Consider the following 110,867-nt stretch of genomic DNA (forward strand, 5'->3'; position numbering starts at 1 on the left):
CAAAGCAAATAAAATGTAAAACTGAGGAAGAAGCACTGTGCTGCAGGCTCTTCCCTGTGCATATCCTGCTGATGTATATCACGTGAGGCAGTCTACAGTGTAGCCTCAGCCGGAGTTTCTCACCCAGAAAGACTATCTTTCTTCTTCACCCAGAAAATTATATTTAAGAAAAGAACATCCGTAGTCCATGACTGCCGCAGAGAGTGGGGAGGCTGCGAAGGGTCCACACCTTGTTTCTCCTGCTGCTGTCTGAAATGACCTTGGAAACCCTCGCAGCCTCTCATCTCCCACACCAGTGAGGAGCAGCGCTAGTCAGAGAGCTTTTATTGCATGTTTCAGGCAGCAATAAAATATCATACACCTGAATGTTGGACTTGATGGTCTTAACGGTCTTTTCCAACCTAAATGATTCTGTGATTCTATGTCTGCCTGATGGAGAATGCCTGGCAAAGCCACTGGTTAAGCCTTTAATTATGGCTATTTTGGGGAACCACTTAATCCTCTACAGTAACTTGCATAAGCCTCATTTGCATCCTGTGGGTGCGTTACCCTAAGCAGCAAAATTGTTAGTGATACCAGTATTCCCTTACTGTCTTAAAGGTTTGCTAGGGGCACTTTAGCTGTTTGCAGAGGCATTCAGAAACGAAAGGGCGGGTGGCAAGTTGGGTTACCAGTTTTTGCCAAGAGAGGACACCCCATGAAGAGAGGCAGGGTTGGCTGAGAGTCCTGCCCACATCTCCCGGCGCAGCACAGGAGGTGGCTTTCACCGGCGGCAGAAGGCACTGCTGCAGCTACACCGCGCTGCTAACAGAGCGGTGGCCGGGCTCCAGCAAGCCAGGCTTTCTCCCCATCCTTTTGTTCTGATTCCCAGGCGTGTGGCAATCAGGCTGTCCCCAAGAGAAACAGGGTGTAAATCGCTAATTAATGCCTCCCGTCTGCACGCAATTCAAGCCCGTTTGTGCTTGACGGAGATATGCAGCACAGGCTCCCTGGAGAGATATTCTATAATCTGTTACTAATCACTGAGGCTTCAAAACCATTTAAAAGGATGTGCCTGTGACTTGTCCCCATGCAAACATCAATTATATTCTCTCTGATGCTATGGCCTGAAAGACCGCAGCACAGGGGAGGCTTTTGAATGCTCCAGCACAGGGGAGGCTTTTGTCCCCCAGCGCTGACATCCAGCTTGTTTGATTGTAGGTGGTGATGTTATTTAAGGCGGCTGTGGTATTCCCTGCTGTTTGGAGGATGGTTGAGGGAATTTCATGAGAAGACACAAAGAGGCTATGGCACAGTAAGAGACAGAAAGCAATACACTTTTCCAGGACATCATGTAAACAAGTGCAGCAGTTTGTAGTAGTAAGTCAAGGTTTAATGCTGCACACACACTGTTATGTGTGTTAAAAGATTTGGGAGATCCTGGCCAGAACTGAGACCCAGAATGTTAAGCATCAATCAGATATAGAGGAGATGACACTAAAGAACTCACCTAGGAATTTTTTACGCCAACAACCTGATGCCCAAATAAACCCAAACCCCTCCCTGGTCAGTTCTTGGGTGTTAGAGCAGTCTTTAGGCATTTAAAAACGTTAATGCTTTAGCTAATATAAAATGTTTACTATAATCACTTTTTGAAATTGAGGCAGCCAGCAAATCCCATACACTTCTGGCTTTAGCTCAACTGGGTGAGACATTCACATGGCAAGAAACATGTCCCAGCAAGTATAATCTGTGACATTGGAGGAAATCAGATTTTTAATTACTCTTGGCATTTCAGTGCCACTGGTTGCCAGCGGCCAGCCTGCTGGAAAATGACATCACCGGTGATCATAGCAGAATGCTAGTCTGTAAAACCAGTTTGCCAGCCTGTTTTCCTGTCACTGGGAGGAGTTTTCTATCTGTATATTTATCTACCTTTTCAACTTTGGAACATAAAATTTATGGACACCATTAGTCTTCTTACAAAAAACAAATAGGCTCTAATTTTATGCCTGCAATCAACTATGGGCATAAATTTTCCCCAGCAGCATTTAGCTGTAGCATTAACATATACAGATAACTTTCCGTACATCCAGTATTTTCCCTAGTAGTTGAGAATTAGAGTTTCTTTGCCAACAGTATTTTTATGAAGGCAGCCTGACTGATTTCTTTAATTAGTTGGCAATCATGCAACATTGTATTTAAAAATGCACAAATATAAAAGATTTGAGGATTCACGTTGAGATGGTGGCATCTTTGTGTATTTCAAATGTGGAAGTTTCTTTCGCTCACAGGTGAGCTGGAGTTTCAGCTCAGTCCTTATGGGCCAAGTCTAACCCCTATACAGCACAACAAGGAAATGTCTCCCTTTTCAAGGGGACATCAGTCTGGACCTGCAGAGCTGCTGCAGTGAGTGCTGGAAGGGACCTGAGCAGGGCTCTGCACATCTCCCCTGCCTCCTGGCCAGTGCACCTCACTTCTGCTGACCCATGTTGCAGAGGATTGCCAGGGCTGGGCAGAACAGAGGACATGGGCTGGACAGCCTGAACTTAATCATTAATATCTTTAGCCAGGGCTAACACTCCCTCTGTTTCATGAGAACCAAAGCAAATATTTTGAAAGTTAGTTGTTCTTCCCAAGAGATTAATTGCCAGCCAAAAAATAGATTTTAAAACTATTTCTATTGCCAATATGAAATTCACTGTTTGTGTAGATACTGTGATGACACCTTAATAGCCTGTTGCTTATCTCTGTGATCTGTAGGACTCAGTACACTCTGCTCTTCACATCACTGGCAATTCAGGGGAATCAGTCCTTAATCTGCCTGCATAAATGAGGCTTTTTCCTTATGAGTTGCGTAAGTTTGGATGTGATCCTCTAAGGGATAGACATGGCTCTTTGGACTCAGCCTGAAATTCTTCAGGAGCTCTTGGAGTCCATCACTGCTTAGTGCTTCTCTGCCAGCTGTTCCCTGTGCAGGTTTGCTTTCCCTTTCTTTCATTTCCCTTCATATACTCCTGAGAGAAGGGTCAGAGGTGGTATCAGCAGGCTCCTGCATTTTGTCCTATGTTACTTAAGGGCTCTTCAGGTCCAGAAGTGTGAAGGAAGGCCTTAGCAGAGAATCTGCTTGGTGATCTGTGTTCTAGACTTTTTGTAAAATTCTTCACTGAAGATAGTAAAGTAAAAAAGCCTTTACTTTGCTTAAGGTGCCTCTACTAAGCTCGTTCCTGATGGTGCTTGTGAACAGTACATACAGCTGAACATTTTAACCAGAAGTCATGTGAGTCTCAGAAAAACAAGCTATAACCTTCTGAGCCTTTCAGTAAAGTTGTGCAGCCAAAGGCTGGACCATGGTGATGATTCAGCAAAAAGCCATGGGCTGCCATGATCATGCCAGGCACCCTGGCAGGATTGTTTCGGAATGACAGTTGAGTCTTGTTAAAGAAGTGAACAAGTCCCTAACTTGCATGCAGTAATGATCACTGATTTGGTAAAGCTTCATAATCCTCAGGAACATTGTCTAGTGAAGGTAAGACATTGCAGGGAGGAGGCAAAGAGGGTGCAGCGTTTCTGGAGCCCTCTCCCAGCCCTTCTAGGGTGGCGAGTGTGAAGCACAGAGATCTGCAGAAGTGCTGAAATTCATATAATGAACAAAATTAAATGCCAAGAAGCTGGTGGCGGACAGCAGGTTTAGTCCAGGAGCCAGACAGTGGATTGTTTTACAACATTTCCATAATCAACTCCAAGGGTAAATTCTAGGTGAAAACACACCAAAAAAAAAGAATCAGAGGGTAAAAGCACACAGAGAGAGATAAGCAGCAGTTGAGGACCTCAAAAGCTGTTTGTATCAGCTGCTGAGATAGGTGAATATTCTTTACACTCTGCAATTAATATAATTGCAGATTATATATTTAATATATATTAATATTAATTAATAATAATAATAAATATAATTGCAGATCTGTCCATGAGAAGCAATCCTCAGTGGTGGGCCAAGCCTCAGAGAACTGGAAATGCAATTCAGAGAAAAATAACCAGAATCTGTTTCCCTCCCTCTCTCTGGCTCTTCCTCGCCCATTAGCTCATTTCTCAGTTTTCTCGTCCCTCACCTGCACAACCACCTCTGCCATGCTGTCTTCTCCCTATCCCCCTAACAGTGCAATGAGTCCTTTCTCAGGCAGACCTTCTCTGAAGTCTCTTAGAGAAGAAGGAAAAGAGAAAAGTCATTGCACAACGTGTAATCAAGTATAGGGACTATTTAATCATGAGCGAGTGTCTATCAGGATGCCTATCCCCTCCCTACCCAATTCCTTCCTCTCTCCCTGCTGGCTCACCCTGTGCAGGGCTGCTCCAGGGCTCCAGCTGAGTCAGACTGAGATTTGCTTTGGGAAATAATCCCAAAATATGGATTTGCTGTCCCACTCCCTGAATCTCCTCTGTCTGAAGCCCAAATTGCTTCAGTTACAACATGTGTGAGATCTAGGATGAGCATATGTCCCAACAGAGAGAGACAGATCTGTCACAGAGTGGTATGTCAGCAAGAGGAAGAGGAATTTCAGAAGGTAGTGCATTTTCTTTCACCCTGGTTCAAACATTATAAAAATGGGTCATGGCTGGGCATAGGCACATGCAGAGTCCCAATCTCTGAAACCCAAAGCCTGGACCACAAGTCCTGAAAGCTGTAAGCAAACCCACCCATGCAGCTTCGTTGCTTGGGTCTGACCCCGCTTTATCATCTGCAGTCAGGTTTGCTCAGCCAACTTCATAGAAATCCTTGTTAAAGACTGAGTATTGGGTGAGGGAGAAAACAGTATGTGTTCCTCTAACAGGGGATTGCCTGAAAATGCACTGTGCACGGGGCAAGTAAACCGCAGAGGCGCTCGGCTCAGCATCAGCGTCTTTTGGGAGCATTTGCAAGTCTGGGCAGAGGCACAGGAGAGGAGAAAGAGACCTTGTTCAGCAGCTTCCTAGCAGGGGAAAAGAGCCCTGGCTGCTGCTCTGCCTCCAGCAGGGCCCTGGAAAGCCAAACAGGCTGCTGCTGCTCCCAACTGCACAGAGCGCAGTAACCCTTCCCTCCAGCAACAGCTATTTCTTCTCTCTCCCATCCCAGGGGTGGCAATGGGAACAGCCAGCCCATCTCCTCCAGATCTCTGTCCAGCTCTGTTCCTTCTCTTTCTCCCCTTTCTTGGGAAGGAATGGCCTAATCCTGACCAGCCCTCAACTCGTTATCCTTGGGCAATTAATATCCAGTTCTGCCTATGCTGCAGAGAGCTATAAGCTTGGCTCTTGCGGGATGTGTGTGTGTGAGGGTGTGTTGGCGTTGAAAATATTTCTATTCCTTCATCAGTATTCAATTTATTTAAAAAATAAATAAAAAGTCCTGTGAGCCATAATGTATTGTTTAATCAGCAGAGAGCTAGTTAACAAATGAAAATGTGTGGCTGAGCCAGTTGCAAAATTCTTGGAAAAAATTCAGTGATTGCATTGGAAGAAAAACACCCCAGGGTAGATCTTCCCAGAGGGAGAATGCAATTCTGATTCTGCTCAGTCCTCTCTGAATAAATGAGGACTATCTGGATGGGTTCTTTCAAAGAATAGCTCAGAGAGGACCTATAAATAAAGTTATCGAGCTACCTTTCACATTGGAAACTGGCTTCACTTGGAAGCATTTTAAATGACAAGCTGCACTGCAGCGAACCTCAGAGATAAAGACTCCGTGTGTGTCAGCGTCTTGCCGTTAGAGAATAACTTTCACTTACTCCAGCCCGTTACATCACTGACACTTAATGCTTTCATCTATTAATTCTGTTTATAGTCCATGATAACAAAACCCATGAGGATTCACAGGCACGTTTTCAAGCTCAAGTGCTGGAAGGAAGGAGTCCAGCTCCAGATCTCCAGTGCATCCATGAGCAGCTGCTCTGACTGCCCTCCAGATGAGGCTCCCCTTGTATACGAAGATTGTGTCTGCAAGCACAGCTTCTGCACTGCTGGGCCCCAGCTTGGGAGTTTGTTTGACTTCAGGTAGTCCTGCAGGCAGCCCAGGGATGTGCACGGAGAACCTCTCGCTGACATTGAAGGTCACCCTCACCAAGTAGTCCAGACACTAGTGCTAGTATTAGGAGAGTCTGCTGGTGTTTGGGACCTCTGGAAATTCAGGAAGCTGTTGCCAGATTGACTTTTGTGCCTGTTCATCATCATCCCTTTCACAGGCTTTATCCTGGTGACTGCTGAAAGCTGCAGCCTGTGAAAAGAACAGAGTAAGCGTCCCAAGACCCAGTCAAAAGTGGCTGCCTGGTCCCTTACCTCCAGCCAGCCCAAAAGCCTTGAGCAGCTGATGTGCAGAAATACAGCAGAGAGGTAAAGCTAAGACCACGCTGTTCTAGCCTGTTCCCAGCATGGCCAGAAGCCAAAGCAACACGACATGTACTGCAGCCGATGCCCTGGAAGGAGGGGGCAGCTGGCTGCAGGACGCAGGGTGCTCACACTACAACAGCATGTTGTGTGTTGACCCGGCCGGTATGAAGGGGTCACAGGGTACTGGTGGGCTGTGTCCATACCCCAGCCCTTCACCATGGGGCAGGAGGGGAGAGCTTTACAGGTTGTGTTGTGTCAGCCCAAGCCCTTGTGTCAGCCTGAGTCCTCTCTGGGCTCTGAAGTCACTGGACAACTTAGCAGAGTGCCAGGTTGAGAGAGGTCCATGAGGACCAGAGTATCAGCGCGGTCTGAAAAGCACGGGCAGAGGTGATAGTCTGGGGGCAGGAGGCCAGGGGTGGGATGGTTTAGCAAAGCTCTGCAGGGGTATTTTGCCCAGGGCCTGCATGTTCTCCACCCCAGCCAGTTTTAGGCTTGTTCAGCTCTCTGCAACATCTCTGGTATTTTGCAAGAGCAAAGAACTAGATGGCAAGCTCATAGTGGCTCCTGGGGTTGCTCAAAGAGGGTCAAGGGAAAGCAACCACTCACAAAATTTCTTCATGAGGATCTTTTTTCCTAGGCTCAGAGTGGAAAGCGGGAGCTGTTTTGCCAGGTGTATTGTCTGGTAGGGCTGCCAGAACAGGCTCCATCACCATCTCAATTTTCCCAGCTCTGTTGCTGGAAGAAGGGGCGGCTGCTAATTTATTTGTTTCTGCACCATGAATAGGATCAGGGGAAAAGCCTGGAAACAGTCATACAAACTGACCCTGTAACAGTGATATACGTAGAGACAGACAATTTATGTCTGAAGCAGTGGATCAGTTCCAAACATTTTTTCATATTCTGTATCCTGCCTTTCATGTCTTCAGCAGTAGGAAAAATGTTTTCTTTACATTTCTGCCTGGAAAAACAATTATGAATGTTAATTGTGTTGACCAGGCAGTGGAACAGGAGTTGGCCAGGAAGGGCTTTTCTTTGCTTGTAAACAGGAAGACTCAACCTTTCCCGCCATTCTCCATGTTTTGGAGATGAAGATGTGAGGATTTCAAGGAGCTGGAAAATGGGACTTCAGTGGGAAAACCAGCATAATGAAGAAATGGAAAAAAGAGAACAACAGAGCAAAGGCCCCAGTGCTGTCACTCTCCAGGAGCAAACTGTGCTCCTTTCCTGTTGGGGGTAAAAGCCATGTGAAGGGTGCAGGCACCTCATCAGTGCTTTGGAAGTTCTCCAGGATTTTCCTGTAACCTAATGGCCTCCGTTGAGAGGTGTGGAAACACCCGACACCCTTTCCCTTCCCTAAATTGCAGAGATCACATAGGCAGAAGTCTGAGTTATATGCAGAGCTCTGTGCTTCGCTCAGCTCCATTGTTACAGACTGATGGGGGTCCCGTGAAAAGGATGTCCAGGGAGGAAACCCTTCTTCTTTGCTCAGGTACATCTAATTACCACTCTGAAGCCCAGTGTTTCTCCTCTGATCTTGGCATGTGGGGTCTGGCTTGTTAAATGTTGAGCTTTTTTTTTTTTTAGAAATATGGCTTTTATGGTAAAAAAAGTTACTTAGGTTTTCCTGATTGCAGGTCTTGACCTTTGTCCCTCTGCTGAGTGCACCACCATGCAAGACTCTTTGAGAATGTGAACTCTGCCACTGCATTCTCTGAAAGTACCAGAGTTGGGTCTATTTAATAATTTTCACCTTTTTCATACTGCAAATACTGTGCATTTATGTGACCTCCCACACAATTTTCCCTGCCAACAATTTCCAGTCAATTTTGCCTAAAACCACTGAGCACCTTAGATGTCCCCTCAAAATTATTTCAATGAAGATATGTTCTTTTTCTTCCTTTTTTGCTATGACAACTAGCTTCATTCCAGTCTGGGGGCTATTTTGTCTTTCTGTTTTTCTCAGCACAAAATCACTCCCAGAGCTGCTGTCTGTTCAGGGAGCAGAGAGCCAGGGCCACCTCACCGCACTGAGAGTGCAGTGGCAGATGGCTGTGTCTGCTGGGCACGTGGCAGTCATCAATCACAGGTGTCCTCATGGTATCATCTGAATACAAGAACATGGTGCAGGCTAGACATTCAGCCACTTCAGATGCCTGTGCAATGGGTGGAAATGTGCATATCAAATATGAGGTCTGGTTACTTGTGTGGAAAAAACAAGGCAAGGTTGCAGGTTTGAGTCTCCTTTTATGTTGCATTTCAGGGCACTTATCCTTGGCTCTTCCCAGGACCCAGGGAGCTAGGACAGGGCTCTTTGATAACACCAAGCAAGTCATTTCCCCTCACTTTGCTTCACTATTCTCATCTGGAAAAGGGGAAACAGTAATATTAGCTTCTCCTTGAGGGTATTGTGAAAATGAGCTGGCTGCTGGCTGCAGAAAACTGCAGGATCCTGAGTTGGCAGTGGCTAGATAGACCACGTGTTATTATTTTGTATTGGATAAACAGAGTAATTTCCCAAGGGTCTTTAAGATAACATTGCCTTTTAGTGAGTGTTAATTGACTTTTCTTTAAGGCACCCAATTTGTCCCTGTGTCCCTTAATTAAAACCATAGCTGTATGGCCCAAATGTTCTCAGGGCAAGGCAAATATTTTTAAAATTAAGTTTCCATTACATTATTTTTGCCAGAAGCGGCGTGTTGTCCTTTGTGCAGTGATTCACCATATCTATTCCCCTTCCTCCTGCAGCAAAGTGGCAGTGCCAGCCGGCAGCTGAGCGGCCCCGCTGACGTCTGGGATGTTCTCAGAAACAGCTCCATCCTCCAGCCTCTGCAAAACAGGAATTGCTGTTGAGGTGTCCCGGCTGGGCCGTGCCAGGGACCTACATCTCGTCGGGTGACTAGGAACTTCAGCAGGGGAGGGACAGAGGATGCTGTGCCATAACAGGAGTTTAGAAATGAGATCTAGCGGCGATGGGAGCCTGGAGAGGCAGATGGTGCTGCAGGGCCCAGGGGAACAGGGTACCACCTCCCTCCACTAGTTTCCAGAGCCCACAGCCACCACTTTGAGTCATGGCCAGATTATGATGGAAACAGATTTCCAGCAGCTGAGGATATTTGGCCATTTCTATCCTCCACCTCCCTGCTTGTAGTAGCCCAAAGCTTTTGGAGGATGTTCTGGAGCACACAAGGCAGACAGAGTATCCAACTGCAGGAGAAGTCTCATGGCAAAGGGCCGTTTATGCAGTCAGTAGCTAAGGACATGCCCTCATTTGTATCTTTTGAGCAAGTGCAGATGGCTTCAAGTCCTGGGACTCCAACTAGCACTTTCTGAATAGGGAACAGGAGTGTCCTGGCACCAATGAGACCTGCCCACCTGCGACTGGAAAGGAAGATTGCTACTGAGCAACTGAGACTCATTGTGTGCTTCTTGGCAGCCTGCATCAGAGACCCTTTTCATTTTATGGGGCTTTTTCTTCCCTTCCTGGCATTCTGAACTTTCTTTGCTTGGGAAGCTCTGCGAAGAGCCTGGTGCCAGCAATGCCTTCCACTGGCTTTAAAAAGGGCTCAGCTTTGCTGTGGGATTGCTTTTGGGATTGCTGTGGGAAAGAAGTGCAAAATCCCTGCCTGCAGAGTGGGTTTTCCTTGGCGCAAGCTGTAGTGACCTTGTGTGGCGCAAGGTGCTGAGATCCTCTCCTGCCCTAGAGTTCAGCACCAGCAATAACTGGGGAGCAGCTGCCCTGTGCTCACCCAAAATCTCTATTCTTGGTTCATATTCCTTTTTATTAAGGCACAGCAAATTAGTCAGCCTTTTACTTTACCCCTTCATCCTCCAAAATTACCTGTTGACTTCAGTGTCTGAGCAACCTGAGGAATGAATACCCTGGAGAGCACAAACATGCTCTGTAAGACAACTCGGGCAGCCCCGGGGCCATACAGCGCTCTATCAATAAAAGTCTTGTTTGGGTGAGGTATTCCCCATTAGTCAAATGTTGTGCATTTCTGGAGCAACAGCTACAATGAATACGCAAGTTTTGTAAGGTGGGTAAATAGATGGATCCACTACACTCATTCTCACCCTGAAGCCAAGGCAGGAACTGGCCTCAGGAAAATTTGCTTCGGACACAGGATTGTTCCTCACAGCCAAAAATTTGCTCCATGCATGTCTTGGCAAGGTTGCTTTGCCCGTATGGCTACAACTTTCCTCAGCTTTCTGACATGGCTGGTCTTTGATTAAACACTCCTCAAATGTGATACAAGTAGCAAAAACTGGAAGAGTTTTAAGCTTGCCCGGGGTCCATTTCATTCACCTCCCTTGTCCACAGGTAGCAGCAGAACATCCTCCTCTCCCAAGCCTCCATCCCTGGGAGTGCTGATCCTCTCTTCCAGATCTCTCAGATTTTCTCCCATTGTTTGTTTTCTTGACTATTTAGATTGCAAAATCTTTGGACAAGGACCTTCTCTTGTAATGTGTAACACCTAGCACAAGCAAGATCCTGATCCTGTGTAGGGCCCCTGGGCATTATTGTAGCGCAGAAAGAAAATAATAATAACAGTAGCTCTCAGACATACGAAGAGAGGAGAAGTCTCATGAGTCACTCCACACCTGAGAGCTGCACAGAGGTGCTGGGGCTATGGGCCACAAATGCATGCCAGCTTTCCAGCAGACACCTGCAGTGAGTCCTATAAAGGGAAGAATAAGCTCATGTTACTCCTTGTGGAAGAGCGTGTGAAAATATTCTGCGGTATTTTGTGTGCTATGCTTGCTTCTGTTTTCCCACCATCCTGTATGCAGCCTGGGTCCTGGAGATGTTGGTGGCCCTTTGGGACTGAGTGGGAAGTTGCAGCCATGAGAGGTGAGGCAAAACCAATGATTTTAATATTAAACCAGGACCTTCTTTTTCTTCTTCTCACCTCTCCTCCAGCCCCTTCAGGGAAAATATGTGGGGGAAAAAAGGCGATATGAGGAAGAAAATCAGGAGAGAGAGAGAGAAGCTAGCATACAGAACAGCCCTTTGGGCACTCATGGACATGACTAAACATGTCTTTGGCTTTTTGGCCTGGAGACATTTACTCCTCTGCCCAGCTGACCAATACAGCCCTGTTGCCCAGCCACATTTCACTACTGACCCCCAAGCCTCCAGTAAAGCATTTAGGTCCACTTGAGTGTTCAGGTCTCTTTTTTGGAGCCATGGGGTTAAACAAGACAAGCTGTGATTTCTAGTCTCTATCTCCATGTTGAGGGAGCCTTGGGCTCACCTTGGGACAGGAGCTGGTGGAGGCACAACCTCCAGGATGGTGCAAGAGGCCAGCACAGAGGCCAAGAAGAAGGACTGAGCCACTGAGAGGAAGGACTGTCTCCATTTGCCTGGGAAAGCAGAAACAAGAAATTGAGCCTTACACTGGTAGAAAGGATTTTTTCTTCTGAAAGATGAAGAGCTTCAGGAAGACATATGGGTGCATGAAGAATATGTTATTTTGAGAAGACAAATGCAGAGCAGCCAGACATGCACCAAGACGCAGCCTTCCTGGGACGCTAGCATGGAGCACACTCTGCCCCAAACACGCTCGGTCATCTGGGGCTAAGTCCTCAACTGGGATGTGATGCAAAATGGCATTGCTTGAGATGCAAATAGTGTAGAAACCCAGGTCAGGGGATGCAAAAATCTTTCCACCTGGCTTTGGTGCTAGCTCAATAATTGGCAAAAAGAAAACCTTTTGATTTTAATGTTGTCATTTTCTGGATTTTTTAATGTCAGGTGTGTTTTTCAACCATTTGTGGTTAAAATATAGTGTTGATAAAAATACCCAACCTGCCAGCCTTGAGGCTGTATTTCTTTTTCACCTAACAAGTCCAGCATAATCTGAGCCTTGCCTGTCTGGAGGAACAACATCCAGAGTTTAGTCTTCCAAGTCTTCTTTTCAGAACATGGGTTCTTTCAGTCCCTGGGCCCATTGCATGGATGGATTTGCGAACTGACATTGCCATCTGGGACCTGGCCCAAAACGCCCATGTGCCATTACGTAGCCAACAGAAAGTCCATCAGACACAGATGATTTCTGACTGCTACTTCCTCCGCTGCAGCCAAACCATGCAAGGCTCTGGCTTTCCCTAAGAACTGTCCAAACCATCCGAGCCTGCCAGACCACTAGTGAAACCAGACAGGAATTGCTTCACAGCCTCAGCTGCTGCCTGGCAAACATCTTGCTTGTTTGCAGAAAATTCCACAAAAGCAGCAGGTTAGTTTGTGACTGCCATCCACTTAGTATATATGTGGGTTCAACTTATTCATGCCAGTCCAAAAGCCCACTCAAATCCAGGTGATTATTCATGGACTATTCAGGGAACAAATGCATTTACACCAAATCCATGTGCCCAAGCTCAGGAGTCAAATAAATCAGTCTTGGGTGATTAGAAATGAGATTATGATCTGAACACGTTTCTGTGACATCTGTGATGGACATATAGGAGTCAACAAAAACTTGACTCTTCAGGAAGTTTCCAGAACTAGCAGTTCGCTTCCAAGGATTTTGCTAAATTCTTGACAGTTTTGAAGGAAGTTAATTCATTGTTGCAGCTAAAACTTTCAGGAGAGACTCATGAGGCCATAAAGTGCGTGACTGAGTAATTTAACTGGAGCTTACGGTTAATGCATGCTTCATCAGTAACCAGTGGAAGAACAAGGGATTTCAGATTGGAAATACTTTGCAGGTATTTGGAGGCTCAGTGTCAAAGCTATTTCAGCAGGCTAATTCACTTACTGCTCCTTCCTGGGTTCATTTTTAGACACAGGGTTTCATATTGTAGGCTAATCTTCAGCCTTCAGTTTTTTCTGTCCCTGAAAAACAAAGGTACATGATTTAAGAGTGTGAGACAGTGTACTTAAAAGGACTTTGAACTTGCCTGGAGAGTCAGACACATACACAAAACTTTAAGAATTCACTGTGAAATCCCTTCTAATAAGGCCTCCTACTATGTCTATCAAAACCAGCAGGAGCTTTTCCATTGACTCTAATGGGCTTTGGAAAATGCCCTGTAACACAGCAGGGAGCCCTTATCCACCAAAATATGCTCTCCTAAAGCAAACACTATGCTCTTTCTTGGAGATTAGATATGTGAGCAATCTAGGTGGCCTTGGTGGCCCTTAATTCATGGTGCTTACTGTTTCCCTACTCCACTGGGAGAGCAGACAGGTTCTGCCGGGAAAGGGCTGCTGGGCATATCAGGCTAGGGTTGCTTAGCTAAGAGGCTGATGCCACATGGGAAAAGAGATGCTTGCTGGAAAACGGCCAGGGGAAGGAAGCTGCCTGATGTCTTCCTACCTATCACTGACACTTTATTTTGATGAAATCCATTAGCTATGCAAGGAGAAAGTCAAGGCATTTTATGCCAGGCTGATGTGCATTTGGGAAATGGTGAGAGCTGGAAAGAGATGGTGACTCCCCATGTTCAGCTGCAGGTCCAGTGCCAGGGCCATGTGGAATCGCAACAGGCTGATACTAGGGCCGGGGGGCACTGACAAAGTGTGGGGAGGTCTGTGCGTGCCCTGGACTGGATTGTGGCAGACTGGGTTGGTTTGTATTGCTGTAGCTATGATTCAGTCGTCTTCCACTTGCTAATGTCAAAGCATCATTTCCATCAGCATTAAAGAACATGAACAGCTTATGAAACACCCCTCCTTCCTATTTCCCCAGGAATAAACATCCACAGTCGCATAACTTCTGTTGTTCTTTTGTACCTTCTTGTGGCTGAGCTAATTTAAGAGGTCAAGTTGAACACAGTAACTGTATACACCTTCCCTGAGATACGGACGTCACTCTAGGAGCCAGACATTCAAGGCTATTTATAGACTCTGTCCAGGGAGAGGAGAGGGCAAGAGCCTTGTTTTAAAGGAAAACAGGCAGGGGCAATCAGAAGTATTTGGTGAGAGCTCAGCTTCCTGCAAATTCCAACCAACACCAGCATAATTTTTTTCACTGGAGCACTAAGAAAGGGGTTATCAAAGAGGAGGGCTTCTTTTTAAGGCCTCTATCACACATATATCCCAAACCTGAAGGGAGGTGAAGCAGGGGGAAATATATCCTGATAATTTGTTTGCAGAGTACCATAGATTGACATAAACTTCTCCTGGAGCCTAATGTTCCCAGAGCGCGTACAGCTGTCTGGCTATAAAATAATAGGGAGATGTAAAGAGGAGCATTTTGGCTTCTGGCCTGAGAACAGATGGCATTGTTTAGCATCCCACTTCATGTGAAAATGAAAGGCCCAATCTGTATGAACAGAGAGAAAGCGGGGCTCTCAGGAACCCTCCTAATAAGATAGAGGAATTCCCACTTTAGGAGACTTCCCTTGCTGCCAGACAGATGTAAAATGCTTATATAGGCTGTGCTCCATAATGTTGCCGGGACTTTTAATCTTCATGACTAGCACTGCAAATGCACATGGTGCTTTTCCAGCCGGTATGGCACCCCAGCACCACGGCTACATCCCAAGGAGCCCAGGCTGATGCGAACCCAGAGGGTGACAGCAGGAGCCTGCAAACTGCTAGCAGAGGCAGTGACTGATGGGAGGACAGTCTGTGTGGGAAGCTGCACAGGAAGGATTTGAAAGAGCAGAGGGGAGATTCTTGGCATAGGCTCATTAAGAGTGGAGGGAGAGGGCTTGAGAGAACATGGTGGTGAGCAGGAGAGAGGATTGATGAGGAAGAAGGACAATAAAGAACAATGAGGAAGAAGGGAAGGAGCAGAGCTGGGACCAGGTGAACAATGTGCTCAATGGAAGGGTGGAAGAGCAAGAGCCAAGGAGGGGATAGCCCGGGGGAACGCAGGGAGAGAAACAAGGCATCTAACCCTGAGTCCCCTTAGACACTGCTATAACCAACAATGGCAGCAGTGACTAGCAATGGCAGCAGCCTAAAGATGTATAATGCCAGCAGACTGCGTTTGAGTGAACTGGCTGTGGTAAAGAGCAGCCCTGGGATCCACCATATTCATAGGGAGTGAAGGAAGGGTATGCAGCCTGCTGTCCAGACCTGTGGGCTGAAGGGCATTGCACTGCCTTGCAGGAAGACACCAAGCAACACACTAATGGCACAAAAGGAAATGCACCTTTTGCAAAAACAAAGAGGGAGGGCTCCCCTTGCTATGTCTCTGTCATTGGGATTCTGGACTTCAAAGCTCCGTGTTACGCCCAGTGATGTTTGTTGCTGTATTTGTGGTGGCCGGGAGCCAGGTCTGAGAATTAAGAGGGGAAAAACTGTATTATATTGTTCTGCTGAAAACCTATAGCAGTGCTGCAAAGAGAGCACCTGAAAAGCTGGAGTCTGTAGAGAGGGGAAAGAGAGAGGTGAGTTTCCAAATGCATCAACGTCTCTTAGGGGCATGAGTCCACTTTAAAAGCTGGCCTACATGAAACCTTGTTTCCCACATCACTTTTCAGAAAGTAATCGAGTCATCTAGATGTGAGCACTTAGTGCAGCAGCCCCCAAATACATTAAAATTCTGGGCTGCGAGCTCCCAGACTGCTGATACATCTCAGAAAATGGTACCTCAAAGCCATTCTGCAGTTTCACTGGAGTTGAACACAGAGAAGGATAGTTTGGAGGATAACAGTTGGAAAGGTGCACTGACGGAATGGATCTGTTGGGAGAGAAATTAGGAGTCCAGAACTGGTTGAATTTTAAAAATAAAGTCTGACTCATGTTCACACATGAATAAAATTAAACTGCGGCCATTCTTAGGCTGACACTATTCCCAAGGGTCTCAATGGTAGCCACATGGAAACATGCACTGATCTCAAAAGTTTATTAATGGTAGCAAAAATTATTCATTTTCTCAAAATGCATGCCTACAGATTGGCATTCAGGAATTGCTGCCTGCCATGTTTAAATCAACCAGTGAAGAAGCAAAGCATGACTTTCACAGAGGCTGAAGTCAATGCTTTTTGCCACGGCCATGCCATTTGCTACGTGTGCTTTCACAACAGGTTACCACAGCCCAGCTGATGAGCAGCAACTTGTTGAGCTGCAGTGACCTGCCCACGCGCCAGAAGGTTTTCGAATCATCAGTTTGGGCTGCGCATGTGGGAGCAAAGAAAGATGTAACCATTCCCAGCTATCTGTCTGCCCCTGTTTGGTCTGGGGCTGCAGAAAGGATGGCGAGCCTCCTCTTTCAGCTGTGATTCATCACCTGGGCATTAACTGCAGTGCAATGTTACGTCCGCCGGTGCAGGGACTGTGGCAGCTTTGGCAGTGTGGGCTGGCTCTGCCTCCCTGCTGCCAGGCACTCACCCCTGGTCACGGACACCTCTGCTCTCTGTGGTGGAGATTGCCAGAACCCATGAATCAGAGCCCAGAGCCTTCAAACCTTGCTTGGGTTTCAGCTTAAATTGTTTTTAACCTATTTAAGCCAGTGTACGCCAAGCTAATAGGAAGCTAGATGGACATTTGCAGAGGGTCTGTCCGTCTGCACTCTCAAACGTGTTCTCATGCGAGCAGGGTCGATGAGTGACTGGATACCACCTGAGCACAGTGCTTCCTCCAGTGCTGCTGGCACAGGTGCCCACAGCAAGGATCTCACTCCCGGCTGTGGCAACCGGCCAGGGAAGCCACAGAAACACCTGGGCAGTGAGCTCAGCCTCTGTGCCAGGTTGCATTTGCTCTGCATTATCTCACATCTCGTGCTCAGTGTGTTACTGTTAGCACAGGGGTGGCCATCACCTGACTGCACGCTCCTGGCCAAAGCCTGTGCCTGGGAGGGTAAAGACAGAGCTTGCAGGTGGCCAGCCAGCAAGCCCCAGGCTGTGCGCTCTGTGCTGAGCCCATGCACACACGCAGCTAAAAATCTCAGGTTCGTGGGAGTGGGGCGAGTTCCCTGTTGGCCTTGCTGGGGCTGACTGCAGGAGAAACTTCTTAGTGGAATAAGTAAATGTTGCACAGTCCGGTGCTGGTTACTGTTGGGTTCATCCTCATTTGGCCCTGGGAAGGCAGGACCCGATGGCTGCAGGCTCGTACAAACTGTGTTAAAACAACTCCAGGTTGTATTTTCTTCCTGTTTTCACCCCTCTGATAGCCAAGGAGGTGCTAAGCTTCTTGTTGCCTCTGAAATACCATCCCTTGTCCCAAGGGCCTTACATGGGAATTGCACACCAGCTATTCCTAATTGTTTACTTCAGGGCACTGCTCTCTCCTCCTGTAAAATAAAAAATGATCGGTCTGAAGATTGTGCTTGTGGTAATTTAAATAAGCACATGAAAAAGAAAAGGTTAAACACTAAAACCAAAATATCTTTCAATGCTGCAGCTCCTCGAACGGCAGCATGGGATTGGCACAGCCCCGTGGAGGGGCTGTTTGTGCTTGCCCTGCTTTGTGCACTGCCCATCATCTCTCCAGAGATTGCCACTTGACACACGCTGAGACACCTGGGCTGGGAAAGCCCAAATGGCCTAGCCTCGAATGCAGCCAAGGCTGGCAGCCTCCTCGGACCAGCCCCTGGCCAACATATCACCCCAGAGCGGCAGGACGTGTAAGTGGGGTTCAGGGAAGGCGTGGCTGGGGAGTCTGACTCACAGCTCTGCCAGTTTTAGCCGAGGAGGTTTAAATGTCGCCACAAGGTGTTCACGCCTGCAGGTTCTCCAGGGGAGGTGGTAACCGCTGAAGTCAGCACAGCTAATGCTTCGAGAGCTCATGAGTCAGAAGTGTAAGTAAATGTGAAAACACTCTGTGAGCACAGCTCCTCTAATGGAAACACTCCCTCTTTCACACGCTTAGGAAATGATTTTTTTTTAAATAAAATCTAAACAAGTAGAAAATGGTATGAGCAACAGCCAAGGAATTTATTTGCCCATGTGCTTGCTACCTCTCTTTCACACCTCTATTCTTCTGCAGCTTTGCCCATGGTACAGATCTGGGTGGAGTGGAGAGAATATAGATAATTTTCTTAATGGGAATATGTGCTTTTTACATGGTGTGGCTGCACTTGCACAACTTGCTTAGCGAGCAAGGGAGGAAGGAAGAGCTCTGGGGGGACTTGCAAGAAGAAAAGCAGGTGAACAGTTCTGAAGTAATAATGCCACCATCTTCTTCAGAGGAAAAGGCTATATAGGTCTTAGCTAAATATTCAGGCCTCTGTGTCCAAATTTGTTTACCTTTCCCCCAGTTCTTAGCTCCCCTCACGGAGAGGGAAGAAGACTTGAAGCTCAGAGCAGCAAGCTGTGCTGCCTCTGCAATTAGCCTGCAGCTGGCAGTGGACCAACTGCATCGGTCATCGCAGCATGCCAGCCTCCTCATTGCCTCTGGTCATGGGTGGAGGGGGGTATTTATTTGCACCCTGGGAAAATGGGACAAGGATACATGTCTTTAAATGGTACTGGACTTTAGAGGCAGATTATTATGGGATCAAGGGAAAACACTGTGCAAAACAGAAGTGGAGTGGGTGCAAGAGGCTATGCAGAGAGCATCGGAAACGATCCTCCCTGCAGAAACGCTGGCTGTGGCTGTCCCAGCCCATCTTCTGCTGCTCTAAAATAAGGGGTCTTGCCTGTGTGACAAGGCTCCCTCCCCTATGGACTGTGCTGAGCCCTGGCACCTCATCAGCCACAGGCTCAGGAACATCCCAGGGCTAAAAGCCAGCTCCGAAAGTGTGTTTGAGCTCCTAATGCCCCCCCAAGAGAGGCTCTCTGTGTCTGGTGCCCAGGCTGGGCTTGAATTCATATTTATGCACCAATGCAAGTCCCCACAGGACTGACAAGAGAGCTCTTTGCCAGCTTCCAGAGTGAAGTTACTCATGTTATGAAGTCCTCACCCGTGAAACTTCTCAAAAGCAAGACCAAGGAGTCACCAAGCTGAATCCAGCCTTGCAGAAACCAGTCAACGGCACGAGCACATGGCAAAATACTGCGCATCAATATCTGGGTGTAGCTGGATTTAGGGATTAGTTGAGATCAGCTCTAGCAGCTGACTCCGGGGCATCGGGGAGCTGTTTCTGTGAATGGTACCTGTGAGAACTGTCTGGGAGTGACTCAGCCAGACAGCTTCACCATCTCTTCAGAAACGATCACACCTCATTTCCCTGCCCAGCCATAATGCTGCGCTAGTTGCTGAAAGCAAAAGTGTCTAGCCGAGGTGAATTGCAGCTGCATTGCCAGCCCCCAGCCACTTGGGACCATCCCTAGTTTGCACCAAGTAGACCAGTTGCTCTCATTTTTTACCCAAAGTAGGATATGGAAATGGTCTTGGGACCACCTGTGCTGTCTTTATCCGAGGTTGTGGGAGACCACTGCAGGCTGGGAAGTGTCACTTCTGGGTGTCACTGAGCCTGTGTTGACAGACCAGTGCTGAGGGTGCTGAAGCAGTAATTTATCTTGCTGTCCTGGAAGTCTTCCTTCAGGCCTTTTGTGGGTGTATGCCCAACATTTCCTTTCAACAGCCGCTGTCCAAAGAACCAGCATGAATGGGAGAATTGCTTTTTTCAGACTTTCAGCAGAAAGACTAGAGGGGTGAGAAGTCTGCTGTCTGTTTTTCTCATGCCAATGAGCTGAGGCTGCAGTGGTGATTCATGAGATGCTTTATTTCTTCCTCCACCCATGTGGTCTTTCTGTCTGCATTTGTTTGCTCCTGGACGTGTCGTGCTTACTGAGCTCTGGATCATTTTCAGCTTGGTTAAAGGTGTATCTCACCTATCCAGGAGGGGCTTTCATTGTTTCAGGCTGTGGCCATTGTCTTTCACTACCCCGGGAACAACACCATCCAGTGTTTGTGTGCTGCAGGCAGCATCAGGCTTTGTTCTCCCCATCAGCCTAAATTTTAATTTTTTTTCCCCATAGTCGTGATCAAACAGATGAAAGTCCTGCATCCAATGGGCCCTTTATAGGCTATGGCTTAGGGACTTTAAGGTAGCATGCTCTGTCTTTCAGGATTGCCTTCGAAGTGTCAAATGGTGGGTGTAATGACATGCAGTAGGCAAACTTTTTAGGTCCCTGTGGACAAAGCACTTGCAGCCAGAACTACAAGGCTTCCTGCAAATGTACCAAGTGCCTGAGGATGTCAAACCACGGATGTCCTTAACTGTTGGTGAAGTGCAGTTGCTGCTGGGCTGGGTCACTAGCATGTCCTCATCACCCATGCCCAGCATTACCCTGGCTCAGAGGGGACTCCCTAGGAGATAATTTGCAATTTCTGGGTAAATTGAGCTGCTTGAGGCCTCAAGAGGATTTATGATCCACTTCCAACCTTACTGCGGGATCACCTTTATGTGTGTCGCTGCTAACAGTCATTACTTTAAGATCACAGAGCCTTCACAACCTCCCCACCCTGTCATCACCCAAGTTAAAGCTGGTCGAACAGCATGAGATGAGGGCAACATCCCCTTATCTTGAGGGCAAGTACTCAAGCAGGCTGCAGTTTTTACATTACAAGTGCAAACCACCCCCTCCTGCCCTGGTGCAGCTCCTCAGTGCCTTTGCAGAGTGTCCCTCAGTGGCTGGGGACGCTGCTTTGCTTTGCGACATCCTGTTCTGGGGCCACAGAGCCCAAGGGAAAGCTGATGATGACCCAAGTCATCTGACCACGTTAAAGCTTTGGAGCTTTCGTCCCTTTATCCTCAAGTATTTAATGAGCAAATAACATCCCCAGCTTTGCTGAAAGGGAGACGGCAGTGCCTCTTACGTCCCTTGCCAGCATGGAGAGCACCATCACAAGTGAAACAAAGTGAAAACTATTAGCTGATGTGAGATGTGGAACCTCCTTAAGCTCAGACCAGAGATGTTAGTGCTTTTTGCTCAGCTGTCTTTTGAGGCAGGGTAACTGTTCTGTGCCGGGGAGCATGCCTGCTTTCTCCAGTGAGAAGAAAGCCAGAAAAACACAATAAATGGAAAGCCTCAAGCTGTTGACATATGAAGGAAAATGGAAGCGGTACAAATTAACCAGTGACTAATAGGGCACTGTAACAGTCTGCAAACACAAGAAGGCTGTATGCACCAACAAGAAAAGGAAAGCAATTAGGAGAACATTAGGGGTATAGTTAAGAGAAATAGAATGACTAATTGAAGGAAAGTGTAAGCTGAATGTCAGGAAATAATTCCTAACTGTGAGCTGCACTCATAAGCTCATAAGAAGAATGGAAATGTGGTTTCCTGAGCTGTTCAAACCTGGATCAAACACTCGAGGTCTGAACCCGCCATTGACCTGGCAATAGGCCAGCTCCTGAGCCGGTTCTGTCTGAGCCTCTGGTCTTGTAACAGTTGTTTTAAAAGCAAAAATCATGTTAACATCTATAAAACATGGTTAAATTTCCACTCAGCCTTTGCCACAGGAATCTGTAGTTTCTTGAAATCCCTGGTCAGACACAGACCTTTGGTTCCATAAAACAGCAACTGAAAGATCTCAAACACTGACTGAGTGCATTTGCCTTGAACCCTTCCTTCTCTTGAAGTTGAGCAAAAAGTTAAACAACTTCAAATCATTATGTTATCTTTATTGTCCAGTCTGGAAGGCGCATTCATTTTCTGATTCATTTACTCCTGTGATCAGTGCCATCTTAATCTCTTAAATTGCCTCCCTAGGAAGCTACTGCCTGTCTGGGAGGGATGGTTTGGTGTTTTCCAGCTCTGACAGTGCCCTTTGTAGCTGACCTCCGCTTGCCATTCCTTTCTCGATGTCCCCTCTGGTGCTGGCAGTACCACCTAGCCCCGACGAGCAAAGTGTACCATAGGAACAGGAAAAGAGATGGCCTCTTGACAAAACTTGCTATTGTGAAATTCTAAGCTCTGGGGGGAAGATAGTAACATAATTGGTAATAAACAAAGGCAGGCTAGCACGTGGAGTTTCTGTTGATCTTGTGTTTTCTCCAGCCTCTTGAGAAGGGCTGAACTTTAGCAGAAAAGAGGGCTGCAGCTCTCAGAAAAACAGTTTGAGGAGAGTGGTCATCCCTGCCCGGCTCCATGCGGTGCCACTGTTACGTGAAGGGATGGTGTGGAGAAGCACTGGGAGCTGGTTGTTAAAAAGAGAGCGTTCATCACACAGTTTCCTCCATATATGCATCAAAAGGGCTGAAATCAGGAAAAAAACCAAAGGAAATGGAATGATGCTTGTGGTACCTGAATGCTTGATAGCAAGAGTTAAAAATTCCCTTCCATCCCCTGACAAACACAGGCCTGCTCTGCAAGTCTTGGCTGGTTTCTAAAGCTTGCCAGTAGTTTCCACTAGTATCCTTTTGGGAGACTGCTCCTCAGTCTAGCAGACCACACTGGCAGGAAACTTGTCCAAAAATTCAGCCCATCCTGGTCCCTGCTTTCCTTGCTGTACAGCCAATGTGTCACACATCACAATTTCTGAACGATTTCTTGTATTGTTTTGAAATCTTGGTGCGGGAAGGAGAAGATGGACTGTTTCCCTAAATGGAAATTCCCTCCAACCTGCTGAATACAGCTGTCTATGGGATGTTTAAATTCCTGTGGTGACTTCGGAGCAGTGGTAAAGGTTGACTGAGAAACATCCGAGAGGCACATACAGAGATGTCACCGTTTGTAGGACTGGTTTACAAAGCACCATGAATTTCCTGATGCTGCCAAAGTGGAGATATAAATCAGCAGTGACAAGAGAGGCTCTCTTGGGAAGGTGTGTGTGAGCACAGGCACAGACAGGGTGCTTTGAGAATTACGCGGGGATAATTCCCACCACACTCTGGTGAACTTTGCTCTGTTCACCACATGTCATAGAAAGAGGCAATTAGTGTTACTTAACATTTGGCTGTTTTTCCCAGATTAGATGTTGTTGACTCATTTGGTATCTGCATAACTTCTTTGGAAAGGTTAAAGGTTTCCAATCAGCCAGGGCAGAAACAGAAAAAGATCACTAAACCAATGGTGGACGTGGACCTTCTTCTGACCTTCAACTGTAGTTCCTGCCGGGTCCTTCAAACTGCTTTTCTGTTATTATTCACATTTTTAATGCAGAATAACTTTCTTATAACCTCAGAGTTTAAATTCGTTGTTTCTGATGTCACTGATTTACGGCATAATGTTATAAAATTTAAATTGAGTTTTGGATAGAAAAGGCATAACTTGGGGGTATAAATGAGTCACAAATCTCATAAGTTACAAATGAGAAATGTTACACCGATGGAGCAAGAGACCTTGATTGAGGTTGGGAAGATGTGACAATGACATCCTTTTTTGCATGCTGCTAACTCAATAGCACAGGTAGGACAGCTACAAAGACTTTAGGTGAAAGTAGTTTACATTAGTAGAAAACAGAGCATTTAAAATAAAAGGGGGAAAGCTCTGGCCTTTCTACAGATCCTTATGTACTTCTAAATCCCAAGTCATTTCAGAATGCGTTGTGTTAAGAGACCAGCCATGTGGAGACTGCACGGGGCTATTTTAGATACTACTTACTCAGCAACAGCAACCACACAACACTGCACATCATTGCCACCCGCTTCGCTGAGAAAGAATTCTGTGTTTCTTAGATCACCCATTCAAAAATGAACCTCTGCCTGTGGCAAATTGCTAGTGAATGGCACGTGACAGATGTCTGTTCAACATCTTGAGCCCTGGATGCTAAAAATATTCTTGGCACTCAACACCAGTGCTCAGCACTTGACGCACCTCTGCCTGTGTCTCTGTGCCATGTCACCCCCTGTCTGGGCATGGTTTTTCACTACAGTGGATGAGGGCTATGCTGAGCTCACCAAAGAGCTGAGCCCCTAACTTTCTGTCCTCCTGAAATCTGTAGTGCATCCCCTCTTGATAGCCAAGAATAAACATAAAACCCTTCACAAACACACTTGCAGAGCAGAGCAAACAGCCCTTCAGCAGGAAGTAGGTTATCTTCCCAACTGATCTTTCAACAGGCTCTTCTGCCTAAACCAGTCAACTCTTCGGGCTTCCCCTTGGGAGCAGCCACGGTGATTTGGCCAAGGATGGCCCACCTCTACTATCACAGAAACAGTGCTTCCAACCAGGGCTCCCAGGTGATGAATTGTGGCCTGCTCCTTCCTCTTGTCCTCAATTCAGCTAATATAGAGGTATAATTGGATCCGTTGATTCATTAGCATAAGGGAATCTGGAGACAAGGGCTGTGTTCCTTGCAGCAGTCCCTTGGAGGATGAAGACCTCCCTGACCATGGCCAAGGCTGTGGGACAGTGCTGGCTTGCCCCTCTCTATGCTTTGTACACCATTGACACAGGGCTTTTGTTAAGCTGTTGCTTCAGTTACCACCTTGACTGGAGCTTGGTATCGGCATTTCATTTGCAGCAAGAGAAGCTGTTCAGCAGAGGGACAGCCCAAGAGAGCTGCAGGTGCTGGCACATGTGCCTCCCTGCACAGAGCTGGTCTCTGCAAGGATCTGTCTTTGGCCTTGCCTCAGAAATCCTCGCTTCCCACCTCTGAAACACCACAGTTATTTCAAATTCCTTCTCCCCTCCCTTCTCCCCCAGCCGCAACCTTCCTGGTATTGTATCTGTGACTGGAAGCACTGTTCCTGGAAAGGTCTCGCTGGAGTTATCGAGGGACTGATTTTCAGGTCTCATGTGGGCACCAGTACCAGAGAAACTGCTGGCTGGACTATCTGTCCAGCTGCTTTGTTACCATAATTGTGTGTATCTGTTCAGAAATCACATGGCCGTATCTGCTAGCACTCAGTCATGAAAAGAAAAATAAAAGATAAATTTGCAGTCTACTATTTTTGCCTTCAAATGCTTTTACATTTTACTTCAGTCTCTGCGTACTGTGTCCTCAGCAAGATGACAGTTCTTCACTTTCACAGCTGAGACTCAGTACCGTGTGTGCATGATCCTCAAGAAAGCATGGAGAGGGATCCCTAGGAGTCTTGCCCGGGGCAGCTCATGGTTGTGCGGTCATTAGCCACCAGCTCGGCGCGATGCCGAGCTTGGAGCGGGACCAGGCTGCGTCCGAGCGTGCTGCTGCTGAACTACCCAGAGTGCAAGACACTGTGTTTGTGCCAGCTGAGCGAGAACAGATGATAACTGATAGAGCAGAGAGTTTACCAGGGTAAACATACCCCCATTTCTCAGCGTTGGGAGCAAACTTAGGTTGTCAGCGTGAATCTATGCCGGTTCAGGGATCTGCAGTGTGAGGCTGCAGGGGCTCAAACCTGGTCAAGCACCCTAAAACTGCATTTAGCTCTTGAATCTGTGGTCTCATGTTAGCAAAGCTTAGCCATATCTAAAAGCTACCTTTGGCCTCTCACTGATCTCTTTGACAGTGTCTTGCGAAGCAGTCAGTCACCATGTCTCAGCTAAGCCATAATTGCATGACACAGCGGCAGCAAGAGCACTTAGGGTATCCCCATTCCTGCCTGCTACGGCTCGCAGAGACAAGGGTCAAAGTACCGGATGGGCTGCAGGTGGCCTCTGAACTCCTGAGTGTTTCGGCCTCCTTGACCTTGCAATGAAGTTTAGGTTAAGATTGCAGCCTATGCTGAGCTATGGTCTATTCCTCGGTTTTAATCTGGTTTCTCTCAGGAAAAGCTAGAAGTGGTGGTAGCAGCACTCATGCTATAGTTTTCTGAGCTCCAGCAGTCCATCCTGGGAACTACATGAACCTTTAGCTGCTTTGCCTCTGTTACTTCCTCTAAAAATGAATTAAAGTCACAGTGACGAACCTACTTTACCAATGCTGGACTGTAGCCAGAGCTTGAATATGTGGCTGCTCAGTTATTTTAGGCTTGGAATCCCCTATCATTTTCTATCATGGTTATCCAGCCAAAACACTGCATTTCAACAGCAAGATAAACGCAAACATGAACTGGAAAAGGTCTACCTAATCTTGTCATCATCTGTTAACTGTGTGATATGAATGGCTTGACATATGATACTTGTGTGCAATATTTTATCCAAAGTGTGGATTCCTGTGCTTCCAGATGCTGCTTATCAACTTCCCTGAGGAGTCCCTTGTGAGTACAGGGACACACTCTGCTCTGAGCCACACCAGGATATGTCTGAAATACTTTAGTCGTCTGTAGTAGCATAACCGGATTTTTATCAATGTAACTGAGACGAGATTCTGTCCAAGATGTTCTAATAAAAACAAGAGTCTGCCCTGGGAACAAAGAGCATGTGATAGTTTTTTTCCAGCTCACTCAGAACTGAAGAGCTGAAAACAAGATGGTGCTGCTTACACACTCTTGGAGGTGCTGACATTCCTCATGCCTTTCACATTACAGCTACAGGGCTACATGAGGCTCCCCATGTCTTCAGGGATGAAGGTTTTGCATGGAGTTGAACTTTGGTACTGATGGACTCTGTAACCACCTGATGAAATACATAGCAGGGCAGGAGGTCAGTGAATAGAAGGGAAACGTGGATTTGTTGTATGTACTGACACTCATGGCACTGCAATAACTAAGTCCCTGCACAGTTATGTGCTGCAACTTCTAGCCTGTTCTAGTCTTGGCAATGCCAGTTATATTTCCTTCTATGCCCCTGGATCAAGAGCAGGCTAGTTAAGCAAAGGTGGTATATCACCTATATTGTGCTTTATGGCTGACGGTGAATACATCACTTGTCAGCTATTCATGTTCTTATAAAGTCCCAATGTTTTGTAATCACATGAGCAGTAATAACCAGTTCAACAAAAATGAATCTTCACTAAATCCACATACACAAAACATGTGGCAGGAGCATGGTCAGTTTTTTCTGCCAGCAGCAGACCTGAGCAACGCAAAACCAAAGTAAGTTGAAATGCAGAGCAAAACACACAATAGCATGGAGCTCATGTGAACATCTCCCCTCATTCAAGACACAGGTTATCAAGCAAGCATCTCCCTGATCCCCAGCACATATGGGGAGAGACCAAATGGCAGGGGTCTGATTCCCCCTCTGATGGGCTGTCCTGAGAAGTCTTTGTTTCCTTTGAGAACAGCTAGTTCTTTTCTGCAGTGATCCTATGCTGTAAGTGAAGTTTAGAGATCTTATTATTTCTGTTGTGTCCCCTCTGCTCATGCCTGTGATTCGGATGCAACCTCTGGCTCAGGAAGACCTTCAGCTGCTGATTGCCAGAACTGGGAGTGCCTCTCAGGGAAGGGTTCGTGCAAGTTTTGTTCTGCTGCTTATTATCTCTCCCTGATCGTCCCCAGTTGGTCACAGCTGGAGGCAGAATACTGGTCAAGCTGGACTTTTGCTCTGAGCAGTTCAGCTTTTCTGGTGTTTTCCTAAGAGATGTTTAATTTCCAACAGGAGAAAATTTGTCTCTTAGTGAGACCATGTGGAGGCTGTTTGACAAGACAGAGCCTGGGTTTTTTCTTTTGGGATAGGCAATGTGTTAAGGACAAGGGGACACCATGCAGCTGGGGGGTGAGGAAGCAGAGGGGACCTCAATGGTGAAAGGTCCATTCCTGAAAGGTGTGAGGAACTTCTCAAAGGTCTGGTGGCTTGCCCAACCATAACTATTTTATCAACTAATGCTGAGCTTCAGCAAAGTTTTCCCCACTGACACACTTCTCCAGCCCTCTTGAATTCCTGCTCTGAGAATTGGCAAGTTTCACCTTAGGGAGAGAGGAGGATCAAGAAGAGCATGAAGAGGCTGCAGAAGCAACAGCTTGTTTGCAGAGGGCCTGTGACCCAACCACCCTCCCACTGCTGAGTGCCCACAGAGCAGGGAGGACCAAAACCTCTGGGATTTGCCATCCAGTGTGTCGACAGTCAAGGATTCACTTCTGCTGGTGTCAAACCTGCTCAGTGGGAATTATATCCCCATATTATGGTGGCTTCCATCATGACAGAGGTGCTGAGACCTCTCTCACTTAGCATGTTGCCTTTAGCCATCATTTGCTGTGTTGGCAGGTGTCCGGTTAGGAATGAGGTGGGAAGCACACTGAGAGCCCCTCTGTACAAATCCCTTAGGAGGCCTCCAGATAAAGGAAAGCCAACTGAGCTCAGAGAGAAGCAAAAAATAATCCAGCATTGCAGTTACTGAGCTCCAGGCATGACCTCTATCCTTCTCTACGTATCTGTGGAAAGTTGCTGGTCAGCCTTTGGTATCTTCTGCTGTGGGAAGACTGTGGGGTCACAGCTAAATGGGACATCCCAAGGGGCAGTTTGGTGGATGCTTGCCTACTCCACAGCCTGAAATGGCCTACCCATCCCTGTCCTCTGTGACCGCCCTGCCACCGCCCACTGTTCCTCTTCTTCTTGGAAAGCAAGTACCTTGTTGTGGGAGCAGGGCAGGGGAGATGACGGCTTTATTGCTTGAAACTCTAAGTACTGCATCCTGCTTCATGTAGTAAAAACTGGTTTACCCTTTTCCAGAGCTGCTTCATGCGCTTTTGGGTTCACAGAAGTTCAGCCTCATCAGGTCAAAGGCAGCTGAGTGCTTACGTGCAAAATTGTTTCATAGTGGGAACACAAGCAGAAATTCAAGGGGATGGACTGACAGCCAGTCAAGATCAATATGAACTGTGCTGCCAGAGTGGGGAAAACTGCAAGGAGGGAATTAACGTCACACGGGAAGGGATGGATGGAGAGACTGGAAGGCTCATGAGCTGGGGGAAATGGTGTTATAGTGTCAGGGAAGAGAGTAGTGGGACCACTTGTACTCCAGACCTCCAGTTTACAGGTGTGTGGCAATACTGGTGATGCTGATCTTGTGGATAGTGGCTGACATTGGAAAACACCCAGCAAATTATCAGAACTTGCAGGCTTGGGCTAGATTGGGGTGTGAATACAGACATTTCTGGTGTGGATATATCCATGTGATGTGGTCATGAATAGGAACCTGAGTGCGTGTCTCCCTGTTGCTGACGGCATACACATGCTGACATTGCCTTGGTATCATTTAATGCCAACACACACACACGTCATATTCTGATTCTAATTAGTGAGTTCTAATTCAGGTCTAAACCAAAAAACCCTGCCAAGCCAAATTTTATTTGCATGGTCTTTCTGCTCATTCTCCTTTTAATGACAAAAACCACTGGATACTGCCCAACCCATTTGAAATAAAAAAATATGAAGATTTTTCTGTTTCATCACTACATTATTGGGTCTACACAAGTTTCTGCTTTTAAGACATGAAAGAATGTCTTCCTGATATTTCCAGAGTACATTATTCACTATTGCACCAGACAGACAAGTGGTAACGTGGCAATGAAGTGTTCTGGTTCTGTTCCTGGCAGCAACACTGCTCTTAAGCAATCCACTCAAAACTATTCTCCCCTTCCAGTTCTCCCACCTGGACAGTGTGTTGATAAGCCAGGGGACTGTGATGATGAATTGACTCTCTTCTGAGGTTCCCCCATGGAACCAAAATCATTGCATGACAGATTCCTGAGGTCAGGAGGCTGTGAAAAAGCATGCAATCTCATAAAACATGGCCAACATCTCTGACAAATGGCCAGATCCTGCTGTCCTGCTCTGACAGCAGCAAATGAAAACAAATGCAAAGGCTAATGCCTGGAAGAGCGTGTTACTCTGGGTATGGTGGAGTGCTCTAGCTCTTTTCCTGCTGGGACTGGAACGGTGCCGAGCTGACAGGACTTTGCTGCCTGGTTCAGCAGCTTCAAAGCCTGCTGGTATTTCCTTTGAGTCATCTTGGTGAAGAAGCTGATAAGGCTGGGCCAAGCTCAGTGCAATGCTAATGTCTCTCTGTATCTGCCTGGGAGTGCAGATCTTTCCAGGACACTGTCACTAGGAGCCCATCTGGGCATGAATCAGGGCCGGAGCTTCGGCTCTTATTCCTGCTCTGTACAAACATGCTTCTATGCGTATTGGCTCTTTTTGGGAAAAGCTGTGTAGAAAAGGTCATGCCAACAGGAACCAGCTGAAGAACAGGCCTCATACAGTGGATGGGGGTGAGGATGTTCCAAGCCCCATATCCCAAAGCTTTCCATGGAGAGACATCAAGTCTCTCCATGATGTTTCATGCTTCAAGACCAGGTCTGCCACACATTCTGACTCTCTGAAACTGTGGGAGCCCGAGCATGCTCTGAGCATGCCCCCGGGGTCCTGTCAGAGGAACCCTGAGTGCCACACGTGCAGGTTTTCCAGGAGCACAGGCACTGCACAGGCACCCTGCAGCAATCCAGCAGCAGGGGACCTCTATCAACCAAAGAGCAAGCTGCGGTTATATAGGTGTATGTAAATGGAAACTATCTTTCAGGGATGGGCAAAATTTGAAAGTACATCTAGTCTTGGAGTCAGTCTCGGATTTTTAACCCAACACTCTGGGCCAGGACAACCTTCTGCAATTGTTTTGGTGCCTGGTTTTGGGAATGAATTTCTCATTCCCAGTCCTGTGGCATGTTGTCCTCACTGACAGACACATTTGAGCTAAAATCAAGCATTCAGGAGCAGCTAAGATAGGATTTATTGGGGTTTCACAGAGAACAGACCAGACCAAGAAGCAGCCTGACCCATCACTGCCTCCTCTCAGCTGCTTATAAAAGTGCTGTTTCTGAAGGCCAAGATACCCACAGGCTCTGACTGACCACCTGCACAATAAAAAGTCAGAATAACCGCAGCTGGGCTCTGCAGTGTGCTGCAATTCCTTGCCAATGTAAAGAAACCCTCTGAAAATTAAGAGATAGTAATTTGCTCTCTTTATCCTTTTTTTTAACTGTCAAAATTAATCATCCTTGCCAAGCTCTAGCTATAAAACATTTTTATTTCAAGCTTGCCCAGCAGCTCCCAAATCCTGAGTATTCCTTGCAGCCGACTCTCTTGCTGAGCTGTTGGTGTGTGGCACTGCTGGAGTTTGCAAAGCTGCCATCCTCCGGGGAGGTGCTGGGACCATCGCAGGGTCCGGAAGACTGCTCAACACTGATTCCTGAATAGAATAGACTTGGCTTTGCCACTGGCTTCAGTGCCAGCAGTGTAAGGCCAAAGCTGCTTGGAAAATCCCACTCCCAAAGAGAAATGTGGTAAGCAGCATATGAAGTTCTGCTACCTGGCTGATTCACCTTTAAGGACTTTTAAGACAATTTAGTGGTCCCTGTCTGAACAAGTCAATGTACGTGTGCAAAACACCCTGATAAAGTTTTTGAGTTGTACGCTTGTGCCTAAATGGTGCTCTGATTTTGGTGAAATTCCATCATTGTTACAACAAGAAACGTGCTTTGTGCTGTGATAAATGTAGCAGGGATGGAGCAATGACTTTGCTTTTTAGCAAAGGGTTAATTAAAAGGCATACAGGGAAGCTTCCAAGGGGCTCATGTAAAAAGCGGGATGGGGTCATTTCCACCAGTCACTTCAAAATTTCCTGTGATTCCCCAAAGTTCTTCCAAGACAAACAAAACCCTGTTTGCCGAGGCTTTCCCAATCCTCCCTCTGACACGAGAACTCTCTTTAGTGGAGGCAAATTCCCTGAAGCTGTTTGCAGCAACTGCTGCCTAATGACTATCATGCTGCCGGTTCCTTACAGATTACTTCAAGATGCTGAGAGATCCTGCCTGTCTAATCCAATTGGCTTCACTTTGGATGCCTACAAGAGATTAAGTTGAACAAAATAAATGTAAACCAAAGCAAATGTCTGATGCACGCTGCTGAGGAATACTGCTTGTCATGTAAAGGTCAACTGCTGTCAGACCACTCCTAAATTACAGTGTTTTCTTTCTTCTCCAGTCTGGGAAACAAATTGAAACAACAGGGGAGACCTGCAGTTGGCAGAGATGCAGATTCTACGTGGGGCTGGAGTGGGCTGTAGCTTCGCCACTATCAATGGGTGCTCCGGGCCGTGTGGCTGGGGCAGCCCACCACTGCCTTGGCAGTGGGAGAAAACCTTCTTTAGGGGAACACACTTTTCCTATCTGTGAAATGGGACTTGGAGGCTCTGCTACTGATTTCCTGCATGTCCCTGAGCAACTCACTTAACCTTTCCATATTTCATCTTCTGTTGGATTAAAAAAGGAGTATTGATACTGTTTCTCTGCTTCTGCAGGGAGTAGTGAGGACAAGGACCTTAAGGGGTAGCTCGTATGCTTTGGCCCACAAGGCTTTTAAGTCCTGTAGATAGACATCGATTCAGATTCAAATGTCAAACATTTTACATGGTGCCAAGCAAAGAGATAGAGCTTTGCGTTTGCTATGGAGAGGTCACCACAAAACTATGTATTGTTCTGAATTGTGCCAGAAATTCTCTTTAGTTTTATTTCCACAGCAAGGGGCTCTGTTTACGTCAGCATGTACAAACTTTAAAGAATCTTCAGACTTTCTGCACCAGGATGGGAAGGTTGCAACAAAATCCCAGGATAAGGCTAATATTGCACATTGTTCTGGCCAAATGTACTGTACAAACCCCAGAGTTTTCTGCACGTCCAAACTGTATCCAGACTAGTTTAAAATGTTCAAAATCTAGGAGACATGGAAAGAGGCACTATCCTAGGGATGATCTCCTACAACACCAGTGGAACATCCATTCTGCACGAGGACGAGTTCATCATGTATTCCCAGATGTCACCACCAAATAACAGAGGAGAAAACCTGCAGAAGCTCCTTGTTTGTCTCTATGGTTTCAGTCTTAATAACCCTGTTGCAGCTGCTCTTGTAATCACTGATCCCTGTTCTCACCTTTCCTTAGTCTGGAAGAGGAAAAGCAGAACTATGATGTATAAAGGTCCTTGACACTGAACTGACACTTTAATTTATTTTCTTATAATGTGAATAGTTACAAAGCCTTATTTTGCCGTTCTTCTAATTTGCCTTCAGTTGAAAAAAAAAAGAAAAATCCAGAAAGCACCTCTCAGCACAAAGAATATTCTCTGGAAGCACTTGAACAAGGATGTCAAGGAGGCATTCATATAGCTGAACAAACTTTTACCTCCACAGACAGTACGAAAACTTATTTCATGTGCACTGCATACCTGAAACAAGAGGAAACAATCTTGTTTCTGTGCTTCGTTCATAAAGCTGTTTCCATCTCCTTTAATATGGGCTTTGGACAGAGGAGGTCAGCACTAATAATCTTCATCTACATGTCAGTCAGATACAGTCTTATCATAACCAGGCATCAGTAATGCCTTCTTAATCTTGCCTTTACATGGAAAACAAACCTATTCTTGCCATATAGAATAGACCTTATCTTAGTGCTCCAGTTTTAACCTTTCTCTGGTTTGTGTCTGAAGTAGGAAGTACCCAATTTTTATGGATTTACCTTTCAGATTATGAAATATTGCTCCTGGCACTTAGAAACCCATTCAGTTTTGCTTTTCTTGCTGCAAACAAGAACTGATATCATCCCCACCATAACTGAGTTTTTTCTTTTATGTTAGGTGCTTATCTTCTTCAGGAACAGTAGGGATGTATCTGAAAGGTCCTTTTCTTGCATTTTGCAATACACAGCTGTCCTCATTACCTGTAACCACAGAGCCCTGTTAGAATTTCCATGTGTTACTCCAAGTTATAACTTTGAAATGTTCTAAGATGTAAAATGCAAGGAGCAATTTCTCAGTACACTGTACAGCCAGAAGCTCATTTCAGTGCTTGCAAATACAAAGTTTCACTGGATGCAGAATATAGATTTCATGTTGTTTTCTTATTAAAACAGTTTTGGACTGTGGACCTTAACACCCTATATGGTCAGATATGAAGACAATTCACTACTAGGAGCACTGCCAGATAATGTCCTAATCATTCTTCTGCTGCAGTGTATTCCATCCCTTGAAGATGGATTACAGTATGGAAATCCAAAAGGATGAGTTGAATTTCAGTCCCTCTACCCTGAGGATGTCAGGAGTTTCAAATCCAGCTCTGAATTATACTGAGTGTAGAGCCAAGTTGAGCTCCACTGTGATGTGGGATTTTATGAATATACCTAGGAGACTAACTAGAAAGACATCTTTTCATACTGTACGTCAAGAAGCTGTAATAGGATCCAACATGGATAACCTTTACCGAGGCGGAGAGAACACAAGGTTCATCCATATGAAATATCAAGAACATGAGCTGTGGAACAGGCAAACAGAAGCTTGAATGGCTTATAATTTTAGATGTTGACTAGGCACTAACAAATTAATCTAACTATTAGGCAACTCTGGCTTGTCAACATTGCAAAAATTCCCTCTAATTGCACATTGCTTCTTTCCTCTCGTTCCACCTTTTCCTCTGCCTGCATCTTCTTTGGTTTCAAGCACTGAAGAAGAATCAGACCAAAGCTGAGATGAAGGCACCTGCAAAGGACCTGCTTGTTCCCAGCATGGAGGCCCTGCTGCCACTATAACTGCCCACTGCAACAACTTGGACATGCCCAAACACATGGGACTGCAGTTTGTTTGCATCATTTATGTTATAGCTCCACACCAAGCAGCTTCTCCCAGAGAAGTTTATGTCAGTCACAGAGCATTAGGGAGAAAAGCTGTAGGCAAACATCATTTTTAAAACAAGTCATCAAGCACAACTATATTTTCACACTGTGGCATCCAAATTATGCACAGGCACATGCACATCCCTCCAGCATGTCCAGAGCCTGCCTGGTAAACACCAGTGTGTGATTTGTGAGCTCCCAAAGTTTTGGCTTGCATCCATGCTGTGCTATATGTGTCCTCCATGGTGACATGTGTCTTCAGTACACTGGGTCCCTGCTCTGGCTTGCGTGAGTTTAGAGACAGAGACAAATGATGGAGCCTGTGACAGTGTGGAGGAAAATAAATGAACCTTCAATCTGAGAGGAAGAAACTCCCCCCAAAAAATAAAGAAAGAGGTGCTCCTATCTTGGAATTACGTGAAAACATTTATTCAGCAGCTATTTAATTTATTTCCTCTTTCTCTACTCCACTAGCATGTTTTAAAGTTAATTACAATATTCAATAGCCTGTTGAAAGCATGTCAGCGAGACACTAGAAGGGACTCAGTAGAGGGTCTCTAGCCCATGCTAAGGCCAATTTTACAAGCACTTCCCTTCTCTCCAGGGATAATACAAGATCTTCCCTCCCTACGCCACTACTAGAGACAGTGCATTACAATTTTACTTCACATCAGCAGTTCTGAGTCATCTCCATGCACAGAGGCTTCCCTTGTTGATAGAGGAGGTTCATTAGCATACACAGCAGCTACTCCAGTCCAGCCACCCAGGCTGTGGTGCTTAACACCCTCAATCATTTGATTTGCCTCTTCAGATTAAATTACTGGAACTCTACATTAATAAAACTAGTGCTCACCCTTGGGTGGATTCCTTATTTTCCTAAATCTTGTCTCTTTGCATTCCATTGGAAGTAATGGCTACTCTGAAAGCCATTACTTCCAATAAAGGCCCTTTAGGGCAACTGACTGCTTTATTTAGTTCTCCTCTGCCATCCTGAACTAGACGAGCAAAAGGGGTTTTAATCAATATCTCCCAGCTATGCTAAGCATTGTGTAAGAAGAGGTACAGGGAGCAGCAACCAGACACTAAGGTGTCGCATGTTAATTTGGGTGCAGGCAGATACATTTTTGCTTCCATTAAGGCATTGAGACATGAAGAAGTGGTGGATGAGTAAACTGGGAGAGATCCCCAGTTGTTGGCCTGAGGCTCTCTCCCTTCCTGCTGCCCTTCCTTTTTTATCAGGGTTTTTCCTTCGTAATCTGACAATGAAACCTGCCTGTGTGAGTGAGTGAACAGCACCCCTACCACACGTCCCTGCAAGATGGTAGACAAGCAGTATGGAGGGAACACAGAAGAAAACATTTCTTCTTGGGGAAAAAGGCTGGGGAATAAGAATTCAGGAAATCCCTCCAGCAGTACTACAGATTCATAGTAGACTTCACCAAAACCATCTGTTGTCATCTCTTCCTGATCCAGGCAAACCCCATACTGAAGGGGCTTCAGCACAAGAACAAAACACCCATCACATTCGCATGCCTTTGCCTTTTGTCTCTGTTCTTTCCCTGCTGTACCAGACCTTAGTTCCAGCTCATGGAGGCATATTTATGAAGGACACTGACCTACTCAATTCAACCCTTGAAAGACCTACAATGCTGTTGTGCCAAACCACAACTAAAGGCAATCTTTGAAAAACAGATTAAAAAAATCCCTCCCTAATCCTTCTGTCTTGGCAGAACTTAAAAACATGCTTTAATGCATGAGGAAGTCCTTAGACATCTCCATGCATCCTATTTTTCTCCTAGCCACCAGCATGATGTGTAGAAACCTGTCTGTTTTGCATCGTGCAGCGTGAGAAGCCAGCTCTGAGACCTGGGACTGTGCTTTGCCATGCCTGCCAGGAGCCTGGGGATGGTCCCTGGGTGTCACTCCCTGCAGAGACGGTACCTCGCACAGTTGTCATCTCTGCTCTTTGAGCCACGAGTTGACAAGTGCTGGTCGCAGTGACACTTAAAGGGCTTTAACTCCTCCCCTGGCTTTACAAACTGCTGTGCCAGGTGAAAGTGAGCTTGAGAGAGGTATCCAAAGCCGAGGTTTCCTTGGATGCTATCAGATCTTCTGCTGTGCAGAGATAAAGGACTCTGCCAGCATGCCCTTCTCCCCAAGACTGGCTCTTAGTGTCTCCTCACTGTGTGTCAGACGAGTCTCGCTGAAACTAAAGGCCATCCCGCCCTGTGAAAGCAGTCTTTGAGAGAAGCAAATCAGGCTTGTTACCTGCCACTGGCAGCTGGCAGCAATGGGCTGAGCTATTGATGATTCAGCTCTGCAGTTGCTGCTAGATCCTTTTCTTTGCTTGTTGTCCCAGGAGAGCCCCTCAGATGGAGCAGAACAAGCAATCACCCTTCGTTGAACAACTGCACAAATGGGGCCTGTCAGCAACATCTCAGACCATTGAGGAACCCTGGCTGCCAATAGGCCTTTAAGAAACCCATGATTTATAATTTGCAACAGGAGCTACGCGCTCATTTTTTCCCCGTTGGGTGAAGGATCCAAAACTAACAATGCTGTGTCCTTATCAGCAGCAACATTTGTTGGGGAGTGGTCCAAAAGTGACTGACGCAAGGCTCCGTTCTCTGAAGTGCTTTGTCCTATTCCCAGATGAAGTACGTTTGCATCCAGTTAAATCCTTTGAGCTTTATCAGTGGGTGTATATATAGATGTGAGTAAGAAAAGAGTGATGGACACAGTGGTAAAAAAAGCCCAAAACATAAAGCTCCTGCATTCCTTATTCCAAATCAATACATTACATGGCAGATGGCTAGCCATATTTGAGCTGTGCTATTAACTATAATAACCATACAAAGCATCCACTTCCCTAGCCACCATCCTAAAAGCAGGAGTGGATACTACTATCAATTATCCAGTAGGTAGCAGAGGTAAGAGGCTCCAGAGATGAACAGACCCTTTATAGATGAAGAACAGATGATTTGGCTCCACAGACAACCCAGACAAGAAATTCAGTAGTGCTTCCACCGGTAGGATGGAAGGAACTATAGTAGATGCATTAAATACGTGCCGTTTCTTTCCAGTCTTGGGTGTGTGGGTTTCTAAGCAAGATCACAGGTCCCAGTGCACTGTTGGTCCGAGCAGATGGCTACCAGGTATTACAGCTGCTCAGAGCAATAAGGCCTCTGCCTCAATCACCTGCAATGGCACCATCATCACTGAAGTCAGAGGCGTTTTTATTTTAAATAGTCGTGTGTGGCTTGTTGCAGGATGAGCCCGTTGCTCCTCAGTCCTGCTCAGCTGCACTGCTGGCAGGCAGACGCTGCCCTTCGCCTCCTTGCACCCTGCAGCTCTGCCAGAGCCGTGAGTCCCAGGGATTTTTGTGACAAATGGGCAAATGGGACATAGGTGGGAAGGTGGAATACCATGGCTGCTGCTGTGCTGCTGGGCTGATAATGTGTCCCCAGGGCTGAGGGGCTGGTGCCCCCTTGCTTGATACCACTGCCAGGCAGAGGCACCCTGGTCTCCAAGGCTATCCTAGGAGAAGGTGAAGATGCTCTTTCCTTCTCCAGCTTTGTTGAAAATCAATTCAGCAGGAGCTCAAGGAAAGTCCAGAACATGCAGGGAACCCCCTATTTACCCTATTCTTCTGCTGCATAACTGATGGCAGTGGTGCCTTTCAGTCCTTTTTTCTGCCCCTGCTCCACGGCTCTCGCGGCGCCCCGGCTGTGTGTTAGACTGTGCGCTGATACCGGCTTTGAAGTCACAGTCAGTGTCAGAGGAGCAGGAAGCTGGGGATTAACAGGAACATTTCTTGTGAAGGAGATAATCACATGCACATCGCACAGATCGGATAGCCCTCCTGCAAGCCAGAGCTACTAATGAGGTGTTTCCCCTGTGGTTGTTGAAGGGCTCATAACGAAGTTCCTGTCCTCTTTCATTTCCCAGCACTGGTTATGATGGCTGTCTGACAGAGGTCTTCTGTCAGAAATATTTTGTTTCTTGCCCTCCCCTGGCGCTGCCCTTCTTCATCCTGGGCGCAGGCAGTGTGTTGAGTCCCACACCTACGAGCCCTGCACGATTTCTGGGTTTAGTACGCAGGATCTGCTCTGTGGCACAGCATCTCCTGACCCTGCTCCGGTGCTGGGTCCTAGCACATCCACATCGACCCATCCCAGCCCTCCTGCTCCCCTGGCCAGGGCTCACCCAGACACGGTGCGCAGCCACCCTTGCTGCTCGGCTACCTTTTTTTCTTAAATGGTTGGACTATTAATTTTAATTAGTATTTACATAATGAATAGCTAAGCAATGAGCTCGTTTTTCATTTAGGAACAAGGCCAGTGCTAAACAGCTATCATGTATTTTTTATTTTGCCGAGTAATTATGCCAGTGGAAAGTAGGTGCGTAAAATTAAGATTTTGCCTTTATAGGATACAGAAGACACTGCACATGGAGTGAAAATTGTTTGAAGGTGTTTTGAAGGTCACATGGTAGCATTGTATTCTTGGGTCTAATCTAAGGGCATCAATGGAAAGTGTGATTTGAAACAATACTCCAGGGAAAGGTCTGCATTTGAAGAAATCCAGACCTCAGTAGGACTCTGCTGTAGTCCTGATAATGGACTTGAATGTGCAGGACAGAGGCCTGAGCAGTGGCTATGAATGAGATAGTGCAGCCATGTAAAGGACACAGCAGAGGGGTTTCAGACTCTGTGCTTAGCTGCACTTTTGCCTCCTGTTTTGCCTTTTTGGGGTTCAATATGAGGCATCTGCTTCCTGACGTGGGCTCCTCTTTGAAAGATTTTAACTTCAGAGAAGCAGCAACCACGCATGAAAGAGCCAAGAGCTGGGTCTCACGGGGCTGGGCCAGACACCTTTGTTCCTCCCCTCACAGCGAAGCTCCTGTGAACTGGGGTCTCCTACCTCTCCCACAAAAGCTGCTGACTTCACTCATAATGATAACAATAACACAGACTGTGAGGGTTGTTTAGTTAATGAGCTTCAAATTCTTGGGGGAAAAGAAAGGTTCAGCGACTTGGCTGGCGAAGTGAGTGATGGAGCCAGGACCCACGACCTCCTGGTCTCACGCTCGGTCTGAAGCAGAAGGTTGTTACTCTTGGCACCAGACGCCAGCGAAAAGCAACCGGTCTGTATGCTCCGGACTGCTTTACCTGCTTCAGTAAACCATCCACATCCACCCTGGATGGGAAATACAACTGCTGAAGTCAAGGTGCTAGCAGGTGAAGGATAGGGGTTCTGTTTATTTTAGTTTAGTTTATTTAAAGCCTTATAATTACTTTTCACATGGCTATATTCGTTATTATTTATTTTGGACTTCAAGCAGGATTTTCCCTTTCAAAACTGCACCCACTTGGACTCGGCAGCTGCCTCAACTCATGCAATAGGAATGAACTGAGATTTACAAGGAAAGGGAATGCATACCTTCCTATAAAATGTTTCTGTCTTATCAGGGTCTATCAAACACAGTCACCCTAAAACTCTAAATCTGGAAAGGGACAAGGCTTTTTTCCAGGTGAAAAGTCTGTGATATGCTCACAGGACAGTTATAGCTGGAGCAGCGAACATCAGACATGGCAAACCACCAGGTCTCCTCCACACCTCTGCTTTGCCTGTAAAATGACCCGTGATCTTTTAACTTTAGACAGTCTCTTTGGAAGCTATTTAAGTTGTTATGGAAACTGTTTAAAGGAGTGAGTTACTCTTGAAAGGAAGCCTTCACCTCAATCACCTATCGTGTTTTTGTGGGAGAAAGCCCCATGCTACATTCAGTTGGTGGTGGCAACAGCTCCTGACCCACCTTAGTCTGCAGCTGAGTGTCAAAGCCATCCACAAAAGGTGTGCCCCCGGTCCTAATGGGGACATTGTGCTTGGGTTCCTGTGATCTCCTCAGTCTCTTTCAGCTGCACAAGAGTTATTTAGGAGAGGAAACTAAGGATCTGTTGCAAATATCTGTTGAGAAACAAGGGTTTTGTAAACAGGTGACAGGCAAAAGTTCCTGTTTCTGGAGGAACATACCTCCACCCCAATGTGCACAGCCCTGTGGTGCCAGCTCTGGGATGTGAATGCTGCTCCTGTACCACACTTCAGTCTTGAAAAGCAAAAGCAGCTGCTATGCTGGTAAAGGGACAGCCACCTTCTCCGTGTGCCCTAAGCAGGCAGAGCCCATGCACCGGCAGGGAGCTGGGGAGTCCACTGCCCCACCACCCTTCTGGCTAATCCTGCGCAGAGGGAGCTGCTGGTGTCAACAGGGATGCACACAGGTCTTTCCCTGTGGGCGTTTTCGCATCCCACTGGTTGTCTGTGGTTACATTACAAATGAAACAGTGATGACTAATGAATTCATCAATGACAGGGACAACAGGCAGAGTGGAGAACCGTGGTGACTTGCAGAGACGTTAAAAACTGGAATAAAAGCCCCTTGTGCTCCTGCTGGGAAACATTGGTACATCTGGGGCAAAGGAGGTGGGACAAAGACAACGCAGCACACCAGCTCTCTGCTGGCGTTGGAGTATGCTGGAGGAAAGCACACAGGCCTTTCTAGCTGCTGGATCCCCAAGACTGTTTTATTTTAAGGGTCAAGTCAATTAATTTGACTGCATCCCTGTTTATAGCATTCCACAAAAAATGTACAACTCCACGAGGTTCATGCATGCTGCTCCCATTTGGCTGCGCAGTAGAGCTGCCAGGCACAGGCATGACCTTTTGGCAAGAGCCTTCAAACCCTGACTCAGGGGGACCTGGCAGCAGCAGGCAGAAGAGCTCAGCATGACTTTCAGGGTAATGAGCACCTCGGCAGAGGAGCCAGGTGGGCTGCTAGAAACCCTATGGGTGAAGCCATGGTGGCCTGGAGGGAGGACCTCTGCCCAACGAGAGGGCAATGGCTTTTCTGCCTTCTCCCCTCCCTAATCCTCACACCAGATCTATGTTTACATCTAGCTCTGCATTTTGGGAATGCAGAATTTCCCTCCTTGCGCCACCTACCCCTCCAGGTCTCTGGGACACCTCTCCCTGCTTTCCACTTCCATCAGAGGGTTACACAAGTGATTATGAAACCAAATGGCTTTGACCTTTGAAGTGGGAAATCAATGGCTGGGCAGGGCTCAATTCACTGCAGAAATATGTACAGACACATCAGGAACATTGTATTAATTTCTTTCATTCTGGGGAGCAGGCAAGGAGCCAGCCTGTATTATGCTCTATTCATAAATTAAGATCTTCATTAGGACTCTTGGTTTACCTGCCCCGGCCTTCTGCCATGCCCTGGGGAGCAGCTCAGCTGCAGTGCAGAAGTCAGACACATTTTCAGGGAAAAATGTTTCTAGAACTGGAAACATAAGTGGAGAAAACTCCTCCCAGGGGCGTCTAGTGGCACGGAGGTCCCCATGGACTCAAAGAGCTGGACACAGGTGACTGCGTGATAGGAGTGCAGGAACAGAGGTTGGGTTCCTGGAGAGCTACCCTGCTTTCTGTGCTGACTGCCAGGGCTGGACCATCGCTGCAGCAGCATCTCCAGGGATGCAATCTAAAAAGTCCTCAGGCGCAACCTTTTTTTGATGCAAAAAGCTAAGCCTTTGGTGCTTTCCTGGTGAAGTGAGGGAGAGCATGCCTGTTCTCTGGGGAACAGAGAGGAATTCTGGAGGATACAGGGTTCTCAAAACGTTGAGGCTTTATCGAAGAGGCTAATAGCCTAAGTAGGAGAGAAAATCCAGGCTTGCAGGTTCTCTATCTATTTAGCTGGACTTGCTAAATTGGACTTGCAACCATTTTTTATCCCAAGTGCTCTGCCGTGAGCTGGCAAAAGGGGCGAATTTGAGCTTGCCAAGGCTAATTTTAGGAAGAGACAAGCCTTACACCATTTCCCTCAGGAGTAGCTACATTAAAAAAAAAAAATCAACCACAGATTAAAATCACCCAATTACCATACTATAGCAAATAAAAACACTAGCCAGAGATGTAATCTCACGTGCTATTAAAATGCACTAATACACAAAACACCATTCACAGATACCATCTCCTAGATGAATGCCACACACAATAGCCCATCTAAAAGCGATTACTTACATTGTTTAAGGAGTTGCACACAGTGTTTGTTCTGACATTCCAGAGTGGGCTGAGGTGGGTAAAGAGTCTGCGTGGTCATGAGACACGGTGCCTTTCACTTTCATGTGCAGCTCTGAATTTAGCCCGAGTTCATTAATGAGCAGAGAAAATTAGGACTTGCTGATGTATAGTAGGTGGGATATGCGATATGAGCTGGAAATGTGCTGCAAATTTCTCCCAGAGCTAGGGAATAAGTTAAATAGGGTTCACATCACATGCCATGGCCAGGCTGAGAAGGGGCAAGTGATGTGCGAGCTATGGAGACTGGACTCTGCCTACCTTCTTGTGTTGTACCCCTCACCTTGGTATCTCAGTGCTTACCACTCTTCTTGCTACTAGACATGGTCCCCAACTGGGCAAATTTGTTGATGGTGACTAGCAAAATAAGTATCTTTGCATGTTCTGGAGATGTTTGTGTCCAGGACTCTCAGTGTGATCATTTTCCTAAAACGCATTCACTTCTAAAGGATCCTCCTGTCCCCCAAATCTTGCATAACACAACTACTTCCTTTCTTTTAGGGCATCGATTCACTTCCGTGTCAAGAACAAAATCTCCATGACAATTCCCACTGCAAATGTCCAGCTTCTATATAAAACAGGAAGACTGATGGCTACAGTCACACTGAAACATTACAAAGAAATGAGACAAGCCTGGGCTTACCTTAAGGCACTTCTGAATTGTGATTTCCTTTTTCCAGCAAGGTATTTAGGGAAAGGTTACAAATACGTTGTAACCACAGACAAAAACAACCTTTTTAGCACTACCTTGTGAAGTCAGCTCCAAAAGACCTGACAGACATTAGTGGATGTCCTCTTCAGATGCTTGGAGGAATAAGGATTAATTAATTCTGCCTCACTGAGGGAAAATAGAAAACTAAGGGCACAATGACTGAAAAGGTCTGTGTGATCTAGGAACCAAATGCCAAGGACTATAGTCTTTTCTCCTTGTGTGTATTGACACTCCAGGTCTAGAGACACCTATGCAAATGCAAAGCACTTGCCCAAGGGCTCAGAAGCTCATTGTAGCTCCGCATGGATTGCATAGCTTTTGAAGGATGCCCACAGGGTGGCCTGGAATTTGCTGGCAGTGTGGGCATGGCAGACTTGACCTACCCATTCTGTAGCTAGCCAGGGTGCCATAATCTCCAGCATGGGCTGTTCAAATCTGTCCAAGATCTTGGCATTGCTGAAGCCCTTCCTCCTGCACCCTTACTGCCACTGTTGGTCCTCCTGGCCACGCATACAGGGCAGAGCTACGGTTAGAGCTCAACCTCATCTCTACCTGGCCATCTTCTCCTTATGCACATCTCAGCTCCCCAGCTGGCTCTGTCCTGCCACACACAGGGCACTCAGGCACCAGCTTGGCCCCAGCACATGTTGGTGTACCTGCTTTCAGATCATGCCAAGGGTCTTGCCTACAGTGGAAAATACAATTAAACTAAATTAAGATCCCTCGGGTTTGCACCAGATGAAGAGCATGTACACAGCACCCACCATGGCCGTGCCACCCTGCAGCAGTGTGTTAGTAAATCTTCCTCTTGCTCTTGAACCATCCCTCAGAGCTGAAGGAAAGCTTGGTCTGACCAGCAGCCACACAAGCTATTTTGGGTTTGATATGCAGCAGATTTGATAAGAAAGCTCTCAGGAAAAAACAAATTTCCTCTTGGACTCCATAGAACTGGGCACATATTCCGGCACACAGAGTTCCATTTCCTATAAGCTCATGAAGTAGCCTTCTAAAATTAGGAATGAGAGGTGAAGCTCTGGCCCCACCGCAAGCAGGGATCTCTGTCCCCAGGACCAGGATTCACCTGAGGAGTACAGTAGACCCTCATTGATGGTGGAGAGGTGAAGAGGGCAGAAGGCCCTGTGCTTTCTGTGTTGCTTCCCTGGTGTGCCTCCTAAATACATGCCCATTATTTGAGTCAGAGATTTACATTCGGTCAGTGTAGGTGCCATACAATTTGCCTCCTGCCTAATGATACTGAGCATTATTTGAGGAGCTCAGACTGCCTTGCAAGAACAAGGGCAGGAAAGACGTTGGAATTGAGAAGCAAGGCACCTCAGTGTGGCCACAACTCGGTGCATTTGTGTTTGAATCAGACTTGTCTGCCTCACACTAGGAGTGTGCAACTCAGCGCGGCTCTGGCCCAGGCTCCAGTGAAACTATGGCTATGTTTACATAGCCTTATCTGCTCTGTGGCCCCAGGTGCCCATTGCACCTGAGTGGTGTCTCCTCTGATCTGCTGGGTGGGGGTAATGGAGCAGAAGCCACCTCGGTGCCGATGGTGCCTGGAGGATGGGGTGCATTTTGCACTCAAAAAACCTCCACTGTGTGGCAAAGTCCCCTGCTGCAGCCTCCCCTTTGCACCATGTGGGGAAACAAGATACTGGGGAGTGGACAAGAAAAGACTGCTGGCAGCATGGGCTCAGAGGTCATTGCCAGGAACAAGTCGAGAGAGAGGTGCCGGTTAGAGACAGTGATCTCCCCTGCCTGTGAAAATGATGTTCAATTATGAGAAAACATGTAACAAGAAGAAAAAAAGTCTTGATAACAATCTTTTATCTCTAGCTATTATTCTGATGCTCTCTTCTGTTTCCTCTGCTGCCCTCATGTTGTGTCATTCTGTAACCTGTATTCACCATCAGTATTGATTTACAGGCGCGCAGTTCAGTATTTGGCCCAGAGACAATGAATCTCTGGTGTTCAGCTGTTCCAGCCAGTGTCGTGTTCCATATAAAGCATCTCGGTTTTCACTGGGGTCATTGCTCATATTCAGCAGTTTCCTTTTTCCTTGGTCTAGTCCAAAAAAAAAAAAAGGACAATAGCTGCTTCCCTACAAATGCCAGCACTTCAGAGGTTAATAGCCGTGATCTGCCACACCCAGCAGATGCCCTGGAGATGCACAGAGAGGACCAGAGGATCTTGCCCCCCTTGGTGCAAGACGAATGATATCCCCTCACATTCGGTTTCCCTTCACACCTCCATGGCACCCTCACAGGGGAGGATGTGGGGATGAGCACTGTTTAGCAGCGGTGGCACCTGTGAAAGCGTTAGGGATGCTCCCACGTCAGCCCAGTGCTGTCTCAGGCACTTCACGCCATGCTGCAGCCCCCAGAGTGGAGGAGAGCCACTCCGCCACCCTGTCCCCCTGTGCAGCGCGGGGTGGGCATGGTCCTCCAGGGTGCTGGGGCTGAGGACGGCTGCCCGAGGGTGGAGGTGGCAGCATCTCCCCCGTGGAAAAGAACCAGGAGTGTTTCTGTCCCTTCTGGTGTCCTCCCTGCTGAAGGCTGGTGCCAAAGGGAGCCCTGGGCTCCTCCTTACTGCTGCGGGCCCGTGGAGCAAGGAGACACCCCAGGGCTCCCACCAGACCGTGCTGCAGGGAGCTCCAAGAGAAAAACAAGCAAACAAAAAAATCACTTTATCACTCGAACCCTAATTTCTAATTGCACTGTTGTTCCAAACAAGCATAAATGAAAGATTAATGGGGAGCTGTGGGTAACGGGTGGCTCCCCTTCATGGTTTATGAAGCAAGAGAGGAAGAGAAATCGAGAACCAGGAGGCTGCACTGCTGCTACCACAGCTAACCTGCTGAAAGCTCCCTGGCCCCTGCCAATCTGCTTTGAAGCAGAATGAGGAAGCCGAAAGGCCCCAGAGGAAGGCAGAGGTGACCCACAGAAAGCGTCCCTGTCCCTCTTCCCACAGGCTGGTGAGCTGCCCCAGCACAGCACTCTACTGCAGCACTGCCGAGTGCCTGCTGACAGCAAAGCCAGGCACACGCAAACGAACACAGCAGAAAAAAGGGGAAAAGAAGAATGAAACCCCTCCGAGCAGGTGCTGCCAGATTGTCTGAAGGGTGCCTGGCGTGGCTCAGGCCAGACTGGGCTGCTCACCTGCAGCAGGGTCTGGTGCTACTCAGCAGCCACAGGAAGACAAATGCTTCTGTGCTATCTGCATGCTGCTTCTGCTGCTCTACAGCCCTCTGCCAAGTGACATACCAGACAAGTAACTGTTACTTACCAGTTCTCTGCAAGAAGAGGATTTTACAAATTCCACTCCTGCCAAACACTGTGTTGAAGACTGTCACTTCCAAGCGCTTGCCAAGGGCCTGATGTGGCCAGCTGCTTAATATCAGAGTGCTTCATGCTTTCCAGCTTGTGATAAGCATCTGGGCAGGCAGGGTTAAGTCCAGCATCCCAGCTAGTCACAGTCCTGAGGAAGGTCTTGCATGCCCGAAAGCCTGGCTGTTTTTTCCAATTATGTCAGTTGGGCTAATAAAAGTGATTACCTCTTTCTACCAACCCTGCCTTTCTCATTGATCCCACAGGCCGTTCTTCAAATGTCACCCAGCACGGAGGGAGCACACATCCAATTATAAAAAGATAAAAGATTAGCGTGATGACAAAGCAGCGGGGTCAGTGGTGCAGATGTGCTGCACGAAACAAATGAGACCTGCCTGGTTTTGACACCCTCCAAGCCCAAGGAACCCAGAAGGAGGCATTTTGGGGTGGGCTGGGGCTCTCCCCAGCACTTTAGGCAGCGTAAGAAGTGCAAACTTAACTGTCTTCCTAACCTCTCTGCTGAGGTTTGGTATTACATTTGTTTAAATAAGAAGCCTTGAAAATGCTGGAAAGCTAATAACTACTCAAAAGCATAGATAAAGGCATGCAAACCTCAAAAGCAACTCAGACTTTGGGTGATGAAATTTATTTTTATGTGGGGCAAATTCCTGCCTTTATTTTGAACCTGTGGTCACTAGTCCCACTTGCTGTGGGTCACGGCTGCATAGCCAAGGGCAGAATTCAGCTCAAGCCATGGGCCCACCCCGACACACCTCACATAGATGAACAAAGATTGCCAACACAAGCAAGAGCTGCAGAATCAAGGAAGAAAAATCATCCTTTCTCTGCTTCCTCCACCACACCCTGTTAACCAAAGCAGAGGTTCAGGCTTCTTTGAATATAGTACAACAAAGACAAAATATTTAGATGTAAGCTGGGCTGGCTGATTTCTCCACCCTGGGCCACGGAGACTTCCAGAGTCCTGAAGCAGGCTCTGGAGAGGGATGTAGGACTGTTACCCAGGGACGTGCAGGACATCCAGGTGCCTTTGACAAAGCACTTGTTAAGAAGCAGAGGACTTAGCTTTGACTCTCCCAGAGCTGGTGTTTCCCACCAAGTCCCCAAACCTGCTCTCCTCCTTTCAAGACAGTGCTTCATGCAAGGATGAACATTTGTACGTCTGTTAGGATAGGGGACCTAATGCTTTTTGAACGCTTTGATTTGGTGTCAGAGTATTCCCAAATGTTAGCCTAATGCACAGGAAACAGCACAGCAAACTCGCCAGGTTATTACCAGAGACTTACTTTGATCATTTTCTAGACCTTTCTGATCAGCTCTTAAAAAGAAGGGGGAACAGGGAGCTAGGACAACGCCTTGTTTCCACACCTCCTGCTTTTCCTTCCCTCTTCTGCTCTGCTCTCCCACTATTGCAGCTCATCTGTACCTCTGCTTTTCCAGCACTTTCTTGCCATGCTTCCCCTGCAAGGTGCATGCTGCTGGCCCCCGGGCAGAGAGGGTGTGTGGGGGCCTGTGTGCATGGGAGCCAGGGAACAGATATTGCATTCAGCAAGTGCTAACTGAGCCTGCATGTGTGTACAGACCAGATCCTCAGCTGGTGTGAAGTCTGTGAAAGCCAATGGAGTGCGACAGACTCACACAGGCTGGTTGCAGTTGTACCTGTTGGTACCCGTGTGAAATGTACAGCCCCATTATCTCAATGGTGGGCCTGGAAACTCCGGGTAATTAGCTAAGGTCATTAGCACTCCATACGTGGCTCCTCCAAATGCCCCTGCTTTCCAAAGGCTGCGCATGTCTGCAGTGGGAAGGGGTGCCCTGTGGATCTTCTGTTCACGTCTCTTCATTTTTAAAACCTCTGAAGTGTGCGGATGCAGAAGAGTGTGGAAACAGTGTGGGGAAGCCGCTAGTTAAGGAAGATCCCTGCCTAGACAGAAACCTCATGCCACTGAAACTGCTTTTCATCTTATTTCCTGATTCCACCACCTCATTTGCCCCTCTGTTTTAAACCACAAAGCTTCCTCTCCGTACAGCCGGTTCTCCTCTATAAATAGCCTGGGCGCAGTCGGGGTGCGACACGGACACCTAGCGGGCCGCGGCACGGGGCCGGCGGGGCGAAGGCTGCTCCCCACGGCAGCCCAGCCACGGCAGCTGGCGCCCGGCCCTCGGCATCGCAGCACAGCCTTGCCGTCCGGAAAAAACAAGGCAGAATCGTGGAGCCCCGTCAGACTCCGGCGGCTGATGCGTTTCAAACGAGATTTAACATTAGTAACTGTTTAATTGCTAATGAAGGCAGGAGTCCTCCAGTGCCTCTGCTGAGGGAGGGCCATGGTGCAGCACCCGATGAGGCACTGGACAAAAGCAACTCTTTCTATTCTCCCTTTCTGCAGCAACGTTAGAACCGCAATAAGGCAATTGTAGAACCACAGCCTTCAGGCTTTGCTGTCACCTCCGCAAGCCCCCCAGGGCCTGCAGGCAGCGTGATGTATCTCTGCAGAAGAGCGGCATGAGGCTGGACGGTCAGTAGAGAGCAATGGGCAGAAATGAAACTCCAGCAGCAGCGTTATCTCCCGTTAGGTTAAAAGGAAGTTTGCAGGATTCCTTAGGCCTTATTTAGCAAATTTGTTTGCTTTGGAGGGAAATACTTGTGATAGCGTCCGGGGCTAACCACACGCCTGGCTGCAGCATGGCAGCGCGCAGCAGTCGCACAGCCTCCCCGCCTGGCCAGCGGTCCTGGGATGGTTGAGGGTGTCTGTGCCCTTGACCAGGTCCCGGGTTTCTGGGGTTGGGCTGCGGCTGCAGCACTCGGACGCACCCCCCCACCCTGGCTGCCTGGGTGCTCACCGGGGCGCTGGGCTGGGGGCGAAGCCGCAGCAACGGTGCTGGGTTGGGGGCCAGGAGGGACAGAGACCTGGGTGACATCCTGCCACAAAGTGTCACCGGTGAGGATGGGGACAAACCCCGGTGTCCAGCCAGGGGCAAAGTCTCTGTGAGCACCAGCGTCCTCAGGATTTTCCCGGTGCCATGTGTCCTGGGGACACCCCGGGGCAGGGAGCACACAGGGTACATGGGTGGGGAGGGAGGTGTGGGGACACCCTGGGGCAGGGAGTGCACGTGGGGTGTGGGGGTACCCGTGGGGCAGGGGGTGCAGGGACACCCCTAAGGCAGGGAGTGCACGCGTGGCACTCGCAGGCAGAAGGCACGGGGACTGCAGGGCAGGCAGCGCGTGAGGGCGCATATAGGGCGGAAAGCACGGGGACACCCTGGGATGGGGAGCGTGCGTGGGCTGGGGGGCGCGGGGACACCACGGGGAGGGGGAGCACGCGTGGAGCAGGGGAGACCACGAGGCGGGGAGCACGCGTGGGGCGCGGGGACAGCGCGGGGTTGTAGCACGTGTGGTCGGGGGGAGCGCGCGGGGCGGGGACACGCGTGGGGCAAGCAGTCGGGGCGGGGGGTGGGGGGGTGCGAGGTGCGCGCGGGGCGCGGCGCGGGCTGCCATTGGCTGTGGCGGGCTGATGTCACGGCGGGTGTTGCTATAAGCTCCGCGGCGCCTAACGGGCTGGGGTAGTCGGGCGGGCGCGCGGCCGCCGCGCGTGGGACGAGGCGGGAGCGGCGCGGAGCGGCGCGGAACGGCGCGGAGCGGTTCGGTCCCAGGCACGCACAGCGGGAGCGCCCCGCGCCCCGCGCCCCGCCCGCCCCGCACCTGCCGTCCCCTATGCGCGGCGCCGGGTGCAGCGCTGCCGCGGAGGAGCCCTAGGCAAAGCCGAGCCCCCGCCGCCTGCCCGGGGGGGGCTGCTGGGGGGGGCCATGGGGGCGGCGGGCGCGGAGCTGCCCGGCGGCAACGTCAGCGCCAACCAGAGCGCCGCCGACCCCACGCTGTCGCGGGACGTGTGGATGGTGGGCATGGGGATCCTCATGTCGGTGATCGTGCTGGCCATCGTCTTCGGCAACGTGCTGGTGATCACTGCCATCGCCCGGTTCCAGCGCCTGCAGACTGTCACCAACTACTTCATCACCTCGCTGGCCTGCGCTGACCTGGTGATGGGGCTGGCCGTGGTGCCCTTCGGCGCCAGCCACATCATCATGGACATGTGGAAGTTTGGGAACTTCTGGTGTGAGTTCTGGACCTCCCTGGACGTGCTCTGCGTCACGGCCAGCATCGAGACCCTCTGCGTCATTGCCGTGGACCGCTACTTCGCCATCACCTCCCCTTTCAAGTACCAGAGCCTGCTGACCAAGAGCAAGGCACGCGTGGTCATCCTCGTGGTGTGGGTGGTCTCAGCCCTCACCTCCTTCTTGCCCATCCAAATGCACTGGTACCGGGCAGACCGTGACGAGGCCATCCTGTGCTATGAGAAGGACACATGTTGCGACTTCTTCACCAACCAAGCCTATGCCATTGCCTCGTCCATCATCTCCTTCTACCTGCCGCTCGTGGTCATGGTATTCGTGTACGCCAGGGTCTTCCAGGTGGCCAAGAAGCAGTTGCAGAAGATAGACAGGAGCGAGGGACGGTTTCACACCCAGAACAAGGAGCAGGAGCAGAAAGGGGGAGCTGGGCACCGCCGTTCCTCCAAGTTCTTCTTGAAGGAGCACAAGGCCCTCAAGACCCTGGGCATCATCATGGGCACCTTCACGCTGTGCTGGCTGCCCTTCTTCATCGTCAACATCGTGCACGTCATCCAGGACGACATCATACCCAAGTATGTGTACATTCTCTTGAACTGGCTGGGCTATGTCAACTCTGCCTTCAACCCTTTGATCTACTGCCGGAGCCCGGACTTCAGGTATGCCTTCCAGGAGCTCCTGTGCCTCCGCAGGTCCGCCCTGAAGATGTACGCTAACGGCTACTCAAACAGCAACGGCAAGAGCGACTACAACGAGGAGGACAACGGCTACCCCCTGGCATCGGATAAAACCTGCGAGTTGCTCTGCGAAGAGGGCTCCTTCCCTCACCCCGAGGACTTTTTGCACTGCAAAGGTACTGTGCCTAGCGGGTAGCTTCGAGACGCGATGGGCTCTGGCGTGGCACACGTCGGTTATAAAGAGGAGCCTTTCTCTCTACGGAAAAACGAACCCCCCAATAATAGTAATAATGATCCTCTTCTAGAGCGCACCTAAAATCTAATGGCTGCAAGAAACCCAAAACTCTGCAAACCTTCTGCAAACAGGTGGGGGGTTGCCCCGGGCAGGGTCGGGCGGGCTGCTTGCAGTCCACCTGTTTGGGGGCACGACCGTGGGTCCCGTGAGCAGGGCTGGGGGGGAATTTAAGGCTGTGCAGAAAGCTCGTCCCCGGAGGAACTTCCTGGCCGCGGCCGGTCTTCAACTACCTCATGACCTTACTGCTGGCAGCCGGTGGCTGCGGCGGGAGCGCCGTGCGGGGCGGCGGGAGCGGGGCCGGGGCTGCAGCCGCCCGCCCCGGCGGCAGCACCGCCTGCAGAGCCGGGCGCCCCGCGGGAGCCCTCCCGGTTCCCTTCTCGTAGCCGAGCCGGCGGCCGTGCGAGCCCTCCCCGGCCAGGAGGGCAGCCTCGGGCGGGGGTGCCAGTGTTGTCCAGCGCAGGGGACGGTGCGGGGGCGGCACCCCGCGACAAAAATCCCTGGGGAGGGGATGCTAGGAGCGGGGCTGAGCGCGGCTCGGCAGGGCTGTGTCGGATCCGCGGCTATTGCCGTGAAGTTTAAACAACGCCCAGAAACAACGAATGCTTTTTTTGCCAAGTGCTATAGGACTTTCCGCTGAAATAATAATAATAGAAATAAATGGACTGTTTGCCCAGAATGTGAGACTGTGACTGTGGGACTCAGGAATGTGGTGCTGGGAAGTTGGGTGAAATGCTGCTACAACCACAGACCGTCCTTTTGTTGAGGCTCCAGCCAAGGCATTTAAACTACCCGGTTTGTTTAACTTCAAGTCTCAAATGACGGCGAGCCCGAGGAGGTGGGAAGAGCGGAGTTGTTTTATTTTCTGTGGCAGACTGGAAGCCCGGCTCTGGCCGCGGGACGGCCGTAGGTTAGCTGGTTGGTTTGCTGAGGGCTTTTTTCCCCTTGCGGCAGGCTTTGCATTTTGTTCCCGGGTTGCAAGAGTTGGCGGCGGGCGCGCAGGGCTGTCAGGGGGGGCAGACACGGGCGGGCAGGTGTGGGCTGCGGGACGCCACGGGACGGGGACGGCACTGCTGCCGAGGGCTTGCTCTCTGGAAGTCCCTAGCTGGAGGAGAGAGGCGATCGGGGTGGGAAATGGAGCTCCCCCCCATTGCCTTCACCTGCGGCTGCTGTGTGAAAGGGTGGACCCGAGGGCCGGGAGGGTGTGCGAGTGCGGGGTCTTTTCAGAAACACGCGGGAGAGGTGGGGGGAAACGGTGCTCACGGGACCTGTCGGCGCTCCACGGGGCCGTGGTGTCCCGCGGGGGGATGCTCGGGCACCGCATGTGTGCGGGCTCCTCTCCCGCACACGCAGTTCCACGCACCTGCCCTGCGCCTCGGGGGTTTTGCTTGCGCTGCTGCTGGAGACATGTCGTGGTCAGTTTGGGGATCAGTGGGTCCCCGGCAGAGCTGGCTTTGCACATCAGTGGGGTGACCAGCTACCCGGGGTGACCCGGAGCTGAGTCCCCTAGGGCTGGTACCCCCCGCTGCAGGCGGCAGAGGGGGTTTGGGGCAGCGCTGGACGTCGGAGGCTTGGAGGGGGAATGGAGCAGGGGGAAAAGAGGCTGCCGACACCTCTTTGCAGTCCCTGTGTGGCCCTGGTTCTCTTCGCTGCTCTGAGAAGGATCTGTCCCAAGCGCTGGTACCGAAAGGGGCAGCCCCAGGGAGCGCTGGAGGGGAATCCCCCCTGGAACGGCAGTGCGGGGGGGGGACGGGGGGGATTGCTGCTGGTGTCTGCAGCGGCTGCTGCAAGGTGCAGGGCAGCGACCAACTCTTCCTCGAGCTCTCACATCCCTCATGGTAAAGCCCCACGTGGCTTTTGTGGGGCTGGGGTATGGAAACTCCTAGCGCTCCCTTCTTTCTTTCCCAAAATGGTCCTGATCCTGCTTGGAAAGGGTGCTGGGAAGGAGGAACAGCTGTAAGAGCCCTCTCCTCCTCTAGCCCTGTGACGGGTGCTGGCTCAGCCTTGCTTGCTGCCTTTCCAGCTCAGCACTACGGCAGAGGCAGAGAACGGCCCGAGAGCCCTTCCTTCCTGCCTATCGCTGTCTGCTTTGATGCCTGCGCCCGTCAGTGCCCTCACCCGCATCCTTGGTGGGGTTGGGGTTGTCAGCGGTGCCGGCAGTCCTCTGAGCGTGAGCCACTTGGGCAAAGCAGGGGTGTGATGGCATGGTGTGGGGTGTGAGGCCCCAGGTCGGCAAAAACATTTGCTCCACAGATAAACATTAACAGGCTGTCCGAGCAGGGGGAGACCCAGCGCGGGACCGGGACCGAGAGTCAGGTGCTGTTTGCTTCGTACTCCACAAGGATTGAAATGTGAGAGGCCCGTGTGCTGTGGAGTCGGTGTAGGTGCACACACTCGGGCCAGAGACGCAGTTTAGCTCCGTGCGGGCCATGATTATCATGTAGCATTCAGGGGGAAGTGAAAATTAACCTCTTGATTGTAGCGATCGATATCTCCTGTGTTGTTATATTTCCTGCGTTTTCAATCTTGCCAGTCACTTGCTGTATTTTGCAACGCCCAGAGGCAGCATAGGTTAGCAGATAGCAAGGGCAGAGAGGGACGAGGTGTCCCACAGCGATAGCCAGCTCCTGAGGGGGGGTCAGGCCAGCCTCCAGCACGCTCAGCAGTCAAACTCCCACCGGCTTTGGGGCAGGAGCCTCCAGCACAAAGAAATCCAGTGTCCACATTTCAGTTGCTGTCTGCATTTTTACTATTATTAATTATTTACATTTCAGTAGCACATGTTGTGGACCCGGACTTTGTTGTCCAAATAATTGCTGTGTTTGTTTGGCTGGCTATGTTCATACTTCAGATGCTGCGGCTGTATGTTGCCAAAGCTGAGAGATGAGCAAGTGGCTAATTGCAGAACCACTACAGCATCCAGAGTACATGGATGTGGAAGGGACAGGGGACGTTGGGCTGTTTGCACTGGGCAGTTGACCTCAGTACTCCAATGCTCAGCTACAGTGTTAGGAAACCTCAGGCTTGCAATGAGGTCTGTGTTAAACTGGTTTCTTTCCTCTAAGGCAACATTAGTAAAACTGGTGAAATACAAACTGCGCAGTTCTGGGGGCAGCTGGAATCAAAAGAGAGAAATATTGGACGAAAAAATACTATGGCACCACCAAAGCTGAACCTGACAAACCTTTCCTGTTCCATAGTTGAAAAAGAAAAGCTGTGTAAAGGAATCCTTTGGCCCATTAAAATATTTTATAATAAAAACATAGTTTTGTAGATACATGCTAGGCATAAAAAAATGGAGCATTGAAGTTGGGACACTAGCTGCTTAAATTGATTTTAGGGTACTTAGGATTTTACACTAGCAGAGAGCTGGCTCAGGTTAAATACATCTGATAAAACACACAGCAGTGACTTCATTTGAGGAAAATCACTGTGACAAAACACCAAATTCTTATTGCAAACATAGCAGGCTACCTTCTGTGCTGCTGGTTTGTACCTTATGCCACTGCCACAAAGGTGGATAGAGCATGAGTGGGATACTGTCCACCCTCCGGGTGTCAGTGTGTACAGCTGACTGGAGCTTTGCGGTACATTCACTGCTTTTAGCCACTTTGGCCAAACAGGTTGTTATGGTTTTTAAAGTCTTAGTCAGGATGAGCATCATAAATGCAGCTTTTGTGTTGTTACAAAATACTGTCCTCGCCGTAGGTCCTCCTTGGGATTCAGGCAGCTGTAGTTTCCACATCAGGGGCTGTCTTTGCTTTGTCCTCCAAAACAGGCAGAGTATGGAGAGCTGCTGAGTTATGTCAGTCCTTTGCCTCTTGGGAGCATTCCTGGAGAGCTTTTGCTTTCTGGGAAGCCCAGGCCTTGAAATACAACCTGCTGCTTGCTCCAGCACTGGGGAGGTGTGGAAGTGCAAGGGGAGCTGGCAGAGAGGACGGGGTCTGGGTGCAGATTCCCACTGGGAGCTCGACTCAAGCATCTCTTGATGACTGGCCGTTCCCAAAGCACCTCATATCCCGAATTGTTCAGCAATTCCTAATGCACAGCATTGCCTGTCAGTGCATATTGCATTGCCGTGGGGCGTTGGGCTGGGCACGCGGAGCTTGGCCTGTGGAGCCGGGTCCACACGTGGTGGCCTCCCGTGTGGTTCAGGTGAAGGTGGGACCCCAGCCTAAGGACACTGGCAAGGCAGTGGGTACGGCAGAGAGGGAGGGAAGAGACTTAAGTTACCAAATGCACCCAAATGTTTGAAAATAGGCCGAGTATTAGTGGTCTAGAAAGGAGAGCCCAGCTTCTCCAGAGAGGGAGCGGATGTGTGAGCAGGCACACAACGTGCTCTTCAGCTCTCCCATGTCACAGCCGCTGGGCTTTTCAAAGGTCTTATTTATGTATTTATTTACTATAAGGGACGTGATTTTGCTGTAGAGGGGATGGTATTGATAGGGCTGCTTAGGAGTAAACAGCAGGCTGCAATCTATCTCCCAGCATCTCTTGCCCTTCTGGTGTTACAATGCTCCTGCTGCCAGGAGTCTCAAACACCCATACTGGCTACAGGAAGGGCTTTTGTCCCCCTCCCTTTGCCAGTCCTCTGCCTCCGAGTGTTTGTTTTCACTGGTATGATGAATCCATTTCCCAAGCAGATGGGTTTATGAGCATGTTCATTCCTCTGGCAGGAGGGAGGATGTTCTGTCTTGCATGTTTCCTTCTCTGCTCTCTGTCAGCAGATAGAAAGTGCCATCCTTCTAAAAGCAGCAGGGAAGCAAGGGTTTCCTGACCAACCATAGCAGTGCCTGGCTGTGTCCCTGGGCAGTGAGGATGGAAAGGGGGAGCTGGGGAAGGTGCCTGCTGGTCTGCTCACCAGCGTCACCTCAGTCTTACCCCTCCCCAGCTGCCTCTGCAGAAGCATCCAGCCCTGGTGAAGCACCTCGTACCTCGGCTGACCCACATCTTTTGCTAACTTGTAAGACAGTATCAGTTCTTGCGCTTCAGGTTTGCAGTGTGCGCGGTACCCCGGGTGGTTCTTCAGGTTCAGATGAGGAAGGGCTGTTTTGAAAAGCCACCCTGGCCTTGGATGTTGTTCTCAGCAGAGAAGTGGTGTGACCCCACTAGTCTCTCTCCTTGAGACTAGTGTTTTGCAAGGATTAAGGGTCCTTTCATCACTGTTTTTACACTTGTGCTTGGTTTCTCAGGTCCACAAGTAGGACTGCAGCCACTCTTTGGTATCTCCTCCCTGTGCAACAAAGTCTCTTTCAGTGTGAAAGCTCTTTCTTGAGACTTGAACCCAGCAGCCTGAGCATTTCTTCCCCTTGTTATTCTTTTATTGGAGCTGTTTTGAAAGCAAGCATTAGTCCTAACCTTTCTTCCTAGGGGCAAAGAGAACATTTTGCAATGAACACACATCCCAGGCTGTGAGGACACTGTCATTTGGCAGCTGGGGTAGCTACACCCTCTTATCAGAGACATTCTTACGGTGTGACCAGCTGCACGGGGCACCCATGTGGACCTGTAGGTGCTTTTTGTCATATTAGAGAGTAGGGCAGCAATCTTTCACCCAGCCCTCCCTCCTGGGAGATGCACTACAGCTCTTCCTCAAGGCCCAAAGCTGCAGCTGGTGGTACGGGCAGACCCTGTGTCACAACCGCTCCCGCTTGCACCCTTGGCAGAAGGACTGAGGCTTGTGTTTGCCTGCTGCAGAAAAAGGTACAGCCAGCTCTGTCGGGAGCACAGACGCTCCCCCGGGGCTTAATGACACAGCCTGGGTCTAGACAGAGCAGTGCACGCTCAAAACTGGAGTCTACACAGAACTTGGAAGAGATTATCTCTCCTGGTAAGTGTTGTAGGAGCAGGACACAACCCTGATTCACTTAGATTTGGCAGTGGGTACCTGCTGGAATTGCTGTGTGTAAGGGTGATGAATCAAGCAGAGTATTTCAGGGGGCATCGAGCCTCTCCAAATGTTCTTCATCATGAAAAAAGTGGATTTGCTGCTTCTGCATGCATGCAATTTCAGTTTTTCTCCTGTTTTCTCACCCTCCCAATGGCAGGAGCATACAACTGGTTTTTGGTGCAATATTGCCAGTGCCAGCAAGAGTGGATTGGGAAATATTTACTTGTTTACTGTCCTTGGTAAAGTCATTTTTGCACAAGTGCATATATATATTTAGATATATGTATGTATATGTGTATATATATCTCCTTTATCTATATACAGTGATATATAGATCTGTATATAAACAAGGAAATGTAAAGGTGTTTTGTTGTGCTAGGTGGATACATAGATGAAGACCTGTATGTTCAAAAGTTTGAGTATTTATTGCAGGTCCTATTGATTGACATTGTGTTTAAATAAAGAGTATTTATGGTATCCTTGTAGTCAAGTGTCCTTGCTTAAAGCTGTCTTGCTGGCTGTATTTCCCCCATACTCTCCAAGACTCTTCCAGTGAATCCGTCAGGGCTCATTAAAAAAAACCCAACACCTGAATAGCCTGGTGCTGGCGGGGAGGCACACACAGCCTCCTCGAGTGGATGAGAATTTCATTAGTTTATGCAGTGCTTTGAGCCCTGGAAACAGTGAGGAAGTTGCAGGTGCTCAGCACCTCGCTGTAAAAGGGCTTCTCTGGTTTTCACGTCTTATGTGAGGATTCGCAGGCAAAGTGGTTTTTAAAAATCCACCTGCTCTTCTGCCTTTTTGGACTTGAAACAGTGGCAGTCTTGGATGGCTCCTGTGCTCCTGTGGCAGAGCAGGGCTGCTGCAGAAGCACGGACCAGTGCAGCTGGGGGCTTTAATCCTCTGTTGCTGGTCTCCAGTGCCAGTGTTCCCTGGGAGTGTGAGGAAACACAGATGTCCAGAGCAGGGACCGTTGGGATGGGAAAGGTGAAACACTGCAAAATGTATGCAGGGCTTGTCCATAAAGCCTGGTGCTGTCTCTGCTCTGCTCTGGCCCAGAAGCGAGCCCCCACGCTGGCATTGCAGCAGGGCTGAATCACGACTCTGCTTCCTCTCAGCTCTCTGAGCAAGGTCTTACCTCGCCCGGGATGAGCACCACACACTTCAGCAGGGCTCCTTAGTCCTGGCTCAGCACAGTGCAAACACTGTGCTGCAGCTTCTCCAGCTGTGCTGGTTTGGAGCTTGGGCTGGAAGCAGGGATAATGGGGTGAATTGCCCTGCAGGAACGGGGGTGACAGGAGCACAGTGTGGTAGGTCACTTCTGTCTGTCCCAGCTTGCTTTATCTCCTAATTAGGATTGGAAAAGTTTCAGGGGGGGATCTTTGGAAAAGTATCCTAGTCTCCTGGCCTGTTTTCCTATTACCTGTTGCCCAGCCCTGTTGTCCTGGTGCTTTTACTGCTTCAGGTGGGGGTGAAGAAAGAGCATGGTTCATGTCAAGCAGCATCCCAGCCCAGCGTGTTGCAATGACAAGTATTCTGCATTCTTTACACCACTTAGGACCATGATGAAAGTCTTGGCAGCGGAGGCCAGCGTGTGCCCTGCACGTTTTGAGGCTTCTGCTTTCCAGAAACAACAGCGGGGAGTCATTGTGCAGCTTGAACAGGGAGGGATTACACCAGGCACTTCCAAAACATGGCAGATGCCCAAATTATAATAATTTATGGGTTTGTAACTTTGTGCTTTCAAGGGATAGAGAGCCCCAGCTAGAAATACAAGCCATTGCAGACTGCAGGGGTCCTGAAGAGGGACTCAGTCAGACTTTCAGCATCTGGGGGGGGGTGGGACCTCATCTGCCATCCAGCTCCCCCCACGCCAGTTAAAACGGGACGTTCAGAGCAGAGAGCGTTTCATATCCCATCTTATGGAAAGGTGCTTGATCCTAAGAGGTGCTCAGAGCCCAGTCCCTACTTCACAGTACCTTTGGTGATTGCCCTGAGGCTTCTAGCAGCCCTTCCTGGCTCTGGTCCTCCACTGATGCCGAAGGAAAGGCATTAGGAAACCACAGCGGCTGCTGCTAGAGCTACCTGCAGTCTTGCAGACATGACTTCATTGCAGGTGTAGGCAACAGGAGCAATGGCGAGAGGATCTGTCACCAGCCCTAGAGACAGTCTGAATGCAGCTTTCCACTCGCACCACCTCTTTGGCAGCTCGGGGGGGTTCAGGCTCCACCGCTGAGCTCCACAGCCTCAGCCCAGTCCTGAGAAATGCATAAACAGCAAACAGCCTCTGGGAAGCCCCTGCCAAGTCCTTTCTCCCTCATGTAAATATTTTTTCCTCTTAAGTGTATGCGAGTGTGAAAAATCCCTCCTTAATCTTTTTTTCTCTGTGGCTGAAGGAAATGCTTGTTCATCCCTGGGTGGGGACTGCCCTCACCTTGATATTTCGCAGCCATCAGCCTAAGCGAGAACCACATTTATTTAGCCAAAAACATTTATCGTCCCTAAAGCCGTGCTGCTCTTCCTGCCTCCCAGGCCCGCTGGCATCAGATCAAATGGTGCCTAGCACGATGGTGCCAGTCAGGCTGTTACACTCCTTAGAGGCTGTTGGGTGGAGGTCCCATGGGCTGCAGCATGTGGGCAGCAAATTGGTTAGTTATCCTTGAAGAAGCCTTCAAAAACAGTGCAAAATCCATGGGGTTGCAGGGTCCCTGCTCCAAAGCCTAAAATTCCCATCCTGTTGTATTGGTCTCATGTCTGGAAATGAGTGGCAGTTTTTCCTGAGAAAAGCTGGAGCAGAAGCCTTAGATAAGTTTCTGTAGGCCTGGCCCTGGAAGCAAACGGCTCTGTGAGAGAGATGCTGATTTTCCAACACACACTTAGTAGAGAAAGGAAGTGTGTCTGCATGTAGCAGAGGTAGTGGAAGTCCTGATCCCTGTCTGTGTGCAGGGGAGCAGGGTGGAGGAGCTGCAGAGGTACCTGTTCACTGGGGAATCTCTTCTCACTGTTCAGATGTTTTCTTACTCTCCATTCACCTCACCTGGCTGTCCTGCTTGGGAATGGGTGGGATCAGGCATAGGCTGTCACCCCCCTCTTAGAATCATAGAATCATTAAGGTTGGAAAAGACCTCTAAGATCATCAAGTCCAACCGTCAACCCAACACCTCCATGCCTACTAAACCATGTCCCGAAGTGCCACATCTACACGTTTTTTTAACTTCTCTAGGGATGGTGACTCTACCACCTCACTGGGCAGCCTGTTCCAATGCTTGACCACCCTTTCAGTAAAGAAATTTTTCCTAATATCCAATCTAAACCTCTCCTGATGCATCTTGAGGCCATTTCCTCTCATCCTATCACTTGTTACTTGGGAGAAGAGACCGACACCCACCTCTCTACAGCCTCCTTTCAGGTAGTTGTAGAGAGCAATAAGGTCTCCCCTCAGCCTCCTTTTCTCCAGGCCAAACAACCCCAGTTGCCTCAGCCGCTCCTCATAAGGCTTGTTCTCCAGACCCTTCACCAGCTTCGTTGCCCTTCTCTGGACACGCTCCAGCCCCTCAATGTCTCTCTTGTAGGGAGGGGCCCAAAACTGAACAGAGTATTCGAGGTGCGGCCTCACCAGTGCTGAGTACAGGGGCACGATCAGTTCCCTACTCCTGCTGGCCACACTATTCCTGATACAAGCCAGGATGCCATTGGCTTTCTTGGCCACCTGGGCACACTGCCAGCTCATATTCAGCCAGCTGTCGACCAACAGCCCCAGGTCTTTTCCGCTGGGCAGCTTTCCAGCCACTCTTCCCCAAGCCTGTAGCGTTGCATGGGGTTGCTGTGACCCAAGTGCAGGACCTTGCACTTAGCCTTGTTGAACCCCATACAATTGACCTCGGCCCATCGATCCAGCCTGTCCAGGTCCCTCTGCAGAGCCTTCCTACCCTCCAGCAGATCGACATTCCCACCCAACTTGGTGTTGTCTGCAAACTGAGTGAGGGTGCACTCGATCCCCTCATCCAGATCATTGATAAAGATATTAAACAGAATTGTCCCCAAAACTGAGCCCTGGGGAACACTGCTTGTGACCGGCCACAAACTGGATTTAACTCCGTTCACCACAAGAGGGCTCTTCCAGCCCTCTGCCTGGGACCTTGGCCAAGGTCTGTGACTCACCAAAATAAGATATTGCTGGTGGTGGTTTCAGAGAGGAAGCATGTCAGCACGGTGGCCAGCCTCTCACAAGAGAACGATGCTGAGATAAATCCATATCGGCCTTGACTGTAGGTCTTTTGTGATACCTCATTGTAACCCGGATACTACTGTGATACTCTGCCTCGATGCGAGTCTGGCTGAGCATGGGACCTTCTTTATAGAGACAAGTTAGACTCAAAAGCTGGAGTGCAGAGCTGCTGAATGTGAAGGACTGTACGAACAGCTTTGTAGCTAAAGAAGAGGAGAAAGAAACAGTTCCCTCATGCTTAGATGAGAAACACCCTCGTAGTAGCCCAGCAATTTGGTATGGAGAGATGTTGACTTTCTAGGCGGGGTTTTAGGATGGTCTCCCAGGGGCATTTGCTGCACTGGGCCCTGCGATGCCTTTCCTGCCCCTGCGCCTTCCCAGGTGCCTTGCTAGGCTCTGTGTAAGTTAGCCCAGTTCAAGCAGGACCTCTTTCCACCCAGCTTGCCATATATGAAAGACGTCTGTGCTGTAGGTCACACATTTTCCATTGGGATGTGTGGTACTCTGTTCCTGTGCTCTTGTTGAGCTGGACTGCAGTGCCAGATGTGGTGGTGTAAGCTGGAAGGTAACTTGTGAAATCGGTTGTGACAGGGACTCAGTCAATGCTCTTGAAAGCCTGCTTGTAGCAGCGTCAGTGTCTGATTACAGAGGTCTTTGGTGTGGAAGGTAAAGGGGGAAGAGAGATGCTTTCGTGGTTGGGCTGAAGGGGTAGGTGTTACTCAGCATGACAATTTTTTCTAGCACAGACATCAGAGCAGTGTCTTACCCTCGATGGCATTTTGCTTTGGGTTGCGATGGGTGCTGGTAGTGACCTGCCTTTCACCAGGACCAGCCCTTTGAAGTGCTGTGGCTCAGAGACACCCCTCCCCTTGTCTTCTCTTGTCAAGCACAGATTGTCCTCTTCTTCTTTTCAGCTTCATGAAAGTAGAGTCATTTGTGAACTCGCCAGGGTTTTGCACAACTGAGATGTTACCACAGCCCCTGCTGTGGGAGATGGGGCCCTGAGCAACGCCAGTGGTGGTGGCCGTGGAGAGGCAATGAAGGCAAGTCCCACCCAAACCTGGAGGTCCTGCTGTCTCCAGCTGAGATACAAATATATCTTGAGATACAGAGTAGATACAGATATATCTCTTGAGAGATACAGAGTAGCAGTATATACAGTTAGAGATATGGAAGCGGGGAAGGCACTAAGCTGGGGGCACAATCCACAGCTATAGGAGTTAATTCATACCACTTCAGCTCAGCAGCTGAGGCAAAGGGGAGCTGTAGGGGGGAGACACATGGGAGGAAAAAGGGGGAGCAGAACCACAGAAAGACATTTTGTGACTCAAAAGAAGGTGGCCATTCCTCAGTATCTGCATAGCATGATTTGCTCGGCTCATTTAAAAGCTGGCCGTGTGGTTCCCCATCCCTCTGGGGCTCCCTGCTGCAGAGAAAGACCCTTCTTAAACGGGGATCCTCAGGGTACCTGTTTATAGGATGGAACCCCCTCCAGGAGAGTCATGCAGCCCTGAATGAACATCTCCCTGTCCCTGGCAGCAGAGCAATGTACAGGCTGTTCCTCCTGCAATCCCAGCCCATCCTTTGCAGGTCCCCAGCTGACATTTGCTAGCAGACTGTAAGGGACAGTTGCAGGCATCTCTCCCCAGCGCAGGAGGTGATGACACACCGGCTGCCGCCATGCCGGGCTGGCAGGGGCAGGACGAGGCAGGGAGAGGGGCAGGGTGCCCGGCTGGTCTGTCTGGGCTGCCCCTCGCTTGGCAGTGGGTGAGAGTCAGGTGATGGGAGGCAAGGGGTGTGTGCTGTTCCCAGAAAGGAAGGGTCAGGGCGCACAGCATGGCGTGATTAGCCTCCGAGCCAGAGCCAGTGGCAGCAGGGCCGGGGCCGGGGGGCTGTGATTTCTAGATATGACTTGTGGATGTTGGCCAGGAGAGACAGAAATGAATTGGAGAGGGGGGGAAGGATTTTTGGTCTGAAGTGAAGCATGGAGCTCTGCAGAAGTGCTGGCGAGGGGCACAATGAAATCTCGCTACCAGTGTGCCCCCAGACATTAAAGGGACCCCAAGAGGGGGTGCCAGCAGTGCAGCTGCTGGGGTGTGGTATCAGGCTGGGCTGGCACCAACCCTCTGTGCTGGGAGCAAGGCACTGCTGAGCAGCACACTTGGGCTCACTTGTTTGGCTGCAGGATAGGATTTTTCAGTTTGCTACAGTTAGATGGCAGAGTTTGGAGATTTTCCTTTCTGAAATGATTTGCAAAGCCAAAGGCTTATATCAAAGTCAGAGTGATTTCAGGGATGTTTTCTTTCTCTGCCTAAGAATTCCCTTTAACATGCAAAACTCAGAAGGGGAAAGATAATGATAAAACTGGACAGTGCCAACTTTTTTAGCATAGGTTTGGACAACTGAGGGCCTGTGTCTGTAAGGAGGTTTCCATCAACTCTGCCAATAAGGTCATAAATACAGTACAGACTGGTGATGAAAAATAGAGAGACAGAGAAGGACTCAAAGGAGAATGGTTGAAGGGACAGATGGAGGCAACCACAGAACAGAGGCAAAATGAAATATAGCCCAAGGAGAGTGCAAAAAGATGACGAAGAAACAAATGGAGATGAGAAATTGGTCCTAGGAGGGACAATGACTCAAGCACCAGCAGGAAACTCAAGGTGGAAAGCAAGAGGCTGGATCCCATGTGGAAGAGGAGGGAGAAGCTGGAAAGGGATTGCAGAAGAAGAAACAGGGTTGAAAAATGCTGTGACAGCAGGATCTGCATTTCAGTGCAGGCAGCCTGACTGGTGCCTCTTCCCTCGTACGTTAGTATTTCCCTTGTCTGCTTTCAGCCAGTATGAGTTTGATTCAGCAGATCTGGCAGGAGGAAGGCAGCAGGACGAAGGGAGAGGGGACAGTTTCTCAGTGATACAGAAATGCTGGGGAATCGTGGGTGAGAGAGAATGGCCATTAGAGAGGCAATGCATGCGCAGTTTGTTCCCAGTGTTGGGGGAGTTGCCCAAGGCAAGTGGCCAGCCTAATTTATGCTACCAGAGCAGAGAAGGTGAGTGTTGTTTTATTTTTAAAGACAGTCTCCTCCGCCTTGCACCATGCCACCTCCTGCAGTTGGGTTCCAGTTTCAGGAAGAGCAGGGGAAAAATAACCTCAACCAAACTAAAAGATTCTGCTTTTACCTGTAAATGGCATCAAATATTTTTGTCTCAAATCGTTACTCTTCCCTCTTGCCTGACAGAGCCAGTGCTGGAAGCCCTGGCCGTGCAAAGCAAACACCTTGGGAAGATGACCTGGGCAGGGAGCAGGCAGGTGATGGGGCAGGTCTTGGCACAGGGCAGTGGGGCAATGTTTAAACCCAAATCACCCGAGTGATGAGCACAGTGAGAGCATGCCATGCCAGGTAGCTTCAGGCCCCACCAGCTGAGCCAGGGGGCCATGCAGTGGGACCACACTGGGGAACTGATGACAAATTGGAGCTGGAATTTTTCCACCCAAGGCAGAACAAGCACCCGATTCACTGAGAGGGCTAGCGAGAGATAAAGGGAGGTGGTGTTTGAGCACTGCCTCAGCTGAGCATTTCAGAGGGAAGGCAGGCTGCTCGGTGGACTCTCCTTTCCCTTGTCACCAATGCCTTGTGCAGGGTTTGGTTTCTCCTGGGGATGGGAGATGCTGAGGAAGAGCTGGCTCATTGCAAGCAGCTGGCATGCAAGGAAAAGCTCTCTGCATCTGCAAACTGCAAATAAGCCTTGAAGTGGCCCAAGTTAGGTGTTCAAATTATGCTAGTGAGCAGAGCCCTGTCCCTACTGATGACTGAGTAAATCAGCTGGGACAGGGCATTCAGGCCTAACGAAGGGATGTGGAGGGGTTTTCCACTGGAGAGGAATGAAAGAGACAACTGATCCTCCTGTCCGGTAAAAATCCAACAAATCCTGGCCCTGGGTGTCACCTTTTCACTCTGCCAGTCTCAGGGCCAGGGGTCACAAGACAGCAGTATCAAGCCAGTCCCTAGTCACGTCCCATCCTAGCTCGACACTGGAGAAGGCACAGAGCATGTCGCACCCGTGCTGTGCTACTCAGGTATTCTCCTCTGCCAGCCAAAACTTTCAGCAGGCTCATTACAGCAAATTTATGGCTCCTTCACACTGCTGGAGTGGGAAGAAAAGCCAGGGATTTTGTCATGGGAAGAAACTCCTACTGCAAACCAGAGATGCTCCATAAACAGCTGGATTGTTTCTGTCTTCAGTGTTTATTTTCCTTCAGTGTAGGAAAGTGCCACATCTTGGCTGACGGGGCACTGCAGAGCAGTCCCGCACCATAGGGGCGTCCCTTTGCAGGGGGAGAGATCAGGAGCAGGGATGTCCCTGGTGTTTTGCTCCTCACTCCAGCATTGCCCGCAGGATCAGACTGTCCTGTGCCTTGGTTTTGAATGGAGGTGTCCCTGCTCTGTACTGCACATTACAGTCTTGCTTCCAATATTTCTCTCTCCTGTCTCCTCTTCCAGCCAGTGCAAATGCAATGATAGTCATGAGGTGGCCTAAAGCTGACCTTGGGTTACCTAACCCTGCTAGAGCACTGGGACAAGCTGTGTGAGTTGGTGTGGGTGTGTGTGACAGAGGGAGAGGAAGATGACTGTATAAGCCATATAGCTGCAGATGCATTCAGGACCTCACTGTCATTTTAACTGCAGTGGGTTTCATGTGAATCACTGCAGTGGGTATGCTGTCACAGCTCACAAACAGCACAAAATTCTATGGCTGGGTTTTAAACAGACAAGCAAATGAAGAAAGTTGACAATAAATCATCCTTTGTAGGCATTGCCTTGCCTTGTGTCTCCTTGGGAGTGGTGGCTGTGCCTCTGCACTCCAGCTCTGCCCTGCAGCCTGCAGGATTTCCCAGCTCCAGAGCTAAGCCATGATGCTGGTGCCCAGCACCGTCCCTGAGCCCCCGGCTGCTCCCAGCTGCTTGCTTCTGTTTGTGCTTTGGTGCCTGTATCTGTATCTTACCCTCCTATTGCACAGGACTTGCACCTTTGGCATCCCTGTCTGTGACCCCTCCAACGTGCCCACCAGCCCTTTCCTTCCTGCCATCGCAGCTCGGAAAGGGGAGACGTTTCATCCCCTTCTCTCCTCCATCCTGAGCTGTGTCTGGCCTCCACCAAGACTTTTCCTCCATCTCCTTGGGGCACTGGGAGACCCCCAAGGACCTGTGCTGGCAGAGCTGCCCTGACTGGGAGCAGAGAGCCGCACATCACACTCACTCTGCTGGGATCAGCACTGGAGCTCACATGGAGCTGGAGGTGGGGAGCCGGGAGCCAGGAGCCAGCAGCTGCTGATCCAAACAGTGACCACAGAGGGAAGTCTTGGCAGAGGTGCTGTGTTTTGCCGACACAATGCCTATGTGGGAGCCTGTGTGGCTGACGGACCAGAATATATTACCTTTCCTGTGCCGGCAAAGAGCTTTGCCCACTGCATCCAAGCATAAAATGTCTGAGCACAAAAGTGGTCTTTGCTGTTGGTGACATGCCTCTCTAAACTCTCCTGACATGTCAGGAAGGTGTTTCTTCAATCTAAGCAGGTACTCTGATGGTGGAAAGGGGACAGACCCAGTTTCAGCCATGTAGCCAGAGCAAAGAGCCATCTCCAGCAGCCTGCTGCAGCTCTTCAGCTCTGCTCAGGGCTGCAGGGTCAAAAAATCCTCTGGAGGTTTCAGAGTCAGGCACTCCCGTCAGGCACCACGGCACCCACACAACCCTGTATGCTGTGTAGGAATGAAGCGACGCTCACAGGGCTTCATCTGGCACCCAGGACCCCAGGGCTGAGTTATTTCATGGTGAAATTAGAGTTTCCCAGCAGACTTCTGGAGTCAAGTGAAAAATGTGGCAATCTCTCCTTGCATTTTTTTAAGAAAGAGCTCCTATGGATGGGATGAAATGGTTGTGAGCATCCCTCAAAGGGCCACAAATCATATGGCCAAGAATAGTCCCTGACAAATGCATTGCTTTTTAAATAAAAGCCATAGCTGGGGAGAGCAGCATCTTGATTTGGAAATTGGGGCAGACATGCTTGGGTAGTGCCTGCTTGTTCTCTGGCTGGGGTTTTTAACTTCCAATGTCCGTGAGTGCTGAAAGAATTAGAAGGTGGCTTAAAAAAAGCATTTTTTAATGTGTTTTTTATTAGGAGCCTCCACCTGTAGATAGAGGTGCCCAGACAAAACCAGTGATGGACAACAGATGAAGACAGCCTGATGTCCATACCTTAATACACCATCTTTATTTCCCTTATTTTCCATCCCTCTCCTTCTGGAGCTGGGGCATTTGAGTCCTGCAACCAGGTTCTTTCCTGAAGCATCTTTTTCCTCTTCCTTGTAGAAGATACCAAGACAAACCTGTGCATTTGGAAAGTCCCCTCCCAATCCTTGGCACAAGGCAGGATTATATAAAGCAATAATTCACAATTTCCTCTCAGCCCCCAAGTTCCTTCCTGAGTTGTTGAAGCTTTGTGTAGAGCAATGATTTCCTCTAAAATGAACAGCAAGCTTGCTTCCTTCTCGGAGGCCGCTCTGCTGCCTGCCAAGGTGCGATTAGGGAGGGTGGAGCAGGCGTTTCTGTCATTCTGCAAGCATGCATGCCTTTGCAGTGAGCGTGTCTGACAGGTATGGAGACAAATCAGGACAGCCATCTCCCTGCCCCAGCGCGGCAGTGGCCTTGGTGATAAGCGGGAGATGCAGCTGCAAGGTGCGAGTGGGGAGACGGGGTTTTCCCAGGCGGAGAGCTGCGGGAAGGGGTTGGGTAGCTGGGTGTCACCAGGGATGCTGCTTGGGCTTTGGCATCGGCATCAGCGTTGCTCCCAGAAGTATTGCTGCTCTTAGTGAGCTTGGGGTGTCTCCACCATGCGAGACGTGCCAGTCAGCAGCTGTGGTTTGGAAGGGACAGGTCAGCGTAGCTCACCTCTCCTGGTATGTCCATCATGCACGCTTGTCAGCGCAGCGAACAGGCCTGCGTTGCTGCGGCCATGGTATTTCCCCAGCCTGTGGTAACACGAGCATGTGCTGCGTGGCTAGCCTCAACGCCACTTTGCTGAGATGATTTTGCCATGAGCAGCTCCGGGGGACATGCGGAGGGGCCCGCAGCTGCACCGTGCCCCAAGGACAGTCAGACCTCCTGCGGGGAGGTGGGAGCCCGGTAGGACTGGGACCTGGGCAGGACCCTGGCCGTATTAGGGGTGTAAACCTATCCACGGTCCAGATCCGGGCTGAAGTTGTCCTGTTGTGCCAGGCACCCTTGGAGTAACACGGAGATGCCCCCAGTCTCCAGTGTCTGTAGCCATCCCTGAAAAGCAGTCTGGGTTATATTGCCACTGGGTAGAGATTGTGCTGTTACTGAAGCACATACGCCTTGGTAGTGCCGAAATGTTTGTTCAGGCTTTGTACAGACCTCACTCCTCTCTGAAGCACAAAGGCTTTTATGTGAGGTGCTTGTTGAGTCGCAGGAAGAAATACAGCATGAAAATATCACCCTGTTCCGCAGTGACAAACATCTACGATGCAGGACCCAGATTAGAAACCGAGAGCGCTGAGGTCTACGCTCTGCAGCGGTGACTCATCTCACGTCTTGGTGCCTCGGCATGCTCGCCTGCAAAATGGAGCCTGCCAGGCACACAGTGCCTGGAAGGGCAGCATCTCTGCAAGCAGTGTCCGGGAGTTTGGAGAGAAGATGCTTCACAACTGCCAGATATTGTCATTTCTTGGCTTCCGCAGCAGGAATCTGAACCTCAGCCTGATCCAGTTCCACTTAATGATTAAACCCTTTTGTTACTTTGCCAGCGCTTACCTAGAGTGCTGTGAGGATGTCTGTAAGACAGCTGCCACTAGGTCATTACACCTCACCACTGAGAGGGTGAGAGAATGGGGCTAGATCCCTGAAGGATAAGATGCAACTCTTTGCACCAAGAGGGCAACCCTTGCCTAGTAGCAGTAGAAAGCCATTTTGTGTTATATTTGTCAGTTAGTCTTGAGTCATCCAGCCTAAGTGACTGCATCCCCTGCAAAAGCTTCCCCTTTTCATTAATCCTAAGTACGTGTTAAATTTCCTTCCTTCAGCTGATGACAAAAAAGGTTGTGTTTGCAGAGAACTTTCTTCCTTCCCCCCTGCTGCTTGCATGATTCACCCAGGGATGCCACATTCTGCTGTCTGTGATGCAAGAAGCCAGCACTAAGGAGGTAATTGCATCACCAACATCAATGCAAATAGGGCCAGAGAAGTCGGCGGCTGCTAATGCGTACTTTTCTGTACACATGCTAATTATAGCATCAGCAAAGCCAGGTCCAAGCTATGGCTTTGCCTGAGGAAATCCCCAGTGATTTTAGCCAGGAGTTCCAATTACTGTTTGTTACAAGTAAATGACTAATAGAAACTAGACCTGTTAGGTCATCTTGTGCATTTCTGGAGGATTCCTCCACTATAGCATAAATATAGGGATGGGTATACTGTGCTCAGAAGTCACCCGAAAGTTTTTCATGCTGTGTTTGCCCTGTACAGGACGATGGGGTGCCCACGTCTTCCCTGGACAGAAGGGTCTGGGACACCCCAGAGACACACAGTTTCCTATGCCTGTCCCCCCTTTGCTCGTAGTTCTTCTGTTTCGATCCTTCCTCCTGAGCATCTCTGGTCAAGGAGGGCACCAGAGGCATGCTGGGGCCCTGCCCGCACAGCTCCTCCCGTGCCTGTGCTCTGCCGTGCCTCTCACTGCAGGCATCCTCATTCCCATCCACAGTTCCTTCAAAAGGACGGTGATGCAAATAACAAGCACTTTATTGTTAATAATAGAGACAATTTAGAGATGAGCTGCTGAGTGATTAAAGGGCTGGCTGGACTGGTTTTTGAGGTGAGAATAATAGAGCTGAATACATGTGTGCATCTCACCCACTCCACCTTTTATCTTCCTTACATGGAAGTTGTTAACGTTTGACTTCCAGTAATTTATGAAAAGCTCAGTTATGATTTCCACACGGACTCCCTCTGGATGGATTTCCATGCCACAGAAACCACTCTTTCATTGCACATCATGGATTCTTTGTTGGCCATTTTGGCACACAGTTGGAAACTCCTATGATCCTGAGCCCTGCTCTGTCCTCTCGCCATCGCAGTGAGCTCTTGTATTGCAGGGTCAAATGTGGAGGAATCAGACAACGTCACACAGCTGCTGGTCACTCTCTATAAGAAGTTGGAGGCCTTCAGATTTCAATGCTGTCATAACTGTGCAACTGATTTAAAATATATTAAGTTTGAAAGCCCTTCCATATCAGACCATCAGAGGGCTGTAGATGAGCTGCTTGAACCCCTCATAAATACCAGGGCTGTCATTCCTGTAGATGGACCATCCATTTTTAAATGGGGTTTCAGGTTACAGCTGGGCTTCACAGCACAGCCTGCAATTTCTGCAGGGTCATGATGCTGTGAGGTAAGATTTGGCCCTTCCTAAAGAGCAGGGAAATTACAGTAAATAAATCACTGAAATGAGAACCCAGTGTCCCTTTAACATTCTGTCCCTGCCATTTCTGCATGTTCCTGGAGAGGTTTTGCTGGGCTTTTCCTCTCCTTTGGTTAACTTCTGCAGGGGTTGTCTCACTTCCAGCCCCTTTTCTGGGGGCCAGGAGGACAGGTCTTGCTGTTGTGTTGTATGCAACTGAGATTTGCGCTGGAAAGGATGGGTTAGGCAATCCCAGCCTCCCTGGCTGAAAACTCAGCTGAAGACAGAAGTAGCTGCTGCTGAAGGAAGGCAAGGGCAGGGACACTGGAGAAAGGGGTGCATCCACCAAATGCAGCAGGTCACCATGACTGAAACCATGAGATCATCAACAAGCCGAGCCCCACCTCGCAGGGACGTCTTTTTATATCTCTGTGGCAGATGCCAACCATTTGCTCACTCACTGAAGAAGGTGCTTGCCAGAGAGCAAAGCAGAAAAGCCCCTGCGGGCTGCTGTGGTGCAATTACCAGCTCGAAGGCAGGCCCTGGGAAAACAGGCCTTCTTGCTGCTGTTGTATTTACCCAGGTGTGATGCCCACTCCACCCATGGATTCCTGGCCGTTGCCTTCATGCTGTTTGTGCTGCAGAACTGGGTTGCTGCCTGCAGCAGGGCTGTGTTGTGGCTGCCTGCAATACCATCAGCCGTGTGCAGCATCTTGGTATGCCAGCCGCTGCTCGGGCGGCTGTCACTTCGCTTTGATGAAGGAAACCAAAGCATAGTGTGAACTCAGCCATGGCGAGGCTGAGCATTTTCTGCACAGGTTTAGCCCTGTAAACCCTGGGAGTATTTATCAGCCCTGGCACAAACCTCTGTGCTCCACCCTTTGATGTGGGTGAGCAGGATAAGGAAAAAAGAATCAGACTTACTCTCATCAAGTAACATCTACTCATCTAGGAGGGAACAATTACCCAAGGCAATTTTGAAAATGGGACTTAGGCTCCAGATCTGCTTTTGAAAAAGTTACTGGAGATTTGTTGCACAAGATAGAAATAAAGGATGGCCAGGGGTCCATCTCTCTCCCTGCCCACACAGTTATGTATTTCTAATATGGTTGTCACCAATTTAATGGGATGATAGAGCCACAGGACTTCCCCAGGAGCAGTGTCCTCCAAACACCAATGATATAACCGTGATTGCAGATAATTGCCACTTAGACTCTCCTTCAAGACGTTTGTGTGACTCCAGCATACACAGGGTGAAATGAATGTGTTTGCTTTTAGGTTAGTCTTGTGTGAGGTGAAAAATAGGCTCGTTCTTTATTAGATTAAGTACCGTGAGGAGGGGACGGGAAGGAGTGCCAGTAGATGCTGTACACTGAAGTCATTCATGTGGGCAGTTCAGAAATAGTCTATGGGGAGAATGTCCAAGGGGCATGACATGCTGCTCAAGTCTTCGAAATAAGACTTTCCTGCTTGTTCTTAGGTGGGAGACAGCGTCATGCGGGGACCCGCTAGCCTCAGGTCCGGTTTCAATGCTGTGCTCTGCAGTTCTGCATGTCTCCGCCATGTTCACATCCTTTTCTGATGCCTCATTGCTCTCTGGCTGGATGAGAGCAGGCCACTTGCATTGGTGCTCAGGAGTCTCCAGCCTTTCTTTAATCTTAGGAAACAGAGGTGAGAAACTTCTGCTGTGGAGAAAACAGGCTGAGAGCCCCCAGCATGGGGGAGAGCTGCTTTATGCTGTGCCCCGTGCAGGTTAGGGATGTGCGCGGGAGGATGCCAGTTAAGAGAGGGTTAATGCCACCTCCACCTTCCTCGGAGCCACCTGTGTCCTGTGGGACAGTCACTACGCAGCATGGCTATGGAGAAGGGGCTGTGACGGGGATGGCCATGCTGTTTATACTACTTTTGTGTTATTTACACACTCTGTTCGTCAGAGTCGCCGCTGCCACCGGAGGGGAAGGACTCACCGTCTCCAGATGGTTTCTTTGTGCTGAATCACTTACACTTACGTAACTGCCTTTCCCTAGGCATCAGCAAATCATACGGGCCTGCAAAGTCTGCCTTAAGAAAACCTCAAAAACCTGTGGCTTTTCTTTCTTCTCCCTCTTTTGTTTGCTTTCCCCTGTTCTCTTTCTTTGCCTGCTCCCTTCTGAGCTGTTAACGTTCGTGCAAGCATCAAGTTTTCGAGCTGCCATCGACTATCCCAAGGGGCACCAGCACGTCTCTTACTTCCCAGTGTCAGCAGCAATACCTTGCCAGGTCATATGTCAAAATTTAAGGCTCTAAAAAAGAAACCCTGACCTTACGAGCCCTGTAACCACTCCTGAGAAGAGAGAGCACTTCCTGCCCTGCTGCAGTGTTAACATTTCACCAGTTTCTCTTTCTACTTTGATTCCCATTCATCAGAGAAGCTTCCCTTTTGCCCTGTGCACCTGCCGCAGTCTGGCTAAAAGGCAGCCTGAGCCCCTGAACAAACCCAATCTGTCCTGGGCAGCCCCTGAAATATTTCCACATCTCTGGGTGCGATCCCCCTCCAGCAGGAGGACGGGAGCAGAACAGAAACTGGTGACTTCTTCCTCCTTCCTTCCCAAGCGGTGATGCTTAAAAATATGTCACCAAAGTCATATTTAGGAACAGCTGCTTTCGAGCTGTCCCTGATCCATGGCTGATCCATGGCCTGGATCCTCTCGCCAAGTATGAACTTCTGTAACATGACAGAGTGATTTGAAATTGCCAAGAGCTGAATTTCTCCCATAATCCCCTCTCATGGGCAGCTGCTGCCCTGTCCCTTGTCCTCTTTGCCACGTCCCAATCCCAGGAAGTCAAGCAGGTGAATAATACACAGTTTTGGAGAATAAGTTCTTCTAAGGGAAAGGAAGGGATTTATTTGAATAAAGAATTTTATTTGTGGGTGAAATGGCATCCGCTATGTCTCTGAGTCTAAACTAGTATCTGCATTACTTCATTAGTCATGTTAGTCGTAAACTAGCATTAGTGTTAGCTCACACATTCATCAGGGGATGTCAGTGCTGCTCAGAGAGTTGGCTGAAGATTGGAGATTTGGAAACCAGACTTATATCACTAGTGTCTCTGGCTTGCTAAGCAACCTTGGTCAGATTCTGACCCCTTATCTGCTGGTTGGGAGAGATAATGCTTCTTTCCCAACTGCTTCCAGATCAGCAGATGAAACACACCATTTTGAAAACGAGGGAAATACTTTTGTGTTGACATAAACAGGCAAATGCCTTCCCTTCCTCCTTCCTCCCAGCCACTGGTGGGACCACGCTCCAACACCAGCCCCCGGCCGCACAGCACAGTGCCGGGGGCTGCAGGCAGGAGCACCTCCTTCCTTCTCGGGGAGGGTCACACGAGCCATTTCCTCTGTCTGGCCTCACTTCAGACCCTTTCTGCCATCATGTGGGGTCAGTGCTCGATGCACATCACACTCTGGCTTTAATCGAGGAAGGAGAAGAACTGTGCAGAGGCAGGCTGGGCGGCAGGAGTATTGGAGGTGGACGGACACAAACCACCCGTGTCCTTCCTCAGCGAGGCTCCGCCAGGCTCCGCTCCTCCACGGCAGGAAAGGAAACCCCAGTGGCTGCCAGCTCCCGGCGTATGGAGCAGGCTGTGGCAGCTCAGCAGGGCACTACAATTGCTAAGTGTGGTGGAAGTGTCTCGTTCAGCCTCCCTGCACTCTGCCTAGCCCCTGGGGCTAGCGCGGGGTTTGTAGGCTGCCTGAGGATAAGGGACTTGTAAACCATTTCCCACATCCGAGGCCGTTCCACTTGTGCCCTTGGGATCAGAGATCATCCGCACTGGAGCCTTGCATGGGAACAGCGCCTGCGAGAGAGACAGCCGCAGAGCTGCATGTGAGAGACGGCGGGAGGATGTCCTCTGTGTCTCACACTCTCTTGCTGCCTCTTCCCCCCAGGAAGAGTCTCAAGGGAACCACAGCAGCATCACAAAAGCTCACAGCAAAGCACAAACGGGGATGTTAAGTCTCTGTGTTTCCGAAGGGGGAGATGGTAATGCCCAATTTCACCTGGCCTGAATTCCACCTATGTGCCCGTTCCTTGTTCAAGGCTGACAGCCATCCTGGAAATCCTTGGTTCAAGGAGGCAGAATTTAGGTTAGAACAATCTGGGTAGCTGTGACTGTCAGTTATGGGTGTATGCATGTAGGAAATGCACCAAATTCCTCTAGAAAGAGAGATTCTGTGCTCTGACGAACCGTGGGACAGCTGGTTTGGATGTTTGCCAGTGAATTGGAAGCAGAGATTTGGACCTTCTTCCCCATTCCTTTATCTCCAGCTGGATCGCTGGTTGTGGATTGGGTCTCTGAATCTGGCTCAGTCCCTCTTTACTAGCAATGATATGCTAGGCATGGGAAAAGCTCACTCTTCCCACTTTATTCAGTAAAAAGGAAGCCTTTTACAGGGAAAAGGAGCAGATTTGCTTCTGCTTGTTGCTTATTGGACCCTTGCACCAATAGAGCATGGAGGTAGCCTTGAGGGACACTGTGATGGCTTCATGCAGCTTTGAGGAACACTGTGATGGCTTCATGATGGCTTCTGTTAAGCCACCTGGCCTTGACAGCTTTACTCCTAATTCCCTGTGTTTGCTCTTTCCAATCAGACCTTTAAGAACAATGCAGCACTGGAGCGTTGTGGTGGCTGCTGCCAACTCGTGGAGTCCCCAGCAGAGCTGAGAAGAATCCTCTTGTGTAAGCATCTCCCCATGTCATAAGGCAGTATGGAGAGGATATGCCTGCTTTTTGTGGTAGAAAACAAAACGCTGGCTGAGCGCTCGGTGCGTTATCAGAGAGCTGCCCCATGACACTATTGGACTTTCTAAAATAAAAATTCTTTTGCATTTTCCCCTGACCCCAGGTTATTTGCATAAAGAAATTAAACAGACCACCCAAAATCCATTTACAAGGTTTCCCAGAAATCCTTGGAGCGTTTGAAGCAGTTGGAGGAAATCAGAGTTCAGACCTGAATTCCACAAGTGATAATGCTAAGTCTGGAGAAGGATTTTAATTGCTTGAAGCCAAATGTCCACAAATGTTTATTTCTTAAAACTAGGACTTTTTTTTAGTGTGAAGCCCCACCAGGCATTCACAGGCAAGCACTGAATGACCTGCTGATATGCCACTTCTGTCACGTTTGTCAGATCCCTGGCCCTTTCTCATCCAGAGGACCATTGTTTGCTATTCTCATATATGGATTTGCATCTAAAAGCAGGGCAGGGAAGGCACCTGAGCTTAATCTCTGTCATAATGGCCCTTAAATTTGGTTCTCTTGATGCTGGTCCACCTCTGTTTCCTGGGGCTGGCAGCCTATCACTTCAAATACTCCTGGGCCAGAAGGAAACTGGCAGAGCCTTGAGGAACAACTTGACCCTAAGTGTGATCCCACCTCATCAAACCTGAGAAAAAACCCTGCCATGCTCTCTCGTCAGAGTGTCAGCTGCCTTCAGCTTAGCAGTTTCTATCCAAGGCTGGTTCTTTTGATTGTTTATTTGCAAGTGGCCTACACAGCAACAAATCAGAGTGTAGCAGGAAAATGGAGAACTTCTGAATTAAGGGGGAAAAACACAGTTGTAAAGAAGTCAGTGGTGGGTCTCTACTTGAGCTGGTAGTGCCCACGTCGCCAACGCCTTGCCACTCAAATGCCAGTGACACTTAACTGAAGGGTCCTCACTGTTGCAATTCACTGGGAGCCTCAAGAGCCCTTAGGGAAACTGCGCCTGGAATGCCCCTTTGTGCCAGCCTGGCAGTTAATGTGTTTCAACAGCCCCGCAAGCTCAGCATGCTGCCCAGAGAGCAGAAACCAGACATTTCACAGGAAAATTAGGAGGTAGTCTTTGCTACTTCACAGCTGGCTGGCAGGAAAGAAGAGATGGTGGTGTCTTCATGTATATCCTTTTTCATGTTGCATGACCTTCTGAGCCTGGCACACAGCAGTGCTCCTACCTGCTGTATTTCACAAGTTTTCAGAATAGTTGGGGCTCGCAGGGACCTCTGGAGATCATCCCATCCAAACCCCCTGCTCAAAGCAGGGTCAGTGAAAGCAGGTTGCTCAGAGCTGTGTCCTTTGATTGTGGCAGGAGGGGAGCTGAAATCCCATCCCAGCACCTTCCTTCGATAGGGTGTGGAGTACAGAGGCAGGGGGAGGAGTGAGGGTGCTGTTTGGGCATTCTGTTGTTACTACAGGGAGAAGAATGTTCTGCTCATTATTAACTTGTTTGGTTTAGGTTTAAGTCTGTATTACTTGAAACAACTACATAGCAAACTGGGAGTAAGCCCTGCTTAAGGACAAGTCTACACTATGTTGGCATCACACCAAGCAAAGGAAATTGCAGTGACCCACAAACCCAGAAAAAAGCATTGTCTGCATTATCTGGCATGCAGGGTTCTGGTTATAACAGCACACTTACCTCTGTCATAATTTCAGGTTTGTAGAGCATCAAAAGGATGTGGGTTTTCGTGTGGTCATGAAATCATGTTTCTGTATCTCAAGAGCATAGTGAGATCCCACATAAAGGGTATTTTACACTTACATCATGTGTACATGCAGTAGCTCATGTTTCAGAGTAAACCTCTTCCATTAAGGCTTCAGAAAGTATCTTCCCTTTCTACAGTCCTCCCACTTGCCCTGATAGTTAGTCACACTTGCAACGTTTGAGTGAAGTCTGTCAGCTGCAAAGAGTTGAGTGCACAATAGCAGCACATGCCCTAGTGCATTGCACTATTGTCAGGAAAACACAGGGAGGAAAATCATTATTTGCCAAAAAACATAACACCCCAGAAAAGCGTTACACAAGGCTCCCAACTCTCCGACAGTCAAGAGCTCCTGCTGGGGGATTGCAGGATTTTACAGTTTGATTTAATAGTTTCAAAGAGAATTGTTGCTCTGTTGGGAACCATCTTCAATCTGTTCAATGACTGAAAAAAAAGCAAAGCAAATAACATCCTTCCCATTTCCCCAGATTTCAAAAAAAGAAATAAACAACCCCCTCAGAAAAGCTGGGGCAAGCAAACGAGAGAGAAATAAGATAACACAGCTTTTAAAGCCTGTTGCTTTGCAGCTGTTCACATTCTGGCTACTTTCCAGGGTTACTTTGGTGATCCTCTGCCAGGAAAAAAATAAGTCCTTCAAACCTATAATTTGATGAGGACATTATTTCTCAGCAAAGTAAATGAACATCCAGGTTTGGGATTTAGTGATGGGCCTGCCATCTGCATCAATTTAAGAGGCAGTGATCTTCACCAAGACGCTGGCAGATTCGAGGGATATCCTAGTGGTGGGAGATCTGTGTTCTTCAACTGCTGATAAAGGACAAAGAGGACTTAGGTGTTCAGAGAAGTTTGATACCACAACCAACAAGTGGACATGTGAAGTTAAATTGGTGCCTGGCTAGTGAGGAGCAAGCCGGACATGTGCTAAGAACTGACACTAACTGGGAAGTTGTGCCAAAGTCTGGCTTTGTTGCAGTGGCTGCTGGATCCCTGTCCCATAGGAGAGCTCATGGGGAAGGAGTATAAAATAAGCACAAACTGGTGCAGGGGAGAATGACAGGGAAGAAATACTACCCCTGAGCTGATGGATGCATTATAAAGTGTTCAGAGGCACTGCCAGGCATTCCCGAGGCTGTGACTTGTCCCTAGGAGTCATGGATGAACTCTGTGGAGGAAAGATGCTGTGTCAGAGCCCTGCAACAAAACAAGTAGTATCACCATGTGTCACCCAGAACATCACCTCGTACAGCCAAGTACAGAGATGCCCTAAAGCATAGGTTTGGGTTACAGCAAACTAAAAGGGCTGAGATGTAATTTTTTCCTTTCTTAAGTAAGTATGGTCATAAAGTAGCCTAACTCTGGGATTGGTACACTCTGGGGTTCCTTATGCCTTTATGTTACACCTCGGCTTCTTATCACACATTAACTGGTTCTTCTTTTACCTTGATCTGTGAAGAAGCAACTGATGGTTCATTTCATGTTGTTGTACTCTAGGATTCTTTTTACACCCTGCACTTTTAACATATGCTATTTAAAGGTTATAGGAAGAATTGTTGGCAAATGGTAAATGACAGGTTGCTGAAACATGATAAAATAGCAAGAGTTTCCAATGAGAGATTCAAGAGGCAGGAAGGGAAAGAGGGGAGAATCTGTAGACAATCTGTGCCAGTCTTTACTAGGTTGGAAGACCCTGTTTAGATGCAGAGACTGTGCAATGCGAGGCTGACAGACTGTCTTGTTTGCCTGGAGTGCAGGAAGGCTATAGAGTGAAACGCCATTTTGCTCTGTCCTCACTCCACCCTGAATTCAGTGATGCTTAGGGGAAGAGCTGCTCAGCTGCCTTGTGGATAGCTACATTAGTCTGAGGGCTGGGGTCCTAGAGGAGCCCATTTCTCTGGATGAATAGCTCAGATGGAGATTTCCACAGTGTACATGTCTCAAATTAAGTGAAGCAAATCTTCTAAGATTTGCAAAACCACTTAGCAAACCACTAAGACAATCTACTGCCAATCTACTGTCAATCTACTGCCAATCTACCTAGGGCCAGGGAGGGAATTTTTTCCTTCTTCACCCTTTCCTTGACCCCTTGGGAAATGTCCCTTAGGGGGCATTTCAAAGTCCCACTGTGACTATGTGGGCAATAGTTGATTCCCATTGATTGAAAAGGTCATTTTTACTTTCTCATCAGATCTTCACCCTGCAGAATGGCTGCCCTTGAGCCTCGGATGTATTATGACTAATGACCAAAAGTTATTTCATCATTAGTCTTCCACCTCTTTTAGGGCTGTACTGAAACAAAATAAGGGAATGTAAATTAGTGATATCCAGCTGGCTACGTAGTTAGCAAGATGAATGCATGTGGCCTGTCTCCATGCATGCTTTGCTTTGTGGGATGCAGGTGGTCCATCCCTCTCATCGTGTTTGTCTGGTGAGCAAATCCAAGCTTCCCACAGGTGAACAGGCACCGGTCAAGAACAGAGGCTGCAAGGTTTCTTCAGCCAACTTCTGGTTTGAATATTATGCTTTGACTTGTGAACCCTGAGGAATTCAGATCTCAGGGCAGAGGAAATGTTGGAAGAGGTCAGGCGAGCTGTGCTCCCTCAGAGCAGCAAATAGCACACGTTCCAGGGCAACATCTGATTTTCTGCTTTTATGAGGCAGATGTTTAGGATAAGTGATTTGCTGTTTATTTTAATTGCCATCTTCCAAACCTCCTTCCTATGTGCACGCACACATTCAGAGACCATAAATAAGAATTCTTCAGATTATGCCGCTATTTGGGTAACAAGCCCTGTCTTCCATCAGTGCCTGGACAGGGCTGTGTGCTGCAAACCCAATTCCCCTTGCACATCAGTTTTACAGTGGTATAAATCAATCAGGTCTAATTCCTTTCTCAATGACACTAGCATAAATCTGAAATCGCTCCACTGACGTCAGCGCCGTAATGGCAGTGTAAAGGAAAGTTAGACTCCCTTGACTTCAGAATGTTGCTGCTGATTTACACCAGAACAAGAGCAAAAGTAGTTGCACTCAGCATGTCCTAGCACTGTTACTGAACAGCAGGCCAGGGTTTGCTCTGCGATACAGTGGTGACGATGGAGAGCAGCTCCATGGATTTTGCTGGCATTAAGTTGATGGAAATGAGTTGTACCTTCACCACAGTTTGAGTCTCAAAGAGCTCCACGTAGTAGGTCATTAATGAAAAGAAAGGATAAACCAATGCTCCTGTGTAAAGTGATTAGTCCCATTGCCTGTCATTATTCCAGGAGAGTCATATAGGGATGAACCTGACCATTTGGCTTGTGTTGTGATGATGATGATGATGGAGAGCAAGGCATTGGTACCCTCATATCTTGATGGACATCAGGCAGGTGTCCATGGAGGAACTGGTGGTCCTAGCTGAAGACAGAGGGGTACGTGGAGGAGCTGCCCTTGCAACTGGTGCTAAGAGCTAGTCTGGAGGTGTGGGAATGCTGGCTGCACTTTTCTATTCCGAGAGGACACAAGCAGTTGTTGTAGGCATTCTGTGCTGGCAGCATTCAGGGTGTTAATCCTTACTCACTTGTTTCGCTAGATTTTCCCACCTTGTCTCTAAAGGGCTAGAAGTGAAAGCCTGGCTGTAAAAGGAGTGCTGGCCCCTCTCTGTGCTCTGCTGCGGCTTCAGCCTGCAGACTGTGGATTTAAGCAGAAGGAGACAAGAAGTGGATATTTCCTCTTGAAGCTGTCGGGCTTCCCAAACAACCTTGCTGTTTAAAGAGACTTTGGCAAGGAGGGCCTGGACTTCTGGTGGCTGCTCTTCGGGAAGTTAGAGAGCCCAGCGGCTGCCTCCGTCAGCCTTGCTCCATTAAAGCCAGTGGAGACAAGCTGATTTACACCCCTCTTCTGTTGGTATCTGGCCAATCTCTTAATTGTTCATAAGTGACTTTCTTTTTTAATAGCACACGTTTGCTCTGAGTGGCTCGGTTTGCACACTGTGAAATGCAGCCATGTGTGGCATAACTGCTTTAAAGCCAGCGAGTCGAAACGGGGTCCATGTGAACCACCAGGTAGCCTGGAGGTGCCACAGAGCAGGACAGGGCCATGGGTGTCCCAGGGAACTAAGCCCTCACCTTCTTTCTTTTTTTAAAAAAGCTGAGGCCATGCTTTACCCATCTCAGCCTCCCCCATGCTGGCAGAGGTGGGAGGCAGCAGGAGAACCTCAGAAACCAGAGAAGAACTGCAGTTCTTCCCTTTCCACTTCTTATCCAAGGGTCCAGCCACAGCTATCGTCGACAGACAGGAGAAATAAAACCATTCTCCATGCTCCTGGCCCCAAGGAACCCCAGCTGGGTGCACGAAATGGTTCCCACATCCATGCTGTACAGCCATGGGGACAGATGGCTGCTCCGAGCTCCAGATGTGGGTTTCGGCAGCTCAGGCTGGACTTGTGACCCGCTGCAGCTCGGAGGTACCTCACTCACACTCACCTCCTTGTCCGCACACTCGGCTGGAAGGTGGCCCCGTGGAGATGAAATGAGAGCTAAGGGAGCGTGGCCCCAGTTTTCCCACCGTTCTGTTCTCACTGGCGGTGAATAGCTCAGACGATGCGTTTGCTGGCTGGGGAGCAGCAGAGTTTACCAGTCATGAAACAAAACTGTGATTATTGCCATAGAAACTGGAGCTTGAATGTGAAGCTCATCCAATGGGGCAGCAGGAAGAGGACATTGGACTTCCATCTCGTATCAAAACTCATGTGTGTGGCTTGGATTTGGATTACCAGAAAGTCACTATTATCTGGATATTTTATGACATGATTATTGTGTCAAGAAACATTGACTTCTTTTGGGTTCCTAGGAAGAACAAAGTCAGGACCTTGGGAGTGGCCTGTGAGGAATGAGGGTGGTTAGGAGCACTGCTGCGAAGAGCAAAGCTCTTTCCAGTTAGGAAAGGAGGCAATTAAATCACAGTGGCTGAGGGATGCAGAGTCAGAAACATAACCTTGCTGTGCTTCATGGCTCTCTTTCCTGAATGCAGATGACAATCTGTTTAGAGAATTCCCTCCTCCCTCCCATTTGAACTCTCTACAACAGTGGCTTTGCCCTGGGAGCTTACAGCATGGTTGAAGTTTCCTTGTAAGCTTACAAGCTCCATCTATAGGATAGTTGAAGAAGAGGCCTTTGGCTTCAAGCTGATGAAAAAGGGCAGAGAAACTTCACTCAGAGATTCCAGTTTTGTTCTGGAAAAACTCCAGCATGCTTAGCATACCGCATTGCAGAAAGTCACTGATTTCATCGTCATTACTTCATGTTTGGGTATAGCTTTCCTCCCTGGTTAAATTGTCAGTCCTTGGTCCCATGCTGCATGACTGTGGGGCTGTTGCCTGTGGAAACTGCTGGGGTTGTGGAGCTGCTACTATTCCACATGGGAAATCTCAGGGATTTTCTAAAGAGCTCCTGATCTGCAAGATTTCTGGGCTACAGTTGTGATGCCTTTAGGTTCTGATAGCCTGCAGTGCCCCATGTACATTACTAAACAGTAACGATGAACATGTCCAAATCATCTAAATCCAGTTGATTTAGCAAATCAGTTTCTCCTTAGCTTGGTGTTTAATGATTACCAGCCCCAGCCCACACTTCACTGCACAGGCTGCACCAGCAGAAGTAATTGCAGTCCACAGGGTTTTTTTTTAGGAGGGGGAAACATAAAAGGTGAAAGACTTTTCTTCCTTCTTTTGTGCAAAGTAGAATCCTTCTTGGCAGTAAGGTGCAGTACAGACTGGGGCTGTGTGTGTTTCAGAAGGAAGGAAGGAAGGACGGACGGACGGACAGACACACTTTGCAGGGCAGATGGAGTGTAAGTAGCCTTTTTAAAGAGATGCTGGCAACTGACACTGTTGCAAATCATCTATCTCATGTTGGAACTTCATCTCTGATTTGCACAAGAAATACACCTTCATTTTGGATACCCAGAATTCTTCTGAGAGGCATTGTGTTCCCAAAGAACAGATATGTTTGTTTCCTTTCTGCAGATCCATTCTAGTTTTAAATGCTGCTTTCTCCCCCCACACACAGAGGCCATAATCTTTGACATGTACTTACTAAAATATCACTTTCAAATAAAAGCACAGGCGTATCCAGTACCCGTGCCTTTCTCTATCTCAAGATTAATTTCCCATTTTTCCATCTAATCTGTCTGTCGTTCGAGTATCTCCACCATCAAGAAAAAGCCCTGTTTCTTCACTTTTGTAGATTCGCAGATATTGAAACCAGAAGGAAATGTATTCTTATCTCCTGGGCAGCTGACCAGAGTGTATATGTAGAGATGCATCTGTTCATTCCAATTATTTCATGCAAAGAAGCTTTGCTTTTTGGTAGCTACTGCGGGAAAATAATCGCTCGGGTACTAAAGCACCCAGCTGTCCAGGGGGTGCAGCCCCTGCCAAACGCCTGGGTCGGTCAGCCCGCTTACACGGCTCAGGAGTGCAATGGCACTGTAGAAGCATTACTGCAAAAGATGGGGGCAGAAGCTCACTCGCCCCGAGGAGGTGCAGCACTGGCACACGGTGGCACGGATGGGCAGGGCACCGCTGTGCATGGAGAGAGTGGGCTGCTCCTGGTGCTCGTTCATCCCCTGGCTTCTTCGGGGGTGTTCAACAGCAGCTGGGGAGGGTGCCTGAAGGCTAAGATAGAGCCAGTGGACATGGTGTACACCAGGCAGGACCAGCGCGTCCTGGGGAAGTGTAATCTCTCTCCTGGCTTCAGCATCTGAATCCCTCCTCTGCCCCAACCTCTACCACGCTAAACTGAGGCTTTTTTTCTTTCTTTCTTTCTCTGTCCCACAGAGATCCCTGGGTGTCCAGGAATGGTTGAGAGCTGAATGGGCTGACCTCTCTTCCTCACCATCCTGAGCTCATGAGGGCTCTGAAGAGATTGAGTGGGAGCACGGCCTTGCTTCTCTGAGCCTGGGGATGCTGTGCGAAGTGATTGGCAACATGGCAAATGTCTTCATCCCAACCCATAGCCCATCGTGCATCACCTGAAGGAGAAGCTGATGAAGGATAACCAGAGGACCAGGAAAGGCTCTGCTAGCCTTGGAGGACACAGATGGGGGACCAGCACTAAGAGAGGCACTTTGCAGGAGTCACTGCCTGTGAAACCGGCTCTGGAAAGAAGCTACAGGAGCCCTGTGAACTGAAGGAGGTGAATGTCCAAATCACCACAAAAGGTGCAGAGGGGTTTCCCCGGCACAGCGTCCTTGGAAAGCACTTTAAAAAGGGAAGGGGGTATCAGGACCATGTGGCTGTCTCCAGCAGCTGGTTTGGAAGAGGCACAGCAAGGTCACTGCCTTATGGTCAGGTCAGGAGACCGGCAGGGCGTGCTTACAGCTGCCTGTCCACGTGCTGGCTGGGGCTCCAGATGAAACAGGAATCTGATGAAGACTGAGAGGGAAGGAGCGTGGAAGATTGCTTTGACTTATTCTGTGCTTGTTTCTCCTTCTGGTGTCTTCTCTGTCTACCTCTTTTTCTCTCTAGGCCTACGTGTACTGCATGTGGGGCCCAGACCCTCACAAACAAGCAGAAGTATTAGCACAGGGCAAATCCTGCCCAATGTGCAACTGTGCTGCCCAGTGCAGTGCTGATGCTAGACAGGGCTGACATTGCACAGTGCAGACGTAACGTGGCCTTCGTTTGCTCCTTATGCCAACAAATCTGCAACTGTAATGCCTGGACTTCAGACAGGAGAAAGGCTTGAACCTGGCAATCCTTTTACTTGCAAGCAGTCACCTGCTAGCATGACTAGCCACACTTGGGAGCCGAGTTTTAACACCCGAGCTCCAAAACATTATAGAGCACCCGTCCCTCTCCTGTAGCTCTGGAAATGAGCATGCTGGCAGGCTGCACACTCAGCTCCTGCATCTTGGATTGTAAAAGACTCGTTAAGCAGAGAAAGGGACAGTGACGAGGGAGTGACAGGGGCTCAGGAAGAAAACAGTAGGAAAAACTGATTCAAAACCATAGGAAAATGTGCACCTCTTAGTTGCAGGTGGTGTCCCAGCTGCAGACTGTCATGCCCAGCTGGGCGGCTGCAGGTCTCTGTTTACCAAGCTGCTCCCGGAGGCCTGGGCAAAACATGCTGGTACTGAACTGTGCTGGGAGCCCCATCTCAGACCTTCTCTCTCGGGCTTCCAGCTGCAAACCTCTTCCCTCATGTGCAATCGTATTTATTTATTTATTTTCTTGCTGCTTGATGCAAAGCTGCTAACAGAGCACCCTCCCCACAAACATCCGCAGCCGAGGGAGGACAAAGAGAGGGAGTGCGTGCTGTGTGTCTGTGCGACGGGAGCGGGCAAAGGGGCAGGTGTATGCTTTGAGCAGGCTGGATCCGGGCATGCACACGGGGTGTACGTATGAGGCAGGACGAAAAGGCTGCAGTTAAACCAGAAATACTTCCCCTGGGGTGAGTGTGCAATTTTGATCTTTCAAGAATTAAGAACATGCTGGGCAAACCTTTGTTGTGAAGGACAGCAGGACAGCTGTAGTCTGCATAGGCTCTGCAGTGCCTCTCTAGCCAGATTTTCATTGTGCAGCTGTGCTTGTGCAGGGTATGTGTCTCTGTGCAAATTGCTTGCCTAGATCGTGTCCTCCCGGTGCTCCCAACTGTAACGAAGCAAACTTACTATGTGTACATCCTGGCTTTGGACACTCGCAGGGGGCTGTATCCACAGCCAGGCAAGTTCCCACCAGTGTGCTCACAGAGGTTTAATAGCTGGCAGCCTTTTCTGCTCTGTCCAAAAGAGATATCCATGTACAGACCCATTTAACACAGACAGTTTGAGACTGGCAGACACGAGCCTCTCTAGACAATGCTGGAGCTGTGCTGTCACGGTTCATGCTCAGCCTTGGCTATTCCTACCCATTTTGCTAAAAAACTGGCACACCAGCAGCATCCACTCGTGGTCAGGTATCCTATTTTATGGAAAGCCTGTGTGTCCCAGTGCAGAGCGGAACTGTTTCTCTGGGAGAGGGGGGCTCTCCTGTGCCCTGCTGCTCTCCCACACTCAGGAGGTAGCCAGGGCACCGGGGCATTCCTTGGCAGGGCTCCCGGCTGCTCCAGGGCAGCCTGGCTTCTCCTGTACCCTTCCCTCTGAGGTGCCCCACCAAGGCTTTGTCCAAACCTGTGTGGCTGCTGAATGGAAATATTTCTCAACCAAAACCTGTTCCTCAGAAGATTCCTGTCTGGCTCTAGTCACTTATTATGTACTGGAAACACTGCCCTTGGGATTAGTTTTCAGGTTAAAGACACACATGGGATGGTTGTAGTTCTTTTTGTCACAAATCCTCTCATGTGCAAGAGCAAGTTGCAGTAAGTGAAATGGATACACTTGCTCTGATAATTTGTCAGCATGGCCCAAAAGCAGTGACCTGCTTATTGCTGATTGCTTCCTTGCAGAGTTGTAAGAGTTGGAGATAGAAGAGATGTATTACAAATCCATCTGCCTATGACCCTTCAGGCTTGTTCCATGTATTACATTTACCGGTGGTGTGCTGGGTCTATTTTTAAATGCCCTGACACCAGGGTTATTGTGCTGTCCTTTGGGAGATTGCTCTGTAGTCCAAGTCTGGAGGTACTATTAGTATTCCACCTGCATTTCCTCTTGAAAACTTCATTCCATTATTCCTAGTGATGCTCTTCAAATACCTGCTGCTCATTATGTCCCGGTCAGGCTCTACCCCTTGACCCGCACTCCTCCTTCCTCCTCCAAGAACCTCTTTGGCTCCCTGATTGCTGCTGCTCGCTGTCCTGCCCGTAGTTTGGCACAGAATGAGCCTGTTTGTTAATTCAGCTGTGCAGAGTTTGTCGGGGATCCGTACCCACCAGTGGAGCAGCCGGGACCTCTGGCAACGCCCAGTCTCCCCAGTGGCTGTGGAGCTGCTCTCTCCCTCATTGCAAAGCACGTGGGGCACCGGAAAGGGGCAGACAGAGAGTTGTGTCTGAAGGCAGATCAGCGTTGGCAACAAGCACTCAAATCCTATGGGGAGCGAATGCCTGCTAGGGACAGTACACAACAAAGTCTCCATCTCAGCAAAGCCCAAGCTGAGCAATGGAGGTGGGTGATGCTCCAGTATTGCCTGGGCAGCCGCACTGGGGATCGGTAGGGGCCAGAGGTCTGTGCCGTGGCATGGAGCTGTGGTCTGTCCTGCCTGGAAATCGTATCAGTGAGCTGGAGCCGCAGCTCCGCACAGAGGGAGCCCCGTGACCCGCAAGCAGCACGGGGGCTCAGCAGGCTCAGTGCACATGGAGCGCTTGCATGGGGACTCTTTGTGTACAGCACTCGGCTGGAGCACCATTGTGAATGTAAGAGCTCTGTTCTTCTCACCGAACAAATTGTTCCTACAAATAAAGAATGAAAAGTCCTCCTCTTCCCACTCTTCTTTTTTATGCTATTCATCGAGCGGTGCCAGAGGAAGGGACTGCACCTGGATGGTGGGAGCAGAAAGTCGCTGTGCTCCTGCGGATGCCAGGGCAGCTCGTGGGGAGGTGCTGGGGCTACCTGGGGGAGAGGCTGCATGCAGGCAGAATAGCCAGGGCAAGTCAAAACACAAAGTGCACCAAAGCAGGTTGCAGGGCCTCTCCACAAAGCTTGCTGATGCTGATGGGTAACAGGCTGCAATATCTCCAGGCCTTGTGGGAATGGGGCTGTGGAACAAGGCTAGAGAGGAGCAAGGCAGGCCATGTAGGTACCAGTCCTGCAGGTGCTATGGAGCAGAGCAGGAGAACAGGTCAAAGAAACCAAGGAGGAGAAAAAAAGGCAGAGGAAAGTGGGTGCTGAGTCTCCCAAGGGTTTCACAGGATGACAACAGAGGAATCAAGTCTCCTGCATGGCAGTGTGTGGTCCTGAAGGCTGGTTCTTTGCCCAAACTTCAGATCAGTGATAGAGCAGAAGGCTCCTTAACGCCTCCTCTCAGTCCCCAGCTGTTCTCCCCAGTGACATGGGGCAGGGTGGCAGTGACAACATTACAGCTTTTCAGAAGCAATTGTCAGGGGAAGAATTTGGTCCCCAAACAACGAAAGAATCAAAATGACACATTTCTAACAGAATTCATGATGAGACAATTAATCATCCCAATTTAAAACATTGGAGGGCCTGGAGTGCCCTAATACATAAAGATGTTCAAGGCAGTGGTTGTGCTACGTCTGTCGGCAGCCTGTTCTCTGGCTGCCAGCGAGCACGGGGCTTTAGGCAGCCTGGGGACCGGTCCTCTGGTGGGACCTGCATGCAGAGCTGCCAGGGTAATTTCGTATGTCTTTGATCAAGGAACAGAGACAGCCTTGAACTGCATAACTGTATGCAGGTCTCCATGGTGCCATACCTCCACTTTTTAGTGTGACTGCAAACCACAAAAACTCAGCATCTCACCCTGCTTTCTAAGGACATTTCCAAAGTCACTTGGCTCAGATGCTTATGTGCCAGCCACATGCAGACCCAAGTACCTACCCATCCACATTAAAGAGGCTTGTCTAACCTATGCAGGCCTCCAGCAAGCTAACAGCATGGATTTTCTCCATCTCCCAGACTTTGTACCTGGATTTACTGAGCTCTGGGGTCAGCCCTGGGTTTTGAGACTGGATAAATTGTGAGCCTTATTTGCCAAGAGCACACACAACCCCACTGCCTCCAGCCATCCTAGGATGTGTCCAAATGTCTTTCGAAAGTTCCTAAAGCTTTAAAGCAATCTGGAGAAAAGAGCTGTGAGGAGATTATTGCAGCACATAACTGCAATAAACCTTTTCTTCATCCTTTCATGGTTAGAGGTATGAACATGAATTATGGTAACTTAAATCTCATGAGAGCAGCATGTAAAATTGCTTTCTCAAATGGCTGGTAAAGAACCTCGTTAAGCTAAGATATCAGCGCTCGCAAATGCTGCTGTCTGAATGGGGCTATTTTACGAGTCAGTTTAATCCTTCCAGGAATCAAACGACCCCTTTCCACCCACACCGAGCAGCAGATTCAGTCTCTGCTCCTTGTTTTCTGACCTGTTTGTTCATTCGAGGCTCTGGCATCATCACCTCTTGCAGCAGATGAGATGCCTCATAACTTGCAAATGTAAACAGGTTAATAAAAAACTCCACATCTGGCTAGCTTTCATGTTACCCGGCAAATAGCAGAGGCTACAGAGAAGACAGGGGCTTTTCAAGTGCAGCCAGCAGCAAAACAGGAGGAAAGAAATGTTGGCTTGCTCCAGCTGCAACTTTTAATTATAGTTTTGTTAGTTGCCATGCAAGCAGGGCTCCCAGTCCCCAGCAAGGACTTGTAGGACGCCTTCCTGCAGTGCCCTATTGCTTCAGGGCATGGATTTTCTTGGAGGATGGAGGAGGACTGGGGGGACCATGCCCTCAAGGGTGGCTTAGTTCCCACACTGGCCTGAGAGCCATGGTCCCTCCCAGCCACAGCCACATCCCCTCATTCAGTGGTCCTCCATCTCTCAGCATCTTTTTAAAAATCACACAGCTGGGCATAAGCAGCAGGTACTTTCCCTGCCTTATATGCCTTCTGGAGGACATGTCCCTTTCCCTGGTCATGCTTCCCTGGCCTGACAGCACCCTGAAGGGTGCTGCTGCTGCAGCACCTATATTATTCCTGAGCCTCTTCTGACAGCCCCACCAGCACCGCTCTGCCTTCCCAAAGCAGAACCTGATTTCTGGGTCTCCCAAACACATTTGCTTTCAATTCTATAGGCACAAATCCCAGTAAATGTTGGATTAAATAACTTGGTGCTGGTAATTTACCATAATTTTGATTATTATGGGAGAACGTTTAAATCCCAGATGCTCTGTTTTGGTCTCCATGGAAATTGATAGAAGGGGTCACCTTTCGATTGCACAGTCCTGATGATGAGGGAAATGGTTTTGCCTCATCAGTTGGGGAAGTGATGGGGGCTGGGTTATTTGTCTGCTTTTCTCTTTGTACATGTCTGTCAGCGAAATTCATAATGAAAATGTGAATCTGCACAGACCAGGCTGTCATCTGACAGCAGGAAATGAAAAACAGGAAGAAGGGGTGTTACAGAAATGGAAATTATTGTAATTAAAACACAAAAAATAACAGCAAAATGTGTCCAGGCATTACAAACACCAGGCTGGTTTATCAATGCTGCTTCTCTAAAGACTGTTGTGACTGGAAACTGAAAGAGTAGAGAATATCTAATGCTGGTTTTAACCATTAACTCTTTTGCTGCTGGTCTTGACTGCAGCCTGCATGCAGAGCCCATGTTTTTAAGAGTTAATCCTCATTCAAAGCCCACCCAAGCCAATGGAAAGGCTGTACGGGTGTCCAGGGGTGCAGATGACTATTAACCGTGTTTGCAATGGCAATAGTAACCAGGCAACCGGAGCAGGTAGCTCCACGGCTCTGGGTACTGCACCAGCCATGTGGGAAAGGGTCTGGTCCTGCAAAGCCCTAAATAGGCAAGAGGGGGTAAGTAGAAGAATAAAAGACCAGCAGAGGAGACATCCCAGAGGTAGCAAACAGCATCTAAGTGCCTACCCTAGTTAAGCAGAGGTCAGCTAAACATCAGGAAATTATGGCTATCCTATGCTAGGATAAACTGCCTCTCTAGACAGGCTATTTTTCTACCAAGATTACAAAAGCGCTTTGGAGTAGCTCAGCTGGAGACATCTGCATTTGGTCAGACAAATCCTGGCCACTCACTCTGCTCTCCGCAGCCTTTTCAATGGCTCTGCATTGGTACAGTAATGGGGACCTGGCTCTATGGCAAAGGTGTATTTTGCCCCAGGAGCCAGCCTTCCCAGGGCAGGGAATACAGCAATGCCCTGCTTTGGGGAACCGCACATTCCAGTTTGCATCTCTGCATGTGCCTGACTGCTGCGCAAGCCCGGCAGGAGCATCAGCTGCTGCTTCTTCCAAGAAACATGTGCAAAAATTGTAGCACCAGAAAGCAATTGCACAATGAGCACCAAGCTTGCAAAGGCAGATTTTTGGGAAGGTTCTGTTTTTTTTCTTTTTTAAAGGCAATATTTGTCATTTTGAAAAATCATTTCAGATGTTCCTTTTTAAAAAACAAATAAATCACATCTCCATTGCCACATTCTTCCCCTTCCCCTTTCTAACGCTAAGTGGAGTGCACTGACCCGCAGACGGTTCCACTTTCTCCTACACTCCTTCAGTTGGAGAAGTTTTGTGATTTATTTTTTTTTTTTTAAAACAACAAAGGAGGGGGAGGGGAAAAATGAGAACACCCTCGGCATCATCCAGACAAGTGCATTCAGGGACAAAGCAAATGAAGAGGAAATTAAATTTTTCAGTTTTCTTTTGTCATCAAAACCAAAGCAAAATGAATGTGTCAATCCAAAATGAAGTTTGCCATGTTTCAGCGATCCCCCTATGAAAGTGTAATCAGAAATGACTTTTTTTTTGTGAAAAAGATGGTTTTGATGGAATCTGACTCTTTGATCCCCAAATTGTGGCTAACCAGAGTTAAATGGCACTTCCAGCTCTCCATCCTGTGGCTGTAGTTGAGTACTTCATGCTGGTCCTTGTACAAACTTCAGATGGTTTTGTTAAACAGCCTGAGAATCCCACCTGACAATCGGGCCCTCGTGCCGCACAGAGATCCCACGCCCCGCGGGAAGCCAGGCACAGCATGATTTTTGGCAGGACAGGTGGAAGAGAGGGAGCCCTTGCTTGCCATCCCGTGCTGCTGCCTGGACCCCAGCTTCTGATGCATCCCAGGTGTGCCTGGCAGCAAGCCACGGGATAACAGCATGAGAAATTATGCCATGTTTGCCAGCAGCTGGGGGGCTGGTGGGCTCTGAGCAGCCCGGTCAGCCACAGCGGCTCCAGTACGGCACCTGTTGCTGTTGAGGCTGCGCTCGGCAGGGGCTCGGTGCTATTTTTGGAGCGTGCTTGAGGGCAGGAAGGATTAGCATGCCCCAAATGCAGAAGAGCCAGGCTTGTTATGAACAGAGAGGGCTCAGATTTGCTCAGCAACAAGGTCTGCCCCAGCTGGGGGCAGGAAGGGCTAACCTGGACCTCCTTGGGCATGGAGGAGGGAGCAGGTCCGGAGCAAGATACTCAGAATTCGCCACTGACAGCAATGGGGACAATAATGGCAAGTTTGCAGCAATCCTGGGATGGCTGAAAGGTGCCGGCCAAAGGCTGAAGCTTCTCTACCCACACGATGCTGAGCAAAGTGTCCTGCATCTACACAGGACTGGGATACAAGAGAGAGACACAGCCCCTAGATGGGGGCTTGAAGGAGGGAAGCAGGAGGAAGAGATGCTTTTTGTAGGATCAGGGAGGTTGACTGAAAAGGGGCAGTTGTTGCACAGATCAGAAAAACCAACATAGAAACTTCACAGGAGAGGATTTTCTTGTTGATAGGAGCCAGATCATGTGGTATCACCCATGGATGCCAGAGGAGCTCCAAAGCTGACACCCTTAATAAAGATACACTGACAGGGCAAGTCCCTGGAAAGTTTTCAAAGAGTGTTGTTTTCATCCTGCTGTGAACAAACATGCCACTTCTTCTGCCACCTGGAGCCCTGACTCTGCCTGCAGTCTCCCCTCTCTTTTTGGGTCCTGCAGGGAGAGGGGACCATTAGCCCACAAGATGCTCGTGCCAAGTCCTGAAGCCTCATCAGTGCTTCTTTCCATGTGGATAGGGTAATCTCCACCTCTTGGCCCCCCAGCAGCTGAGGTGTGTTTCTCCCAGTCAAAAGGATTGCTCAAAAAGGGATGGGCAAAACATAGCACCAGTGAGATGAACAAAGGCCATGGGGTTGGGCAAAGGAGATAAAGAAGGCACAGGGAGGCTGAAAGCAAAGCAGCTCTCCTGAGGCAAATGCTCTGAAGCCTCAGGGGAAAGCCATGGTTCTGGTTTTGCCCCCATTTTCTTCCTCTTTGTGATTGATTCATAAGACATACTTGTGTAATAGGTGCACACCCAGAAAAAATAGTGGCCAACACTCATGCTATCCCTGAGCCCCGTAGCTCTGAAACAATGCAGTGCTGGTGGGGTGATAGAAACAGCCAGGTTTATCTGCGAGATGCCACTGCAAATGTGTCACAGGAAAGATTTCAGCAGATGCAGATCACAACTGCCATGCTTCAACTTCAGCACACGGAGAAATCCAGGATACTTCTCAGGAACAAGAGAACAAGCCTGTCCCCAGAATAGAAATGAACACCCATTTCATTAGCTAAGACTTCCCTGTGCTTATTTAAGCATCGATTCCTGTGGTGGTTGCGCACTGTATAGCACTGATTAACAATTACAGAATGTACCAGAGCAGCATCGCCATGGCACAGCTGGGGACTGCGGAGCCGACCGGGGTGATGCCGTGTCAATCCGGCGGCTGCATCTCCAAGGTTACTTTTAATAGGAAACCACTTGCTGGATAACTTTGAAGGAAGCAAACTAAAGTCTGTTTTTTTCTTTGCTGTGAATTCCCCTTAGCTCAGCTCTCTAAAGCTGCCTGATGGAGCAACTGCCTGAGCGGTACCTCCCTTTCTAAGACTGTTTTGTCTTCTTGCTCTTCTCCTTCTAGTGGGGATGTATTTCCTCAAAGCCCACCCACACCTCCATTTCTTCACCACAGGCTGCAGAAGGAGCCTTCTGGCTCAGTGCTGATCCCTGCAGTCTTCTACGTGGCTGGTGAGAAGAAACAGAGTCTCCATCTATCTGTGGGCACATCTTCCAGGACATTTCATGTCCCCCTCCTGCCCATCCAACAACAGGTTAGGCACTCCTGGTCCCAAATCCCACACATTTGTCCTAAAAGCTGAAGAGGACCCATTTGGGGTTGATTTGTCCTGTCCATTGGGAGTTTGAGCTTCCAGATTCAGCCAGACGAGGGTATCAGAGAGCAATCCAAGGGGTACTTTCCTCCACCAGCACGGCTTTTCAGCAGCTTTCCCACGGCCTGGGAACCAGCCTGTTGTGTGCAGCCTAATGGCTCCCCTGAATGAATTGGGATCAGCTTAAAATACAACGTGGCTCTCTGGGTTTGAATCCTTCTCTATTATTAACTTGGCTGAGGAACAGGAAAACCTTGTGCATTTGGCCAGGGCTTGCTTGCTTTGTGTATTCCCCATCTTCCCCTGGGCAATCAGGTGCCACTATCAGGGACAGGATATTGGCCTCAGTGCAAAGGTATTGTCAAGTCCTCCTCTTCTACAAGTCGTCCTTGTCCAGAGAGGAGCCTCCATGCAGTACCACAGCAGCACCGGAGTGGTTTCCTACCTCCCATCGGGCAGGGATTCGGACTGTAGGAGCCTATATCCACAGAGGTTTGGGTGCTTGCAGGTCCCAGCAGCTCACTGAGTCCTCCTGGCCTGCCTGCAACACTGCTGCTGGCTATGCTAATACTGCACGGGGAACATCGGCATTTCCAGAAAGTCCAATAAAATAATGGCCTCATCACTATTCATTCCTTCAGTGCAGACTCTCTTGTGCCCACACGAATCATAATGCGCTCATAGGGTATTAATGTGGGTGCCTTGGGTGTCCCTGAGGAACCGGCACTGATGCAGAGTGTTAATAGCCCATCTTCATTTCCACTGAGAAGTTGTTACACGTGGTGCACACTGACTTTAACATGCTCTGAGCAAGCTCTTCTTCCAGGCTGCGGTTTCTTTCTGCTGACAGTAGAGGCTGGCTGCAGTGGGGCAGAGCACTGCGGTCCTGCAAGGGAGCCTGGCATGGAGGGGACCATGGGCATGCCAGCACTGCTCAGTCCTGGAGCAGCAGATGCCTGATGGAGAGTCCCAAAGATGGGGTTTGTACAGCCCCCTGTACACATCCAACAACATTTCCTCATCTCTTCTAGTTTCCCCAGCGTTAATCCCCCTGCTTTGCTTAAATCAACCTATGGCGCCTTTACGTGCAGTCAGGGAAAGGTCTGCTATCCCACCTGCCCAGGCAGGCAGTGCTCTGCAGAGCAGCACTGAGTATGGCCAACAGTGTGGATCCCTATCCCCAGGCAGAAGAAGGGAGGTTCATCCCCTGCTTGCTCAGCTCTTGCCCTGTTTATGGTCAGAAACCTAGGGTCTGGCTCTCTGCTACAGCTCGACATGCTGAGCTTCCTCCCTCTGATCTGGGCAGGCAGCTGCAATGTGAAAGTGAGGTAGCTTTAATTAACCTCCAAAAAAAAGACAAACGGTATCTCTGAGGAAGGAGAGAAAAAAGAGAATTTACACTCTTGGTTACAGAACTGCTCTTACCAGCTGAGGGATGTCTGGGACAGCAGGGAGATGGGGAAAAAAGATTTGAGAAGAAAGACTTCCAGAGAGACGTGGACTTGGAGATGAAACATTGAATAGAGTATATTTTATATGTAAAACACCTGCTGCTGCTGGAACCCAGGCTGTTAATTGGATTGACAATCCTTTTGATCTTAGATATATGTCTCCTGGCTGATTCATGCTGAGACATCCTTCTGACCTTTTTAATATTCAGCTTTTTGGGGAGAAGCAAATGGGGAGCAGCTTTCTTTTAACAGACTGAGCAATAAAGCAGTCACTGTAGCAGTCCTCCTCATTTTCTTCAGCATGATGCGTCAATATCTGACTAATGAATGTAGTCAATAGCTGAATAACTTAACCTGACGAAAGCGTGACCCTACCACAGAAAGACTGTCTCCCACGAACACTAGTGCCAAGTGGGCAAGCGAGCAAGACCAGGCCTGATGGGACAAGTGGCAGCTGTTGGTCCAGGTCTTCAAAGGCAACTCCATAAAGTGGGTGTTGAGATTAGCTCAACTCAAAGTTGGGGACCATCCATAGCAGCAAGGTGAGTAACAAGGTAAGGACAAGGCAAACATGCCAGCATCAGCCCAGACCCGTGGTGCCTCCCGTGGAGGCAGGATGCCTCCCACCTGAGCACAGATGGATCCCCCCGAGCACGGCTGCCACCTCCAGCCCTCTTCCTCACACAGGGAGGTGGGTGGCAAGCCCACGGCACCTCAAGGGAGAGGGGTCTTATCTTCACCAGCAGTGCTGCTTTACAGCTCCTACGCAGATGGTTCTCTCAGCGGCACTGTCACGTTGTCCCCTGGCATGGCATTTACAGCACAAAGCATCCTCTTATGTCTCTAGGGGGGGACCAGGGAGCTGGCAGACTTGCCTGTCCTCTTGGCGTGTGACAAAGGTTTGTTTGTCATGGGAGCTCCTAACAAGATCCATTAATGTGCCCCTGGGAGAGACTGAGACTAGTCTTTGGGAGGTAAACAGAGCTTCTGCCAAGCTGAAGGGATTTCTTTCTGCCACAGCAATTTATCCTTCACGGGTTTTTCCAGTATTTATTGCCTGGCTTGTCTTCTTCTGGAACAGAAGAACTCCGATGTGGGGACTTCTGCAGGAGCTCCGCAGGCTGGAAGAGTGCCCCTCTCAGGGATGCTGAGTATGTACCTATAAGTATATGTGTGCCTGTTTATTGGGAAGCTGCATCCAAACTGGATCTCACCTCTCATTTACACAGGTGTAAATCCAACATCACTCGAGCCCCCTCAGGGCTGAGACACAGCCAGGCCCTCCAGAGTTCCTAAAGCTCCGCTTTTTTCTGGAAACCTCCCCTGCTCAGGCTCCCCCACGACCTCACATAACCCAGGCCCAGCTCCTGGGGACCCTTCTCAGGGCAGTATTATTAGAGGGGAGAAAAAGGAGTCTGACTCACCAGGTCCTGCACCTGTGTCTGAATTTTCCTCCAGACTTGCTAGCAGGGAATGCATGTTCATGTCAGGGCTTTTTTTCCATCCCCTTTTTGGGGTTAATCTCTCCAGGGCAGTGCCTGCTAGAGGAGGCTCCCTGACTCTGTCCCGCTGTGGGCAGATGTCTGTCTGATGACAGAAGTGCCCTTCACGCCCGCCTGTAACCTTTATCTGCTGCAACCTGGTCCCTCCTGCGCCTGGGGCAGGTAGCAGGGGGTTACAGCCCGGAGAGGAACAGCAGCAGCACGGGCAGAGGTGCCCAGTCCTCCCTACCCACACACAGCTCAGGTGGTGACTGCAAAGGGACAGGAGACCCTGCAAAGAGCCCTGCCGCTTTCTGCCAGAAACAGATGGACAAAGCTCAAGCTTCACCCATATGGATCTCCCCATTTTCTTCCATTTCCCTCCACCCTCAACAGTTTCAAAGCCAAAGCAGGAAAACCAACACGAGTTCTGAGTGGCAAATTTCCTTCTAGCCCTGGATGCAGAGGGTTGAGATGTATCTGTATTCCTTGCTTAAGCACAGGGATAAATTTCAGTGGAAGATATATTTCTGTCTTTTAGTAATTAGTGCAGCCTTCAGCAACATAAAATGCTTCTGCTGATGCAACAGAATTTATAAGCAAGAGGATCATTTACTACATTAGGAACTGAACCACAGGTATTTCAACCCTCCCCATAACTAAATTAAACTGATGTAAGTCATCATTCCCCCTGTGACAGGGGCTCCCTGAGGGCTCCTCCACAGCAGCTGGGATGGGGACAGACATCTCCAAGCAGAAACCTCAGGAGGAACTCATTTCTGAAGCAACACCAGCCACAAAGATACCCTAATTATTAGGTTGGCATATGAAACCCAGAAGAAGGATCAGAGGAGAGCCAGCACCCCCTACCTGGCTATGCAGTGCAGTTTGCAGAATAGAGCAAGCACCCTGGCTACAGGGCTCAGCCTTGCTCCTGCCTGCAGGCAGCTGGTTAGAGAGCAGCTCCCCAAGAGTACAGGGTCACTAGCAGCACAGGAGGAATGTGTGGGTCATCAGGAGTGCCTAGCAGAGAGACAGACACTAGCAGCTCTGACAAAAGGTACAGAAGAACAAGCTTCCTCAGCTAAAAACCTACAGCTCAGGTCATCTAGCAGCTCCCTAGCCAAACAGTATTAGAAGCAAACCAAGGCTTTATACCTAAGCAGCCAGTGCTGCCTTCCCTCCATTCCTGCCAGCAGCCACTCATGCACAGATGAGTCTTTAAATTCTCCACAGCTGGCCTTAATCTACGGCTCTAAGTTTTGTGGGTTGTGGGTATGCTGTGGAGGAAATAGGAGCTGGTGCTCTGTTTTCTAAAGTAGCTCTGCAGGTGGGTAAAAGAGAAGTGCTAATGGGGGAGCTCTGAAATCCAGCTCAGAGGCAAAGGCTTGGGGTAGGGGTGTCTATCTAGGAAGCAAGGATTTGTCTTTGCTTCTAGTGTGTAGGGGATGTTATAGGAATGTGCCTGCTGATGGTGTTTGTGGAGCTCATGCTGGCTGTGATAGTTGTTCTGGCATTCCTCATCCTTCAGAGAAGGTGAGCTTGGACAGGGGAAAGAGTGTAGGGTGGGGGAAACTGGGAAGATTTCACTGCTGCCAATATGAGAGTTAATTTGTTTGGAAGGAAATTAGATTTTATATTTTTTTGCCCTGGGATTTCTGGGTGCTTTCATTGCCTGTTCATCTCTAGATGCCTTTAAAGAGAGTTGAAAGCCAGGCTCAGCAGTGCCATGGGAGGTGGCTGGAGATGCACTTGCTGGTAGGCAGGACTCCATCAGACCCCTCATCAAGCAAGCCATTTTTGGGAGTAGCTTTGTACTGAACCATCAGTGTGTGACCGGCTATGGTCTTGAGCTCCCTATCCAAAACCACTAGTGGTTTTGAAAAATCCTGCTCCTTGGCATACAAAGCCCCCTGGAGCATCTTCCCTGTATCTAGTCTGAGAGAAGAAAAGGCCTGAATTTGCAATTACAATGATAGAGCAATTCACCTTTTGAAAGCAAAAGGTAGATAATATATCCAAATCCAGCTTGTGGCATGGCTGTGACAGTATTCAGGGTTAACTGAGCTGGTCAGGCATCTCCTAAATGAAGTGGTGACTTCCACTGTGCTGGGAAGCAGAACTTCTAAAGAGAAAGTTTGAGTCTGAAGCCTTGGAGGAGATAATGGGACAAGAACAAAAAAGAGGCTCTGATGTTAAATCAAATTAATTGCAACATAATCTTGAAAAGTGTGCTCTTGGTTGCCTGATACACTAATTTGATGAGAAATTGTACACCTACTTCCCTTCACCAAGAGTTCATTTCACACGCAAATCACAGCAGGATCTTTCTTGACCTGGAAGGATTTCTCCTGCTTTTGCATACAGAGCGCTTAACATGTTTGCCTTGTAGTCTCTGTTTTAAAACACACTCTGTCCCTTTGTTAAGTGTTTTTCCCCATGTTCTCCTGGATCAAGCAAAGCACACTGTATCTGCAGTGCTCCCAACCACCACTGGCTCTGCAGGGACAGGCTTTGTGGATCCAAAGCCCAACTGCCCATGTAGAGGTGCCTGAGGTCAGCTTAGCTCATGCCATTCAAAACCAGGGGAACTGTAACCTATGGCAGTAATTAAGAAGAGAAAAGGTGAGGTAGTTCCAGAAATAACTCTTGTGGAAGGGCAAACCCAGTCATTGCTGCCTTTATCCTGGCATGATGGGTCAGAGCCAAGCTAGACCCTCCAGGGCATGAAGGCTTAGGCATTTCAGCCTCTCAGCAGGCTTGACATCAAGACCCACATCTGAAACTCAAAGCATTGCACTTTGGCAGGTCAGAACACAGCTGCTTTGGCCTGTTTGTGTATAACCATCACACAAGCTATTTCACTGCATTAAGAGAAGTCTCCATGTGTAGACACTGAACTCATTTTCCTTCTCACTGTGGCTGGCTCTCCCCATGGGAGAAGGTAACAGCTCAGCTTCACAAGGTAGCTCTCCAGGAGAAGCCCAAGCCCTCTTCCTGTCCTTGGGGATGGGCAAAGCTCAAGGTGTGTAGCTGGGTCCAAAACCTGCAGGTGGAAGCTGCACAGAGGATGCCAAAAATAAACCCCTAGAGTCTAAGCTGGAGCTGTGTGTGATAAGGGAGCTTAGAAAGCCACTTTCTTAACCAGGCTTTCCACTAAAACCACAACTTTCCATGTGCCCTTGCTCCAGGAGACCTCATTTGACACGATGCATGTTCAGTGCAGAGGGGAGGGGGGCACCAGGCAGGAGGCCTCTGTTTCCTAAAATAGCCCTGACAGGTGCCCTTAATATCCTGGCTCCAGTGTGACACCACTGAGCAAGGGCCATTAGAGATCCCAAAATGGATTTCATCTCATTGAGTCTAACCAGATGTAACCCCGGACCTCTGGGTCACTTTTATTTGTCCATCTTCTATCAGGCGCAGAGGCTTGAGAGCAGAAACATGCCCATGTGTACACAGCAATCATCCTACTGCTAATGCACGTAGCACTGGGGCAAGCGTGCAGTGTGTCCCCATCCCAACGCAGGCACATCGCCAATCCCTCCTGATCAGGCAGCCCCAGGAAATGCTGGTCTCTGCTACTGCCTGCGATGGACCGATCTTGCTGAGTTGCAATCTGTTTTCCCTCTGCTGCTTCTCATAGGGTTTCTGTGCTTTGTCAGGTCAGGGATTTTTTGACTGAATCTTTGATTTCACATCTTCTTTTTAAACTGTCATTAACTAGCAGCGACTCAGCAATTTCACTGTTGTGTTCTCTCCTTGTTTTTCCTTTCTTAACTTGTGTGGTTGAGCCCTCATGTGCTGTCTTACTTAAAAGAGAAGATGAGAAATAAATACAATGATAGCTCTCAGTAAAACTATGCTCCGGTTCACCTATAGCTGTTGCCTCAAATATGTGCAGCGATTGTATCCTGCAGGTCCTACATGGAAGCATGTTCCTCCTTCAGATTTAAGTCTGGACATTTTCTATGGAGGCTGGGACTCTGTGATGAATGGACAGTGTCTGTATGGACGGACTCCTGATGAACTATTGGAAGGCAAAACTGCACAGTGCATTGCACTGGGGTTTTGGGGACTTCTTCCCAGCACTGCTGAGAAGCTGTTGGGAACATCAACTAAATCATCTCATTCTGCATTTTGTCTTCTGACTTCCTCTGTAAATGCATGAAGTTCTCTCCAGGACAAGCACCAGGCTTTGTAATTTATCCGAGGGAGCCCTAGGGATGCCACCCACACATAGGTACTTTGCGATCATCTGCCTTCACTGGGACCTGTTCTGTCCCCTGTCCTCCAGGCTGTGGTTCCTGGGCATGGTCAGCTCAGCCTGCTGGACCTGCAGGAGCTGCTCTGCTTGTACTGGCTGTGGGGGAGAGGGCCCTGGAGATGTCGGTGGGGTGTGCAATATATCCTGATTAAGCAGGAGGATGTGAATCCTTCAGAGATGGAAGTTTTTATTAAAAGGCAAGAGGGTAATTCTTCATTTGCAAAATGACATGATGTTCCACAAGGCTAAAAAAACTGAAAACAACCCACCCAACCTCAAAATGGTAAATCCAATCAAGCTTTCCTGTTAAATGCAGGCTTTGAAGAACATTGTATTTAATCATTAACAGTGCTGAATCGATATGAATAATCTGAAGCGACTCAGAGCAGCAGGGGCAGTTTATGTTTACAAAGAGATGAATATTGATGCAGCCATTGCAAGTGCAGCCCAAATGCTGCAAAGCCCACCCCTGCCATGGCCTGTACATGGGGGTGGTGACAGACGACATGGGCCACTGGGAAAGGGTCCCCACAGCCTGCCAGCTGAATGCAGGGAGAAAAAGGGCACTGAAAATATGTAGGAGGCTGTTCTCTGCCAAATGTAGACCCAGGCTGTGCCATTGTGTAGGAGAGCCCAACACATGGGTTGTTTTCCATTCCTCTTCCCACTGCTACTCTAGCTGATAACAGACATCATGTTCACACCACCACCCAGGACCAAACGATGCTCTCCCTATCCCTCTGTAGGCTCAGCTCCCAAGATCAGGCAGTTTCCTCATCTGGACCTGCTGCCCATCCCATGGTGGCAAGGAGACAACTCAAGGAAGACTTTGACCTGCTGACTTGTCCTGGTGGGACTGTGCAATGAGCAAGATGACAAGTTTACTCTCACAATTTAAGTTGCATTTGTAAGTTTAGAGTATCCCAACTGCCTTCAGCCCTATCTTTTCACTGACAAAAGGAAAGTCCCAGGGCATTAGAGTGATGCTATCTGCCTTGAATCATTTGGTAGAGAGCAGTGCTGAGTGGGTGTTCGTGTGTGAATCACAGAACTCATAACTGCAGCCCCCGCTTAACTTGCAACTGCTTAAGTTTTTTTGTTTAGTTTTGTTTGCTGTCTTATTTTTCTTTCTTGCCTGGTCATTTGATAGTGGTTATTCATTAGAGCAGTTCTTATTTGGACACTTTGAGAGGCCTGTTGCCTTTGGCTCTGGGGTGCCAGTAATTTTTTAATGAATTCTCATGAATTTCCCCCAGATGGAAATGAACAAAAGAACCAGAGGAGAGAGTATGATTTCCAGTTTCTGGGAGCGCTTTACAAACAACTCAGATGATTAAAAAGGCAAGGGGGCTCCTTTAATAACAGGTTTTGTCAGGATTCAGCCAATTCATTTCAAAGAAAAATGAGCCATTTTGCTAAAGCAGCCACTTGAGCTTCCTTCTCTGTTCAGCTTCACTTTGGCTTCACCATGCCTTACGGCTCCAGCATCTAATTCGAAGGGTGTTAATGGGGGGAGCAGAAGAGTCCTCCAATTCCCACATGGGCTTTGCGGGGGAACAGCTGTTGTTACCACCATGCCGCAGCCTGCCAGCTCCTCCTTCCCACAGGGCAGCTCTTGTGAATGCTTTTTGGAAATACGTGTAAGTAGACAAAGAGATGCCTCAACAGAGGGCAGATGTGGGTGACCACTGAGACCAAGAGCTCACCTTGCTGCTACTGGAAGGAAAGCGTGTCTCAGCTCTCTCTGGTGGCAGCCACCCCCCGGGCCATGACCCCACTGGCAGACCATGACAGGCATCATTGCCATCTCTCCCTGGGCTGAAGAAGCATTGCCTGCCATCCACAGGGAGGTGGTAGCACTGGTGGGAGAAGGTTCAGCTATGGGATAACCAAAGGGGAGATAAAATGCACAGAAAATATGTAGGTGGTTGTTCTCTGCCCAACTGGCAGCACTCCCTGCCTGCAGCCCACGGACACAGGTACCAGCTGCCATGGTGGCACCAGGTACCATGTTCTGATGTGAGCAGTTCAGAGCTGCTGATGACTTCAAGAGCGTTCCACCATAGTCCCCAGATCCCTTCCCTCTCTAATAGGGTGCAAGGCTACGGTGTTGCCCTGCTGCCTTGCAGTACACAGGGACTGGAGCCAACCGTTTTCTGTCACGACTTCTGTGATTTCTTTGATTTCTTTTTCTCTGCATAGTTCCTTCCCCTCAGCATTTCAGACGTGGGGGACAGAAAAAAAACAACCCAAAAAATACATTGTCTGATGAAAAGAGTAAAATAAATAAATAAAAACATCTTACTCGATATCATTAACTTGGCACAGCTTGGGCAATTTCATTCTCCCACACAGACATCTCCCAGCCAGCCACTGTCAGTGCCTGCAATGGAGAGTGAAGATGGATTTGTGCAAAAATACCCTCAGAAAACATGTTGTTTTATTTCTGATTATTGAAATGGGCTCACTTTTTATACTGGTTTTCAAATTCTTTATTCATATTTTTCCAAATGCTTTACCCCCCAAATTAACCAACGTGTTACAATACAAGAAGTCAAGTTTGAATTTAGCTAGCACTTCCTGGTGTTTTTGTTTCTGAAAAAAGGTATCAGAAATGAAAAAGAAAGTGCCTTTGGACAAATCATTAACATAAAGATGATTGGTGACTTGCAACTAGTGGTCTAATCATGTATCTTTTGTGAAAAGAGATTATTTTGATGGCTTTTCTCCAACCTGAAATAGTTAAGAACAGTATTGATCTAGGACGACAAAAAAATAACAAAAGTCTAAATGACAATTGGCAGCTATTTGAAATAAAACTTTTCTAGCTCTCTAATCTCACAATCTGCAATCATACAAATAAGCTTCATTAACTGAGGGGGGAGAAATAAAACATACAGATTCAAAGAGAAAGTGAATTGAGTAATCAAAGCGTGTGCCTCTATACTGGCTTATGGGTTATAAAATAAAAGAAGTGACAAAAAGAGAACATTTACAAAAACTGCATTTTGCTGATTGTCGAGGGAGATGTTAAAGACTCACTTTACAGAAACAAAAGGAGGTCTATCAATTTAGCACACTAAAATGAAGCTTATATAGGTGGTTTCCATTGCCTGTAGTTTGGTATTCTGCAACTTTTCCTTTCCTCTGCCTACCTTACTGCACGGATCCAGTGTAGTCGCACATATCAGGGCATTTCCCCACGTCCCCCCATCTTCACAGCTTTCAGCACGTTTCCTCCTAGCCCTCGGTGCTCTGGTTAGCATGCTGCCCTGCTTTTCCTGCAGGCGCTCCTCATGCAGGCTATATGTTGCATCCCATGTACCAAAGCCCTTAGCAATGCCGTCAGCAAAACCTGATGCTCTCCTTGCAAGTTCCTTTGCATAGACAGTGTAGAAGATAAATGCATGTGAATGACAATGTCTTCAGTGCTAAAAGCCTTCAGAATGCTTGTCCACCTCCTCCTGGTCTTTCCCAGGAAGGTGGTGGTGTGTTGGCACACCAGGGTGGTCAGCCCCAGTGCCCGAGTGCCCCCAGCTCTGCAGCAGCTGGTCCGTGTTGCCCAGGGTTCCCTGGCTCCCGCGGTGGGCACCAGCCACCTGCCACCGGGCAGTGGTTCTGGCCCAGGGATTCAGCCGGAGATCTGTCCATCGCATGGTGCTCCTCTCCATCCCTTTCTCCTGCCAGGGTGCTGGGGAGGTACCCCAGCCTGTAGGCACAGCCGTTGGTAGAGCCTCTCTCCTGGATGAGAATGCTGTCTCTCCTGCGTGTTCATCAATGTTTCACATGGTGCCCAGCCTGAAAAAGGTTTCTGAGCCAATACTGCTAACAAGAGCCCTGTTGTGAATCACCCACCACCTAGAGCTGGGATGTCAGCTATCAAATTAATTTAATTAGTAGTTACGGCAGACTTTCAAGAGCCATTTGTGCACTGAACATGCCGCAGTGGCCGCACAGCCATCTGGCTGAGCCTCAACCTGCAGCCCGTCTCCCCATGAGGAATGTGGGCAGGGTGAGAACGACGAACTCTCCACGCTGTGGCCTTGGCATCATGCAGGATAACACAGAGGAAAAGTTGCTTGCAAAAAATAAATTAAAATTAACCGTGCCTGTCCTCTCATGCCACCTTGGCAGTGGCACCTGGGGTCTCAATACACAGCCAGTGAGGCTGGTAAGAAATCAGGCACAAGAAGGGGATGGAGAGAATGAGCACGGAGAATAGGGACACATGCAGTGGGGAGAAGGAGCAGGGAGCCTGGGTGACCTCCCAGAGATGAGGGACCAAGCCCACTCCCAGTTTTGGCTTGGTTTCCCTTGGTCCCTGATCAACGACCCACTCTCACCCTCTCCAGCATGTTGCACACCCAGAGAGATGCCAGGGCTGGGAAACACCAGGGCATCTCGGGCAATGTGCACCGAGGGAGCTGGGGGTGCCAGGCTGGAGGTGGCCAGCGGTGCCCAAAAGCCTCTCGCCTGCACACAGCAGACAGTGAATAATCAGGATATTGCATTCAGTAGGTCCTGCCTGAAGATAAAACTGCTGGTTAGTTTGCACTGTAATCTGCACCTTGTTTAAAGGCTGCCAGCAGACTGCTGATCCGACCGCCCCGTTCCTGCTGCCCTCCCCTTGTTATACTTGGTTAAATGAATGTCTGTTTTTGTGCTCAGTTTCTGCTTGTTCACCACATACTCGCAGGGAAATGAAGAGCTGTGTTTATACCAAATGGGTTTATTGAAGTATCAGAAAGCACAAATCAATTTACAAATGAAATTATATGGTACCCCAGGAATCAAAACTGACAAACACAGAGATTTGCTGTTAAATTAATAGCAAGCCAAGATAAAAGGCAATGCAGACCATAACATTAGTCAGGTACAATATACTCCCTAAAATTTAGAGCTTAGTGTTCTACAGCACGCCACTTGATTTCAGAACTAAATAACCAGCAGAGGGGTTTTAAAAAAATCAATATTGCAGGCCACATGGCAAAGCAAATTCCAGAAAGCACTGTATGCATTTTGCAATGGAAGACTTACTCCTGCCTTCCCGTTTCCCCCGCGAGCCTGGGACAGCACTGACGTATGCACTGCCCATGGTGTGGGCTGCAGAAGGAGAGCACTGGTAGAACTTCTACAGCAAGGTCTTTCACTTTTCAAATTGATTTGGGCAGAGGCAAATTCAGTGCTGCCTGCTCTGCCTCTTGGGCAGAGGCTGAGGACCTCCTCATGTCCTCCTCCGGTGCTGGTGGGGCCAAGAGTCGGCGCTTCCCTGGCTAGCTGTGGTACGGGGCTGAGAGTGTGCATCGCTGCAGAGATGGGGAAATGCCATTTGTTTGATAAATAAATTAATAGAGGAGATCAGGCTGGCAGAGAAGGCTCATGGCAAAACAGGAGCAGAGCTGTCATCCCCCACCGCATGACTAACAGGCATCTCGGCTTCCCCAGGGCAGTGTAACTCAGCCCCAATGCCGTGAAAATGATGCAATGCTGGAAATCACCCTCAAAAGCTGGAGGATAGCCCCTGGACAGCCACAGTGTACCAGCACGGGACACCCTCTGGAGATGCTCCCTTCACCCTACTCTGCAGTGAGGACAGTCCTGCTGAAAGCCAGGGCCACGGCATGCTGCTGATGGTCGCCCTTGGACATGAGATGCCCTCTGGGCACGGTGCAGCAGCGAGGTGCTGTGCTAAGTGTATTTTTCCACTAGTAGAGCCATCCTGGTGTGGCACAAGCATCCACCCACGCTCCGTGTTCATCCTGAATGACAGGAACAAGTTGCCCAAAGTGTGGCTTTCACAAAGGCCAGCACCTTGGGCTTTGCTTTCTGAGCTCATTTGACATTTTCACACGTGTTTTGTAGGGCTTCTCCGACTTCTGCTGCTTGCTCTTCTGTCCTCTAATTAACTAAAAAGACATATGATGAAGCCATGACATGCACAAGAAATGACAGGGCCACCGAGTACTCCAGTGTGGCATTCCCCTCGGGCACCCTGCGAAGCAGCAGGCATGAGGCAAGCTTTCTGAGATAATGTGCTAATATACATTGAAATACGAGCACTTTTTAAAGTGAGAATAACGCACGCCTCGACAGAGACTCAAGGCCCTTGAACCCCAGGGTACTCCTGCCTCCCTGAGCGCCTGGTGCTGCAGGCATTGGCAGGAGGGGTGGGAGAAGGTCGCTGGCTTCTCTGGGAGCCTGCCTCTGTTCAAGGCAGTGACACATACTTCGTTAAAGCTGCTGTAGAGCTATCATGAGCGCTTGTATCTTGAGGATGTGGGCTAAAACTCCCCTGGAATGTTCCAGGCTTTGGACTAATAAAGCTGTTATACGTAAATTAAGTTATCGGTATCTAATGTTAATCTCTTTGGTTTTCATTGCCTTTTGTTTATGAAACTAAATACGATGATGCGTAATAATAACTAAAGATTGGCTGATGAGCAGGAAATCAATCCATGTCTCCTGGGCAGTCACTGATTATCAGTCATTTTTTGACATCTGTTGTTTTTTTATAAACAGGCGATTATTGTCTTACTAAAACTGAATTAACAAATTCATCTGGTGTATGCCTGTATGTAAAGCAGCTCTGGTGGGTGGTGATGATTTCTACAGGCTCCAGCTTGGGCTTCTCTCTGGAAGAGGTCAACCCAGCACAGCCCTGCTTCGGAGCAGCCTGCTCCTTGCCATGGTAAACCCTTTCTGCCTGGCCACTGCAGCCTTTCCACCTGCTGGCCCTGGCTCAGGGTTTTCTCAGGCAGCTCCGGGTTCTAGATGCTGTCCCTCACAAACCCATCCTCTGGGCCAGCCCACTGAGTGCAGATCCCAGCCTTCCCATGAAAGCCTGCCTGTACCCTAAAAAACCGCAGAAGACGCAGAATAGCCTCTTCAGAGCGAAGCTTTCTGTACTGACCTTGTGGAAGAGAACAAATTAAGCAGACAGAGGGCTATTCCAGGAGCTGCCTGTCTGAATGTTTCATTTCGCGATGAACGAAGTAAGCCAATGCCCCGAATCGCTCATGCTGCTCCTGCAGCCCTTGTCCGGCACGGAGGGAGAGGGGCAGCTGCAGGTGGAGGGGGCTAAGGCACAGAGTCCCTGGCACTGCTCCAGCAGCAGACAGACCGACTGAGGGGCTGTGGGAAATCTCCTTCCGCACACTCGAACTTCCCAGATGGGGTTTAAAATCTATTTCATGATTTCTTTGGCAGTCTCAAACCGCTGAGAGCTGATGAATCCGTGGGGGCGGGAAGTACAGTCATGGCCAGGCTTGTTCACAGGTCGCTGAGCAATGACAACGAGTTTGTGGCTACTCGTGGCATGTCCCTGGGAGCTGCGATCCCAGCCCTACAAGCCTGGCGCGGCCGATCTGTCACAGAACAAGAGCCAAGAAACTGGTGCACGGACTGTCCTTCACCCTCGGAAACCATCCCCATGCACAACCCCATCAGCAATTCTCCCTCTGTGTCCTGTTCCTCCTCTGCTGCCGCCCCTGTACCCCCAGCCCGACATCCTCAGCCAGCTCTTCCCAGCACACCGAGGAACACTCCCACCCACAGAGAGCAGCTGAAGGAGTCACTGGCTGCCTGCCCCGAGAGACCCAGGCTGGCTCCCGGCACTGGGCTCCCACGCAGCTGCAGTTGCATGCTCCGATTCACCTCCTGTGCCCAGACTTGCATTGCTCCTTGGCTGTCTGAATGTGCCTGTGGCTGATGCTTCCCTCGTGTCAGCACTTATTTCCATTCTTCTAAAAACGTGAAGTGGCTTTAGCCATCTTTGTAAGCACAAAGCAGACATTTATACCCAGGTGTCCCTCTAGCCGCTTCCCCTGGTGGTTTTTCATCTGCCCATGTAAATGGCTTCCCTTGTTGTACCTTGTCTACAGGACATTGTAAAAGCTTCAGGACAGGGGCTGAGTTTTGCTGTATAAACACATCATCTTGCCTAACTAAAGGCAGCCAGAAAAGGGTCATGTTTACTAATCTGTGGAACTGAATATTAAACACATTTCTTAATATATGGGAGCAGTATCAAAACCGGCGACTGCAATGCCAGTCTGAACTGCAAAATTCAGACAGTTTTGGAGTGAAGTTCTCCCTCCTCTCCTTAAAAAGCTCCCTCAGCACATATATGACACTTAAAACTCATGCCAAGGTGCACTCTATGTATAAGAAAATAAAAAAGGTCTGGCAACCTGGACTTGCAGTAACAGATTAAAGAAACTCAATCTATTTTCTTTGAAAACGAGAAGACAGATGGGTAACTTGATTACGGACTATAAATGCCAGCTCGGAAAAAGCTTTGTGATGATAAGAAGGTCTTCAACTGAGTAGCAGATCCACAGCCTGGAAATTGAAATTAGACAAATTCAGAATAGGAAGCAGGGTAAGTAATTAAATAGCAGAACAGCATGCACAGGGATGGAGTGATTCACTATTACTTGCAGGCTTTGAAAATCAGAACTGGATGTCTTTCTATAAGGCTAAGCCAGGAGATCTAGGGCCAATAGGGAAACATGTGTTAGTGTCCTGGGGAGCCCAGAATGATAACTTCCAGAATTAATATTGATAAAAACTTGAATAATGAGAAATGATTTGGGATTTTAAAAGGTGCTATGAGGGAAATAGCTGAGGCTGTAATCCAGTGGTTGTTGGAGCACCACCTGCTTTCAAGACCTTTGAAAACTCCACCTTGCAGCAGGGAAACACTGTGGATCAGTCACAGTGTGATGCACAGCCTGCATTTGCCGTGTCCACAGCAGATCAGAGCCTGCCAGCCTGAAGAACATCTCCTGAAGCAGCCGTACCTTGGGCTGCAGTTCAGTGCCTGCTGCTTTCAGATCCATAACAAAGCCCGTCTCTATCGATATTAGCACACAAATATGCATAAA

The 110,867-nt window shown here is 49.0% G+C and overlaps 1 protein-coding gene across 1 annotated transcript; it reads left to right on the forward strand.

The window, feature by feature from the left end:
* The first annotated feature begins 50,404 nt into the window (after nucleotides 1-50,404).
* On the forward strand, nucleotides 50,405-88,330 carry ADRB2 (adrenoceptor beta 2). Its single transcript, XM_072873564.1, has 2 exons — nucleotides 50,405-51,763; nucleotides 84,804-88,330. The coding sequence occupies exons 1-2, from the start codon at nucleotides 50,590-50,592 to the stop codon at nucleotides 84,836-84,838; spliced, it is 1,209 nt and encodes a 402-aa protein (XP_072729665.1). The 5' UTR covers nucleotides 50,405-50,589; the 3' UTR covers nucleotides 84,839-88,330.
* The last annotated feature ends 22,537 nt before the right edge of the window (nucleotides 88,331-110,867 follow it).

Source organism: Ciconia boyciana, chromosome 9 (assembly GCF_034638445.1).
Source record: "Ciconia boyciana chromosome 9, ASM3463844v1, whole genome shotgun sequence".
In the NCBI taxonomy this organism is placed as follows: domain Eukaryota; kingdom Metazoa; phylum Chordata; class Aves; order Ciconiiformes; family Ciconiidae; genus Ciconia; species Ciconia boyciana.

Bases quoted from the DNA above. Each gene is read 5' to 3' on its own strand.
- ADRB2 (XM_072873564.1), top strand. From the start codon at position 50,590: ATGGGGGCGGCGGGCGCGGAGCTGCCCGGCGGCAACGTCAGCGCCAAC. The intron at 51,764-84,803 runs GTACTGTGCCTA...TCTGTCCCACAG, and splicing joins GGACTTTTTGCACTGCAAAG to AGATCCCTGGGTGTCCAGGA.